The 144,179-nt window shown below is 41.4% G+C and overlaps 3 protein-coding genes across 3 annotated transcripts; 2 read left to right on the top strand and 1 right to left on the bottom strand.

The window, feature by feature from the left end:
- Positions 1–25,103: 25,103 nt before the first annotated feature.
- CZH9orf85 (chromosome Z C9orf85 homolog) lies at positions 25,104–40,447 on the bottom strand. The gene is made up of 4 exons (XM_054178942.1): positions 40,313–40,447; positions 28,709–28,815; positions 26,294–26,407; positions 25,104–25,312 (listed from the first exon to the last, which is right to left on the bottom strand). Exons 1-4 carry the CDS (start codon positions 40,412–40,414, stop codon positions 25,144–25,146), a joined length of 492 nt encoding a protein of 163 aa, XP_054034917.1. The 5' UTR covers positions 40,415–40,447; the 3' UTR covers positions 25,104–25,143.
- A 307-nt stretch (positions 40,448–40,754) lies between these two features.
- On the top strand, positions 40,755–58,340 carry ABHD17B (abhydrolase domain containing 17B, depalmitoylase). Its single transcript, XM_054178678.1, has 4 exons — positions 40,755–40,930; positions 47,462–47,936; positions 55,924–56,103; positions 56,914–58,340. The coding sequence occupies exons 2-4, from the start codon at positions 47,470–47,472 to the stop codon at positions 57,131–57,133; spliced, it is 867 nt and encodes a 288-aa protein (XP_054034653.1). The 5' UTR covers positions 40,755–40,930; positions 47,462–47,469; the 3' UTR covers positions 57,134–58,340.
- A 16,396-nt stretch (positions 58,341–74,736) lies between these two features.
- Positions 74,737–130,018, top strand: CEMIP2 (cell migration inducing hyaluronidase 2). Its single transcript, XM_054178001.1, has 24 exons — positions 74,737–74,825; positions 84,935–85,271; positions 90,427–90,567; positions 91,118–91,679; positions 94,043–94,212; positions 95,425–95,613; positions 101,248–101,417; positions 103,887–104,096; positions 104,453–104,658; positions 105,373–105,442; positions 108,125–108,253; positions 109,957–110,045; positions 111,268–111,399; positions 111,879–111,914; positions 117,101–117,256; positions 119,925–120,102; positions 120,595–120,810; positions 121,349–121,557; positions 122,102–122,287; positions 124,736–124,955; positions 125,487–125,585; positions 127,220–127,368; positions 128,096–128,202; positions 128,948–130,018. The coding sequence occupies exons 2-24, from the start codon at positions 84,947–84,949 to the stop codon at positions 129,142–129,144; spliced, it is 4,146 nt and encodes a 1,381-aa protein (XP_054033976.1). The 5' UTR covers positions 74,737–74,825; positions 84,935–84,946; the 3' UTR covers positions 129,145–130,018.
- Positions 130,019–144,179: the final 14,161 nt, after the last annotated feature.

The raw sequence follows: 144,179 nt of genomic DNA, 5'->3' as shown, positions 1-144,179 counted from the left end.
CAGACATGATGGAACTCCAGTACGAGCTGGAATCCAAAAAGGCCAAATGGTATGCTACCATAGACATTGCTAATGCCTTCTTCTCTATTCCCATAGCAGAGGAATGCAGGCCTCAGTTTGCTTTCACCTGGAGAGGAATCCAGTACACTTTCAACAGACTGCCGATGGGCTGGATCCACAGCTCAAGCATCTGTCATGCAGTGATCCAGGATGCTCTGGAGGAAGGTGGTGCTCCAGAACACATCCAGTTCATCGATGATATCATCGTCTGGGGTAAAACTGCTGAGGAAGTCTTCGAGAAAGGCAACAAAATCATGGACATTCTTCTGAATGCAGGTTTTGCCATCAAGAGAGACAAAGTGAAAGGCCCTACCACAGAGATCCAGTTTCTGGGAGTGCAGTGGCAGGATGGATGCAGACACATTCCAGTGGATGTGGTAAATAGAGTCTCTACCATGGCAAATCCCACGAACAAGCAAGAAACTCTACGTTTCTTGGGGATAGTGGGATTTGGAGACTACACATTCCTGGATACAGTCAGATTGTGAAACCTCTGTATGATGTGACTTGAAAGAGGAATAGTTTCCACTGGGGACCTGAACAGCAAGCAGCCTTTGACCAGATAAAGCAAGAAGTAGTTCAAGCAGTGGGTCTGGGACCTGTGCGAGATGGTCCAGACATTACGAACATTTTGTACACGGCTGCAGGTGACAATGGTCCAACCTGGTGCTTGTGGCAAAAAGCTCCAGGTGAGACACGTGGACGACCTCTTGGTTTCTGGAGTCGAGGTTACAGAGGTTCAGAGGCTAATTACACTCCAACAGAGAAAGAGATTCTAGCTGCCTATGAAGGAGTGAAAGCAGCTTCAGAAGTGATTGGAACTGAATCACAACTTGTCTTAGCTCCCAGATTGCCAGTTTTGAATTGGATGTTCAAAGGCAAGGTTTCCACACCACATCATGCTACAGATTCCACCTGGTCCAAGTGGATGGCTCTGATAACACAGAGAGCTCGAATGGGAAATCTTGAAAGACCTGGTCTGGTGGAGGTGATCTCAAGTTGGCCTGAAGGTACCAACTGTACTAAACCTCCAGAGGAGAGAGTAACTCATGCTGAGGAAGCTCCTCCTTACAATGACCTTTCAGAGGATGAGAAGAAGTATGCTTTGTTCACAGACGGTTCCTGTCGTCTCGTCGGGAACAAGCGAAGGTGGAAGTCTGCAGTGTGGAGTCCAACATGCCGAGTTGCAGAGGCGAAGGATGGAGAAGGAGAATCCAGTCAGTTTGCAGAGGTAAAAGCTGTCCAGCTAGCTCTCGACGTAGCTGAACGTGAGAGATGGCCAAAGCTTTATCTCTACACCGACTCATGGATGATAGCCAATGCTCTGTGGGGTTGGCTAAAGAACTGGAAAAAGAATGGCTGGCAGAGGAAAGGACAACCCATCTGGGCAGCCGACCTGTGGCAAGACATTGCTGATCGAATCGAGAGAATTCCAGTGAAGGTGAGACACATTGATGCTCACATTCCTAAGAGCAAAGCTACTGAGGAGCAGCAGCACAATCATCAGGCAGATTTAGCTGCAAGAGTTTCTCAAGTAGACAAGGACTCTGAACTTGATCTCGACTGGAAACACCGAGGTGAGATATTCTTAGCTCGGTGGGCTCACGATTCATCAGGACATCAAGGCAGAGATGCAACATAGCAGTGGGCTCGTGACAGATCCATAGACATTTCCATGGATGCCATCACACAAGTCATCCATGACTGTGACATTTGTGCTGCTATTAAGCAGGCAAAGCAAATTAAGCCCTTGTGGTATGGTGACAGATGGTCCAAGTACAGGTATGGTGAAGCTTGGCAGATTGACTACGTCACTCTGCCACGTTCTCGTTCTGGTAAGCAATACGTGCTTACTATGGTAGAGGCGAACACTGGATGGCTGGAAACTTATGCAGTTCCACACACAACTGCACGCAACACCATTCTCGGTCTGGAGAGACAGATCCTGTGGAGACACGGAACTCCAGAGAGGATTGAGTCAGACAACGAAACTCATTTCAAGAACAACCTTGTAAGGAGCTGGGCAAAAGAGCACGGCATTGAGTGGATTTTCCATATTCCTTACTATGCACCAGCTGCAGGGAAGATTGAACGCTACAACGGTTTGTTGAAGACCACTCTCGAAGCCATGGGAGGTGGATCTTTGAAAAACTGGGAGAAACATTTAGCACAAGCAACCTGGCTGGTGAATAGTAGAGGTTCAGTGAACCGAGCTGGACCGGCACATTCAGATCTGCTACGGAGAGTAGAAGATGATAGAGTTCCTGTTGTTAGAGAAAAGAATCTGTTAGGTAAAACTGTTTGGGTATTTTCACCCTCAGGAGAGGCTAAACCTGTCCGAGGGGTGGTTTCAGCAGAAGGTCCGGGTCACACTTACTGGGTAATGCAGGAGAGTGGTCAAATTCAGTGTATTCCACAAAGAAATTTAACTTTAGCTGAAAGAGTTTAATTTCAGACTGTCGTACAGCTACAACGCACCCAAAGGAAGAATCCCTGAGGAATCTACAGTGCACGAACCCTGAGAACCCTGAAAGCCCTGAGTCAACTGAGAGTCCCTGTGTTCCTGTTTGCTTTTTCTTCACTTTGTCTGCAGAGAGACAAGCTGGTTTCCATTTTCCATTTTCCTATTTCCTGACTTCTTTTTTTGGACTTCTGAATCATCTACATCTGAGTGTAGCCGGAACGGACTATGAACTTTACTCATGAACTGTAAATATTGTTTCTGATTGGATGGACAGTACGAACGACCAATGAAATTGTTTAGAAGGGGTGAACTGTGGCCGTTAGACACTGTGCCTTTAAGAAAGGGGCACACTGGCTAAATGTTTGTAAAATATTTTGGTATTCTAAACGAATTTCATTGGTAGGATTGTGGGAGGAGAGATTGGACCCAGGGGAGTTGGGAACTCTCTCTCAGTCTTCCTTTCTTTGCTGTCCCTTTCGACTGGATCTGCTTCTGGGCTTCTTGCCAAAAGATAAGAACTAACTCCCTGTGCATAGGCCTCCGCTTGCTGTACTAACTCCCCTTTCTTCTCGTCTTCTACCTCTTTGGGGGGGGAAGGGAGGTAGGGGGGTGAAGAGGCCACAGGGGGAAGCCCCCTCTGTGGGGGGTCTGGTTTCTGGTTGAGTTCATTTGCTGTATATTCCTGTATATATTGTAAAATACCTGTATTTGTTGTGTTACATAGAATCTGTTTCCTTGTAAAATATAATCTCATTTCTCCGACTGGGTTTAGCCGTGGTCTCTTTCTCAGTGGGGGAGGGAAAGCAGAGCCTTTCCTTTCACACCACCACACCAGTGCAGTGTACAGGGGCAGAATGCCCTCCCTGCTCCTGCTGGCCACACTGTTCTTGATGCAGGCCAGGATGCCATTGGCCCTCTTGGCTGCCTGGGCACACTGCAGGCTCATGTTATGTACAGAAGCCTGGCAGACCTTACTAGTGATGACAAAGAATGTGATGAGGACCTGCCTTATCTCTGTCTACTGTCACTTAATTACCCATCCAGTCCTTCAGTGTGCTCACATATTCCTAGGTCAGCCTTTTGTGACTAATGTAGCGGTAGAAGCTCTTGCTGTCCTTGACATTCCTTGCAAATCTCAGTTTCAGAGTAGTTTTGCATCCCTGACACTGCCCTCACATGCCTGGGCACCATTCCTTGATTACTCCTTTTTACCTTGTCCTGTATACTACCTTTCATGTTGTAGCTGTGCAGCCAAGATGGCAATCTGCTACGTCTCCTTGTTTTCCTGATGATGGACCTTTCTTGGACTTGGAGAATGATGTCCTTAAAGGCCAGACAGCTCTGCTGGGGTCCTTTGCCCTTTGGAGAAGGCTCCTATAGGTCGCACCTACAAGTCCTCTACATAAGGCAGAGCTTTTTGTGCTTGAAGTCCAGGGTCTATGCTCTGATGATTTTATATGGAAAAAATGTGCTATTCATGTTAGCCACATTTGGTCCCATTTAAAAGCTGGAGCAGTAACTGTAACTCCAAAAGAATGTTACCTTCAGAACACTTACCTGTGAAGTTTTCTGTACCTGGAAGGAAAGAAGAACACACTCTTCTTTCTAGAAAACTACTTCTCCTTTGTTCTTTTTTCTTATAAAATAGCTCCAGTTTTCCACGAAAAGCATGAGAAATGGGAACAGCTACACAGAATGTTAAGCATAATCACTACCTAAACTCAAACTGGAAAATGCATTTGTCCTTCACCAAGAGCTTTCTGAGAAACCAACAACCATTTTCCTATTATCTCAGCTAAATTCATCTAGGAAATAGGTCTCTGCTTCACACTTTTTGCAGGATTTGAAGCAATACATCAGTAGGTTAGATGATATTAATTTCCTAGAAATTAGTATGACACATTGCATACACATAATTTGTCAGCTTGACATTTCTGACATTATTCTTTTTAACACAAAGGAGGGCTACTTTTTTCTACTTTATTGCTGAAAATACAACTGTAAAACATCTTCATTCAGCTACCTGTTACTTCTAATTATTCATTTATATGTAGACGACGGGAGCTGCCCCCGTCACAGGATGTTCACATAGACCATCTCAGAAATATGGTGGGATAACAAGTGCAATTGGAGTGCTACACTGGGGGGTTACAGCCTCTTTAGGAGAGACAGGCGAGGGAGAAGAGGAGGAGGGGTGGCTCTGTATGTAAGGGAGTCGCTCTCTGCCACAGAACTTGAGGTGGAAGATGAAGGGATTGAGAGCCTGTGGGTTAAAATCAGAGGGCAGCCTAACAAATCTGACATCCTGGTTGGAGTCTGTTATAGACCACCCAACCAGGATGAGGAGGCAGATGAATTATTCTATAAGCAATTGGAGGCTGTCTCAAGATCATCAGAGCTTGTCCTTGTGGGTGACGTCAACCTGCCAGAGATCAGCTGGGAACTTAATTCAGCAGAGAGGAGGCAGTCTAGAAGATTCCTGGAGTGCACGGATGACAGCTTCCTGATGCAGCTGTTAAGCGAGCCTACCAGGGGTCAGGCTCTGCTTGACCTTCTGTTCTCCAATAGGGAAGGGCTGGTGGCAGACATGATGGTGGGAGGCTGCCTAGGGTGCAGTGACCACGAGATAGTGAAGTTTTCAATATGCAGGGAGATAGGGAGGAGCTCCAACAGAACCTTCACCTTGGACTTCCGGAGGGCAAACTTCAGCCTATTTGAGAAACTTATTTGCAAAGTTTCCTGGGTATCAACCCTCATGAACCGAGGGGTCCAGGAGGGTTGGACCTACTTCAAACAGGAGCTCTTGAAGGCACAGGAACTGGCAGTTCTCATGTGCCGAAAGATGAGCCGGAGGGGAAGGCGACCGGCCTGGATGAGCAGGCAGCTCCTGGAGGATTTAAGGGGAAAAAAGAGGCTGTATCACCTTTGGACGGAGGGGAAGGCTTCTCGAGGTATGTTTAAGGAAGTTGTTAGATTAGGTAGGAAAAAAATTACAGAGGCAAAGGCCCAGTTGGAACTGAAATTGGCCACCTCTGTGAAAGACAATAAAAAGCATTTTTACAAATATATTAACACTAAAAGAAGGGCAAGAAGAACCTCCACTCCTTATTGGACCTGGAGGGGAACACGGTGAATGAAGACGAGGAAAAGGATGAGGTCCTGAACACCTTCTTTGCCTCAATGTTTAACAGCAAGGCAGGAGTTCAGGATGAGTGGCCTCCTGAGCTGGGTAATAGGGTCGGGGAGCAGTGTGATGCCCCAGAAATCCATGAGGAATTATTTTGGGACCTGCTGAGCCACTTGGACACTCACAAGTCCATGGGACCGGATGGGATCCATCCTCGGGTGCTGAGAGAGCTGGCAGATGAGCTGGCCAAGCCGCTCTCCATCATTTTCCTCCAGTCCTGGGTCACCGGAGAGGTCCCAGATGATTGGAAACTGGCCAGTGTGGTCCCCATCCACAAGAAGGGACGGATGGAGGAACCCGGAAACTCCAGGCCAGTCAGCCTGACCTCAGTGCCAGGGAAAGTGATCGAACAGATTATCCTGGCGGCAGTAACTGCGCACCTGAAGGATGGCCAAGGGCACAGGTCCAGCCAACATGGATTTAGGAAGGGCAGGTCCTGCCTCACCAACCTGATCTCCTTCTATGATCAGGTGACCCATCTGGTGGATGTGGGGAGGCCTGTGGATGTGGTCTGCCTGGACTTCAGCAAGGTCTTTGACACCGTCCCCCACAGTAAACTGCTGGCTAAGCTGTCAGCTTGTGGCTTGTATCACAACACTCTGTGCTGGGTTAGGAACTGGCTGGAGGGCCGAGCCCAGAGAGTGGTGGTGAATGGTGCTGCATCCAGCTGGTGGCCAGTCACCAGTGGCGTCCCCCAGGGATCAGTGCTGGGCCCCGTCCTCTTTAACATCTTCATTGATGATCTGGATGAGGGGGTTGAGTCAGTCATCAGCAAGTGTGGTAGGTTGAGAGAGGGCTTAGCTCTCCCTCCTCCACAGAATAAGAAACCACAGCTAACTCAGTCAAAGAGCAAAAGCTATATATTTACAAGCATATATGGAAAGCAGGTTATATATAACACAATATATACAGGTATTTACAATATATACACAGAAATACACAGCAAAAATCCCTCCCCTAGGGAGGGATCCCCTCCTTGGAACCCCCTCTCTCCCCCCCTACCTCCCTTTTTCCCCAAAAAAGGGGTTAGAGAGAGAGAAAGGCAAGTTACTAAGGAAAAGAGTTGTTAGTAACCTTCAAAAGCCCATGCAGGATTAGTTTTTGCTTATCTGAAGGCCAACTCCAGCAGTTTGCAGAAGAAGCAGGCAGGGAGAACAGGCTGAAAACCACACTCCCCCCAACTCCCAGACGAAACTGAACTGAGGAAAAAAACCCATTCCAACTGCCCCACAGCTAAAGTTGCATTTTATCTATTCACCAATGAAATTCATTTAGAATATCAGAATGTTTTGGTTCTAGTACCGAAAACATTTTGGAAGTGTGTTTCAGTACTGCTTGTCCTTAAAGGTACAGCCTCAGACGACCACAGCAAGTTTGCAGATGACACAAAGTTAGGAGCAGATGTTGGTCAGTTAGAGGGTAGAAAGGCTCTGCAGAGGGACCTCAACTAACTGGACAGATGAGCGGAGTCCAATGGGATGGCATTTAACAAGTCCAAGTGCTGGGTGCTGCACTTTGGCCACGGCAACCCCATGCAGAACTACAGGCTGGGGTCAGAGTGACTGAAGAGCTGCCAAACAGAGAGGGACCTGGGGGTGCTGATTGACAGCCACCTAAACATGAGCCAGCAGTGTGCCCAGGTGGCCAAGAGGGCCAATGGCATCCTGGCCTGCGTTAGGAATAGTGTGGCCATCAGGAGCAGGGAAGTCATTGTGCCCCTGTACTCTGCATTGGTTAGGCCACACCTTGAGTCCTGTGTCCAGTTCTGGGCCCCTCAGTTTAAGAAGGACATCGAGACACTTGAACGTGTCAGAGAAGGGCAACAAGGCTGGGGAGAGGCCTTGAGCACAAGCCCTGTGCTCAAGGACTTGTTACATGCCATGCCATTAGACTCTGCCCATCTGTCCAGTCGGTCGAGGTCCCTCTGCAGAGCCTTTCTACCTCCTAACTGACTAACATCCGTTCCAAACTTCGTGTCATCTGCAAACTTGCTGATGACTGACTCAACCCCCTCATCCAGATCATCAATGAAGATGTTAAAGAGGATGGGGCCCAGCACTGATCCCTGGGGGACGCCACTGGTGACTGGCTGCCAGCTGGATGTGGCACCATTCACCACCACTCTCTGGGCTCGGCCCTCCAGCCAGTTCCTAACCCAGCACAGAGTGTTGTGGTCCAAACCACGAGCTGACAGCTTAGACAGCAGTTTACTGTGTGGACGGTGTCAAAGGCCTTGCTGAAGTCCAGGTAGACTACATCCACAGGCCTCCCCACATCCACCAGATGGGTCACCTGATCATAGAAGGAGATCAGGTTGGTGAGGCAGGACCTGCCCTTCCTAAATTCATGTTGGCTGGCTGAGCCCTTGGCCATCCTTCAGGTGCGCAGTTATTGCCGCCAGGATAATCTGTTCGATCACTTTCCCTGGCACTGAGGTCAGGCTGACTGGCCTGGAGTTTCCAGGTTCCTCCATCCGTCCCTTCTTGTGGATGGGGACCACACTGGCCAGTTTCCAGTCATCTGGGACCTCTCCAGTGAGCCAGGACTGGAGGAAAATGATGGAGAGCGGCTTGGCCAGCTCATCTGCCAGCTCTCTCAGCACGCGAGGATGGATCCCATCCGGTCCCATGGACTTGTGGGTGTCCAAGTGGCTCAGCAGGTCCCAAACTAATTCCTCGTGGATTTCTGGGGCATTAGACTGCTCCCCGACCCTATTACCCAGCTCAGGAGGCCACTCATCCTGGACTCCTACCTTGCTGTTAAACATCGAGGCAAAGAAGGTGTTCAGGACCTCATCCTTTTCCTCGTCTTCATTCACCGTGTTCCTTTCCAGGTCCAGTAAGGAGTGGAGGCTCTTCTTGCCCTTCTTTTTAGCGTTGATATATTTGTAAAATTGCTTTTTATTGTCTTTCACAGAGGTGGCCAGTTTCAGTTCCAACTGGGCCTTTGCCTCTCTAATTTTATTCCTACATAATCTAACCACTTCCTTGAACATACCTCGAGAAGCCTTCCCCTCCTTCCAAAGGTGATACAGCCTCCTTTTTTCCCTTAAATCCTCCTGGAGCTGCTTGCCCATCCAGGCCGGTCGCGTTCCCCACCGGCTTATCTTTCGGCACATGGGAACCGCCAGTTCCTGTGCCTTCAAGAGCTCCTTTTTGAAGTAGGTCCAACCCTCCTGGACCCCAACCTCCCTTCAGGTAGTTGTAAAGAGCAATAGGGTCTCCCCCTGAGCTTCCTCCTCTCCAGGCTAAGCAACCCCAGCTCCCTCAGCCTCTCCTCATGGGGCTTGTGCTCAAGGCCTCTCACCAGCCTCGATGCCCTTCTCTGGACACATTCAAGTGTCTCGATGTCCTTCTTAAACTGAGGGGCCCAGAACTGGACACAAGACTCAAGGTGTGGCCTAACCAGTGCAGAGTCCAGGGGCACAATGACTTCCCTGCTCCTGCTGGCCACACTATCCCTGATGCAGGCAAGGATGCCATTGGCCTTCTTGGCCACCTGGGCACACTGCTGGCTCATGTTCAGCCGGCTGTCAAACAGTACCCCCAGGTCCCTTTCAGTCTGGCCTCTCTTCAGCCACTCTGACCCCAGCCTGTAGCGCTGCATGGGGTTGTTATGGTCAAAGTGCAGCACCCTGCACTTGGACTTGTTGAATGACATCATGTTGGACTCTGCCCAACTGTCCAGCCTGTCAAGGTCTCTCTGGAGAGTCCTTCTACCCTCCAACAGATCAACACCTGGTCCCAACTTGGTGTCATCTGCAAATGTACTAATGATGGACTCAATCCCCTCATCCAGATCATCAATAAAGATATGAACATGATGCGGCTCAGCACTGATCCCTGAGGGACACCACTAGTGACTGGCTGCCAGCTGGATGTGGCACCATTCACCACCACTCTCTGGGCATGGCCCTGCAGCCAGTTCCTAACCCAGCACAGAATGCTGCTGTCCAAGCCATGGGCTGACAGCTTGGTCAGGAGTTTGCTGTAGGGGATGGTGTCAAAGGCCTTGCTGAAGTCCAGGTAGACTACATCCACAGCCTTCCCCACGTCCACCAGGTAGGTTACCTGATCATAGAACAAAATCAGGTTGTTCAGGCAGGACCTGCCCTTCCTAAATCCATGCTGGCTGGACCTGTTCCCTTGGCCATCCCTCAGGTGCACTGCGATTGCCCCCAAGATGATCTGCTCCATAATTTTTCCTGGCTCTGAGGTCAGACAATTTATTGTGTTCCTAATACTTAGAGCAGCAAAATACAATTTTTGTCAACAGTGCAGATAGTGCCTGTAACTGTGCAAGCATTTTGTGAGATTTACCATTCCTTCCAAAAAAGATCTTGTTGCTAGCACCCTTCTTCTATTTCTCATCCTCCATCAAAATGCAGTAACATGGCTCTTCATCCATCTCTGGTGTTAACCCAGTCACAGCCCTATGGAGATGAACTGCTTCAGTTTTAATGTAAAATCTGTGTAACAGCCAGAGGCAGTCCCAGTTTCCATTTTGCAGTCACAGTTCAGTAGATATTAAAATGCAAGCTCCCTCCTTGGCTGAGACTTTGCTCAATGAAGTATATATTTTTGTCTTTTTTTTTTTTTTTTTAAAAGGCTGTACTGAAATTGCACAAAGTAATGTGTTGTATAGGTATGCAACAAAATCACTATGGGACCCCTGTTCTAACCTTGTTCTCAAGGTTTTGGGTTTTTTCTTACTTTTCAGAATAAGTGTATAATGAAGATTGTTAAATGCCTGGAGGTTTCTGCACAAATCTTTTTTTAAATGGTGTTATGGTTTGTTCTGTCTGACAAGTATTTTTAAGCTAAGAGAGATTTTTCAGATTCACCAGTTGCAACTGGAAAAATAGGACTATCTTTGGTGTTGAGTATAAAAGAAATTTTACACAAAAGTCCTTTACACTTCCAAGAGGTGTACAAATCATAGAAATAAGGTTGGGGGGCAGGGAAAGAATATACTTTCCCATAAACTGACCTCAGCTGTCACAATGATCCTAGACCAGATAACTAGGTAGGAAAGCTGCTTATGTAGCAGAGCCGCATAAAGAGATATATGTGAGTACATTTCCGGATCATTTATAGGCTTATATATTAAAGGAAACAAAAGACATCAACATAGGAGATATATCAATCCTTATACTTTTATAATGAGGGAAAAAATGTGAAGATTGGTGTGTGACCTTTCATTGAGTGAGCATGCACAGTCTACACTCATGTCCATACTGAATTGTTAGGTCTTCACTGGGCAAGAAAACCCAGCATGCATCTCCAGATGAAGTGAGATGGTGCCCCTTGATGGGTGAAGGCTGCTGGGGGTGACTGGTGACGGTGGCAGTGCTATGGCTTGACAGGCCTAGGAGGTAAGGGGCTCCTTGTCCTCCCAACTATTGCCATCCCACCTTCCCATGGGATTCACCTCTCTCCTGACCTTCCCAACACACTGATGATCCTGGTGACACTGTCTGGGTACAAACCTGCTAAGCATCAGCTGACCCAGTGCTTCAGAAGTGAGCTGGACAGATAGAATGGTCACACTAGTTAGCTTCCTGTGTCAGAAAGATGGCACATTCCCAGAGTTATATAAGTTATGTAAGTGCTTTTGAAAGTCTTCATGTAGAGAATGTCCTTTGGACGTGTTTGATCAGCTTTTTTTCCCAGTTTGCCATGAGAACTGCCAAGTAGAGATGAGATTAAAGATAATCTGCTGCATGATAAAATGACAACAGTTTGAAGTGAGAATGACTACTATTAGTATCACATTATAGAGCAGTGGAGTTATTTTGGCAGAGTAATAAGGAAGGAATAAAGCTGTGAGAGTTAACTATCTCAGAGTCTGGGCAGAAGTTAAGCTTTTGCAGTCACCATGACTACTTCTAAACTAGAAATAGAAACAGAAAGTACAATTTATTTCTTGACAATGGCATGCACCATTGAAACTGTATTGCACACTGGGTTGGCCCTGTTTCAGTAAAATGTTCAAAGGAATGGACCAATATTAGATGTGCAACACCACAGGCATTAATCTGTGTTCCTGCACACTGAAAACAGCTGTTGTAAAAGAAAGGAACTGATACCAGGAGCAAAAGAAAATTAATCTAGCAAGTCAAGCTCTTTTTGTTTGTTTTAAAGTGGCATAAAAATACATTTGAATTTTTAAGAAGGTGAAATTAGACTCCACTTGTCTGTCCAAGGCAATGATGACCACTTAGGCTTTTGAAGAAAAATGTGGTGCTTTAAATGTCTTCTAGGCCTCCCGCATTGATACATTTGTTCTTACATCTCTTCTGCATCAGGGAGATAAATTCCTAGTAAGGAGGCTAGTGTCTGAAATATATGATTAAGAGAATATTAATGAAAACATAATTTGTGTTTTTTAATTTCAGTCTACTGGCCAAAGGAAGGACTTTGTCTTTTTGCCCACATGCTCAAGTTCTCATCACAGTATCACAGTATAACTAAGGTTGGAAGAGACCCAAGGATCATCGAGTCCAACCTGTCTCAGTAGACCTCGTGACTAGACCATGGCACCAAGTGCCACGTCCAATCTCCTCTTGAACACCTCCAGGGACGGTGACTCCACCACCTCCCTGGGCAGCCCATTCCAATGACGGACGACTCGCTCAGTGAAGAACTTTCTCCTCACCTCAAGCCTAAACCTCCCCTGGTGCAGCTTGAGACTGTGTCCCCTTGTTCTGGTGCTGGTTGCCTGGGAGAAGAGACCAACCCCTTCCTGGCTACAACCACCTTCCAGGTAGTTGTAGAGGACAATGAGGTCACCCCTGAGTCTCCTCTTCTCCAGGCTAAACAATCCCAGCTCCCTCAGCCTCTCCTCACAGGGCTTGTGCTCAAGGCCTCTCCCCAGCCTTGTTGCCCTTCTCTGGACACGTTCAAGTGTCTCAATGTCCTTCTTAAACTGAGGGGCCCAGAACTGGACACAGGCCTCAAGGTGTGGCCTAACCAATGCAGAGTACAGGGGCACAATGACTTCCCTGCTCCTGCTGGCCACACTATTCCTAATGCAGGCCAGGATGCCATTGGCCCTCTTGGCCACCTGGGCACACTGCTGGCTCATGTTTAGGTGGCTGTCAATCAGCACCCCCAGGTCCCTATCTGTTTGGCAGCTCTCCAGCCACTCTGACCCCAGCCTGTAGCTCTGCATGGGGTTGCCGTGGCCAAAGTGCAGCACCCGGCACTTGGACTTGCTAAATGCCATCCCATTGGACTCTGCCCATCTGTCCAGTCGGTCAGTCATCACTCATAATCAGAAGGAAAAGCAACTGGGATATTTTTCCACTTTTATTCTGCCTGAACTTGAAAAAAATTTCAACTTCAGTTCTTCAACAGCTGCTTAATTAACTGGGAAATACCCATCTAAGAATTAAAATTTCACTGGAGGTTCCAGGTAACTCATGGAAAGAGCAATTCTCGATCTTGTAGTTGCATCACCAGCCTGTTTGCATGCCATTTGGGTACCCTGCCATTATAAATGTGGCACTTAGTACTGAACAGCATTGTCATCTTGCTATATATTTACTTACCCAACCAAGAACAATCTACAAAGAACAACAAAGTTTTCTTTTAATATTTCCTATCTGATCAGCTATTCTAGTCAAGCAACTTAATGATAAGTCACATTGGCAATAGGCAGTCTGGCTGCATGAAATTATGTAAGCCTGAAAATGTAAGCCTAGATCTGCAGAGAGATATAATAATTTCCGTTAGATAAAAATTCAGCAAACTACTAATACAGATGTCTGCTATTTCATAAGCAGAAGTCCTCTTGTTATATGTTGTTTTATCTAATCCAGAAAGAGCTTGCAAGGAGAAATTATTTTCTTGTTACAACCAATTTCTGTAAAATTACATAACAACTCTTTACAAAACATGGCTTGCTCTACCTTAATGTACTTAAGGTGATAACATTTTGTTTCATATAGAGCTTACTCATGTGACGTCCTATGCCTTTTACTGCAGTACAATTTGAAACACAAGAAGTACTGTAGATCAAATTAAAATATTCCTTGAAATAAAACTACTTTCAATATTTAATAAAGATCTATGCAATGCCTTGTCCATTTTAAAAGGCACTAGAAATATGCGTGCTTAGAATATGATACCATCAGATTTATTCTGTGATAATAAATACTAATGGTACACTATTTTAATTTTATTTCATTATAGCACTAAATCAGAAATGCATTGTGAAAGCTGTAACTTTCATATGCATTTTCGTCTCATGGATTTGATTTATTCTTTAATTATAAATACTTGCACCCTTATTCATGGTATGAACATGGTGACATTGTCAGTTATGACTGTAACCAGATACTTGATTTTGACACTTACATGATTTCCATTAGGAAAAGGAGGAGTTTTTGACAGCTGAACATCACTGGTGTAGCTAATCCAGTCACCACATTTACTACAGTCAAGTAAGTGATTCATGAACTGAACTGTGAACAAAAATTAACTTTTCTTTGTTTTATCTCCTCTACATCACTTTATAGTGAGGCTTCACATTCCCATGGAATGTGGGCAGAAGCAAGTTTTGTTTCAAGCATCCACAATTGCTTAAAGCTTCATAGTCAAAATCATCATCATCACAGTACAAATGTTAAAAGGGCAGCTCCAGCAACATTCAGATTTAGTAGCAAAACTCTCACTGATTTTTAGACAGTTTGGATTTGAGTCAAGATAAATGAAGAATTCTGGAATTCTCAGAAAACCCTTCAGTACTTCCAGAACAAAAATCTTATGCAGTGTTCACTATACAGACCTCAAATACTACCTAAAGCAACATGCCAGTGTGGATCTGAATGCTCTTATGCTTATGGCTAACTTATCAGAGATCACCAAGCAGAGTATGAAATATATTATGAAAGGAATAAATAAAGGGCTCTGTTTTCAGGAGTGGTAAATAGTTTCCATATGTCTGTTCCAAAGAATTTATGATTCTGTTTTGTTCTGCTCATGATCACCCTCATATTTGAATTCTTCCAGATCACACATATCCATGAGATGAAGTGATCCAGGAACCTCCAAAGGTTCCAAGAAAAAGACAAACCACAAAGTCAACTATCATTCTTTGAATACAATATTCAAATCAAGAATATAGAGCACCTAACAGGTATTTTTCTTCTTCAAACGCCTAACAAATGAAGAAGACATTGATGTGTTGTATTTTTAAATATAAGTTCAGATCTTTCTTTCTCCCTATCTTCCTTTCTTCCTTCCTTTCTTCCTTCCTTTCTTCCTTTCTTTCTTTTTCTTTCTTTCTCTTTCTTTTTCTTTCTTTCTTTCTTTCTTTCTTTTTCTTTCTTTCTTTCTTTCTTTCTTCCTTCCTTTCTTTTTTCCTTTCTTTTTTTTTTCTTTAAAAAAAACCAACCAAACCCCAAAACCCAACCATCACAAAAGCACCAAAACCCCGAGCTGTTTATCATGCATTTTACTCCTTACTGAATACAGCAACTCACTTGTAGTGAGAGATAAACACCTCATCAGATTGATTCATATGGATCCCCATGCTCATAAAGTTTCTAGCAAGTTTGTTCAGTCTGTTCCTAGAAATGTCTGTATTAATTTTACAATCATTTAGTTTTTTGGTACTGAGACTTGAGATTGCTGTAACATTGAGCAATTCAGAAAGCACACTCTGTACATAACTGGACTGTCTCCAGCTGGGATGGACTTGATTTTCTCCACATCAGCTTGACTGGCGTCAATTTTGATGTCTGTGACCAAAGCAGTGTGGACAGCATGCACATGTTTCAGCCAGGGGTGTGAAGGAGGCTCAGAGGAGAAACAGCTAAGACAGTAGACCTGAATTTTACAGAGGAATACCCCATATGTTCATTATTGATGAACAGTGCTTACACATAGTCAAGGCCTTTTCTGCTTCTCACACCACTCCACCAGGGAGTAGTATGGAAGTGCTCAAGAAGCTGGGAGGGGACACAGCTAACCCCAACTCACCAAAGAGATATTCCATACCATATGACATTACGGTCAGCATATGAAACAGGGGGAAGAAGGAAGGGGTGATGTTTGCAGTGACTGGTAACTATAACAAGTGATGGAGCTCTGTTTTCCTGGAGATGGCTGAAGACCTCCCATAAGCAGTAGTGAAGTTGTTTTGCTTTGCTTGCACAGATGTCTTTTGCTTTACCTGTTAAAGTGTCTTTATCTCAACCCATTATTTTTCTCACTTCTGCACTTCCGTTTCTCTTCTCTGTGCCACCAGGTGTGTGAGTGTCTAGGTGAGGATAAGTTATCAGTGAGGGTTAAACCACAAGGATGGCTTCTTTGACTCTCCCTAAGAGCAGACTCCAAATTAAAAGCAGCATTCACATCTCAGGTGTCCTCCTGTGATCACAGCCTCCTCTCCTAAGCAGCTTGCTAGAAGTGCAGATCGAGCCACAGCCCGCTGTACAGATCAGGCAGAATTGCATTCCTGTGATACAAAAACTGGCCAGGCAACTTCAGGGTATAAAAGTAAAGCACCTTCGAGAAACTCAGCCTGGAAACCTGAAAACGACGGTGGCTTTTAAAAGCCATTACCACGACATAGTGCGAGCCAGCTACAAAGCGAATTCTTTCACTTTGCTGTAGCGACACCTGGTGTTGTAAGGGAGTTCTTTTCAAGAGAGAAATGTGAGGACGTCAGCAAAAGCAGCACCAGAAAGGCTTGCTTCTTTGCTCCGCCAATTTTAGAACAAAAGAGTTTTTTCAGGAGCGTTTTATTCATTCCACATTTATGAAGTGTGAAAAAGAGCAAACTTTTTTTTTAATGTTTATGCAACATTATGCCTCCCTGTCGTGGAGCTATCCACAAAACAGAGAGCAACAGCCACCCAACAGCAGTTCTTCTGACACAATTAAATTACAGGTTTAAATATCAGTCAGAAATACATTGCTGCACAACCAGTTAAGAGTGCCCAAAATACATACACTCATCAAAAAGCAGGGGTGAGGACTTCTCAGACAACATCCTGTTTTAAGGGGAGAGGATCCAACTACCAGGCTGCTCACTGCATGAAGACCAACTCAAAATGTTTCCATAGCAGGACTGCATTTACTAGAACTCTGTGGTCTGCTCTAATTATTTGGAGGGCTGAACCCTCACAACCACACAAAAGCAGGGTGGGAGCTTTTGGGCCCAGAGGCATCAGTTAATAACTGTGAGGTTCCAAGCTGGTGTTCATTGTCTTCGAACAAGCCTTAGCCTCAGTTTGTCAGGGCAGCTGTACCCACCACATTTCCACTTGCACATTGTGTTCAGAAATAACACAGTGGGCAGCAAAATCAAATGGGTAAGGAACAAGCACAAGATGTAAGAATTTTAGGGTCTATCACTAGTCTGTTGCTGACTTTGTTTCTCCTGTATCTGTAGAACCCATGCATCTGTCTTAGCTGATTCATGCAGTACTCTGGGACAGCAACTGCCACACAGATTTGGGGCCATTTTCTCTAATGGAGTAGAAAAGCAGTCTAATAAATAAAAACACAACCCCTTGCTCAACTCTCATTCAAAACAAGTAAAACATGAAGCCCAGTGGACTATATTGATGTTAGGGAAAATATATTTAGTCACCAATATACTTTATTCAAGAACAATAAACCAAGTTCCCCTGTAACATGACTTATCTTTAGGAAGAAAAACAGCCTTCCAAGTTGAAGAACAAAATGACTCAGTGGTCTTGTTGACAAAGCACTTGCTTTGTGCAGAACAGAGCTACACTCAACAGTATAACTAATGGCAAACATAGCTTCAATATGAAAATAAGAAAAACAAAACTGAACAACAAAAACCTAATTAAAAAGCCCACCAAATTACAGTGATAAAGTGGCATTAACTCTGTATTTTGTCACTGTTAAGGTCTAACTTTAGTTCCAGGAACAGAATTCTTTTTAGGTAATTTCCATGTAGGCCTCAGGAAACCAAACCTATTACAGAATAGGTACTTTCCATACAAAATTTCCTTAAGTTGCACATAATATTAAAAGAACTCAAAAAGAGGTGAGGTGCTTCATTCCTTGGAGCCTGCTTAGAGATCTCATTTAACCTGATAGGGGGCAATAAACACTAAACTGTCATGCTAATTATGGTAAAATTGCAAGTTCATTATTTGGATTAATCTTCATGCACATTAGTGTCAGCTGGAGACTGCAAAAAGAGGCAGTTGCAGGCCATGTGGACCTCTGTATTTCCATACTTAGGGCATTTAGGATAAACCTGACTTGGACATTCTGCCTGACACCCTCAGATACTTGGCAGAGACCCACCTCATTTCAGCACTACCCTTCCTTTTGCACCACACAGTGTGTTCTCATTAATGGCAAGGAAATGTCTCTGAGCAGTGGTGGAACAATACACACTTTTAAATCCAGGTTTCATAATAGAGAGGTCTGGAATGCCACATGCTTGGAGTGGTGGAGGACAAGAATGCCCAATGGGACGCATTTCTGCAAAGCAGAGAGGTTACAATCTTTTTTAGGTTATAGCCAGCCAGCTGCTCTTGTGATTTCTTAAAGCAATTTAAACAGCCATCATCTTTGGTCTCCATGGACCTGAGACCGAAGTTTAGTTGCATGGATATGAAAGGAGCAACTAGTTGAAAGTGTTGATCCAAAATATAATTCTTTCTTGATGGAGAGAGATCATAATGTCATCACTATTTATACCCATGCCAATACAAAAAAATGGAAAGAGTAGAAAAGTTTCTGCTGAAACACAGCAAAAGAACACTTCTGAAGTTCCAGAGGGAGCTGGAGGGGAACACGGTGACTGAAGACGAGGAAAAGGCTGAGGTCCTGAACACCTTCTTTGCCTCAATGTTTAACAGCAAGGTAGGAGTTCAGGATGAGTGGCCTCCTGAGCTGGGTAATAGAGTCGGGGAGCAGTCTAATGCCCCAGAAATCCATGAAGAATTAGTTCGGGACCTGCTGAGCCACTTGGACACTCACAAGTCCATGGGACCAGATGGGATCCATCCTAGGGTGCTGAGAGAGCTGGCAGATGAGCTGGCCAAGCCGCTCTCCATCATTTTCCTCCAGTCCTGGCTCACTGGAGAGGTCCCAGATGACTGGAAACTGGCCAGTGTGGTCCCCATCCACAAGAAGGGACGGATGGAGGAACCTGGAAACTCCAGGCCAGTCAGCCTGACCTCAGTGCCAGGGAAAGTGATGGAGCAGATTATCCTGGCGGCAATAACTGCGCACCTGAAGGATGGCCAAGGGCTCAGGTCCAGCCAACATGGATTTAGGAAGGGCAGGTCCTGCCTCTCCAACCTGATCTCCTTCTATCATCAGGTGACCCGTCTGGTGGATGTGGGCAGGCCTGTGGATGTAGTCTACCTGGACTTCAGCAAGGCCTTTGACACTGTCCCCCACAGTAAACTGCTGTCTAAGCTGTCAGCTCGTGGCTTGGACCGCAACACTCTGTGCTGGGTTAGGAACTGGCTGGAGGGCCGAGCCCAGAGAGTGGTGGTGAATGGTGCCACATCCAGCTGGCAGCCAGTCACCAGTGGCATCCCCCAGGGATCAGTGCTGGGTCCCATCCTCTTTAACATCTTCATTGATGATCTGGATGAGGGGGTTGAGTCAGTCATCAGCAAGTTTGCAGATGACAGCCTGTTAGGAGCAGATGTTGGTCAGTTAGAGGGTAGAAAGGCTCTGCAGAGGGACCTCGACCGACTGGACAGATGGGTGGAGTCCAATGGCATGGCATTTAACAAGTCCAAGTGCCGGGTGCTGCACTTTGGCCACGGCAACCCCATGCAGAGCTACAGGCTGGGGTCAGAGTGGCTGGAGAGCTCCCAAACAGATAGGGACCTGGGGGTGCTGATTGACAGCCACCTAAACATGAGCCAGCAGTGTGCCCAGGTGGCCAAGAGGGCCAATGGCATCCTGGCCTGCATTAGGAATAGTGTCACCAGCAGGAGCAGGGAGGTCATTGTGCCTCTGTACTCTGCATTGGTTAGGCCACACCTTGAGTCCTGTGTCCAGTTCTGGGCCCCTCTGTTTAAGAAGGACATTGAGACACTTGAACGTGTCCAGAGAAGGGCAACAAGGCTGGGGAGAGGCCTTGAGCACAAGCCCCATGAGGAGAGGCTGAGGGAGCTGGGGTTGTTTAGCCTGGAGAAGGATCAGGGGTGACCTCATTGTCCTCTACAACTACCTGAAATGTGGTTGTAGCCAGGAAGGGGTTGGTCTCTTCTCCCAGGCAACCAGCACCAGAACAAGAGGACACAGTCTCAAGCTGCACCAGGGGAGGTTTAGACTCAAAGTGAGGAGAAAGTTCTTCACCGAGCAAGTCGTTCGTCATTGGAATGGGCTGCCCAGGGAGGTGGTGGAGTCACCGTCCCTGGAGGTGTTCAAGAGGAGACTGGACGTGGCACTTGGTGCCATGGTCTAGTCATGAGGTCTACTGAGACAGGTTGGACTCAATGATCCTTGGGGTCTCTTCCAACCTTAGTTATACTGTGATACTGTGTGATACTGTCACTGCGTAGTTTCAAGATGGCTTAATCCTTCATGCAACACTTTCCTAATATAGGAGGATTTTGGCATTACAGCATCAGTCTTTCTAGATATTTATGCCAATTCCCTTATGGTCTTTTCAGATTATAGGATTACAGTTTTATAACCTATGGAATATATTCTGTATTTGTTCAAAATAATGCAGGCACAAGCTTATTTCTGAGAGATTCTATCACTAACTTATTGTAAGAATGACTGAGCCACTCCTGAAGAGTTACTATCTTTTGAGCATGAGGTATTAGCCATTCCCAGAGAAAGACTTTTGTCATGTATGCAGTAGTAAATCTGCTGATGTTAAAAGAATAAATGTAGTCTGATTTTATGGGGTTTATTTTCCTTCGTTATTCTTCACTTCTCTACTATAATAAAAATTCATGTAGGGCGCTTTTATCCTTTCTGTCAAGACCTGTGGCTTCATTTCACTTCACATCTCAAAACATCAACACTTTGAAGCATGCAGTTTGTTTTATGATTCTGGCATCAAATCTGTTGCTGCCACTGGGAATTACCGATAGTAACCTATTGTTGCTGTCAGTCAGAGGCTGTTTCAGGTAGCAACTTACACGGTGCAGAGCCACACTGTCGGACAAAGGAATAAAACAGTCAGGAGATGGAGTAAAGTCTATGAGAAACAAACAATTACAGAGGTACCTTGCAATTACTGATTTAATAAATGCTGCATCTTTCACGGCTGCTACACATATTAATATGCAAACTAAAGGTACACTTTACAGATTCTTTTTGCACATTATGTCACACTTGATCACATAAGATTTAGGAAACAGCAAACCAAGAGCATGGAACATAGCTGTGGCAAAACTGAAATTCATAAATGCAAGCTGCTCTAAAAAAAGTTGTTTCAGGTGAGTGCTGCTATTCAAGAACATGCATAATCCACACTTTTTTTTTTTTTTTTTGGTACAAAACCCCCACATTCTTTTGTGTTGCAGTTTTAAGAAAAATATTAAAATATTTGGTTGTTTTCAAAGCACTTTCAGTTATGAGACTACATCAGATTCCTTCAACTTGGGTTTCCAAAGCTGTATCAATGCCAAATGCAAGTACACATGCTATGCATACATGAAATTCAGGTGAAATCATAATGTGTTGGATGTCTTCAGCCCCTCTTTTCAGATACTCAGCTTCAAACTTCTTGTTGGTGACCAAATTATGAGTCATGCCCATTGTTAGAAATACTTGTTTTCCCATGGACTTCAGTAGGAAAAATGGTAAATCCTGCATGGTATCATCTTAAGTATTTTAGAGGCCCTGACAGGAACATTTATTAGCTAAAATATGCCAAATATTTAATTTCTAATTTGTTACAGGTGATGTCTGACAATGTGTTAAATCTGTTGCCAACCCCTAGACCAAGCTATCTCACTTCACATAGTAGTGTATTTTCAAATATTTTGAGGTTTAGGAACCCTGCTTTACACACTCACTGTATATGATGAGAGCATGTATGCAGAGCACATACTTTTTCATATATAGTTGTCAGATAAAGAGTGGGCAGAAGAAGAGAAGCTGATACCAATAGTGCGCATGACCAGCTCTCCAAACATCTGAGCATTAAGAAAGTCTCTCTGTGCCACTTATATACCTTTCCTTGTTACCTCTGCAATTCAGCCTGTTTCCTGTAAACAGAGACAGTTTTGTGTTTTCAACCAGTATCCGTTTACTTGTGAGAACACCTGAACAAACACATATAATTATAGGGCTAGAGGGCTTACAAGCTGGCTTGCATTTGATTACCTGCTAAATTTTCATCCATTTTACTTGCTAAGGCTATGATTTGCATCTCAGCATCCAAGCACATGCCCATTACAGAGCGAAAATAAACCATCCTCTTCATTAACCATTAGTCCTATAACCTTCAGAGGCTGGTATGATTTTAATGCTTTAGAGAAATACAGATTAACCAGTAGTGTAGACAAAAATAAAAGCCCAGCTCATGCAAAACTAGAACTAAATCACTGGGCGATGATTTTTGCCCCAGTTGATAGTTCAAAATATTTGATAATAAGGTGTCTCAGAGATGCCTGCAAACTTTGACAAAGACTGTTAAGGAATTATGTTAGAACACAGTATGATATCCACACTGGACTCCACTCAAAGTGCAATGAGCCCAGATTGTCAACAATGACAAGTTCTGACAGCTCAAGTCTATGAGAAGCATTTCCCCTTGTGAAGTAAGAATCATCCTGAATGCCTGTCTTATGCATGCTGACAGCACATTATCTAATTAATTACTGTCACTGTTGAGTCGTACCAGATGAGAACTGGTAACTCCTAAGAATAATCAGTTAGAAGGAATCCAATTGTGTGAGCAGCATCACTACATCACCTTTATTCTTCAGATGACTATGACTAATTACTAACATCTATCATTCTCTTCTTCAGGACCCACAAGGTTCATTTAAATTCCTGAAATTCCCAATCAGTCATCAGAGGTAGATCACTTAAACTGCATCTCAATATTTCTTCCTTTAGAATAGAATAAACCAGGTTGGAAGAGACCTTCAAGATCATCATGTCCAACCTATCATCCAACACCACCTAATCAACTAAACCACGCAACCAAGCACCCTGAACACCCTCCTGAACACCCCCAGCGATGGCGACCCCACCACCTCCTCGGGCAGCCCATTCCAATGGGCAATCACACTCTCTGTGTAAAACCTCATCCTAACATCCAGCCTAAACCTCCCCTGGCACAGCCTGAGACTGTGTCCTCTTGTTCTGGTACTTGTTGCCTGAGAGAAGAGACCAACCTCTGCCTGACTACAACCCCCCTTCAGGTAGTTGTAGAGAGCAATAAGGTCACCCCTGAGACTCCTCTTCTCCAGGCTAAGCAACCCCAGCTCCCCCATGTCTCTTTAGAGTAGATGCATAATAGGAGCAGTCTTTAAAGTTCTTAATTGAGTTTCTACCTCTTCTTTCACAAAGAATGATGAATTTATGTTTGTAAACTTCAAAAGAGAAGAAATAACAATACCATCATGCCTGCAGGATATTATAAGTTGGTGAGGGGCTTGGAACACAGGCCAAAGTCCAATGTCACCACTGTCCTGTTGGCATGATTTGCCTGTAAATGTGACATGACCTTCAGGCCAATTTCCAGTCACTTCTAAACACACTAGATGTCTTTTTCCACTACCAAGCTTTTTGCTGCTTTGCAGCTTCACTGACTCTTTCAAAACAAACCATTGCCTTTCTACAAATTTTAAACTTCTGATTTCTTAGGGCTTGTTAGTTGCAGATAAGTGAAAGAACAGGTATGTTAAGTCACTAGTCATTTATCTTATAAACAATGTATTTATAAAGTGGGTGGAGAAAGGAGATGGGTTGTCTGGGACATCAGTGCTAGTCCTTTTTGACTGGAAAAAACAATATAATAAGCAACCCCAGAGGGAAATAGAATAGCACCAGAATACTCAGTAAACTTTGGACTTGATCTTATTGGAAAGTCACAAGAATCACCATGCATCATTTGAAGAGAGAAGACCAGCAGAACTTTTTTCAATACTTTACTGCTAGCAGTTACCACAAAACACTTAGCAAAAATCTAGCTGTGCAAAAGACCAACATGAGGCTGAAAAATTATATTAACAAAAAAAGGAGGAAAAAAGAAAAACCCACCTTTGAGATCATTACAAAAGTATGGATTTTAAGAAACAAATTTAAAAATAGTTTAGAAAAGGAAAAAAGATGTGTTAATATTTAATACAAAAGTTAAAGACAAATCCAAATAAAGATAATAGAAAAAGCTTATTCTTTAGGCTGTATGTGCATTAGTGAGCATCTTTAAGAAAAAAAAAAAAAAGCAAGAACTTGCTGTTTCATTACCGATTAATTTCGCTGTTGCCTGTTGCTGTCAATACTATATAATAAAGTTATCCTTTATGTCAGAAGTTTCCAAGCTATTGACTGATGAATGTCTTAGTACTCCAGATATAAAGCAGAAGATACAGCATATATCCAAAAGATACAGCAACTGTTACCTTCCTTAAAATTCAGGGCAGCTACAGCAGCCACAAGGTGGCTATCTCTACCTATAGGACAAAGTTTTGGTATTGCCCCACAGTGAAACACCCTTAGAAAGAACTGAAAATCAGGAAGAAAGTAACTGTATAGGCATCATTATACTGCATGTCATCATATCTGAGAAAACTGTATTAGATCTGCAGCCAAAAGAAAAGAGAGCACGAGAGAGACCTGTACTGAGAAATTCCAAGAAGTCTTCAGGTTTTTTCTTTACAAAACATTGTTACCAACAAGGTCACAAATTCGTAATGAATACTTGTATATGGTAAATTAGCATTAGCTGATCATGAACTGTACTGGTGGACAGCATTTAGGTCCTCTTCTATTCGCACAGAAAAGAAACAGCCAGCCTAAGGATAATGATCACTTGCTGTTTTGACTCTGGAAATTCATTGACAAAATGTGCAAGTTCTTTCTTCAGCAGATGACTATAGCTGGTTTAGGTCTTTCTTTTTATGACAAGACTCTGTATTTGTTGCAGACTTTCATGTAGATTTCCACGTGGCATTATACAGTCATGCAATACTGACTTGGGAACAACAACAAAGGGTTTATTCCAGAGAAACAGGAAGTTATTACATGTATGCAAGAAATAACTATGCTTTAAAATTCAATTTCTGAATATTTTCACAAGAAATTCTGCTCTTATTACCAAATGAAAACAATAATTTATTCAAACCCCAAATTATACAGTGTCAACATTTATATGCAAGGACCTCAGATGTCAGATCAGCTTTTCAGAACAGTTTAAGTTTCAGAACAGCTTTCCAGAATGGTTTAACATTGTTTAACTGCTTTTCATTGCATATAATCTCTTAGATAAACTCAATTTTTTAGGCCTCTGTCCTTTCAAAATTCATACTTCTGAACTGTTCTTCAAGCACATCAGAATCTTCATCACTTTCTGCACTACTGAAGTTTGCATTAAAACCCAGTTCAGCCTCCAATCCACTGCTTTCTCGGTCATTTTTAGTAGTCACACTCTCTTGTTCTTTATCAATCCTGCAGAAAGTAAGATCACAGTAACTAAACTGCTGTAACAGATGATGTTATCACCATCCATTTTTGAACTGTTTCTTCTGTCAAAGAATAGGATATAGGGTAGAATATTCTTCCAGGGATGGAAAGGGGCAGGAAGTAGGGAGGAGGAAGATGAGGAGGAGAGGGATAATAATCTAGTTACTTTCACATTAAATAGCAAAGGTATAAAAGTCAGTAAAGCTGGGGGGGGGGGGGGGGAAGTGTATCAAGAGTCTGACCAAGTAAGCAACTGTAAGTAAGCTGACCAGCTGTCACAAACTAGTAAATTAATACAGAATCACACAATTACAGGGGTTGCAAGGGGCCTCTGGAGATCAACCCCTCTACAGGTTTACCTAGAGCAGGTTGCTAAGGACGGTGTCTAGGTTGTTTTTGAATGGCTCCAGAGATGGGAACTCTACCACCTCTCTGGACAGCCTGTTCCAGTGCTCACGTTGAGATGGAACTCCCTATGTTCAAGTAATACAGGATGCTCAATAAAGAGAGAACTCCAGTAAAAGGATAAAAAAATCAAGAGCTCGAAAAATATATTGCAGTAACTGCGCTCAGTATCACCCCTTGTTTAGTTTTTCCATTCATAAATAACAGACAAAATGCAAACTGTAAATTCACTTATGCATATTTTGGGGTCCCTTATATTTAAATCCATTTTGAAGTACTTTATTCCTAAGGAATATATGCAACTTACCCTTTGGTACTAAATATAAAGTGTTTTATCCCAGGAAGAGCTTATTTGGCCCAGTCCCACCAGTATCAATGGACATTTCAGCCCTAGTTTCAGCAGAAGAAAATAAGGGTAATGACTGCTACTGATTCCTGTCATCAGGATTATTCACATTATTGCATAAAGCACATCAGATTCTTGGCAGTTTCCAAAAAAGCTTTATTAAAAGGGGAAGAAACAGTGCAGTACTAAAACTATGTAAGTCATGAGCTACTTACGGAATAATTATTTCTTCTTCTTTCCCACATTTAGCACAGACTTCTAGTTTACCAGCACATGGTCGACAAATAATATGGTAAGGATCTTTTACAGTTTTCTGGAGGCACTTTACACTGTGAAAATAAATAAATAGATTTATGGACACTTCGTAAACATGCAGTATTCAAAGACAACATAGACATATTCTTCAGAAAAGGAAGAACATATTGGAAGCAGTTTCATACTAAACGGTTAGTGTTTTAACAAGCAGCACTATAAAAATCATTGTCTTCTGTTTCCTTCAATTTTTTTCAGGAGGAATTATTCAAACAAGGACAAAAGACCCATAAAATCAAGATTATTTTTTTATATTCAAAGGGACTTAATGAAATCTGTTTATTTTAGCAGGTAGTTTAAAATCTATACAGCTGATTCTTTTGTTGTAACAAGAAAAGAAAGTAAGAATATGGTATAAAAAGTTGCATGTATTAAAAAAAAAAAAAAAGCTTCATTTCAAACACCATAGTATTTTCTTCTTGAACCTCTAAAGAGCACAAAGAAAGACAGTGCTGGATATCCCTTCCTGTGAGCACAAGCCACATGGCACTGCATTCTGAAAAACCTAATTATATAGAAGGGTTTTGGCTATTGTTTTTCAGGATATTATAAAACTCTATAGATTGAGTAATTTCTGAAATGCTATGACTTAACATTCAGCTGACATTTTTCAAGTTGTTTACTTCTGGTGAACAGAACCTGGAACTTTATAGCCCATGTAATGCAGCTATTCTAAAAGATACTCTTTCCTGGTTCCTCAGGCACCCGAAAGTCTGTCAGGAAAGATTTAGCATACAGTTCCGAACAGTGGATCTGCACACTTGACCTCAACAGACTGAAGAAAAATACCAAGTATTTCTGCATGCCTTATAAGGAGAGATGTACTAACTAGCATCTATTGAAACAGAATTTTTAGTTGCTTTCTCAGATCTCATTCTTAAGCACTATCACCTTCTCTGTACTATTTTCATTTAGGTTCTGCTAAGCTTTCTCTGTTAGGAGGTGCATATCTGGTTCTGTAAAAAGATGTAAAATCACAAGACTTGCTGTAGGACATGTCAGAAAACCGAAATCTGAACTGCCCAATGTTTACAGTCTTCCCTTTTAACCAGGAAAAAAAAAAAAAGTTAGATGTCACCAAAGCACCTATGTACTAGGTTGTTTTGTTGGTTTTCTTTTCCCCCTTCTTCTATGTTCAGATCCATTAGCTTTGAAAAAAAGGTCTATAGCTCCTCCCAGCCATTTAACACCAAATGGGGCCACCATGAGTGCAATGTGGATACAGTTGTTTGGGTTTTTCAAATACTTAAATTTGTTGGAATTAAGTATCTGAAGTAAAAGTAAAGTAGGGATAACTTGTGGTTTACTAGCAATGATAATTTCGAAGATGCTAGAAAAATTAAAATAAGTTGAGGTACAGAAAAACCTTCCATTCCCATTGACTGTGTAATGAATTTTTTTTTCATACATGCTTTTTTGAATGCTTTTTTCCCCTCTGGGGGTAGACAGAGCAGAGCCAAAAGAACAGATCCACTACCACATGATTTGTGGCAACTTACTACTTTTAAACAAGATATACTTAGTCATTTGATAACGAGTTAAAGTCAAATTCCAACTTTATTTGTTGCAAATACAACCCAGAATGTTTACTCTGAGAACCAGTGAGACTTCCGCCTAATCAATTTTTTTTCCTTTCTACATGGAAGTGTGAAATATTTGACTGAGTAAACAAAAATACACATTGCAAATGTATGGTATTTATCATCTTTGTTATGCATTTACTCAAACTCACCTATTACAGAACTGTATGCAAACACTACACGTTTAGTATTTAGGGTTATAGTTGCACATAAGAAGTGGGAACATATTAAAAGATAACGAAAAAAATGTGTTGCAAATGTTTTTTAGGAACTGAGGCCTCAGTAATGCTGAGAACAGTGTTGCTGAGGAGGTTTTGTATGAAACAAAATAAAAGCCTTCCTCTCATTTCTTTACTATACAGTTTTTGTGAACTACAAGAGTGAAGAGATTTGCAGATTCCTCTAAAACTGACTTGCAATGAGACCTTAGGATATCACGTTACAATTGATTCAGGTATGACTTTTTGTTCAGGATACATTGATGGCTTTGGAAACGTACAGGTTCACAGTTCAAGCATTTTAACGGTGAAGAGGGAAGCAGTTGCTTTTCTACTGTGCTCTTTTTTCCCAAGAGGCTAAGATAAAGGACCAATTAAACAGAAAATTAACTGTCACTGCAGACTCCAGATTTGAAGATGTCATATACTAGTAGCTTCTACTTGTGTGCTTCCAAACCTATGGTATTTGGCGTTAAGCTCACAAACTATACATTCATTAATACAAAATATTTTAACTCACCATTTTTTTGGTTTTGATAGTAGTTTGTACTTGCTGAATTTGACCCTCCACTCCAAGATACCTTTGCAGTGCTGGCACACTCCATCATGAAGCTTAGCATTTATTTTCTGAATAAATCAAGAGGAATGCATTGAAGATTTCCTACGTTTGTAATCTTGCTCAGAAAGCATTACACCCATCATGTGATTGATACAATATTTATAAAGATGTCTGTTTGCTATTAACATAAACATTTCATAAGTATTTACTGCTAGCAATGTTGTTCAGTGGAAAGAGTACGGAGGTAGTCTTTTAACTTCCAGTGGTCTTCATTATTATTATCATGATCATTTTAATATTGTTAATATTAGTACTTTTTAACTAAGTTGTTGATAATAGATTGCTGGAGATATCTTAACACTAATTTTTCACCTCTAGAGATCTTGCAAAACAGATTTAAGTAGAAATAAGCCCTGAATCACACAGTTTCTATCTAAAGATGACAACTTGCAAGACTTGACATTCAACCTCATAGTGTTCAAGCTACCTTTATGTCACACACTTTAAGTATGCAGTCTCAGGATTATTTTCCTCAGATCACAATAAAGGAGAATTCACACGCTATTTCCAGTTAAATCATTGTTTCCTTCATCAAACATTTCCTTTACGAAAAAGTAATACATTTTTGGCCTCATATATCTAAGATAAAATCCTCAAAATGGTACTTCAGTCTGTGGTACATTTTCAAAACAATGCAAAGTTTACCTTAAGATCTTCTACAACATTTTGCGTTTACCTTCCTCAGGAATACAAAATATCAGCTGGATGTACTATGTGCACAAGACAAGTTATTCTGAGATAGGAAGTAGTATCAAACCACACTGCTACCATAAATAACAAGCAGCATATACTTGTATATTCAATCCACTTTGATTTCTACTCTACATATACTTGTATATTCAATCCACTTTGATTTCTACTCTATCTAAAACAACAAGCAGTAACTTCACCACACACTCACGTGTATTTATTCACAACTTTAAAAACATATTTCCAGCTTAAACTGCCTTGCATTTAGCCAAAACCATTCTATTGTGTTTTTGTAAGCCATTTAAAAATGGTTACTATACCAAAATTACATGACTAAAATTAAACCACTACTAAAAGTTCATCAGAACAGATGATGCAGTAATTTTGACTACAGTTAATGTTTTTTTACAAACAAACTGGAAAATTATTCTATGCATACAGTAGCTTCTGAAGTAATTTCCTGGTTTTATGACCCACAGGATCTTCTTACTACTCCACAAAGTTCTACTTCAAGACAGAAGAACAAGCCTGGCTTTCAAACTACAGTATCTTACTCTATTTTGAAAAATGTGGCAAAGGAAATGCTACCTAGGTGTGAGACTACAATAATGGACTTTGTTTCCATTGTTTCTGATTTTACTAAACATCAATCATAAGTACAGGTTTTCCCATAGTGCGGTTAACTGAAGGAGCGGTACTTTTTGGCTGGTTCAATTTGAAAGACAATGAACTTTTTTCCAAATGATTGAATATAGACTTAGAATGTTAAAAAAAAAAAAAAAGAAAAAAAAAGGTTTTGCAGAATGCTTGAATACTGCATACACAAAACTGTGGTTCTGGTGTTAGTCATGCAGTATGGATTAAATTTTTCAATACACACAAATATTTGGGTAATGTGGAAACCTTCTAAAAAGAAAATAATTGGTAAATTCTCACCAGGTATCTGTTGAAGTGTTGGCAATTCAAGCTGCTGTCACACTGTGTTCATTCTTTCAAAATTCACACAATTTGGAGATAAGCCTTCTTTTCAGTGTTTGACTAGCAAAGCAAGACTGCAAGTAGTATAGTCTGAATACTCTTGTAACAATCTGCAAATTAGCCTGAACTTCCGAGTTCTCCCTTTCATTCTCTTTATTTGCATTAATTAGTAACGCAGGGAGGGGCGGGTGGGGGGAGTGAGTAGGAGAGGCCATATGACACAAACACTGTAATTTCTATTCCCAGGTATTCTTTATTGTTATCAGCTATTTTTAGATTCATAAGGTAGAACCAGTAAGCACCAAAAGATTGCAATAAGTTAAAATAAAGAGAGCTGGCTGACCTTCCAAAGGTAGCTAGCTTTGTTGCTGAAACCTACCTCATTTCAACTAGTACATCCTGATACCATGGCTGAGGGAGTCCTGTTACCAAGTGATGCAGACAGGCTCAGCAATGTGTCATACACTTGGAATGCAAGAGGCCATACTCAGGACTCCATGTGGCATAAACAGTGTAGAGAAACAAAAGAGGAACTACTTTCACCTCTCATCTGAAGTAAATAGAAAGACTGAAAACAGGCAGATACTACAAATTCTGATAAACGTTTTCTGTTGTACAAGGAAGGATGCATAACTGTTGTTAATGGAGCTTTTATAAAGCTCTTCCCCCTCCCAATATGCTTAGCATGAACTCTAGAATCCACAAGAATTTTACGTTGATTAAATTTTGTTGTTGGTGGTGGTTTTTATCAGGCCATCCCAAATACCTATGATGCCTTTTCATGTTATTCTTAATATAAATCTTTGCCTGAAAATATCACCTCATAGCAAGGCCAAGAGAGTAGTCATGTGGCATAAAGATTGTATCACTGGGTGTGGTTGCTTGGAACAACAAAGGCCTGCACCTTATCTGATGCCCTCAATCCAAAGATGTGCCCTCCCTCTCTAACACATTTTTTCACCACTAAAAAAGGTCTTTAGAAGGTAACAATTGGAAGAAAGATTACAGCTTTCTAAGTTCTTATTTCCTTCTTCTAACAGGCATACATACAGCACAGCCTCTTCCTCCTGTTCAGCAGTTTCCTTTATTTTAACCCAATGTTGATACTTGCAACTGTGGGGTGGTGTAGTTAACTATTGGCTCAGCACATCCCTATATGACAGACCTACAATCCTTCTACCAGGCTGTTGAATTAGAAAGTCAATAGAGAATGATGGACTGATGTAAAGCAAGTGAGCAAGGAGATTTACAGAGTTTAACCTTGACTTATGCTCGCCCTCTAGGTTTATTTCACTCAGAAAAACGTCTAACATTTCAATGTTACTAAAACAAGTTCATAATTTAGTATGGTTTTACTAAACTTACAATTTCATTTGACAAACATATCACTTTCAAAAGCAACGTAGATTCAAAGAAGCAAAAAAACTATCCCTAATTGAAGATTAAGGTAAGGTATCTTCAGATTTTTGGTATCACCCATAAAAATCTGAGAGTAAGTCCTTCCAATAAACTACAAGAGAAACTTTCCCAGTATGTCAGTTCCCAGTCAGAACAGGGAAATTATTAGCTCTACCAATGATGTCTCTGCTGATTACTTTTTCTATCAACTTTTTAATACAGTTTCTACATTATTTACTGTTATAGAATTTTATTAAACACAATACATCACCGAATAGAAAATTTTGGCAATTTATTAAGTAACAAGGCAGGAGCAAACACAGCGCTGGGCGACAGCGGAGTCCCCGCTCCGCGAACTGCCGCGCTTAACACGAGTTCCCGTCCCCCTTTATAATTTTTCCTCCTTTGATTGACGCCCTCCTTCTCGAAACTTCGTGGCTCTACTCTGCGCATGTGCACCCAGTCTCTTCCAGGTCTCCCCCGCCTCCCTCTGGTCGCAGCGACGAAGATCGGCAGTCCCCCTCCAGCCGCTCCTCAGATGACAGCCCCGGTCCCGCCCCGTGGGCGTGCCCAGGCACGCCCATACACACAGAGTAAGGTTTTATGGACAAAACTAATCACAGTATCACAGTAACTAAGGTTGGAAGAGACCCCAAGGATCATCAAGTCCAACCTGTTCCAACAGACCTCACAACTAGATCATAGCACCAAGCGCCACGTCCAATCTCCCCTTGAACACCTCCAGGGACGGCGACTCCACCACCTCCCTGGGCAGCCCATTCCAATGACGAATGACTCGCTCAGTGAAGAACTTTTTCCTCACCTCGAGTCTAAACCTCCCCTGACACAACTTGAGACTGTGTCCCCTTGTTCTGGTGCTGGTTGCCTGGGATGGACAAAACCAATCAGGATGTACATCCCATTCTATCACATTTATGCTTTTGTTTATTAGCATTTTCTTCCTCTTACCTATTTAATAGCTTGCTTTCCTTGAAGGTTATTAAAAAACAAACTCTCAAAGATCTGAACAAAGTTTGTCAACTTCATTATTCCCTCCCAACTTTTCTTTTACATAGGTAGTTTGTTTTGTTTAGCTTTTACATAGGTAGTTAGCTCTCATACACAAAGAAGTGGTAGTGCTTATGGTTTAAAGTGGACTTCTTTGTGTGACAACTACCCTGACAGATTAGACTCTGTAACAGGTTTCTCTATTTATTGGGGTTTTTTTACACTCATTTTCCTGTTTGTTAATAGCTCCTTCCTCTTCTCTCTTGCTATACTTCCCTCCAATGACAAGTGCAACTCATTCAGTGCTTACAGTGTATCTATATATTCTTCAAAGAAATTTCAGTTATGCAATAGACATACATAAACAGTATTAAAGCATACAGTCACAAAATGTTCCAGGTATGTAATATATACACACTGTTAGGTCAGCTGCATTAACAAAACAGCACCCTCTGCACATTCATGTAAACCACTATTAAATCATTTAACAACCCCCCCAAATACAGTTCAGAATGTATTAAACACATGTAATACACCTACTAACTTGGCACACAAAATAATCCTCATCTTAAATTAGCATTAAAGCACTCATAAGTGAGGTGTAATGATGGGGTTTCAAAGAAGCCTCACTGTCTCTTTGGAAGTTGCTAATTATGTGTGAACCTATGGGTATTTTGATTTACCCTGTTGAGCAAACTGACTCCTACTAGGGATCACGCATTCTGCTGTAAATGAACCCAGCTTCAATACCATTCAGAAGCTTCCTCGTCAGGTGCACTAGCACTACTGCTTCCATCAACTAGGCTGAATACAGCATTTCTGAGCAACTACACTTCTCAGAAAAACAAAACTCCACAGGATCTCTACATGACTACAAAGCAGTTAAAATAGATCAGTGCAGACTAATAAACTGTGACAGTAAGCACAGGGTTTTCAGGGTTCAAATACACATTTCACAAGCTGAACTCATCCCTCAAAGAGTTTCACTTGCTCCCACATTACATCAGTATTACCTTAAATTACATTTTCTACATAGATTTCTTATCTCTTTCTAAATGGAAGCATATTTAACATTTTAATCAATGCTTTAAAGTACACCCATACTGGTTATGTATGGATGGCAATACAGCTATCATTTAAGGCCCCTTTGTGTTTTATAGCTATGGACTTTAAATACGTGAAATAAAAAGTTTTCTCTCACCCAAATTCCAAATGGTCATCTTGGGAGATCAAGCTGGTTAGGTTTTTCAGAGCAGTGGGCATGGATCTGACAACATACAAGTAACTCCGAGAGAAGGTGATAAAGGTATACACTCTGGAGGACCAACTGTCAACACCCATTCTCCTTTGCACAAATAACTCAATACACACAGGGTCAGCCTCACCCTCTCAGCTTCCCAGACACAAAACCCCACCCCTCCCATCCTGAGTTAGGTTAAAGTCCAGAATAGGTATGATGCTTGTTCCTCCTCTTCTTACATGAAAGGCTGTAATCCAGGCCTGAATACACATCTGAACCCTTCAAAAATATGGTTGCTAGGAAGTAGAGTTTAGCCTATCAAGCTAATCTTGCAGCAAGAACAGATGTTAACCAAACTCTCATATAGTTATCCAACAATTCCAGCAGGCTACTGGTTTATCTTTATCTTCCCTCTGAGCTTCAATTCACAATCACTGACTCAGCACTTAATCTCTTGGCTTCACCTGTACTATCCCTGCTGTCTTCCCAGAATCTTGACCAGTGCCTTCACCAAAACAAGTTATTTATCCTTACAGACAGCTGAACAAGTAGATGACATGAACAGTATGTTGAAGCTGGGGTTCAGAGTTAAAAACAGCTGAAATTTTGGCAAATTAGGATAATCATCTCACGCACATTAACAAGGAGAGAAATAGAGAAACAGACAGTCATTTCAGAATAAATACTAATCTCTTTGGGGTTCACCGTCTTAGTACAATGGAGTTCTAAATGTTCTCATTGAACACTATTTGCTTTCATCTCCAGAACTACTACTCCAGCTTCCATGCTGACTTATATAATACACTTTACATAAAATGTATATTCATATCACATAATGGATATTCCTCAGATAGTGTCCACTAACAGCTGTTTGAGAATGTGCTATGTAAAGCATGCACCCATAAACAAATTACAAGATTCGGTAGTGTCTTAACCTGTTCTGGCTCTTCCTTCTTCAGGCCATCTTAAAATGCAATGTTCCCAGCACTGTTGTAGGCAATTACCCAAATACTGCAGAGAGGCAGCTAAACTGAGAAAGTGTGGTCTGGATGATTGGGTAGTGAGGTGGATTGAGAGATGGTTGAAGGAAATAAGTCAGAGACTTGTGGTCAATGAGACAGAGTCAAGCTGGAGGCCTGTATCTAGAGGAGTCTCTCAGGGGTTGGTACTGGGACCAGTAATATTCAATATATTAATAAACAATCTGGATGAAAGAAGATTGGGCGCTGTCAGCAGGTTTGCTGATGACACAAAACTGGGAGGAGTGGCAGACACACCTGAAGACTGTCCTGCTATTCAGTGAGACCTAAACAGGCTGGAGAGTTGGGCAGGGAGAATTTCACGAAATTCAACAAGTGTAGAGTCTTGCATCTAGGAAACAACAACCTCTTGGACCAGAACAGGTTGGGAGCTGATCTGCTGGAGAGCACTGAAGGGGTAAAGGGTCCTATGGGTCCCAGGGGACAGAAGGATGACCATAAGCCAGCAAGGTGCCCTTGTGGCCACGTAGGCCAATGGCATCCTGGGGTGTATTAGGAAGGGCGTAGCAAGTAGCATAAGAGGGGTTCTCCTCCCCATCTACTCCGCTCGGATGAGACTACATTTGGAATATTGTGTCCAGTTCTGGGTCCTTCAGTTCAAGAAGGACAGGAAACTACTTGAAAGAGTCCAGTGAAGAGCTGCAAAGATGATTAAGCGAGTGGAACACAGCCTTTATGAGGAAAGGCTGAAGGAGCTGGGTCACTTTAGCTTGGAGGAGGGCTGATCTCATTAATGATTATAAATATGTGAAGGGTGAATGCTGGGAGGATGGAGTCAGGCTCTTCTCGGTGATGTCCAATGATAGGACAAGGGGCAAGTGGTGCAAGCTGGTGCATAGGAAGTTCCATGTAAATGTAATGAAAAACTTTGAGAGGGTGACAGAGCACTGGAAAAGACTGCCCAAAGAGGCTGTAGAGTCTCCTTCTTTGGTGACAATCAAAATCTGCTTGGACGTGTTCCTGTGCGACCTACTCTAGGTGATCCTGCTCTGTCAGGGAGCTTGGACTAGTCGATCTTTTGAGGTCCCTTCCAACCCCTAACATTCCATGATTCTGTGTGGTCTGGTTGGTATGCTGGAGGGAAGAGATGTCATCCAGAGGGACTTGGACAGGCTAGAAAGGTGGGTCCAAGCCAACCTCATGAAGTTCAGCAAGGCCAAGTGCAAGGTCCTACACCTAGGTTAGGGCGATCCCAAGCACAAATATATGCTGGGCAAGCAATCTTGAAAAGGACTTGCAGGTGTCAGTTATGAATACTCAACATGAGCCAGCAATATGCATTTGTGGCCCAGAAGGCCAACTGTATCTTGGGCTGCACCAAAAGAAGTGTGACTGGCAAGGTGAGCAAGATGTTTCTCCTCCTCCCCTCTGCTCTCCTGAGACCCCACCTGGAGTATTGGGTCCAGTTCTGGTGCTCCCACCGTAAAAGGGCCCTTGAACCACTGGAGAGGGTCCAGAAGAGGGTCACGAAGATGATCAGAAGGCTTGAGCACCTCCCCTGTGGAGACAGACTGTGAGCATTAAGGCTGTTCAACATGGAGAAAAGAAGACTCTAGGGAAACCTTTGCTGAGAGAGCTGGCAGATGAGCTTGCCAAGCCACTCACCATCATTTTCCTCCAGTCCTGGCTCACTGGAGAGGCCCCAGATGACTGGAAGCTGGCCAATGTAGTCCCCATCCACAAGAAGGGTGGGATGGAGGAACCCGGAAACTACAGACCAGTCAGCCTGACCTTAGTGCCACGGAAAGTGATGGAGCAGGTTATCCTGGCGGCAATAACTGTGCACCTGAAGGATGGCCAAGGGCTCAGGTCCAGCCAACATGGATTTAGGAGGGGCAGGTCCTGCCTCTCCAACCTGATCTCCTTCTATGATCACGTGACCCATCTGGTGGATGTTGGAAGGCCTGTGGATGTGGTCTACCTGGACTTCAGCAAGGCCTTTGACACCGTCCCCCACAGTAAACTGCTGTCTAAGCTGTCAGCTCATGGCTTGGACCGCAACACTCTGTGCTGGGTTAGGAACTGGCTGGAGGGCCGAGCCCAGAGAGTGGTGGTGAATGGTGCCACATCCAGCTGGCGGCCAGTCACCAGTGGCATCCCCCAGGGATCAGTGCTGGGCCCCATCTTCTTTAACATCTTCATTGATGACCTGGATGAGGGGGTTGAGTCAGTCATCAACAAATTTGCAGATGACAGCCTGTTAGGAACAGATATTAATCAGTTAGAGGGTGGAAGGGCTCTGCAGAGGGACCTTGACCGACTGGACAGATGGGCAGAGTCCAATGGGATGTCATTCAACAAGTCCAAGTGCCTGGTGCTGCACTTTGGCCACGGCAACCCCATGCAGAGCTACAGGCTGGGGTCAGAGTGGCTGGAGAGCTCCCAAACAGAGAGGGACCTGGGGGTGCTGATCGCCAGCTGCCTAAATATGAGCCAGGAGTGTGCCCAGGTGGCCAAGAAGGCCAATGGCATCCTGGCCTGCATTAGGAATAGTATGGCCAGCAGGAGCAGGGAAGTCATTGTGCCCCTGTACTCTGCATTGGTTAGACCACACCTTGAGTCCTGTGTCCAGTTCTGGGCCCCTCTGTTTAAGAAGGACATCAAGACTCTTGAACATGTCCAGAGAAGGGCAACAAGGCTGGGAGAGGCCTTGAGCACAAGCCCTGTGAGGAGAGGCTGAGGGAGCTGGGATTGTTTAGCCTGGAGAAGAGGAGGCTCAGGAGTGACCTCATTGCCCTCTACAACTACCTGAAAGGTGGTTGTAGACAGGAGGGGGTTGGTCTCTTCTCCCAGGCCACCAGCACCAGAACAAGGGGACACAGTCTCAAGCTGTGCCAGGGGAGGTTTAGACTTGAGGTGAGGAAAAAGTTCTTCACTGAGCGAGTCATTCATCATTGGAATGGGCTGCCCGGGGAGGTGATGGAGTCACCATCCCTCGAGGTCTTCAAGAGGAAAGTGGATGTGGCGCTTGGTGCCATGGTCTAGTCACGGGGTTTGTGGTGTCAGGTTGGACTTGATGATCCTCGAGGTCTCTTCCAACCTTGGCGATACTGTGATATTGTGTGATACTTATAGCAGCCTTCCAGGATCTAAAAGTGGCTTACAGGTAAGCCAGGAAGGGACTCTTTACAATGGCTTGTGGTGATAGGATGAGAGGGAATAGATTGAAGCATGAGTAGGGTAGATTTAGGTTACACATTAGGAAGAAATTTTTTATAGTGAGTGTGGGGAGACACTGGAACAGGTTGCCCAGGTAGGTTGTGGATGCTCCCCATCCTGGAGGTGTTCAAGGCCTGGCCTTGAACAACATGGTCACATACAGACACATGGAAAGTGTCCCTGCCCACGGTGAGGAGTTTGAACTAGACAATCTTTAAGGTCCCTTCCAACACAAACCATTCTATGAAGCTATGAAACCATTCACTCAAAACAGACAGGAAAAAGAAACAGTCCCATATAGAATACCTACCATAAATCTTGTCTATGTTAAAAAGCTTTTCAAAAAAAATATTTTGAGTGAATGGTATTGTACAGCCAGTTCTCTATGATATATTTTAAAAGGGAAGAAAAAGAGCCATGTGGTATCGAAGTGACTACTTGAGTTACAAAACTGGTATCAGAATTCAGCTTCTCTTTGAAGACTTTCTAAGAGACCAACTCTCTAGGATATTTTGGTGTGTTTATGTGTGTAGAAACCAGACAGGAAAATACTATCAGCAATCACACCATGACTCACATAATAAACAACAATTAGAGCCCCAGGAAAGCAGCCTGTTTAACTTGTAGAACCAGGGCTACAACACTGAGACAAAACCCAACAACAATGAAAAAAAAATCACAAACAAAACTCAACCAAACGCAAAAAACCACACAACCTAAAACCAACACCCAACACCCACCCCCCCCCCAAAATAACAAAATCAAACCTCTTTGGTGAAATTGCTTTACAACATTCTTACCATCCTCTCAGTTTTTTTTGACAATTCAATCAGGTTGAGTCAAAGGGATACTGACAGAACAGGAGAAACGCTAGAACAGCCTCTTCTGGAATGCATATCTGATGTTTTATTTTACTCATTTCTTTCAGTTTAGACTGTAAGCCAAAATATCCCTGTTTCATGTTGTTACTGCTCAGGCTCACTGGTTGGTCTTCATCCTCTGCTGCACTGCTGTTACCACAACTACAAGCACATGAGCATGTTCAAAGAATATACTGTAAACCATTTCCTTTTCCTTGCTTAGAAACAGGCAAACAACAACAAAGGACAACAATGGTCTTCTGTAACAATAGTGTAAAAATATCCAACCTTAAGAGTAGTTCTATATTTTCATTTTTTTATATATATGATGGTGCTTAATGACATAGTTCAGTGGTGGACTTGACTGCTAGGACAACAGTTGGATTCAATAATCTTAAAAGTCTTTTCCAACCTCAATGATTCTATTTTACAACTTATGTAGCAAAAGTACTGATAAAACAGGTGAAAATACCTTTCCACTCAACTACTCAGAAAAGCCCCTTAAGATTCTCTTAAATCCTTGCAAATTACAGCAGATATGACTTTTTAAAGTTGCCTCAAAGGAACACAAAGTGAATATAGGTGATTGGTGGAGTTCAAAACAAATTCTCAAAATGTTAAGATGTCTGAAGAAAGACTACACAGTCACAAACTTTTCAAGAAGTCACAAGCTGGTCACATTGCTGGTAACGTTTACTTACTGCACAGAAGTGACTGCTTTATTTCAGTCTTTCTCTAAATAATTCTCTGGCTTAAGGAGAGTCTTTCCTGTCATAATTTAGGTATCACACGATGTATTTGCATATGCAACAGCCTAACACATATCGCCAGGTGACAGCTGGCTGCAATGACCTCTTCGGATTTTTCGGCAGTAAATTTTATGGACAAACTCGCGATCCTGAAGCTCTTCACCATCTCCCGGCCAAAATTCGTACAGGCACACGCCATTGCTTCACGACCACCTGGCAGGCCGCAGCGCCTCCCTTGCACGCTTTCGGCACCAAACGCTACTAACGCCCCGCCGCCGCTCCCTCCTATAATCTCTTCGCCGTCTCAGGACGGTGGGCCCCTGCCGCGCGCCTCCCCACCCCGGCGCTCCGCCGGCAGAGGCCGATGCCACCCCAGCGCCTACCTTGCGCCGCGCGCTCGTGTCGTACTTGTCGTTCTTGAAGGCGCGCGCGTTCTGGTAGCGCTGGGGCCGCGTGCGCGAGACGTTCCCCCTCTCCGAGCTCATCCCCGGGTAACCGCCGCGCCAGCAACACTTCCTCCGGAACCACTCCCCGCCCTCACCCCCAACAACCCCGCGGGCTCACCATTGGCCCAGAGCTGCCTCTAGATCGCCCCTCCGCCCACTACAGTTCTCTGTCTCCCGCCCTCCGGCTCTCCGGTGGTGCCTCAGTGGCCGGAGCGGCGCTGCGGGCTGAGCTCTCATTGGTGCGCTACTGCCGGCGGCTGTCAGGTCCCACCCCACCGCTCCTTGGCCGCTCGGCAGCTGCCCGGTCCGATGCAGTCGCGAGGCGAAGAGAGGCCTGTGCTGCTTCTCTAGGCCGCGCAGAAAGCAGCGATCCGGGGGCCGCGCGTCTGTGCCGCCGAGCTGCAGCCGCTGGCTGAAGCCGGGGCGCTGATAGCTTCCCGTCGCTGGGCCGTTACTCAGCACAACCGGCACCCCTCCCCCAGCCGGTCCGGAGTTCCAACGGCGGCGGTTGGGAAAGTGTGGGCCCGCCGCTGCTGAGCGGAGCGCCAGACGCAGGTACGGGCTCCCCTCCCCGGGGAGGGGCCGGGAGGGGTGCGTGGATGGGCGAGATACGGTGAGGGAATAGTGGGGAGCAATCAGTGCGGCCCCGTCTCGGCGCTGGCGGCGGGGTTACGATTCCAGCATCCGCTGCCGAGATGTGATGGTGAATCGGTCCCTCGGTACGTCCGGCCGTTTCACTTTTCTCCTTACCTATCTGTGGCCCTTCGCCACTGTCTTTGGAGGTCGTGTGGCGGCCCCCTCACGGGCCGTAGCTTGGAGCAGGAGGAAGGGCCGTGGCAGACATTGGCTTTTCTTCCGTGAGGGAAGCGGTGGTTCAGTTCTCGGACCTAAACCGGACAAGGGGGTGGCAAGGCCCTGGTGACTCGCCTGCCTGCGTCTTGGCTTGTGTGCTCGGGGGCTCCTGCCCTGCTCCTATCGGCGTCCTCGAGACTGGGGCGGGGGAGTTTGGAGTGTCATTTGCCTCAGGGGGCCCGGGGTGCTGCGGTCGGTCTATCCCAAGGCCACCTTCTCAATGCTTTTGCTGTGGACGCTTTTGTTCGGCAAATGGGTACACTGACTTTTAAAATCCATGTTAAATTATAGGGTTTATCGGGTCGAAATAGTGCCTCAGCGTCGCTGACTTCTGTAAAGTTCTTTTAAGATACAGACACGTGAAGAGTTTTTTCGCGAGTCTGATTTTTATTTTTTAGCTTCTGCTGTTATTGTAGGAGTCATATACTGGCCTTAAAGTTGCTCTCACATATTAATTTTGAAGTTTAAAGTATTTGGTCTGAAGGTAGCTAGAAGAAAACATTACTGCAGAAACCAAATTGGTGCCGTCTGAGTCTAGGCCGATTTTAAAGGCGTAGCTTCCTAACTAGTGATCGACCGGCTGGTGCAGTGAACCACCCGACTAAAGTGGCTTAAGTGAAGGAACCTTCAGTGCCTGTCAGCCTGCAGAAGGTTTCAGAAGAACAGTTTTCCGTGGTGCAGTCTTGGTTGGAGCACGCAAAACATTATGTAATCCATTTTAATCCTACAGTTGCCTCAGTTGCCTCTCTGGGTTCTTTCGAGGGCTGCTAAGTTCTTTAGATGAGAAGGAATGGGTAGATTATTTTTTTTTTCCAAGTAGTGTTTCCTGCATTGCGATTTTATTTTTTTTTTTTTCCAACTACACCATTAGGTTTTGAGGTGAACAATTTTAAATGGAAGCTAAGGTTTATATTGTTAGAATTGGTGAGAATATTAATGCTGTTTATTTGTTTTTAATCGAGTTAGCATAAAGGAAGTTCTGGTCCTGTCATGCTTCTTTGGTTTTATGTATATTGTTTTGCTCTTTGAAAACTGTGTTGAGTTACTTCACTATGCTGCATGGTACATCTTTTCATTACTGAATGGATTTCCTCTGTGTTCTTTACCAGACCTACAGTACCTTCTTTCTTAATAATTCTATTACTTTAATGCTTTTGTAGAATACTTAGTTTGGCACTATTTACTTTTTTTTCACTAAATATTTTGTTGCTTTAACTATTGAAGTAGTTGGAGAATGTTCATACCCTTCTGTTCCATTTTTAGTATAATGCAGATGCTTAAATATGAAAGCATCAGCTGTGGTTAGAACTTAAGTTTTCAATGCATTTTGCTCAATGAAGGGGTGAGGGAAACCGCTTTACTTCCATATTTCAGTGGTATATGTTGCAAAATGACAATTTAAAAACAAAACCAACAAACAAACAATGACAAACCACCCAAACAACAAACAAAACAAAAAAACACAACAATTTGAATATTTTGCTGCTATAGTTAGAGCACCACTAAAATTTACAAACTAGCAGCTATATTTATGAGCTTGACTTTGTTCTTGTGTATAGTTCCTCTAAAATGGGTAATTTAATTTAAATACACAATTAGAATAATTTATATTTAATGTAAATGTACGATTTCTAGATAAGTGTTCGCAAGGGTTGGGCTTTGGAGACTAATACCCAGTGATGTGAATAATAGGAGCCACTCTCTTATGATCTGCAGAGGGAAGAGGGCAGGAATAATTGTTTTTATGAAACAACTACATTTGTGTTACCCTAGGAATTGAAAGGTAAACATTTGAGGTGTTCTTTCAGACTAGATGCTTTTTCCCTGCTCTTCTGGAAGACTTAATGGAAAAATTATTTGCTGAAGAATGGATTGAAATCGCTGCCTTTGGGTAGTTTTACATTTGTCATTTTCTATGTTGCTTTTCTATTCATAAGAAAGGTAAAGAGATAAATTTGATAAAGTGATCTGGCATTCATTTAAAAAGCTATCCCAGAGTGTGAGAGTGATGCTCCTTAGGTCTGTTTTACTTCTTACCCTTTCTTGATGCAACAGAAGTTTATCTGCCTTCCACTGTTTCGTCCACAGAGTTTTCCTACTTAATTTCTATGGAAAATGCAGAATAATTTTAAACTATATATAATATTTTTTCTTACTGTATTGTCTCTTCAGCACTTTTACCAGCATTACCATACCAGTGCTGAATATCATTGTTGTCTTTATTGGTACTGAAATGACTAAGGGTTAAGTAGCTACATTGTTGGGATATGTTGATATCACTGTCTGATGATGCCATTGCAATGAGCACAGACATTTACATCATACATACTCAGAACTTGTTAAGGCTATAGCTTAGGTATTTACAATGTATCTTAAGCAAATGTGTCCCATTAGTTATTCATCTGTACTTACAGAACTATATGCTTAATGTAATTTGTGGTCAGTGTTGCTTTTGCCCCAGTTTCAGTAGGAGTCCGGATAAAGCATGCAGCAGACCCCATCAGTATTACAGTTTGGTTTTTTAAATGTGCGATTCCTTGTTCACTTCCCATAAACTATATTTTAGGTTTAATAAAATAATTGGTCACTTAAGGCTGCTGTTCTTCACAACTTTTAGCAAGGCTAGATGGTGCTAAATGAAGGGGGAGGTTGTGACTTTTAATTTGTACTGTAAAAATTTTTGTCTGGATCAATATTTAAGAAATCAGGTTATATTTTCTAACATTATGAACATTAAAAAACACTATTGGGAAGGGTAACATTAAGTTTATTCCCTCACTGAAGTATCTGACCAGTGTATGTTTTGAGGACAGATAATGCCTGTTTTATTAAAATTACGTTACGACATTTGGTGGAAAACCACTAGGCTGAAATGCTGATTCAGTTTGCCTTATAAACAGTGATATCAGAATTACTCTATACACCCTGGGGATTCTCTCATATCCTCATTCCATTCCAAATCCAGAGGTTAAGGACACACTCGTGTGAATACAATGAATGACACACCAGTTCCAGTATAATAGAAGCATTGTTTGCATTTGGTTGAAGGTATCCTCCTGAGGAGGTTCAGTAGGTATTTTGTATCAGATTTGTTCAGTTAGTGATGGTCTGCTGTTTTTTCTGGAGTCACAGTGAAGGAAGTAGCAAGTATTTCTTTTAAAGAAAAGAGTTGTTGCTACCCAGGATTAGGTGGAGAACTCTGGAATCAGAATCTTCTCTTTCAGTAGGCAGTTTCCATTAGATTAAATGAACGTTATTTAAAGTCTACATTACAGTTTAATGTCAAGTAGTTTGGTCATGGTCTTTGGTGTAAATCATTTGCCATATATGGCAGCAGACCATTTTTAGCACATTTAAGCTAACTTGGGGCACAGTGCTACCTCAGCTGATTAACTGCTCAATGTGTGAATTCCACAGACCAGCTTCCAGTCTTCTGAAATTACTTTGACAAATAGCACATATTTTCTGAGTGACATCATATTTGTGGTGTTGCTGAGCTGTTTATAGTTATTCATAATGTAAACTCCTATTTTAATTCTTTCTGACAAGTGGATTGGGAAGCAAGAAATTCTGTAGCTATCATCGTGTGCTGGACTAGAGTTTAATGTGCTTTTACTGGCCAGAACAGGCTATTTATACCTCAGTTTTAGCAGCATGTGTTCTTCTAATTTTTTAAAAAAAATATAAATTCCTAATACCACCACCTGCTTGCCCCCCTCACCTCTCTTCTTGCAAAAAGAGGCTTTTTGAGGCACCACAGTACTTTCTGTTGGCTGTGAACATGAACTTTGTAAGTAGAGGTGAAAGAAGTGGCTCCTTCGGTGCTCACAGGAATAAGAGAAGTAAAGAAGGAAAAATGGTACTGTTTTTCTTGTTCATAAGACAGCCCAAACTTTTTTCCAGGCTGTAGACCTCTTCCTTAAACCTCTTTCTCTTCTCGTCCTGATTTGCAGCCTAGAGTTAGTATCTGGATAACCTCATCTGATAAAGAATAGATGAGGTATTCCAAATTTGAATTACTGCTTCTGCTGATTTCATGAACATGTGAGGTGGTTGTTCCTTTAACTGACAGAAATATGGTTTATTCAGGATCTTCATTTAAGAGACAGTCTATATTTTTATGGGAGGTGATCAGTCCAATCTTCCTGCTACTTCTTCTAATTGGTACTGTTGGTCACCCACATCTAAAGAATCTGTGATTTCCCTCTATCTTAAAGAAAACTGTACTCGAGTTGAAAGCATTTGGCTGTAGCATCCTTGGCAAAAAAAACGGGGATTTGTACCCTACAAGGGTACTCACAGAGTCTATTGAACTGTCATGCTGTGCCTGTGTTTACTATTCCACAAGCATACTCAATGTAACATTCTAAGCAGTATGCATTCATACTGTACCACAGAGAATATTCACGTATCCAAAACATGGATAGTTCTTCTGCCACCTATATTCAATAGTGCAACTATTCTTGAAAACTACACCTGTAAACACATTAGAGGACAAGCTTTGAACTATTGTCAAAATATTGCCAAATATTATAAGTAAGGTATTATTGATAGATTATGTAACCAAAGAACCAAGGGCAACGAAGTTGGTGAGGGGTTTGCAACACAAGCCCTGTGAGGAGAGGCTGAGGGAGCTTAGCCTGGAGAGGAGGAGACTCAGGGGTGACCTTATTGCTCTCTACAACTACCTGAAGGGAGGTTATAGACAGGTGGATGTTGGTCTCTTCTCCCAGGCAGCCAGTACCAGAACAAGAGGACACAGTCTCAGGCTGTGCCAGGGGAGGTTTAGGCTGGATGTTAGGAAGAAGTCCTATACAGAGAGCATGATTGCCCATTGGAATGGGCTGCCCGGGGAGGTGGTGGAGTCACCATCACTGGAGGTGTTTAGGAGGAGGCTTGATAGGGTGCTTGGTTGCAGGGTTTAGTTGATTAGGTGGGTTGGATTAGTTGATGGATTGGACACGATGATCTTGAAGGTCTCTTCCAGCCTGGCTTATTCTATATTCTGTTCTGTTTCTGAAACTGCATGGGGTTGTGGCCATGAGAAATCAGCTTGTTTCGTCCATTGTAAACTTGGAACTAGCAGTCAGAGTTGGAACACTGTAAAAGTGTTTGTTTGCAGTGGCCTGGCAGGAACTGAGCTTGAAACTTGTATATAGATTTGAGATGGAAAAGTTGTTTAAGAGGAGAATGCATCTAACGTTTCACAACACAAGGGAAGGAGAATTGATGCTTATCTCAGGTGTGCTGATTTGCAGGATGGCTCTTGGCAGATTTCCATAAAGGAATTTCCTGTCCCCTTCCTTCTCCCTGATGTAAATTAAGAGGATGCAGTGGTGCATTTACTGAGTAACTGTCTTTACCTAGCTTGCTTAGGTGTGTGTTTACTCTTTTATTCCTCCCCTCATTCTCTTAACCAATTCTTTTTTTAATTGGTACTATATATTTTACTGATTTGCTAAATATCTCTGATACAGATATATCTATGAATATATTTGGGTTGGCATGCTTTTGTTAAAGCACAGAACAGAAATAGTAATTTCATTAATGTAATCCAAATTCCTATGTGCAGTACAGGAAACTTTAACTAGTAATTTCTTTGAAGGTTTTGGAAAAATTTGTCAGTGAGTATGCGAAGGAAGTAAGAGTTTATGGCTGGATTTTAGTAGGTCTATAGTGTTTGCTAAGCTGCCAGAAGCATCTTGATTTGACCTTTAAACACCTTTCATACAGCTGATACTTCTGGCAGGAACCCATAACTCATGATTGCAATGTGTATTCTCTGTATTTAGGAAATCATCATAGTTGTTTATGTTTCTTTGACTGCAGAGATCTGCTTAGTCCTAGTATCCTGCAAACACTCCAATGCATTGTAATTGTTCTTTATAACATACATATTCATCGCTGGGATGAGCACTTCTTTTAATGGTTTAAGATAAGGGACTTAATTTCCTCCAAAGAAATGCTACAATTAATGCTTTTTCTTTCCCATGATGATCATATTTTATTTTCAACATCTGGCAAGGCTCTTTAATAATAAGCTTATTCTCAAGTTGCTAATAATATTAAATAATATGCTATTCCATACAAATTTACATACATAGTGAAACCATTTAACAAAAGGTTTTTCAAAAGTTACATATTACTTTCTAGAGGCGTAACATTTTCTGTGAGTTTTTGTTTTTATAAGGGATTGTAACTAGAAATTGATAACATTTTCTCTTTTTGTTTCAGACTAGAAGATGAATAATCTTTCCTTTAGTGAACTGTGTTGCCTATTCTGTTGTCCACCATGCCCAGGGAAAATTGCCTCCAAACTGGCATTCTTACCTCCTGATCCCACATACACACTGATGTGTGATGAGAGTGGTAGTCGCTGGACTTTGCATCTCTCCGAGCGAGCAGACTGGCAATATTCTTCTAGAGAAAAAGAGGCCATTGAGTGCTTCATGACTAGAACGAGTAAAGGTAATAGGATTGCCTGTATGTTTGTGCGTTGTTCGCCTAACGCCAAGTATACTTTGCTCTTCTCACACGGAAATGCTGTTGACCTAGGACAGATGAGCAGTTTTTACATAGGACTGGGTTCCCGGATTAATTGCAATATATTCTCATATGATTATTCTGGATATGGTGCAAGTTCTGGGAAACCAACAGAGAAGAATCTGTATGCTGACATTGATGCTGCTTGGGTGGCTCTTAGGACAAGGTAAGACATTAGTTGCCTTTTTTTTTTTTTTTAAAGCATACTTTTCAAATTATTGTGCTTAATCTGCATTGGTAGTTTAACCAGAAATGGTGTATTTTAGGATTAATGGATTCACATCCAAGCTGATTGGTGGTGCCTTATGCTGAAGGCATTGACAGTATTGAGGAGTATCAGTATATAATACTGATACTGAAAAAGAGCAGAATTGAGCAAAACATGTTTCAGTCCTTACTGTCATGCATGTTTCTCAGTTGGAAATTTCAAAAGATAGGAAAAGTGTATAATTGATTCCCCAGTAACTGAGCAACTGGTTTGATGTGAGTGAGAGAAAAATGCAGTTTCTTTTTTTCAGACAATTTCATCACCTAATTTTTATGTAGAGTGGGGCAATGGAAAATCTTCTACAAGAGAACCTGATGAGACACTATTTGGATTTCTGTATGGTGTTCAGACCACCTTTGTTTCAGAATTAAAACTAGCAGCTACAGCTTTCCTGATGATAGCTTTCTATATAAAACAAATACATTTTTGTCTTAGCAAAATGTAATGTGTGGGAGAGGATTTAAATACATTATGGTAGAAACAAAACCCAGGAATTCGAATGAGTGGTGTTAGCTCAGACGGTCCTAAAACTAGACGTATGCAAAAATGCAAACTGGAAGATATTGTTTCAGCAATTTCTGTGTTCTAAGCTACTGGTTTTAGGGAGATGAAATTGTAAGATGAAAGACTCTGGAGACATTCTCTGATACAGGTAAGGATCATAGGCACCAAATAAAGGCAGCACCAAGTACAAATTTCTTAAATTTGAGAGTATTTTTCACCATGGTTTACTCCATTCAGAGCAATATTCTTGTGTTACAAGCACCCGGACTACAAAAAGATTATTTTTCAAAATAGTATGCAGTCATAAGAGGAGATGTTCACCAAAAAAAGCTTATATTGTGTGTTTTGCACCAAAGAGCTGTGAAAATCTACATTTAACATAGAGCAGCGTATTAAGGTTCAGTCATTGCAACTTGAGCAAACTATTTCATAATGTCATATTAGGGGTGTGACTTAGTGTAAGGGCATGTAAACACACTAATTCCTGGAGCCTGGTAGTTGTCACAGTGTATTTAGTACTCAATAAGTGTATTACTAACTTTTTTCTTGTTACTCTGGATTGTGTAACCCCTTTTCAGTGTTTTAAATATACATATAATGTGAAAGAAATGTGGGACAGTCACAAAGGGGTGATACTTTTTAAAGAAGCATGTTTTACTCATGTATTAAAGTAGGGAGAACACTTACTGTCATAAATATCATAAAACCACAGGAGACTGATATTCAGCCTTGTATATTCAAAACTATGTGTACTGTATTGTTTGATTAGATTTTTGGCATTTATTTTGATTACAGCAGGAAGATGAAATACAGCCTGACATCCATTCTGCAACCCAAGAGCTGCAACAGGTGCACTGTTGACTATGATTTGTAGTTGATAGGTGGCCTGTGGAAACCACAGTAATATTGACCAAAACATAACAAGGCTTGTGAACAATGTGGAAGGCAGTCTGGATTATTTAAAAGTACCAGAAAAATAAAAGGAAACTAGATGGTGGAAGTAATTTGTCAGTTTAGACACTGTTTTATTAACCAGTTTGTCCTTCCCTCTTCATTTGTGATTGTAAACCGAGAAGGAAATGTCATTGCAGCTCGAACTGTTGCACCATTTCTGAACAACACACAGTGTACCGACCCAAATCAAATACATTTGTTCAATATAATATCTCATCTGAACATGCCCTTTGAACAGATGATGTTGGTAGGAGCTATAAATACATACTACATCCATCTACTTCTCTCTCTTCCATGTAGGAGTGATGTCTTCTCAATCCTGTTTGCTGTGGTGGGTTTTTTTGTGTAAACCTCCTTTGGAAATGCGTATTTCTGTGAAGTGTACAAAGCTTGGATTCATCTCTTAACTTGTGGATTTCACAAATGTGAACTGAAGTTTCTTCTATAGCATAAGCAGTGGTTGTTAGTTTCCACTATGGTACTTACAACAACTTTAAAATTGGCAAACCTAGCCTTGTCCTTGTGTCTAAATACCGAGTGCAGCAGGCAGAAGTTCAGCACGTGATTTTCGATATACTGTCTTGCACAGTGTGGTTACCAGTCCATGGTATTCTGAGACAGTGCTCAGCTGTGTTTAAATATTTAATGAATAACTGGACCAGAATGGAGCCTTTGAGCATTTGATGCAGCATTGATTCACTTTTCTATCATAGCTTGTCCTATTAGGGATGCACTGGCACCATCTTTAATGTTTTATAATGTAAATATTCTGCAAAAACAACGTAATTTGGCAGCTTGCTTGCAGAGTAGATGTAAGTGTAACTCCTTTGAAATTCTCATTGATGGGATGAGAGAAGAAAGAGATCCTAGACTTCCAAATTGTGTTTCAGAGATTATGATGGAATGAAGAAAAGAGTGGAGACATTAGCTATGGAGGTTGATCATAGCTATCCACAGCTCACTGCATTCTTTGTTCTGAGAAACAGAACCCAGCATTAAAAGGTGTTTATGGGTGGATTGAAATGGTTATGTGGACTTTATTCTATAGTTAACACAGCTGCTGGTGGTGGAGAGTGTTACTAGGTTATGGTTTATGCCTTGGAAGGACAATACAGATGGTCATCTGTAAATTGATGCAACTATTTAGTGGGGTCTGGACACCTAGGGTGAAATAGTCTGTTGTTAGTATTGAGTGTGATGGTGAGGGTGGTCCAACACCATTTTTAAAAAGTGGTTGCTGTAAGTGTATGTGAATGTTATCATTCATGTAAATGAATACAGAAGGATATTTTGGCAGCAGATCTCAAGAGGTAAAGAGCAGATGCTGATTCTGAATTGTGTCCCTATTCTTTTAGCTGCTTTGAGTTTTTTAATAGGAAGCAGTAGCTACCTGCGTGCATGCTGACTGTGGAAGAAGAGGTGATTCACTGCCATCATGCTTGGAGAGGATGCACATTATTGCATATTCATATGCATGGGACATTATAGAGGCTGCAAGTGAGGACATTCTTTTCCTGACTGTCACAGCTACAAAGTGTTGAAATATCAGTAGTCATTTTGGGATACGCCTATTTTCTGCTGCCTTTGATGACACCCTAACAAAGGTGGAAAGGTTTAACCAGCCTCAGGCAAACACAGGGGCAAGTGGCACCCATTCACAAATCTGAAGACTTCCTGGAGCTGTCTCACTACCATATTTACCTTTAACAAGCCTTTTCCTTGTTATATACTGTGAGCTATAGAGTAACTGAAAAATTGAAAGGTAAATCTCACTATCAGACTGATGTGTCCAAGTGGACAGTGTCCATAATTTGATCAGCCAAATGTAAGAATAATATCAAATCTACTTGGATGTTGGCTGAAAGTGTTCTTTTGAGAATTCAAAATTATGTAATCTTTCTTTCATTCAGAAGCAGAGGATCTTTTTTATTTCTTTTTTTTTGGCAGAAGATGAGGAGCCTTGACTTTCTGTATGTGAGGGGAAACTGAGCATTTTTTTAAGCTTATAGGGAAAAGCAGCTCAATAAAACAAATGTACTAATAGGATCAGGTACTACGAGTAGGTTTAGATAAGGCCAAACCATCATGAAAGAGGCAGAGGAGTTGCAGCTTGTTAATTGAGTAATCGTGCATGGGCTTGCCTCGTATAAGACATAGTTTCCTTTTTCTTCTAGCAGTGTTACTTGATCTGTACATAAGAAGGGAAATGTGCATCAGTGTTGACAAACAGCTGTATGCTCATAAATTTTATTCATGGTCTGGAATGTTGATAGTTGAAGGTGTGGAGGATGTCCGTGCCCTTCAGGTTCTGCAATTTGCAGCTGTAATTTTGTGTGATGACAAAAGCTTCTGAAATGTGCATTAAATTCTCTCTGGATGTTCACCTTTGTTCCATGTGCTCCAAGCAATCTGTCAGCTGGTTAAATGTGTATGTTGCAGTAGTTTCACAAACAGTAGCCTCTCGAGCATCCATTGCACCTCTTCATTAGTGTGAGCCTAAGAGGTACTAAGTGATCTTACTGATACTTTTTGTCATTGTCATATGAAGATTTCTAGTTTAGCAGTTCAGAAGTAAAATATAAGTTGTTTTCTGTCTCCCTTGGGTATATTGAGGGCAGGTACTGTAAGAGCCTCCAAGTGTGGTATGGTCATTTCAGCTAGTATTTGGTTATTAAAGGTAGCTGCAGTGTTTCAAAAAACCAAAGCCAGACATACATTTTTTAGTTTGCATATTGCTTATCATGGCATATCCAATGGAAATACATAACATGCTGCATATCTAGTGTAAGTGATACATAATACACATCCAATTAAAGTGTTCCTGCCTGTGGTGGGGGCTGGACTAGAGCACCTTCCAGCCCAAAACATTCTGATTCTGGTAAAATAAAAGTGGAGGAGGCAGAAGTGGAAAAGAGGTGGGCTGCTACTAAGATAGGTGTTTGATACAGTGCAGAAAAGGTGTTCTTACAGGAAAAAAAGGGGAAACTCTTACAGTTTTTGTTACAGCATGTTGTGATGTTTGTCACAAAGGCAGAAAAAAGATTAATCCTTGTTTAGTTGTTGTTTTTCTCTATGATTTTTCTCAGCTTCTAGTAGAAGTGTTCAGGGTTGCCTCTTTTACAAGGCTAGATCTATACCTGATCTGTGATCCTACATAGGCTGAAATGGATACTGCCTTCATTAGTCACCCTGTGTCAGCATAGGCTGGGATTGTGAGGAGCAGTCTGATTGTATGGTTGCAACCATTTATTGGCTTGCTTCTTGGTTTAACTTGCCAGTGGCATGGCATTTCTTCCCTGGTCCTGAAGACAGCCAGCACAAAAGTACAGAAAAGTAGTTGATCCCCTGCTCCCAAAGAGAATAATTTCATTTCCTAAACTAGTTAGTGAAGCCAAAGAAGGGACACCATGTGCTGAAGACATAAATTAGGAAGTGATTCTCTTCTGTTTCGAGATAGCTTAGCTTTGTAGTGACATTGATCTGTGCCTTAGTCTGATGACAGTTTTATGTAAAAAATGCTTTAAAGTTACTTGTACTTTCCAGTCAGCTAGTCTTTAGTTACATGTACATAAAGGATAATTCACGTGTTGAAAGGAGTTGAAATCTTACTTGCTGTGGGAAAGAAAAAAAAGTGGCACGCCTTTAAACTACAGAAAATACCTGTCTTTTAAGTTTTTATGCAAGTTTTGGTCCAGATCAGTTGTACCTTCTCAGAGAAAGCACTCTTCCTCAGGGATGTCTCTGCACAGCTACTTCTAGGATTTTGTTCCAAGGTATTTTCTGACAATTAGGTATTAAAAAAACCCAACCCACCAACACTAGTAGCAGCAACAACAACAACAAACTGCCTGTCTACTCAGACAAATTATTCACGATTACCTGAGTAGCATGAGACAATAGTGTTTACATTTATTCCTGTGATCAACATAGTGAACTTTCAAAGATATCAGTGGTTCTTACAGCATTTTTTGAGCTCATAACCAGCAACTTATGGCATATGACTTTGTATCTGTTACCTTTCCATTCCTCAGGAGGTTGTGTAATTCTTAGGCACCAATTAAGAGAAAATTGTTGCTGCCACTTTGTCTTGATTTGATGTTTTCTTATTTGGGAGATCAAGTCTGTAGTCAATTTTCTACTGAACTTCTTGGAGTTTACCTGAAGTTTGCAGGACTGTCAGAAGGAGGAACAGATGAACTTAAAGCAGCAGTTATCTTTTCAAGAATTCTTGGATTGAGAAATAACACTTGGAAGACAAGAACTGAGAGACAGCTGGGCTCATCATTTTTCTAAAACTTTTCAGAGCCTGTTCAAGAGAAAAGGGATGATGACAGACACAGCAGAGGTTGTTCCCTGTTTTCCAAGCTTCTTGTTTTGTTGTTTTTTTCCAAGCCAGAAGCTTTGAACTACCACTTCTGGTGATTGCCTCACATTTCAGTTTCCAGATTGCAAAACTAATTAGTCTCTGGTGGGTGCTGTGAAGGCAATCTGTTTGACTGTGATGGAGAAAGGATTGCTTTAATCTATATATATAAACATTTATTAGAGTCTTTGTAGCTAATATTTAGCTATCTTTAGGCTGAAATATTTGAATCCAGAAAATAAGGGAAGAATATATTAAAAAGAATATGCCCCAAAAGATAGGTCTAAGACTTGCTTTAAATTTCTGTGGTCTGCATCTTGTGAAGTTCAATACCTGAGGAAATGTGAGTCTGATTATTTGCAAGGGTTTCTATTTGAGAACTATATTGTGTTGTAGCATGCTGTGCAAACTCCATGCTGTACTAATGATGCAAAGTGTCAGGTATTAATGTGAGTTTTGTTCAGCTTATATAAAAGGGATAGAAAATCATTCTGTACTCCAAGAATGGACAAATGTGATTTGAATTACTTTGCATTGGGGCATTAATTGTAAAAGGGTAAGTGCTAGGCTGTTCTCGGGTGTTTCAGAATAGTTGAAACTAAAATGGAAGCAAGATCTTCATTATGTCTAAGCTTTAATTTATTATCTTTTCCTGTACTAGAATTTTGAGAATCTTTGGAGCAGATTTTTATTTTTCTTTTTTAATCCTCTGAACTATCAGATAGAGGGCTTGCCTGAATGACTGTTACCTAGCTTTCACAGAAAATACATAGAGGTAATGGTTGCACTTCACCTAAATGAAAGTAGCTGATTATCAGTCCTTTTAGTATTATAATCAGTTGGCAAACGTTAAACTTCATGCTATTGCACTGATGTTAAGCTAGTCTATCTCAGAAAAATGACCAAGTTTCTGATAATACATGAGAACAATGATTTAAATTCTGTTTAGTTGGTTGGTTTTGGGTTTTTGTGGGGTTTGTTTGGTTTTGATGGGTTTGTTTTGTTTGTGGGTTTTGGTTTGGTTTTTTTTTTTGGGGGGGGGGGGGTTGGTTTCTCTTTTTTTTTTTTTTTTTTTTTTTATCATACAGTGTGGTATCTCTTCCCATTTAACATACTTCCTTTTTCAAATAAATTAAGCAATGGTATCTGGATAGATACACTTTTGCCATCTGAGCCTGTACTGAGAGTGCTTTGCTAGCGTAGATCAATGTATCGGCAGCTCACTTCCACTGTGGGCACTGTTTGCCAGCTTACATTCTGATCAGAGGCTTTTGCAGTGTTAGTTGGGAAAAATGTTTTTAGTATCCACAGTAGGGCGGAAAACTGTATTAGATCTGAAACTAAATGTTTCATGACTCTTGTCTGCCTCAGTTAGAGGAAAAATACGTATCTTCATTCTACTAGGAGGGAGGCTTGCACTCTAACTTATTGGGCTGTCTTAATTGTGGTTTAGGCTGGCTATTCCTCTTGCTAGCTTGCATGTCTCATCAACTATGTTAAAAAGGAAGCATCTGAGCCATTATGTAGAATGCTATTTTGGCCACTGCCTGTATGGGAATGCTATAGGTCCCACTCAGTTGCAGAGCAATGTTACTAGCTTGTGGGTCTTACTGTGTAAGAATAATGACAAACAGATTTTGGGGGCTTTGACTGTACTCCACTTGGCGATAACTTGAGAGCTTGTAATGCTCTACTCGGTTTTCTGTTGCAGGTCCACTAGTTACCAATAAAGGCTTTCAGCTAGTGTACAAATCACATTCACAAATCCATATTTTAAAAAAAAATAACCCCATGTATTAAAAATAAAATAAACTTTTAAAACAAACAAAAAAAAATCTGCAAATACAGAGTAAATAATTGTCCATTTAAGTCAGAAATGTTATAGAATGAACTTGCATGCTCTTACACTGACTCCTGCTTCGTAGCTGATGCTCTTCAGGAAATTTTTGTCTTCAGAAATGCTTTTTGTGCCCTGCTGTGTAGTTGTGGTTTTGTCTGTTTAAGTTTATATGCTTTTTTTAAGTTTAAGTTTATAGGTTTTTTTAAACATTTTTCATTTCCTAGGTATGGAATCCGCCCTGAAAATGTGATTATATATGGCCAGAGTATAGGAACAGTACCATCTGTGGATCTTGCTGCTAGGTATGAAAGTGCTGCTGTAATTCTTCACTCTCCACTGACCTCAGGAATGCGAGTAGCTTTTCCTGATACAAAGAAGACCTACTGCTTTGATGCATTCCCAAAGTAAGTTGTATGATTTTTATTTTTTTTATTATACATGCATTTTTCTCTATTACAGTTTCTGTAGGGGAATCTAGCAAATTCTCTAAAATGTCTTTCAAATGTTAAAAAAATAGAGAAAAATGACAGTGAATAACAACAAGGAACACTTGATTTGCAGGAGCTTACAGACCTTTGTAAATATTCTGTTTTTCTTGTCTCAAGTTATTTCAGTGGGTGTCTGTTAAAGAAGTTATTATTTTTATTACTGGGTATGCCCTAGTATCACTAATCCTAACAAGCAGTTCTAGTCCAATGAATTGCTAATCTGAGTAACTGTGAATAGAGTCTTTTTCATATATTTCTGTAAGTAACTTAAACTGGAGAACAAAAGTAGACCTTAACTGAAGAAAATTCCTGTCACATATACATATTTTGGAACTAGCTGGCCATTACAAACTAGTACACTTGTCTCACTTCTGACAAGCACCTTTTTACTGGAAAACTCTGAAATATGATTTCCATCAGTCCAGTGACTTGGATTTTTTTTGAGGGGAATATGGTAATGAATGCCACTTTTTAGATAGATTGGTATCAGTTTTGATCCTTACAATTTCTGATAGTGTTTTTGTTTTCTGTGTGGCTGTTCATGTGCTATGGTAGTGGCTTCCAAGGCAGTCATAAGATCTAATTTTCTAATGATTTAAACGACTTCATACTTAATTTTACTTTTTAATTACAAATTGTAGCTTGAATTTAACAGTCTGGTTCTTAAAATAGATTTAATAATGCTCAGTGTGTTTATAGATTTAATCTTTTCTTTTTTTTTTTCAGCATTGACAAAATTTCTAAAATAACATCTCCTGTATTAATAATCCATGGAACTGAAGATGAAGTAATTGACTTTTCACATGGTCTAGCATTATTTGAACGTTGCCAGAGACCCGTAGAACCACTGTGGGTAGAAGGAGCAGGCCATAACGATGTGGAACTCTATGGACAGTATCTTGAAAGATTAAAACAGTTTGTGTCACAGGAATTGGTAAACTTGTAACTTTCTTTGTATAGTTACATGATTTTTCATTTCACTGCAGAACTGCACACCTTGGTAAAACCTGAAGGTTGTGTTTTCAAATGATCTTGGTTGCCTTCATTAAATGTACAGGTAATTTGTCAACATAATTAATGAAGGTTTTAGTGCCAGTATTATAAACTGGAATTACATGATCATGCAGTCAAGCTTGGCAATTCATATTACTTTATGTGAGTTGTTTTTTCTTCTTCGATAAAAAAAAAAGAAATCACAAGAAGTACTGTATGAAATTTTAATTATATAAAATCAAATGCTGTAAAAGTGTTGCCAAATGATTTAGCATATCAAACCAAGTTTATAAATATTTTTAAACATCTCAAAATGTACTGTGACTTCCTCTGTTGCACAGGTGTAAATTAAGAAAACAGACTTCTAAGCAGATGTTCTGTAAAAATGTAATAGCCATGAAATTTGAGCAAATATGTTATAAGAATAGAGAGTCACTGGAAGTGACCCATGCCCTGTTATAAGGCAAGGGAGTCAAAAGAGATCTTTTCCCATATTTTTTTTATCTTTTTGTGCTTAGTTTTACTTCAGTTGTTTTTTTCTTGTGTTATTGTTTTTACTTTTCAGGTTAAAGCAATTTACCAACTCATCTTCTCAGCAGTCCTAATTTTGCCAAAATAATGCTGCAAGTTAGCATTATTGTAGCATAAATATCACTCACATGATTGCTACTGAGGACAATAAGTACTTCTTCAAAACCAGTAAGATTTTTAGAACCTAGAAGGCTTTGTGGACAGTGTAGTTTTAAACGAGATTGGAGTGTGTAGTCTAAAATCTTCCTGGTTTTTGAATATTATATGGGGATATTACTAATTGCACCTGAATTGATAGGGGGAGGAGCAAGAAGAGAATGACTTTTTTGTATTAATTCATAGCAAAAATAAACTTTGTAAGTTGCCTTTCCCTTGAATGCATTTTTGTGTGAATGAAATTATGAAAAATAAACTTTAATTATTCGTAGCCTATTTGTAAACAAAGTAGTATTTCAACAGTACACACTGTGCTTCTATTTTTAAGGCCTTACGTAGTTTACTTGTTCATCTTGGGTTTTGTGATTGAGACTATTGTATACTTAAATGTAGCTTCAAGTATTGTGAAAACTTTGGTTAAGATGTGTTGATTAACAGTAAATAATATCCCACACACTTGCTGTTCTTTTTTTTTTTTTTTCCTTTAAATAGCAACAGTTGCTTGCAATATGAAAATAATAAGCAATTATCTGTTCACTCTAGGAAAGCTGAGAACTAAAGCAGTAACACATTGTTAGGAATTGTTAGCACATTTTTTTATTAGCAACTATTGTTTGTGTAGTAAAGAACCACCATAGCATCATAGAGTCATTTAGGTTCAAAGAGACCTTTCAGGTCATCAGATCCAACCATTAACTTAGCACTACCATGTAACCACTAAAACCACTGTTTCAGCACATCTAGAAGTCTTTTAAATACCTCCAAACAGAGTCACTCAACCACTTGTCTGGGCAGCTGATTCCAATGCTTTATACCCCTTTCGATGAAGATCCAACCTAAATTCCCTTTGTGCAACTTGAGGTTGCTTCCTCTTGTCCTGTCACTTGTTACTTGAACAGACCCATTCCAGCTTCCTCTCAGGTAGTTGTAGAGAGTGATAAGGTCTCACCTTAGCATCCTTTTCTCCAGACTGAAAAACCCCAGTTCCTTCAGCTACTCCTCTTAAGACTTGTTGTTCAGACCTCTCTACAGCTTCATTGCCCTTCTTTGAACATCTCTGGCACCTCAATGTTCTTGTAGTGAGGGAACTATAACTTGACACCGTATTTGAGGTGTAGCCTTAACAGTACTGAGTGTAGAGGTACAATTGTATCCCTCATCCTGCTGTCCATGCTATTTCTAATACAAGCCAGGATGTTCTTGGGTACCTGGGCGTGCTGCTGGCTCATACACAGCTGGCTGCTGACCAATACTGCCATTACCCCCAGTACTTTTCTGCCATCCAGCATACAGGTTTTGTGCTGCAGGGCTACTTAGAAATGTACTTTTGTAATGAATTCAAATTCAAAGCTTTCTTTGAAATCCTCAGTACTTCTTGTCTTGTGCTCTTTGATTTGTTAACTGCATAGAAAAAAAATTTGAATTTGTTTTCAAGCAACTGGATTCCTGTTTGTCTCTTTCATGAAGTCTGCTTCAGTCTGTTTTGAACTCCAGATTAGTATTCAGGCACAATAATATTAGACATTAGATTTTTATATGTGCTTAAATTTAAGTGCATTTAAATAAGTATATAACTGAGCTTTATTAAATCATACTGTATACACAGTTTGACTTCACTTTCTTACTACCTTCCAGCCACTCTCTCTGATTTAGATGGAAATCACTATCATTGAGTGTTTTAAGTGCTTTCTTTGTGTGGGGTGTGTTTTTTGAGAGTACTCTCAGAAAGTCCCAAGGAACGTAGAACTGCAATGATAAGTGGTAAAGATTGGCTGATAGTACTGCAAATTGCAGACAAATGATTAAGTGTCATTACAAGAACTCTAGATTTTCCTAGGGAATATTTTGGAACCCAGAAATTGAGAAGACAGTAAAAGTGGCATAGCAGTTTTGCTGCTTTTGTTTTTGTTTTGTTGAAGCAGAATAAAATTCCTAACAGCATTTCATCTTCAGTAGATGTAGCTGTAATGGATTAGACTGGTGAGTAAAGGTTCTGGTATCTTTGGGATCACTCATGTATGGTTAATTATTGCCAGTTTGTTCTGATTTGTGTCTTTTGGGCAACTTGTTTACTGAAGGAATTAAAATTGGTTTTAGACACAGCCTAGCTTGTACTGTGAATCTTACTATAGCATCATACTTGTCAGTGACATGAAGGAACTCATCTATTGCAGCTAGGATGAAAACATTTGATATGATGGTTATCTTGTTCTTAAACCGTTATTTTGGTGAAATTAACAATGGGCTGTTGTTTCATGTTACAAATGCAATTGTCTTCTGATAAATACAAGTTATTCAGCATTCATTAAAAAGACAATGTCTATATTTTAGGGACAAAAGAAAAGAGCATTTTTGTGAACCATGAGGTCTTTTTTTTTTGTTGTCTTTAAGAGAAAAATACTTGACAGTAAACACTCTTTTTCAGTCCTGAAGACCTGGGCAAATCAACTTTAAAAAAGCTATTTCATTCATATAAAATATGATATTACCTCATAAATGTCAGTTCCTTTGGGACATGTTTTGCTGTCTGACATTCCAAGCTACACATGGGGTAAAAAAGTAAAAAATTGACCCTTCTCTTTCTTATCTGCTTGTGGCAGCAAAGAATTCTAGCTTCTTTTATTGTCTTACCTCAAACTTGCTTCCCTTTCAGGTGTTCTCTTGTGGGAAAAAAGATTTTCTTGTTTACTTTTGGCCTCTTAGAGGACATTGTGTAGCACGGATAGTACCTGGTACCTCTTGCTATGGAATATTCCAAGTCCTACAGAATTTTTCTTACTACACAATGGGCATTGTTAAAATCTTAATGACAGGAACAAGAAAACAGTGTTTGAGAACAAGAGAGAAAAACATCCTGTGTAAGTAAAGGGCTGATTGCTTGAAAGCAGCTTTGTAGAAAGGAGTTGGGGACCTTTGTGGGCCACAAGAGAACTGTGAGCCAGCAAAGATGACCAATGGAATTCAAGCTGCTTTAAGCAGAAACTTGTCAGCAGGTCAAAGGAGGTGATCTTTTCCCTCCATTCAGCTCTTCAAGTGGAGATATATCTGGAGTGCTTGTTCTGGTTTGGAGATCTGTAAGGAACATATGGATGTATGAGGCCAAGACGATGGGGCTGTTCAGCATGGAGCAGTAAATATTTAGGAAGATCTTAAGCAGCTTTCTGCACTGTGTAGACTGCGTACAGAGCAACAGGCTATGGTTACACAATAAAATTTTTACTGAAGCGGATTCATTAAATTCTTACATGTCAATTTTTCTGCAATAACCCTGTGAATAGAATAGAATAAACCATGTTGGAAGAGACCTTCAAGATCATCACGTCCAACCCACCTAATCAACTAAACCATGCAACCAAGCACCCTATCAAGTCTCCTCCTAAACACCTCCAATGATGGTGAATCCACCACCTCCCTGGGTTGCCCATTCCAATGGGCAATCACTCTTTGTGTAGAACTTATTCCTAACCTCCAGCCTAAACCTCCCCTGGCATACCTTGAGACTGTGTCCTCTTGTTCTGGTGCTGGTTGCCTGGGAGAAGAGACCAGCCCCCACCTGTCTCAGCTAGTTGTAGAGAGCAATAAGGTCTCCCCTGAGCCTCTTCTTCACCAGAAAAAGCAACCCCAGCTCCCTCAGCCTCTCCTCATAGGGCTTGTGCTCCAAACCCCTCACCAGCTTTGTTGCCCTTCTCTGGACACATTCCAACAAGTCAACATCCTTCCTAAACTGAGGGACCCAGAACTGGACACAGGACTCAAGGTGTGGCCTAATCAGTGCTGAGTACAGGGGCAGAATGACCTCCCTGCTCCTGCTGGCCACACTGATCCTGATAGAGACCAGGATGCCATTGGCCTTCTTGGCCACCTGGGCACACTGCAGGCTCATGTTCAGCCTACCATCAACCAGTACCCCCAGGTCCCTTTCTGCCTGGCCACTCTCCAGCCACTCTGACCCCAGCCTGTAGCACTGCATGGGGTTGCTGTGGCCAATGTGCAGAACCCGGCACTTGGATGTGTTAAATCTCATGCTGGTGGACTCTGCCCATCTGTCCAGCCTGTCGAGGTCCCTCTGCAGAGCTCTTTCATTCTCTAACAGATCAACACCTGCCCCCAGCTTGGTTTCATCTGCAAATTTACTGATAATGGACTCAATGCCCTCATCCAGATCATTGATAAAGAGCATGGGGTCCAGCACTGATCCCTGCGGGACACCACTAGTGACTGGATGCCAGCTGGATATGGCACCATTCACCATTACTCTCTGGGCATGGCCCTCCAGCCAGTTCCTAACCCAGCACAGAGTGCTGCTGTCCAAGCCATGGGCTGACAGCTTGGCCAGGAGTTTGTTGTGGGGGATGGTGTCAAAGGCCTTGCTGAAGTCCAGATAGACTACATCCACAGCCTTCCCCACATCCACCAGGTGGGTCACCTGATCACAGGAGATCAGGTTGGTCAGGCAGGACCTGCGCTTCCTGAAATGATGCTGGCTGGGCCTGATCCATTGGCCATCCTGTAAGTGCTGTGTGATTACACTCAAGATGACCTGTTCCATAATCTTGCCTGGCACTGAGGTCAGGCTGACAGGTCTGTAATTCCCTGGCTCATCCAACTGGCCCTGCTTGTGGATGAGCCTCACATTGCCCAGCTTCCAGTCTTCTGGGACCTCTCCAGTGAGCCAGGACTGTTGAAAAATGATGGAGAGCAGCTTGTCCAGTACATCTGCCAGCTCTCTCAGCACCCTAGGATGGATCCCATCTGGTCCTATGGACTTGTGGGGATCCAAGTGGCTAAGGAAGTCTCTTAACTACTTCCTCCTGGGTTACAGGGGAACTGTACTGCTTGCTGACTCCACCTGCCAGCTCAGGAAGCCAGTTGTCCAGACGACAACCTATCCTGCTATTAAAATTTGAGGCAAAGAAGGTGTTAAGTTCCTCTGCCTTTTCCTCATTTTTCGTTACCATGTTTCCATCTGTGTCCACCATGGAGTGGAGGTTGTCCTTGGTCCTCCTCTTGCTATTAATAAATTTATAGAAGGATTTTTGTTGTGTTTCACAGCAGTGGCCAGTCGATGCTCCAAATGGTCTTTTGCCTCACTAATTTTTTCCTACATGACCTAGCAACATCCGTAAATATTATATGGGTTGCCTCACCTTTCTTCCAAAGATGATGCACCCTTTCTTTTTCCCTTAGTTCTTTTTGAAGTTCTTTGCCCATCCAGGCTGGCTGTCTGCCCTAGCGGCTCATCTTCCAGCACATTGGCACAGCCTGTTCCTGCGCCTTCAAGAATTCTTTCTTGAAGTAGGTCCAGCCCTCCTGGACCCCTTTGTTTTTAAGGGCTGTTTCCCAAGGTACCTTCTGAGTTTGTTCCTTGAGTAAACTGAAGTCCACCCTCTGGATGTCCAGCATGGAGGTTTTGTTGCTGCTCCTCTTAGCTTGACTGCGTATTGAAAACTCAATTATTTTGTGGTCACTGGATCCCAGACACCACATCTCCCACCAGCCCTTCCCTATTGGTGAAGAGGAGGTCAAGTAGAGCCTTACCCCTGGTAGGCTCACACAGCACCTGGGATAAGAAACTATCCTCCATACACTCTAAGAACCTTCTAGACTGCCTCCTCTCTGGTGCATTGAGTTCCCAGCAGATATCAGGCAGGTTTAAATCTCCCATAAGAACAAGGTCTGATGATCTTGAGACAGCCTCTAGCTCCCTATAGAATATTTCAACTTCATCCTGGTTGGGTGGTCTCTAACAGACTCCAACCAGGATGTCTGCCCTGTTGGTCTTCCCTCTAATTTTCACACACAGGCACTCAACCTGATCATCCCTAATCTCTAGTTCTATGGCATCTAGTGCCTTCCTGATGTACAGGGCCACCCCTCCACCCTTTCTCCCTTGCCTGTCTCTCCTGAAGAGCCTGTAGCCCTCAAGAGTTAGTGGACATCATCTTACTCCCTGAAGATTTCGCTCCTTTTCCTTTGTAAAGCAAGTGCTCTCTCTCCTTAATCACTTTGGTTTCCCTCTGCTGTATCCCATTTGGGAAGCAGTAATTAGAGTACACAAAGAAACCACATTATTGGAAATATGTGCATGTGCTCTGATAGTGAGAAGACTCAAAGTGTATTGACTAAGAATTTAGCACTCGTTATACATTATGGATCAATACTTCTACAGACATATTTTTATTGACTTTTGAGACTATTGGCTTAGAAAGGAGATGACATTTATGAAACATGGTTACTGATACTGTTTCTGCAATGGAATCCTTAAGAAGAAAATATTGTTGGAACTAAATATGTCAAAGAAAAGGTAAATACACTCTACAATTTTTTAAATTTTTTTTTAATAGCAGTTAAAGAAGCTTGAGGACTAATTGAAATACTCATCTTTAGCTGGTTGGCAAAGCTATCTCATATGTACTGTAATACTTTAGTGTGACAGTTTTGGCCAAAGTTATGGTATACATTCCTATAGTGACCCTTTAATTCCAGAATTCTTTCTAGGAAAATGAAATATAAAGTGTCTTAGTATCTACATTAATATTTTTGGCTTGCACTGAAATGTAACTGATAATTTCTTATGCCATTGTGTATGTTGAAACACCTAGGGTAATGACTTGTGGAAAATTGCAGCAGCAGGCAATCAACTAAGTAAATAATCTCAGACTTCAAAGGATTTGACTAGTAAATCACATGTTGCCAGACTGCTGCTGCTGTAGCAATACTTGAATTAATGTACTCTGGTATGTAATTGCCACCTGCAAACATAGCAAGTCTTTCCTTTGGTTTAGATTGTCTTGGTTTTTAGCTAGAGCTTTTATATGCGTACCTGCCCATTCCTCACTGCAGATCTTAGGACAGTCAAATATATGATCCTTCAGTCTCACCCTGATTGAATGTTCTGGGTTCTTATCTTATTTTTGACAGCTACAAGGATGAAAGTTAGGTTTACAAAAAATCATGCACATCTTACTGAAGGCAGTGGCCATGATTTTGGAAGTTACTAGTCCTGCTACTATCAAATTAGACATAAAAGCCTTTGCTAAAGACATTGAGAATTTTATTCCATATTAAATCTTTTATATTTTCCTAAGATTCTTCCCAAAGTAGGATCAGTAAATTAAAGTGACTTGTCCCTCTTTCAGGTGTAACTTTATTTACATGTGTTGACTTTTAATACTCAAATACATTTAATGTAACACATCAATGTGAATTCAAAACTTCAGTAATAAATCTTACTGGGCTTTCTTGAGTTGGATAAGCCTGCAAACACCTGCCTTAATTTTGTCATTTTCCCATGTGCTTTCCTGTGGTAATTCATATAACAAAGTTTATGGGAAGGTAACAGCTGTAAGAAGATAAGCATAGACTTCTATTTAAGAATGCTTCTTTATTTCAGTTTAACAACATTGATGTTTAATATTTATAAAATACATTTCCCTATGCCTAGAAGCTGTAAAAAAAGGCAATTGTTGATTGTAAAACAGCGAATTATTTAAACACATTTTTAGATTAGATTACCACTGAAAATTTTCTGATTCTCTTTATGCTGTTTTTTAAGTTGTGCATCTGGAATTTAGTTCCAAATAGAATGCATTCTGTAAATTTTTATAAGAGATGTTTTCCTGAGGATGTTTATAAATCTTTTCAAGAAGGAAGAACTATCAAACTGAAGCCCAGCCCAATCCGGTATATTAAAAACATGTGTTGGACCACAAAAAGTGCTGAGTTTATCCCTGTCCTTCAAAACAAGCTATCCCAAGCCCAGTCATTTTGATTTACCTCCTGTGTTTTGGACATGCAAAAGAACACACAAGTGACCTAGTTTAGCTCTAAGGGAACTAATTCTGTTCAATGATTTTACTTTCCAGCTAAGTCCCTTCTACCTGACTGCGCTTGCCAACGTTAATCGCATATTTTTGCAGACAATGTCTGCTTCTAGAAGCAATAATGCTTCTAGAAAGCATTCTTCCAAGGATTGGTATGCAGAAAGGCTCTTGCTTATGCTTGCTCTTTTAGAAACCAGAGTCACTGCTAAATCTTGTTTACCACATTTAGAGTGCCATAAAGCAAGAGGTCACACCTGCAAAGAGAAGCAAACAGAACAGGTGACCTGAAACTGACCAACACGGTATTCCATTTTATATTCCATGTTATATTCAGTACAAAGCTGAGGTATCAAAAGTGCCAAGCTCTTCTTCTTCAATGGGTGGCAACAGAGGACTTTGTCCATCTTTCTGTCTTTGATCCCAATCCATACATTCCCAAATCCAGTTCCTGAACCCAGCTCTGAATCCATTTCCCATCTGCCACTAAGTACAGTCTGGGACTTCCTCAATGTGCTTGCCCTAAAACATCAGTGTTGAAGGTGACATAACTGCCATCAGAGTGGTTTGGTTTAATGCTTGGTTCATGTGTATATATATATATATATATTTATATTAGAATAGAATAGAATAAACCAGGTTGGAAGAGACCTTCAAGATCATCGTGTCCAACCTATCATCCAACACCACCTAATCAACTAAACCATGCAACCAAGCACCCTATGAAGTCTCCTCCTAAACACCTCCAGTGATGGTGACTCCACCTCCACGGGCAGCCCATTCCAATGGGCAATCACTCTCTCTGTGTAAAACTTCCTTCTAACCTCCAGCCTAAAACTCCCCTGGCACAGCCTGAGACTATGTCCTCTTGTTCTGGTGCTGGTTGCCTGGGAGAAGAGACCAACCTCTGCCTGTCTACAACCTCCCTTCAGGTAGTTGTAGAAAAACTTTCTTCCCATTAAAGCTGTTCATAGCTTTCCAATCCATAAATCTTTATTCCCATTATCTTTCCCTTTGGGAAAGGAGAGGGGTTAACAGAGAGCAGCTGTCATTCATCTTGTGGCCAGCCAGCTCTAACCCTTCACACATTTTACTGTGAAACTCCAGCTTCAAAACAGAAGCTAAAAATTCTTGGTTTTTAAAAGTAAGCTTGAATTCTGAAGTAACCATAACTTTCTAGAAATAACAGAGTCTATAAGGCAAACATTAAATTACACTTCAAGCTAATGAAAGAGGCATGGGAGCTGACAATACCAAATGTGCCTGAGTTTGCACTTTTCCTTATGTGCTCCTACATGCAGGACTAATTCCGAGATTCTGCTTGCTGTGGCTTGAGGGCTCAAGAACTAGTGCCTGAGGCTATAACTGCTTGGTACCTAGGGGCATGTGACAGGAAAGATCACGGTTTGACCTCTGTAATTTCACAACTTCCCTGAGGTTTGGACATTTGCAATCCAGAGGGGATTTCAGTGCATCAACTGAAGATTAAATATATTGCCAAGTGTCAATTAAACATCAGATGTAGTAGTCTCAGGCTTTACATTTGCTCAGTCCATAATAAAATGAAGCTGTTTTGTTGCTACCATTATGTGAATGTTCAGAAGAGCCTTAAGCCTTGAAGAACTTTCTCCTGAACTTCCAGGACTCTTATGCCTTGGCCATGTTCAAGTCTATGGGAAACAAAAGTGCCTTCGTATGACAGTTCTATTCAGATCATAAAATATTTCTCTAACTTGAGATCTAGATTAAGAATAGTCCAATTAACGGGAACAAATCTCAATGAAATTCGTTTAGAATATCAATGTTTACAAAATATTCAGCCAGAGTGTCCCAGCACTGTCCCTTTCTTAAAGGCAAAGCCTCAAACGGTCACAATTGTTACTACATGAAATAAACATTTTGCATTGAAGATGATGTTTTAAAAGTGAAGGTGATTTCTGGACTGACTTTCAGACAATTTACGATTTATTGTCTCATTTCTCTGATTACCAAAGAGTGTTTTCTTTCGCTGATTACTTGTGTCAGGCAACACAAATTGTGAAGCTGACTAGAGGTAAGCTGTTACAAAACTAAACAGTGAGAAGCCTTTTAAAATTATTTCCATTACAATGACATGCCACAAAGATGGATTGTGGCACATCAGCCTTGACTGGACACTAGGTACCCACTCAGCCACTCTCATTTCACTTCCTTAAGAAGACGGGAAGTAAACAAAAGCCTCATGGGTTGAGATAAAAAGCAGGGAGAAATCACTCATCAATTACTGTCACAGCAAACAGACTCAGCTTGAGGAAGTTAATTCTATTTATTACCAATCAAGTCAGAGTAGGATAATAAAGCCAAATCTTAAAAATACCCTTCCTTCACCCTTCCCTTCTTCCTGAGCTCAATTTCACCCATGATCTTCTCTACCTCCTCTGCTTGAGAAGCACAGGAGGGTGGAATGGGAGTTGAGGCCACGTCATCACACATTGTCTCTCCTACTGCTTCCTTCTTTCTCTCTTCCCCTGCTTCAATGTGGGGTCATACGCACAGGAGACAGTTACCCATGAACTTCTCCAGCACCAGTTCTTCCCATAGGGTCCAATTATTAATCAACTGTTCCAGCATGTGTCCTTTCCACTGGGTGCAGTCCTTCAGCAAGAGACTGTTCTAGTGTGGGTCCACCATGGGATCATGGGATCACACGATCACAGGATGTTAGGGGTTGGAAGGGACCTCTGAAGGTCATTGAGTGTTAGACACTAGATTACTGAAATTAAGTAGAATAATAAATATCCTGATATCTATAACTGTGTAATAAACAATTCTGTGTTCATAGCAAGAGATTTGACCTAAAAACACCTGTAGCTTTGGGAAACAACAGTATCCCACTCTTTGTCTTTTAGATTAGCAGGACTGTGAATGTCTTAGGGTTTATGTTCCAGTTAATGAGCACTTCCAGAAGATGACACAAAATTTTGATCTGAACCAATGGAAAAGTCTGATCATTGCATAGCTTAGTGGAAAACACTGGTGAAATGAGTCCTGTAGACAGGCTGTCTGATATGTAAAGCCAGCAGGACTTTTTAAATTCAATATCTGTTCCTGTGGAGTCATACCCTCTGATTCTCTGAAGGCTTGGTTTTGAGGTGGGTTTTTTTTGGACCCTCAGCTTTTTTAGCATTTTTTTTCCCCAGGGCTTGCTTGGGTTAAATTACAATTAAGTTTTTCATTTCCATAAAATCTGTGGTTTGCCTAATGCAGACATGGATAAAATTGCTTTGACAGATACTGTGCTATCTGTATGCTCAGCTTGAAGTTTCAGCTGAGAAATCATTGTCTGATCTTTACTGTTTTGGACACATTGTGTACAAACATGAAATCTGTTCTTAGCTGTAGTTTTGCTCCTTTTTCCTTTTTTTTTTTTTTCCTTCCTTCTTTTTCCATGCAGCTTGCTCCATGGAATTTTTGGAAGCAGGATTTAACTGTAAAATGTTGGTGTCAGTCCAACACGTACATCTGGCTTGCTTAGTAAATGTGCTTCTGCTGCAATACAACAGGCAATAGGGGAAGGGACTGGAACCAAAAAGCAAGGGAGAAACAATAAACAATAGATTGGTAGCAAGAGAAAATAAGAAGTCAGCAGAAAACAAACTTCCTGATCTAGTGGTATCTAGCCTTAAGTGTGTAAAGAATGGCAAGCTTGCACTGAGGACAACACTGTCTTGCCTTGACCATGTTACATACTTCATTAGGTATTTTTCCTGATTTCATTCCCCCATCATTGTTTATCTAAAATGAAATGACAGTGTTTGAGGAGGCAGTGGGGAAGTGATGTTCTGTTTTCTTTAGAAGAGCTGGTATGTTGCATTGTCCTGTTCTGTAACTGATAAAACATGTAGTTATTCAGAAGGACAGTTCCTTCTTAAAAATTGACTAATCTGACCATGGTACCATATGGTACTTAAAAAGTTGTTGACAAATCCTAAATAAATTTTATGTACACAATTATGAGCTCTAAATAGTTACTCTTCAGAAATAATGTCTTGGCATTACAATGAATACTATTAAGTGTATCTCAGCTCAATATTCAGTGGTCACCAACAAAGCAAGAAGACTTTTAGAGATAGTTTAGAGACAGAAGAGAATAAAGAGAAAACATTTTGTTTGTTTCTTTGGTCTTTGGTTTTTGGTTTGTTGTTTTTTTTAACCCAGGGTGGCCATATTCTGGAGCCTACTGAAATTCTGATTCTGTCATCTTTAAAAAAAACCCAAACCACAAACAAACAAACAGACAAACAAAAACCAACCAGCAAAACTAGTAAGAGTAATACGGATGGCAAGATACAAAACGGCTTCCCTGTGAGGGACAAAGAAATACATTATGTTAATATGTTTAGATTGGAAAAGCAATGGTATGGGAGAATGTGATGACATGGAGAAGGTGAATAAGGAATGACACTTTCTTTCAACATAAGAACTATAATGAAACAAGTAAGCGGAAACCCAACTGAAAGAGGTGTTTCTTCTAACAAGAAGAAATATGTTGCAGTTATGTTGCAGAACTCCTTGTCACAGGATGTCATGTATGCCAGGAAATGACGTGAGTTCAGAAAGCAACAGATTGCTTTAACAGAAGCTGGTAAAAAGAGTATATGAACAGTGATACAGACCTGCAAATCACTGGGCAACAGGGAAGTAGTCCACCAAGTGCTTATGTATGGGGTTTTTTAAACTATTTTTTTAATACTCTCATAGTCTTGTTATCAACTGCTGTTGGAAACAAGCTGCTTTACTAGATGAACCTGTAGTCTGGTACAGGGAGTTCTATTTGAATATAATTTTATTTTTTTTTTTAAGGAATGGATCTGAAAATTCAGTAACTGACAATGTGCTTTCACCTTAACCTCTTGGTTTAGGGTGTGACTTTGAAAAATGGTATGATTTCTCAGATTATGGAATATCTCAGCTTTTACTTCCAGTTGTTCAAGGTGATGCATGTTCTTCAGCACTACAAATGCAGCTCTGAGAATCAAAGGATTCACTTTTGATGGACAACAAATACTTTTGTTTTTACATTTGGCTGTTAATCATATAACACAATTTCCTGGGAGCTTAGTTTTTTTGTGGGTATTTTTGTTTGTTTGTGGGGTTTTTGGTTCATTGGTTTGTTGGTTTGGGGTTTGGGTTTTTGTTTTTTGTTTTGTGGGGTTTGCATGTGTGGTTTTTGATGGGGGTTTTTTGTGGTTTGTTTTGCGGTGTTTCGTTTTTTTAGAAAAACAACAAGGGTCAGGATGATAGCCTATGCATGGAATCCAATGGATAACTTTTCCTGTGAAAGTGATTAGCCTTTGTATGTGTTCTTTCCCAAAAAGAAAAATATTCAGTCAGCTCTCTGGTGACATACTGTGTAGACAAAAAAAAAAAAAAAAAAGCTGGAAAAAAACCCCTTGTTTTATGTCCTTAAGTGCAAAACAAGGTCAGCAACATAGCTGCCTTATTCCATGCTTGGGATGCTTTCAATGTGTCAAAAGTGTTTTCATTGGATTTTAGAGAAGTTTTTATAAAATAGAAAAAAAGAAACATGTCTTGCAGTGTTTGACAAAAGTTCTGTTTCAAAACTGGATTTAATACCATGGAAATAAACATTATCTCAGAGTCACAAAGTTGCATGTCACCTACATTTTCAAAGACAGAAAATACTCCTACCTCTGTCTTCCTGGAGGAAGTAAGTTACTGGCAAACACAGGCTTTCCACACTTCCCACATCTGTTTTTGGCAACTGCCTGGAAGCATTATAGCTTTGTTCTTTTCCAGAGGTATTTATTAATGCTTTCAAATTATGTAGTATTCCTGAGCATTTATACTTACGAAAGTATTTATTTTATCTCTTCAATCAGATATGTAATAAAGCACTTAGAATGCATTTCTCTATAGGGGAAGTCAGACTCCCCATTTTTCTCCAAGATTAAAACACCACAGTTTTGTCATGTATCTGGCTTACTTGTATGTATCTGCCAGTCTAAGTACAGATGAGAAATCTGTGGTTTAAGCTCTGCTTTTCTTCTTGTGAATTTCATAGAGTCTGAAGCAAAATCATACTCTCTTTATATAAAAAATAAGATAAAGGGAAAAAAATTAGGACATTATTGCACAGAAATATTAACAATTAATAAAAACAAGCACATGAGATGAAACACAAATGATCATAGGTATTCCAAATCTCAGCTAAAGTCTGGCAAACAATTTGTAGGAAATTATATACCAGGAAGCTGGTGAAGTTCTTGAAGCACCCAGAGCAGATGCTGCAGTTTTGAGGCCATGTGTCCTGTCAGCATTAACGCTGTGTGGGAGAATCATTGCCACTGCTTAAGACTTTGTGTAAGGTAAGAAAAGACTAATCCCAGACTTCAAACTCTGTAGTGAATATGTTTGCCACATAACAGTGCATGTTTTAAATTCTTGTCTTCTCCCTTAAGCTCTTGTTACAGTTCATTAACTGCACTTAACTTTGGTTGAAGTACAAGTCAGAGCATGATGTCAAAGTAGGAAAAGCCCTTAACCAAGAGCAAACCTCCCTTCACCTAAGCAGTCTCTGTATTATTTGAGGATTTTTTTAATATATTTTTTTTTGGGTGCCCCAATGTGTTAGACTGCCAGAGTTGCAACTGAAAATGCTTGTTTAATATAACTTAAACCACAGCTACTATATAGAAAAGGTATTACCACATTTAAGCTAAAAAGGCTTAAATAAGGGAAGAAATGTGTATGTTTGCTCTCATCTCAACAGACCAACACTAAGATTTTCTAAATCTCAAGGATATGGATGAGAGTTCAGAAAATAGGACATGATTTTAAATAGTAACTGGACATACTATCACTTCCATCTTCTGCTCTTTTGCTCAGGAGAAGTTAGCTTCCTTCTTGTTTATTTTGAAGTTACCACACCACAGTGATGGCGTCAATGACCTCTTTCAAGTCTGTCTTCTGCCATTTTCAGTCTTTGGGTTACACACTTGGACAAGATTTTGTCTGCCTAAACCCAGTATAGTGAAAGACATACAATGGAGATAGAAAGCTGCAGCATGCCATTTGGGTTTGATACAGACATTTCAAATACTCAGGTAACCTTCAAGTATAATTTTTTGGGTTTGGGGAGATTGTTTTGTTCAAATGCATCCACCACTTAAGAAAATTATAGCTCTTGGGTGATAATTCTATTCTGTAAGAGATTGTGCTCCTGGCTAAAAAAGGAGGAACAGAAATACAGATACCTGATCAAAGTGCCTTACTTATACACCTAAGTGCTTCCTTCACTGTTTTTTGTGAGAAGGACAAGCTAAGAACTGTCTCAAATATTTTTCTTTCTATAGAGACAAATATCCATCTTGAGTCAAGTACTCTAAATCTCAGACTTGAAAGCCATGGCCTGAAGCTCAGGCATCACAGCAAGACCACAGCTGCAGTCACCACTGCCTGAATGCAGCTGCTTCTTCTGTCACAGACCATGCCTACAGCCACCACTGTTCTGTGGTGTAGCCGGTTGCTGCAGGGTTGCAGTCCTACTGAAATACGGCAATCGAAGTGTCCCATTATAATCGGCGAGACTTTAATTAAAGTTGGATTGCAGTTCATTATTTAGTCACTAGGTGTCTCCGTATGCTGTAGGCAAACAGAAGCTATGCTTACCGGTAAACAAAGGCGAAATCCCTCGAACTGAAGTTACTTGGGGTAGCATTTATAGGAGTATAAATGAGTTATCACTTAATTTCCAGCTGTCTGGAATTTTCCCAAGGAAATAATTATTTTGAAAAATGATGGCTCCATTTTCCAAACAATTTAATTGAAAGCATTTTGAATCTGTTCAGGCTGGTCATTTTTTTTTTCCCCCCGGTCTTTTTTGGTTTTGATTTGTCATGGGTTTGGCCCAACCTCGGTGTACTGGAAACGGTGGGAGGTCCCAAATTTAAGAGAAGCCGGTTGTCAGATCTACTTCAAAGCTGAGCTCTGGGTCGACGGCAAAGGTATGTTCTAGCACTTCACAGTCCATCTGAGTTTCTAAAGATTGATGTTCTTTGCTGTGGAACAGCTGCATGCACGAGTTCCTTGAAGTTCAGAGGGGAAAAAAAAAAAAAAAAAAAAAAAAGTGAGTTTAGTTTGATTTTACTCCAAATCAGACTTAAACAAACAAACAAAAAAACAAAACTCAGAAAGTGGAATCAGTCTTCAGGCAGCTCTTTCCCCAGGTCAGAGGCTGCCCGGGCTACGACTACTGTAAGTAACTTTATTCTTCATTTCCTTTCAGCCCAGTAAGCCTAGTACTGGTAACTGCTTAATACCTTCCTGCTTTTCTCCAGTGTTGCCCCTCATTTAGTTCGCGTGTCCCCATCCCTGCTGTCGTTACGGGGACAGCACGTTGTGTCCCCCTGCTGCTCCTTTGCCTCCTTCTCGAGCAACTCGGACCTTTGATACCTCCCCTGGCATCACCTGGGGAGGTATCAATACCGTGGATATTTGATTTTATCAGGTATGGGCATCCCACGCTGTGTTGGGCATTTTGGCTACAAATCAGGGTTTTTTCCACGGCGCCCGGAGGAGACCCCTGGGTTAGAGCACTGCTGCAAAGCGCTCCAGCGGCTGATCCCGCCCCGACAGACCCAAGCCTGCAGGAAGCGGCACAACAGTCACTTCCCAGCAGCTGAGAGGGAGAGCCGGTGCAGCTGCATTCCTGCCGGACCCAGGGTTGCCACCCACCTCCAAGGTCGGGCCAGACCGGCCCAGGCTGGGAGCGGCGCGACCGCTCCAGCGGTCAAAGAAAGTCATAGCGCCGCCGGAGCTGACGCGCAGCACCGGGCAGGCCAGGGGAGAGCAGAGCGGGGCGGGAGGTCCCGACGCGGTGCGAGGAGCAGGAGGCGCAGCTCCTCCTCTTGACGTGTGACGGGGGCCGACAGGAGGAGGAGCCGCGGTGGCGGGGCGCAGCCGCCTCCTTTCGGGGCCGGGGATCATCGCCCCGGGGGGGCTGGGGCCGCCGCCAATTGCGTAAGGGCGGCAGCCGGGGTGGGGAGCGGCGGGAGGTGGGGAGCAGCTGGGCGGCTTCCCGCCGTGTCCGGGGCGGGCCATGCCGCCACCCTGAATGCTCGGCTGCGCTGGGCCCAGGTGAGTGCACGCCTCGCCGGGACTGAGGCCGGGGCCGGCTCTGGCAGCGAGCTCAGGCAGCGGCGGGACTGGGCTGCTTGCGCGGGCGAGCTGTCGGGGCGCGGGCCTCTTTTGTTCCTGGGGCCGGCGGGAGGGGAGGGAGTGGAGAGAAGAGAGAAAGGAGAAGGGAGCGGGAGCGGCTGGCGGGGGGTTGGCGCAGCTGCGGCTGCCCTGATCAGTCTTCTGCTCGGCCCAGGGTCGTCCGAACGCGTCGGGGGCGTGGAGATGGCTTGTGCCCCCGGCGTATGTCCCTGTCGCCGGCCGCCTTGCCGGCAGGTGTGGGCTCTCTGGTCGTCCGCGGCTCTCACGGCAGGTGCCGCGGCGGGGTCTGTGTGCGGGCTTTCATGGCTGTAGCCAGCTCTCCTGATTAGGTGCTCCTGGAACGGCGCTGGGAGGCAAGGATGGGCTCAGACAATTCCCACGGCGGTAGCTCGGCTAGGGCCCGTCCTGATGGACATTCCCTAGGGCCTGGGTTATTACGGGTTGCGTTTGGTGGGCTCAGTAACTCGTAGCCTGCACTTGCCCAGAGGCTTGGAAAACGCAGAGCGGGAGTTATGTATCTCGGTCCCTCTAATAAAAGAGGCTATGGGGCAAAAACCGCATTTGTGCTCCGTCTCATCTTAAATGAGGCACGTGTGCTGAGGATACTGTCCTTCTTTGTATTTTAAACCTGAATTAGGGCCACGGATTCTTTAAAAAGAAGGAAATTTTATGTTCTCGAATGGTTGTAATAAAATAGTGCCTGGGGCTTGACAAATACAATACAATAAAGTAGATACACCAGTGTTTCGAATTTTAGCATGGCATCAATGAAATTCTGATGAATCTTAGAAATTATATTTGTAACAGCATATCTGCATTACTGATGTGAAATGGCCCATGGGTAGCAGCAGAGAGGAGGGGAGGTTCATCTTTGTTCTTAGGTGTCTGTGGAGGTGCTTTGTCTGTATGGACCCTGTGCACTGCCTGCATGAATGAGAAGTCTGCTAGACAGTTTTTGCTGGCCTGCTCCTCTTGCTTTCCTCCTACTGATACAGCATCCAGCAGAGCATATTCTGGGTACTCAAGCTAGGCTAAGTATCCAGAAGACATTCTGTAAATCACAAGTAATGCTTCTAGCTACAAAGAGATTCAGTAATAAAAAAGGGAAGGAGGGAATACATAGGTCTGCTGCAAGGTCCCTGCTAAAGTGACATTGCAGAAGTGTCTTCTGAAATTCAGCATCTGATGTGAACCATACCTGTGGCATGTGCAGTTTTGAGCTGTGGATTGACTTTTTTTTAGTGTGGGTTGTTTTTTTTTTTTTTATAATTATGAACACTAACACTGTAGTCCCACAGTATTTTGTGGGGAAAGTGGTGGCGAGAGTTGGGTGGAAACTCTCACTCTGTTCATCAGGTTTGTTGCTAATTGGTGGAGACTCTAAGCTTAAGAGGATGGTGACCCCTGTGTGGAAAAACTTGTTTTCAGTAGGCCCTGTAAAAACCACAAAAGGTTTCCCAGCTGTAACTGATCCTGTGACTGGAAGAGTTACCATTTGATGACACTGTTCACATTTCTTCCACATTGACAAACCAGGATAGGGGAACAAAAAGGTTGTTTTTCTTTTAAGGTGTGAATATAAAAACAGTTGCAGCATGAGGAGATCTACTGTTCCTAGAAGCTTGAAGAACAAACTGTGAGGCTTCCGCAGTTATTTTGCAGCTTGATTTTTATTTTTTTTAGCTCAGTTGGTACATATTTGAGTATCTTGTACTTGAGAGCAGGTTAGGAGATTTTTTTTTTTTTCCTTGAGTAAAGATAGAATGCCATGGAACAAGTGCTTTCAGTCTGAAAATGTTTTTGTCACTGAAGGTGATAATAGATGCCTACATACCTTGGATGATCAGGGTTAGAAATAGTCTTTAATTGCAGATAGCTTATTGATTGGCTTTTAATACTAAACATAGTAATTGTCTTCTGTCTCATGTGTCCAGCACATTGCAGAAGAATCTTTACTACAGTTTTAGTGTACTGTTTTTCTGAATTTTGAAGTCAGTTCAGCCAGCTTCTTGCTGTGGAAGTCTTGCAGAAAATTAGTAGTGTTCTACAGGTCATTATTCTTCCTTCATGTGAGGAAAGCAAGATGGGTATTAGAAATGTGAAGGATGTTATTCAGTGACTCTGTTTGTCTTACCTGTTGAGTATGAGGTAGCTTGCTTTCCTTCCTCCTAGGAAAGCACTGACACTCTCTATGCCAGGATCAGATCTCCACCTCCTCTTTGTTCTGCCTTGTACAGAAACTGTAAGCAAGCTTGGGAGAAGGAACCTCTTAACCTCTTCCCTGTGTTTTGCTGGAGGCTAACACTACAGCCTCCACACAGTTAAAGTGATTCCTGAAGCTGACAGGACACATTATGCATCTCTGCAAGGAGGCTTGTCGCCACTGTGCTTTTGGCAACTCCGTTCTTTACTTTCTGTGTGCTTGCACTGATGTTTGAAAAACTGCAGACAGATGTTAATGGGAAAATTAATTATAATCTCTTAAATCTTACTTTCTGTATGTAAAAAAAAAAAGTATATGAGAGCATAGTGTGAGGTATATCAGTAAAGTTCATTCTTTGCATTAGCAAGTGTCTTGTTTGGAATCAAATCATGGTTGGACTAGATCGATTCTCATCTTACTTTTACAGGAAAAGATTTTACTACTGATTCAGTTGAGATGTTTTTTGGCAGGATGGATGGAATTGTTAGCGGATGTGTGTGTAGAAATCCACAGAAATACTTTCTTGGAATAGTAATACTGAGAAAATTGAGAGTGATTAGGAAATATTTACCTTGAAGAAAGATATAAGGGTGGAAAAATTATGTGTTGCCCATGTGGAAAGGAAATACTGAAGTTGTTGGAGAACGTATGCTTTGGAACTTGTAACTGGTTTCATTCCTTTGTTGCTGTGTAGGTTAACAAAAGGGAGTGTACTAGTAGCTGTTCTATCTTTCTGGCATGGGATTAAGAAGAGAGGGAAAAAACTAAAAAGGGGGAGAGAAAAAGAGTAGACAGGCAAAATGACTTGCTGTACCTGGCAGGATATTACAGGACTTGGCTGTTGGATGTAAAGGTCTTCGAGTTTTGTAGGAAGGAATTTACCACAGTAATCCAAACTATGAAAGCAGACACCAGCTCAGCAGAGTGCATGCTTTATGATGGATTATAAGGCTTTGTTTTGCTTATTTTTGAAGGCTTGCTTCTGTTTTGAGATATTTTGAATACTCTGTGATTTTTACAAAAGGAAAATGATGGGAAGTCATCTTTTCTAAAATTGTGCAATAGTTTTATGTCATGTAAGTTAAATCTCTCTACAGTATTCACCAGTCTCTCAACTTGCATAGATATGTGACTCCTGTGATACCCTAGAGCAGTAGAGGGTGTTGCAGTTATCTTGCATTGGCTTAGGTATAGAAACTTTTTTCACAGGGCTGTTATCTCTAAGGCTTTGGGCTCTCATGGTTATAAGTGGTAGGTTGTATTGCTGAATGGTGGGAATCCAAGTAGAAACATAGAAAAGATTCTTGACTGGGATTTTCTTAAAGATTCTACCTCTGCTTAAACACAAATCCTAACATTCACACAATACATTTGTTCTTCAAATCCTGTCCGTGATGCCAATTATATTTTGCCTGTTGAGGTTAGCACAAGGGACAGAGACACCAAATTCAAGAAAGTAAACTTATCTTTCATTTATGTGTATAACAGCAGAGGAACAAGCAAAATAATAACATAGTAAAAGGATAAAATATATGACGGTAATTATTTCTACATAAGGATAGCTGTAGTGATTAAGAAAGATACCTTACCAGTCTTGACCGACTGGGCAGATGGGCAGAGTCCAATGGGATGGCATTTAACAAGTCCAAGTGCCGGGTGCTGCACTTTGGCCATGGCAGCCCCATGCAGAGCTACAGGCTGGGGTCAAAGTGGCTGGAGAGCTCCCAAACAGAGAGGGACCTGGGGGTGCTGATTGACAGCCGCCTAAACATGAGCCAGCAGTGTGCCCAGGTGGCCAACAGGGCCAATAGCATCCTGGCCTGTATTAGGAATAGTGTGGCCAGCAGGAGCAGGGAAGTCATTGTGCCCCTGTACTCTGCATTGGTTAGGCCACACCTTGAGTCCTGTGTCCAGTTCTGGGCCCCTCAGTTTAAGAAGGACATTGAGACACTTGAACGTGTCCAGAGAAGGGCAACAAGGCCGGGGAGAGGCCTTGAGCACAAGCCCTATGAGGAGAGGCTGAGGGAGCTGGGATTGTTTAGCCTGGAGAAAAAAAGGATCAGGGGTGACCTCATTGCCCTCTACAACTACCTGAAAGGTGGCTGTAGCCAGGAAGGGGTTGGTCTCTTCTCCCAGGCAACCAGCACCAGAACAAGGGGACACAGTCTCAAGCTGCGCCAGGGGAGGTTTGGACTCGAAGTGAGGAGAAAGTTCTTCACTGAGTGAGTCGTTCGTCATTGGAATGGGCTGCCCAGGGAGGTGGTGGAATCACCGTCCCTGGAGGTGTTCAAGAGGAGATTGGACGTGGCACTTGGTGCCATGGTCTAGTCATGAGGTCTGTTGGGACAGGTTGGACTTGATGATCCTTGGGGTCTCTTCCAACCTTAGTTATACTGTGATACTGTAATTGCCCTGATACTTTGCCCTTGCTAGGGAGCCCCACTTACAGCGAGGATTTGGGGAAACCTTTCTTGGCAATTGGGAGGTCCTACACAGTGCATTCAACTTAGGTCTCCAAAGTCACTGCAAGAGGGTCCATTTTTTTATATTGTAGAATAAAGAAGTTTACATAACCTCAAATGCAAAACATCTGGTTTTATTTTCCTCTTAGATTTCTCCCACAGCTCCTTACCCTATCCCTCCTACACTCCTGTCCCAGCATCCTTTCAGTTCCATAGACAATAATTATGTTGTTTTGCATATCACCTAAACATAAGTAATTAAACATTCCCTGCCTGTGTAGGTTTGAAATTTGCGTCTGACATGGGCAGAGTCTTTGGTGCTCAAAAGTTTTTATTATATCTGCTGATAAAGATTACTTCTGTCCAGATTTCTTCTCACACTGTAAATATTATACATGCTTACATTTCTGCCTCTTGATCTATGATACTTTGGAAAGATCCATTTTAGCAAATGTGGTCCTCAGATGAAGTAGTTTCCACTGGTTGTATATCATGTAATTTTGTGTGTTTTCTGTGTGTCGAAGAAATAAGTAGAAATCAATAGGGAATTTAGAACATCTGGTGAAGTGTAACATATTTTGGACTAAGTTTTATCATTCTTGCCATGGTTCTATGTTTCTCACTGACTGTTGCTATTTATCCTCTGACTTTCCTCTGAAATCTCTGGGCAAGGAAGAACTGTGGCAGCATGCAGCATACAATGCATGTAACAGAAGATGTCTAGACTAGACATGTAGAAGATATCTAGGTTTTAGGTGGTTTTAAGTCAGATGGAATGGTAATGGCTGTTGCAAATGTTGTGATTTCTAAGATTTACCTCACTGTATTAATGTGTTTTACAGTGTATGTATTCTTTCCAGCTTTTGCACAAGTGGGTGGAAAAGTAGGTTCCTACAGGCATGTTGTCTATTACTGTAGTGGCTATGTGTAATTTCAAAGCCAGGCAGTGGAAGAACATATGAAACCACGTGGGAAAGTATGAGAGCATTCCGTATGTCTACAGGGCACCACTGATTTTCCTAATTGTGTGATTAAGATTTGTTGAATTTGGGACCTCTGCGGCACTTGAAACATTGTCCTGAAATTAGCATTTCTGTTGTAGTTGACCAGCTTGGAGACCTGAAATATTCATATTTTGGGAGTTTGGTTTATGCTGCTTTCTGTTCAGTAATTGCAGCTAGTTAGAAGCTTTTCAATACTGACTTCTTATACCTTTCCTTTCTCCTGGGTTTATTACTGCCCTTTGATCTCATACCAGACAAGAGCCTGTGCCAGGAAAGTGGCAGTAACCAAAGTGGTGCTCTGTTGCATGAGGAAATACTTTTCTTGATGTGTGTAGCTTTCTCCCATCCTTCCTTAATGGTACACTCTGAGATTAAATTGTGTGATAATAGGTCAGCAGTACAGCTGGTGGTGTTTGATAGCCCAGAGCCACAAAAGTGGTCGTTTTTTCCTAGTTTCTCTGTTATTTTAAAGACCTGTGATCTGTGCATCCTTAAAATATGCTTTAAGGGAAGCATTAATTTCTGTGCACTGCATGGAAGTAAGTATACTTTGTTTACAGAATTTTGAGAAGGTGCCATGGTGCTGGAATTCTCTAGTGCATTTGACGTGTTTTGTTACACTAAGCATTTGACAGCAGAAAAGCATAGTGTCTTGCTATGTTTCTCATGTTTTGGGTGGCATCAGGTGATGTTCTGAAAGCATCAGATTTCTTTCCAGGAAACCAGCCCCCAAATGAGTAACAGTTGGAGCATGCTGCTTGCTTTCAGTGCACATTCATGTCTCAAGAGCTTCAGATGCTATCCCTTGGTTGTACAGTGAATGTATTTCCAGTTTCCGGCACTACAGAACAACCTGGGTGCAAGTTAGAAGTAGTGAAGTATAGTGAGGGGACTGGAGAACTTGCAGCCTGTTCAGTGACTCATTGCTGTCTGCCTGCTGGAGTTTGCTGTCCACACAACACAGATGCTGTCTTGGCAGAGCCAGACTTGCAGGTAACCACTGATTTTTTTAAGGAAGTTCAAGCTAAGTTAACTGATATGATGAGTATGAGAAGTGGTTGCTTATGTTGTGGGAAGGGGTGCATAAACAGATATCTGGACTATGTGAAGTAGCATTACGCTTGCAAAAAAGTGACATGCAAGTAGTGTAGCCTTCCAGCAGATGGGTGGTAATGAGTACATCATGGGCTGAATTAACTGAGGTGCTGTAGGATCTATGCTGCAAGCTTCCATGGTACTGGTGAGCTGGAAACATATGTGTGACCCTGACTGAAACCTGTGGTGAGTAATGATTTTGAAAATATTGCATGATACCTTGTTGAAGGCTGAGAGGTGAGAAATTAGAGAATATTGAGATAGCAGCCTGCCTGAATGGCATGGCAAATAACAGATTTATACAGATTATATTCTGTATAATTCTGTTAGGTAAGATGATCAGCTATATGTTGTGCAATAATTACTGAAATAACTCTGAAGCAAGCTGTTAAGTAAAATATTGTGCCACTCTATATGACAATGCAGTTGTAAAAGTGGTGGTTTCCTTGTCTAGGACTGCACCATCGGGAGGAGATGCCCAGATCATAAGCTCCTTTAAGAGACCTCATGCTTAAGTGGGTGTAAGACATCGTGGCGGCAGGAACCAGTTCCCTCTGATGTATGTTTGTTTGTTTTTAATAAGGAGCATAGAATAGAACAGAATAGAATAAACCAGGTTGGAAGAGACCTTCGAGATCATCATGTCCAATCTATTATCCAACCCACCTAATCAACTAAACCATGCAACCAAGCACTCTATCAAGTCTCCTCCTAAACACCCCCAATGATAGTGACTCCACCACCTCCCTGGGCAGCCCTCTCTGTGTAAAACTTCTTCCTAACCTCCAGCCTAAACCTCCTCTGGTGCAGCTTGAGACTGTGTCCTCTTGTTCTGGTGCTGGTTGCCTGGGAGAAGAGACCAACCTCCACCTAGCTACAACCTCCCTTCAGGTAGTTGTAGAGAGCAATAAGATCTCCCCTGAGCCTACTCTTCTCCAGGTTAAGCAACCCCAGCTCCCTCAGCCTCTTCTCATAGGCCTTCTGCTCTAAAACCCTCACCAGCTTTGTTGCCCTTGTCTGGATACATTCCAGCAATTCCACATCCTTCCTAAACTGAGGGGCCCAGAACTGGACACAGGACTCAAGGTGTGGCCTAACCAGTGCTGAGTACAGGGGCAGAATGACCTCCCTGCTCCTGCTGGCCATACTGTTCCTGATGCAGGCCAGGATGCCATTGGCCCTCCTGGCTGCCTGGGCACACTGCAGGCTCATGTTCAGCCTACCATCGACCAGTACCCCCAGGTCCCTTTCTGCCTGGCTGCTCTCCAGCCACTCTGACCCCAGCCTGTAGCACTGCATGGGGTTGCTGTGGCCAATGTGTAGAACCCGGGACTTGGATGTGCTAAATCTCATGCTGGTGGACTCTGCCCATCTGTCCAGCCTGTCGAGGTCCCTCTGCAGAGCTCTTTCACTCTCTAACAGATCAACACCTGCCCCTAGCTTGGTACCATCTGCAAAACTAAATTTATAGGTTAGTTAAACTAAGTTTAAGGAGTTAAGGGTCCAAACCACAGAAAAATGTCAGTGCTGGATTGTATTTCTTTCAATTTTTGATAAAAAATATACTATAGTATTTCTTTCAACAAGACATAAATACTGCATCTGATTTTAACACCACTTCTAAAATATGGAAATGATTGAGTTTTCAGTGCTCAAAGATGAGTGTAAAAGCAAGCTGCTCCACAATGAACAGTGAAGTTTGAAAGCAGAGGATTAGGTTTGAGAAATGATTTGTCAAAGAATAGAAAGGAAAATGTCGAAAATCAATTTGCTACAATAAGCAGGTGTGAGAAACGCTGCTCAAGGACTTGGCATAGTTTTTACACTGTGGGACAGCTACTCCAGTTAATGTTTCAGTGCCTGCATTGTAATTGTGCATACATCTGGAGAAGCATTGTCTCCAATGAAAGGGTAATCCAGTCTGTTCCATAATAACTCTTTTGCCTTGAAACAGTGCAGTATCAGATTTTATGGCATGTGAGACAAAAGGCTCCTTTGCTACTTCTCAGAATAAAATTAGTTGTCACATTTTTCCTTCGCCAGTGTGCCTGGCACTTTAGAGTATCTGGAACTTCCTTTTGTTAATAGAAGAGAAAGAAGATCTTTATGCTCTTCCTTTTATTGGTAGTTTTTATTTTCATAATTCATTTTGAAATTTAATACACATGACTTATACATACATGTCCTGCAAGATTTATTTTAGCAGCCTTCTTCCAAAATCCAATCCCTGCAAAATGTTAGTTAAGAATATATATGTGTGTGTGTATATATATATATATAAACATACTAGCTTTGTGAATACTTCCTACAATGCAACAGAGTTGACCAGAAAGCCTGAGAAAATGGAGGTTAGAACTGGTGGCAAGTATGGACCAGGCAATGATGTTTTGAAGTAGGCTTTCCCTCATTGGTTGCTTCAGAGCAAGATGGAAACAATACCAGTAAGTGAAATAGAAGTATCATTCACTTCTAGGAGATAGTTGCAGAAATATGGAGCAGTCATTCAGGCTTCTTGTGCAATTCTTCTCAGCAATGAAAAGAACGCAAGATTTGCTGAACAAGATGCAGGTGACTTTTACAGGACCATTCGTGATGCATCTTTACTAGCAACTGGGTCCTGCTGTGAGTAAATTAAGAGCTTGCGGGCTTTATATGCCTCAGCTAATTAAAAGGGTTGACTAAGTTGCACACAGAATGAATACAAATATACTTGTGTTTGGTATTTATGTATTAAATTTAAATGCCTCTTACAGCTTCCAGCATGGGAGGAAGGCTTGTCTCTTTCAGCTTCTTTTCCGTAAGAGGAAACAATGAGGAGTTTGTTCAGCTTCTGTGTGCAGAAGAAATGCATTTAGGCATTCTTTGCATAACTATGAGGAAGAAGGGGTTGCTAGTTTTCTCATTGTTCAGCTTGGCTCTTAACTGCTTAGTACAAGTTAACTTTTTCTCTGTGAAAAATATGTAGTGGAACTACAAAGAAATAGTATGTGCTGTGCTGTGTTTCATAGCAGATGCTTTTGAGTTTAATACTGTTGAAGATACATATCCTCTTGTTTCAAGCCCTTACACCACAGCAAATGACCAGTAGTAACTGAGTGACTCATACTTTGTAAATAGCCACAGTTTCAGTGGCTGCTCTTAAATTAGCCTGTGGCTTTAAATTGGTTTTTTGTTTTCTTTTCTTCTTTTATATGTTGTACTCCTGTATTCTGAACGCTTGTCTCTTATTTTTTTCCCCTGTGTGTTTGTGTGTGCATCCTCCAGTGACTTTATAACATGCAAGACACTGATGCCAGGGGGAACTCCCCTGCTTTTCTCCGGCCTCAGAACGGGAGCAGTCACAGGTCTTCAGGGTATGTGCCGGGGAGAATTGCCCCTCTCCGACCCCCACCACCTTCACAGAGCCATGCTGCAGCCGAATTTACCTCTGCAAGACAAGAAGCACGGACAAGACTCCCATCCTTACCAGTGGATCAGCACCACCGCCAGGCAGAAGCCAACAGGCATAAAAATACTCTCATTTGCTTTGCCATTTCTAGCCTTTCACTTTTTGTTGCACTGGGGATTTTTTTGGGAATAGCATCAAAATATGCTCCAGATGGTAAGTTCTTCTGTGAACAAAATCATCCTAGAAGTTTCAGTACTTGAGAACAGAATTCAGTAATTCAGCTTTGAGATTAGTGTTAGAAGTTAAGTGCAAAAATAGGATGCTTACTGCAGCTTTAACATAGAGGGAAGCAATACCTGGGGGCTAAGATCAGCTCCTCTTTCTGTTGCTAGTGTGATTTTTATATTCTTTTATTTTGATTTGATTTACCCACATGAAGCAAAAAGGCAGCAGTAAAGAAAGACTACTGGTGAAGGGGAAAGAAGTATAAATGGTGTGAAGTGTAATTAATTTTGTCTGCAGAAGAACATTGTTTGATGTGCTCACAAATTGCAGTCAGAATGAAATCCTGTCTAAGCAGTGACTAACAAAGGTAGCAAAAGAGCATTAAAGTAAGAATATTTTAAAATCTGTGAGAACTTAGACCAGCATTATATGTTAGTTTTGTATATAAACAGATTAGGTCCACCTTTTTTTAATCTATTAGCCCTGATTTTCTTCAGCTCATCCTAAAAAACTGGACACCTGTCATGTCCCAAATGTCAGTGTTACAAAGCATGAACAGGTGATGTGAGTACCTACTGATCTCTCAGTGGCCAAATTCTGCTAGAAGCTGCTATGAGGTGCTAACGGTTGGTAGTATAGTTTGGAGCATGGATTGTTTTGTTGTTTTGCTTTTTGTTAAGACAGAAGAAAAAAACCCTTTTGGCTGTTGTAACAACGGACTTAGACTCCTCAGTGTCTTTTGGTGGAGTTACTGGAAAGGTTCAGTTTCCCGAGTCAATGCAACACAGGCTGAACAAATCAAGTAATCAATTGAGGATTTCAGATGACAGTACAAAATGAATGCACACATCCAGCCAGAGCACTCTTGGTGGCTTGCTAAGATCTCTTCTTGGATGAAGTTTTCCTAATAATTGTGAAAAGAAAAACAAACCAACAAAACTGAGGGAGTAATAAATGGAAAGTTATTGCTATGTGTGATCCAAATCTTTGGTAAGAGGGATACATACCTGCAGTAAGTAGTTCAGTTACAGCCAAGATCAAGAGAAGGCTGCAGGGTGATTTAGGACATAGCTGTTTGAGAAGTACTTTGGAGGACGAGGAGGGACATTTCTGTTTGGATACCAATACTCAACTAAAACTTGTAGATTTTGATGATGGTTTTAGTGGAAGTGGGGTATTCTTATGTGCTGTGGAGTATCACAGTATAACTAAGGTTGGAAGAGACCCCAAGGATCATCAAGTCCAACCTGTCCCAACAGACCTCATGACTAGACCATGGCACCAAGTGCCACATCCAATCTCCTCTTGAATACCTCCAGGGACGGTGACTCCACCACCTCCCTGGGCAGCCCATTCCAATGACGAATGACTCGCTCAGTGAAGAACCTTCTCCTCACCTTGAGTCTAAACCTCCCCTGGCGCAGCTTGAGACTGTGTCCCCTTGTTCTGGTGCTGGTTGCCTGGGAGAAGAGACCAACCCCTTCCTGGCTACAGCCACCTTTCAGGTAATTGTAGAGGGCAATGAGGTCACTCCTGATCCTTCTCTTCTCCAGGCTAAACAATCCCAGCTCCCTCAGCCTCTCCTCATAGGGCTTGTGCTCAAGGCCTCTCACCAGCCTTGTTGCCCTTCTCTGGACACGTTCAAGTGTTTCGATGTCCTTCTTAAACTGAGGGGCCCAGAACTGGACACAGGACTCAAGGTGTGGCCTAACCAATGCAGAGTACAGGGGCACAATGACCTCCCTGCTCCTGCTGGCCAAACTATTCCTAATAGAGGCCAGGATGCCATTGGCCCTGTTGGCCACCTGGGCACACTGCTGGCTCATGTTTAGGCGGCTGTCAATCAGCACCCCCAGGTCCCTCTCTGTTTGGGAGCTCTCCAGCCACTCTGACCCCAGCCTGTAGCTCTGCATGGGGTTGCTGTGGCCAAAGTGCAGCACCCATAAAATAAGAGTCCCTTTATGCTTTAAAAGTCTAAGGAGATGGCATACATTTTTCAAAAGCCTAAGTGGTGTTGAAATGGTTTTACTTTGTGTGCAGTAACTCACCCAGTGACATTGAGCTGTGCAGATTTTTTTACACTGAATGCATGATCAGCATGTAGTCCATGGATCACTGGGAATACTGAGGATGTTACAGGAGGAGTTGCTGTGGTTTAGGGGAGGGGTGCCTTTTTTTCCCCCCCCCTTTGGTTTATAGTAACAACTTACATAAGGGCCAAGGTATAACCTAAGATTGTGGCAGCTTTCGGTTTTGTTTTGTTTTGTTTTTCCAATGTCCCACTGCTTCACAACAGATGTCTAGGCCATTTTTCAGCATTAATTCTTGCATTGCGTCTTTGTGAAGGTCCTCGGCATTATCCTTTAAAAAAAACCTCTATGAACCCATAGAATCCTTTGGAAACCTTGACACAAGAGAAACTCCTACAGACACCCAGAAAAGTCTGGCTGAAATTTTTATCTTGTAATAATACTGTTATAACTGCTCCCCCAAACTTTTCCAAGATGTTGAAATGTTAATACGCTCAGCTCCAACTTAGCGTGTGTAGTACTGCAGCCAGTACCACCAGCTCTATCTAGGTGTGCTTTTACGGGCTAATTAGAAAACCATATTGTCCACTTCTAATGGCTGTTTTGAAAAGCAGTGCAGAGAATGCGAGACTGCGTTGTAACTGCGTGTAAACCCTAAACCTCTGACGTACCTTCCCCCAAAGGGAAAATGATACTCATCTGCATTTCTGTTCCTGCCTGTCAACTGGTTTCTGTTCTCCTCCTTGCTTTTATCTTGCTGTCAATGTTGGTCTTTTTAAGGAGTCCTGAACACTGGAGATCAGGGAGAGCAATGGAAATGCAATTTCCTTCCCTGTTTCCAGGGGCTTGTGCTGCAGGGTCAGGATGACAAACTGGGGAGGTTTTCAGGGAAAAATTCTGCTTGGCCTTTGCAGCTGTCAACTGGAGCTGGCCCAGAGTACTCAGAAAATTTAGCTGCCAGACTGTGACAGACTTCTGCTGAGCATAATACAACACTGATAACTTTTTCCCAGAGGCCTTAAAAGCTCCAGGCTTAGTGGCTGAACAGGTAGAAAGAACTATTTAACTAAATCTTGAAAACTGTTTCCTGCCTTTTCTCCTGCCAAATTTTATATCCTTGCTCCAACACATGGAATGTTCTAGAATTTTTAACTATTTTTTTTTCTGGCAGGGTGTGTTCTTGTGGTTTGTTTTTTTTCCACTGTTTGCTAAAATGCCACTTCCTCTCCCCCTCAACTCTATTAGAAGCATTAAACCTTAAGGAGAGCTGACCCATTTTTAGACAAATGCTCTGAAACAAAGGCTTGACTTGAAAAATTTTCAACATGAGTGGTTAAACTTGACAAGAACATAACTACCTAATGTCTTCTGGTCTGTGCTTCTGTTTTCCTTTAACCATAACAGCAATGACTATGGTCAGTAAAATCTGATTGGTGATTTTTGAGGTCACATATGGTAAAGTATAAAATATTGGATGCTTCCGCAATTGCTAAGGGAGAGTTTAAAACCATTTTTGCTCAGCACATCTGACCTGCTTACCAGCAAGCTGATCCACTGTCATTCAGAAACATACATTTCAGAGTTACCTATTTTTGATGTTGGATTGCAGTGTACAATAGGTTGAAAGTTTTGGGGTTTTCTAGTTATTGTGCTGTTCCTCTCTTCTCTGACTCTACAGAAAAATTTACAGTTACTAGATCTTTTCTGTGAATCATGCTAAGCAGAAATCATCAGGTTGCTGACTCATGGTTTCCTCACATCGCCTTTTGCTACCAGCCAGGAAATATGTGTTTCTTCACAGCGCTGATGTGCATGGTGTCTGGGGAAAGGGGTTAGTGACTCTGCATGAGTCAGGCGATAGGCTTGCATTTATCCAGTGAGTCCCTAGCAGTCCTGCTGGTTCCAATGCTCCTTGCTTTTTGGATTTCCCCTGTGTTGAATTTAATTTCCTAAATTCTGTCATAGGACCCCTCCAAACGATTTTTGTTTTGGTTTTATTTTTATATTATTACCTGAATGTCTCTTGGCCTTATACAGGTCTGCTGTTTTTTTTCCCACTGGTATTCAAATCTTGTTTTGTGTGGGTTTCCTGAGTTGGAAAGGATTTGTAGTGTTGAGAATAGCACTGAAGGAAGAGCATTTCTGTCAGCAAAACCAGGGCTGGCTTGTGTAAAATTTGTGGATAAGTTTCACTGTCTTTAGAGTTTCCAAGAATGGACTAAAAGATTCTTGCCCCTAGAGCTGCATTGCAGATGTGCAGGTGTTTTTCCCTGGGAGATGTGAAAAGGCTGTTTTGACTGCTGCTGTGGTATGGGCTGCTAACCTGTGTATTTTGGCATCTTTTTGGTTGTCTTTTGTTTAAGAAAATATTTTCTGTCTGACTTTTCCTTGGATTTTCTTACCAAAAGAATATATTTCCCACTCTAGTATGTTGATGCTGCTTAATATGCGAAAGACGTGTGTGTTGTAAATACTTTATGTTGTAGTTTCATGAGTTTCATGATACCAGAGAAGGGCAACAAAGCTGGTGAGGGATTTGGAGCACAAGTCCTATGAGGAGAGGCTGAGGGAGCTGGGGTTGCTTAGCCTGGAGAAGAGGAGGCTCAGGGGAGACCAGGTGGAGGTTGGTCTCTTCTCCCAGGCAGCCACCAACAGAACAGGAGGACACAGTCTCAAGCTGCACCAGGGCAGGTTTAGACTGGATGTTAGGAAAAGCTCTTCACAGAGTGATTGGCCATTGGAACGGGCTGCCCATGGAGGTGGTGGAGTCACCATCACTGGAGGTGTTTAAGAGGAGACTGAATGAGGCACTTGGTGCCATGGTTTAGTTGGTAAGATGGTGTTGGGTGATGGGTTGGACTTGATGATCTCAAATGTCTTTTCCAACATGGTCCATCCCATCCCCTGCCATCCCATCCCCCTGCCATCTTTCAGTTACTTTTTTGGTTGCTCAAATACGAACAGTATCATCAGTGGCTGCTGTATTGTAACCACTGAAGGAGGTGGATATATTTCGTGGATGACCAACTGCCTTGGTCCTGTTCGTCCTAATACTGCCACAACTGAAGTGATGGCACTTGTTTTTCAAGCCTGAATTTCCCATTTTATTTCAGAGAATTGTCCAGATCAGAATCCTCGTCTTAAAAACTGGAGCCCTGGAAAAGATCCTGAAAAAAGAATTTTTATCAAAAAGGGGGATTTGTTCCGTCTGAACTCAGATGCTACAGTACACTCTATAGTTATACAGGATGGAGGTATGAAACAGCAAGATGCACGTCATACTTCAGCTTACTGCGTAGTTTTTACTTCTGTGATTATTACATGAAAAAAAAATGTGGCAAATCTTGTATTGCATCCTATTGATCTCTTCCCCTCCTTTTACTTTTCAGCCTGCTACCATGACAGAAATATTAAAAAGATGAATTAATGCTGCAGAGTCTTTTCAGTCGATCATTGATAGGGTTTCCTGTAGGATATAGTAAAACAAGACTTGCATAGTAATCTTTCTTGTACAAGATATGATTGTCTTCCAGTGGTGACTGTGGTATGTTAGTAAGTCTATCAAAATGTTAGAAAAAAAATTTATGCATAAACCAGTCAAATTCTTGGAAAGATAAACCACAGTTGGTAGGAGTTACTTTCCAAACGTTGGTTTTTATATATATGAGAATAACAACTTAATTTATGGGTGTGAAAATAAATCTGTAATTTCTGTGATGTTCTCATCTCAGAACTTGATTCTTTTAGTCTATCTGAATTTTACTTTGATGTGCAGAATTGATTTTTTTTTTTCTTCTCCTTTAGGGTTACTTGTTTTTGGTGACGATAAAGAAGGTTCTAAAAATATTACTTTGAGAACTCGATTTATCCTGATAAAGGATGGTGGAGTGCTTCATGTTGGAGCAGAGAAATGCCACTATAAATCCAAAGCAACTATTATTTTGTATGGGAAGTCAAATGAAGGTGCTGATGTGCCAGAATTTGGCAAAAAATTTATTGGTGTGGGTCCTGAAGGAACACTGGAGTTGCATGGTCACCAGAAGTTATCATGGACTCTTCTGTCAAAGACAATATATTTCTCAGGGCTGGCCTATGGTCATTATACATTTAAAAAGAATTTCTCCAGAGGACTGAATGTGAGAGTGATAAATCAGGACACAGCAGAGATTTTGGAAGTGCTGAAGTTTGATACTCACGAGTATTCAGAAGAAAGCTTGAAGCTTCAGAACTTACTTAAAACTGGAAGTCCTGGTCGCATTGTTGCTATTGCTGTAGGAGATTCAGCTGCTAAAAATCTACTAGAGGAAACCAGAGTGACTATTCAAAATCTTCTGGGAAGCAAGTTTGTCAGAGGATTGAGTTACAGGTAAATAATTTATTTTCCTTTTTTTTCCCATTTGTGCTGAGTAAAGATCAGATACAGATGTTGCTGTCTTTGTGGAATTTATTAAACTTTGACAGTGTCTGTTCTTCAAGCCTTCAGAGGATTCTCAGTGTTGTATGCAGTACTGCAATAGTATTCAGCGTGCAGTATTTTGCTAGTGCAGAGTAATAGTAACTGGTACCTCTGTGATAGACTTCACTACTTGCAATTGCTCTCTTTCACTATTCTTTACAGAATGGTGGAACAGTAGAAGAGGTATAATTAGAGTTATTAAATTGGGAAACTAAGTGCTGTGCCATTTATTTAGTTGTTGCAAATTTTTGCTGTGAATGTTGTGAACTTGGCTTTGCACTGCTCAAGTTTAGTAATACAAGTGAAAGGGATATCAAGTTTCCTAACTGCTTATTATTCAGCTTTTTTTAAGATGGTGTTGTATAACCTGTTTCTGTTTCCCAATGTTTTCCAGGAAATCAGCTGTTTAGTTTTTCCATTCTACTCTTATCCCTCGCTATTCCCCAGCATCTGGATTCCAGTTAATTTCCTCCCTCAGTTTTGGCAGGGCAGGCTGAGACGTCAGTCAGGATGGCATGTTCTGACCTTGGTTCCTGTCAGGAGGCTTTTGGTTTCAGTGGCTGTGTGAGCATGTGGCCATGGCATGGAAAGTGCTTGCGGTGCTGCCTCTGAAGCAGTTTGGTCAAAGGTGCTGAGACCTTCATGTCCGTGACTAAGTGCCACCTCCTGAAATCAGGGAAGCATTATGTAGCTTCAGAGTTTTGTGCAGCAAGCTCCATCCTGCTTAGAGATGTGGGCTTGTGGTGTTCCTCTCTGCCTGTAACTTCCAGGCTGGTTCATCCAGAACAAGGAGCTTCTTCAGCCTGCGACTGGGAAGAAGCAGCCTTTCTTCCTGCTTTGCTAAACTGTTTCTTGTCTGCTTTAATTAGTTGATAGAGGCTCTGTAAGCACGTAAAGTTGTCTTTTTCTGCTGTGGACAAGAGGCGTTCCCCAAGTGCTCATTGACGAAAAGCAGGGTCCTTTTGTTAAACCTGTAAAGCTAGTGAACAACATTTCATTGTGAACAGACTGTTACATCCCTCTCCTCTTCTATTTTGTTGTGCAAAATAGCATGCACTGAAATATCATCTAGGTAGTTACTTTAAATGTTAGCATGTAAAATGTTTGTTTGCTGCTGCTCCTGAAGTGCTGGCCAGTATGTACTATGTTACTAACCAGTATAAACAAGTTAAACAGTTTTATCTGCTTTTAATCCTCATCAATAAATATCATGAGAGGACTGAAATAAAGGCAGCTGGACTGAAAAGGGGTTTAATATTTGTCTTTGTAGCTACTAGTAGCCTTTGACTACTGTTGCTGTCAGTCCAGCTAGCTGACACAGTTTTCATTTGGGGGAAATGATTCAACTTTACTGATGCAAAGTTGTTCAGCTCTTTAGTGCATGATCTCGACTGCTTCCTCGGCACACATAATTATGGCATTACAGAGTATTAAAGAACAGCAAAATAGTCTTGTTTTTGAACTTTATGGTAGCTTTCTGTGGCATATGGTTTGTTTTTTCATTTCCAAAGACTTGGATAAATTGAACAGAGCTGTAGGAAGGGGAAGCACATCCAGGACAGTACCCTGCTTTACGCTGGTGCTTAGCCAAGTAAGTGCCAAGGGAAGGCATAGTGAGGATGAAAAGCAAAAATTCTTGGTTTCAGCCTTCAGAAACATCTAGTGATCTCTTGTGCAAAGATTGTGTGACAGTATGTGATACCTATTCTGTGTTAATATCTTAAAAGATGCAAAAGGTGCTGCCCATCCAGTGGTGTGGTCACCAGCCGCTGTTACTGACTGTGTCCATCCCACCCAGCCAGATGCACACACAGTCCCCTGGGATTCCTGGGTGCTGCTGTGAGGTGCCACATGTCTTGGAGCCATGACAGCAGCTGGCTGTGGCAGGAATATCAGCATTGGCTCTTAGTCTTCCCCTGCCCTGACAAAAGCTGTTTGGGAGTGGGATCTTCTATCACTTCTATTACTTACCTCTTTCCATTTGCTTTTGGAAAAAGTGCATCTTCTTAGATGTTGTATTAAAAAACATATCCAAAAGTCATCTGATTAAGAACTCTTGTGTTTGCTAATTTGCATGGAGAACATCCAATTATCTTAAACTGTGCTTCTTTTCATTCTCCTTCTGAATTTTTAAGTTGCATTTCCAGTATAATTTGGAAGAGCAGTCAAGAGGGTGATTTGTGACTTCCTTACTCCTTGTCCTGTCCTTTACCTGTTTGTGAATAATTTGTTCAGGATCATTATACTTAAACATTTACTTTTGTTTTTCATAGGCAAGCCTGGGCTTTCGTTGGTGTCATAGGTGGTGGAAATTCTTCTTGTAATGAATCAGTGAGAAACTATGAAAATCACAGCACGGGTGGGAAAGCTCTTGCTCAGAAAGAGTTTTTCACAGTGGATGGTCAGAAGTTTGTTGTGAGAGCTTATAGCGAATGGAATGATGGTAGGAAAGCTTTTTGTGAAATCCTGCAGTTGAGGAAAAAGTGAATGTGGCTTGTGCACTTTCTGCTAGAAGTGTTGGTTGCTATTTAAATTTCTGAATTGCTGTAAGTTTTTTGTTTTGCTTTTTATACTTGATGTAGATGAAATATGGGGACAGTTCTTCAGTATAACCTATTTTCTCTCTCAGTATACAGTGTGTGAACAGTATAATATCAAGATGCTCCAATTTAAATAAGTTTAGAGATAAAGGGCCTTATAAAAGGCAGAAAGACTTTTTCTCTTAGTAATTTCATTTGTATGTACTTTAAATCCAAGCTTCGAAGATGATGATCATGATCCTAAAAAGAAAACTTTGTGGAAGCTGCTGTTTGATGCTGAACTTTACACAGCTTTTCTCATACCAAGTTACTACAAAGAGCCTGAAATGTCTACAGCTTGTTTGGTTTTATCCTTTGTTTATTTTTGTATTTAAGATCTCTTTGATTCGAGTTTTGCTTTTTATGAGAGTAATTTTTTCCTGTTCATAGGATTACTAGGCAACATTGCTTCTGCCTCAAGCATTTTTTAAGGTAGTTGGGTATTTGAGTAGTTGAGCTAGTTGTTACTACTCTGTTACTGTTCATTTCAGCCCTATGAAAATACTACATATATATTAAAAGAAAGAATCCACCAAAATACATATCTTACTTGCTGGTACTGTAGAGTTAGGATCAAGACTAAGTAAGACTTGCTGAACTTACTTAAGTCTGAAACACGAGGGAGTGAAAAAGCATGCCTGTGTGATTTAGGCTGCCAAACATTTATTGTTTGTGAATAGAAAGTAAGTTCCCAGTTTGTTTTGCCAGTTCCTTGATTACATCTGTAGAGTTCTAAATGGCAGAAAAATGTAATTTGAAGCAAGTAGTGGTAGCTGGACCTAGAAATTGTTGCCATATGATACAAGTTGGTTTTGGTTGTTTTTAAGTCATAGATATATTTTTTTTCTGTCACTGTTTGTTTCATGTGTTCCATTTGTTTTATTTGAGGTAAGCAAAGTAAGGTTGTCGTAATGGTGTTTAACACTGGCATATTTCAGAGCAGAATTGTAAATTAGAAGGTTTTGGTGCTTGTGAAACCTTATGCATTTCTTATTAGGATCTTCTTGGAGATGGCTTTATTAAAAGACAAATATATTCTTACACTGTGTTTTGGTGTTTGTTTTTTTTTTAATTAGGTGTCCCAATTTCAGGCTTCCAGGTAGAAGCTGTAGGTGGAGTGATACTGAATCTTCTGGATGATGTTAGTAGTTGGGAGCCTGGAGACCGGATTGTAGTTGCAAGCACAGATTATTCAATGTATCAGACAGAGGAATTCACTCTCCTTCCTTGCCCAGAGTGTTCCAAGCATCAGGTCAAAGTCAAAGGTATGAAAGGAGTCACCATTTGAAAATTCATGTGAGGTATTTATCCATGGTAGTAGAACACTGTGGATGGTCTTTTTCAGCAGGGGCATAAGGAGCAGCCTGTTCACCTATATTGGTATTGATTTTGTTGACCTGTACAGGAATGTGTACTTTTCCTTGCTATGAAATTACTCCTTGTAATGTCAGGTTAGCTTACCATACTAACTTTCTCTTTTCTTCTCAGACTTGTTGAATGTTGTAGTTTTTCCCCAAGAGCATTATTCTTGTTTTCCTTTCTTGGCTCATTTCTGGCTTGTCAGTAGTTTTCTGTATGTGCTTGAAAGGCTGTTGTGGTCATTACAATTTCCTTTGCCATTAGTGCCCTTCCCTTCTTTGGAAGTATTATCATCTTATTGTTTTCTGCTGTTATCAGAAAGGGAGAAAGGGAAGAAAACCCAAAATGGTAGTCTTTGAACCTGTTTGGGTGTGGGGTTTTTGTGTTGTTTTTTTGTGGTTTTTTTTCTCCTCCTTTGCCTCAGTTCCTCCTCCACTTCCCACCAGCAAAATCGTTATGAAATAAGAGGCAGCTTGAAGCATCTGTTCACACAGGATATCCCTGAGTACTTGCAGTGCGTTTTTTCCTTTGGGTGTGATGCATGCAAAATGGTCATGGGTGTTGTTGACCATTTCCTTTTTCATTATCTGAGTCATTCTGCTTAATTTCATGAGAGCCTCCCCTGGGACAGGCTTCCTGGCTCTGCTGGCATCTGTGTTTTCTTCCTGCCACCCCACACCCTTCCTAGCCAGCACACTCATCCCTGATAGTCCATCAGCCTCAAGTCTTGAGCTTCTCCTCTTGCTCCCTTCAAGTGGGTTGCTGTGTCATTTTGCAGCACAAACTGACTATTGTTACTCTGGCAGCATTAATTTGCAGCAGCCAGACAGTGCTCCTCAGGATCTGGTTTTGTCCCATTAATCTCTGTTCAGTGTGATGTCCTCTTCAAACCACTCTTCTTTCAGCATTCTCAGAAGTATTTTGTGGAATCCCTCCAACATTCCTGTTCCCACTCTGTCTTAAGGAACTGCCATTTTTTATGTCCACCTTGAAATGCAGTTGCATCTGACAGCATGTGTTAGCATGGATCAGATACTTTTTATTGCATTGTGAAGTCCTATATGTGGAAACAGTGCATCTAAGTTCAGCTTACTATACATCAGAGAACACCACGGTGCCTGAAGCCACACAGCTGACTAATTGCCATTGAGCTTTGTTTTCAAGTTTCTTGTATTGTGTGTTAGTGAGCACAATATTTAAGATGCAGGCTTAACTTGAGGGTTACAGTACAAAGTTTTAAGATTTTTGTCACCACTGAATAACGAGTATGCAAACTCATCTCAGAAATCATGTGCTGTGAAAGAGAAGCTTTTGAAGGATTTAATTTTTTTTTTTACAATGATGTACAGTATGACATAGAATGCAAAATATTTGTTTTATATAATGCTATATATAGGGATAGGCAAGGTGACCCTGTGTGTCAGGGAGTGTTTTAATTGTATTGAGGTTGAAGATGGTTGATGATACAGTTGAGTGTTTATTAGTAAGAACCAGGTGGAAGGCCAAGGAGGCAGATATTATGGTGGGAGTCTGTACAGACCACCCAACCAGGATGAAGAGACAAGTACAATGTTCATCTTGCAATCTCTAGCCCACGTTCTTGTGGGGGATTTCAGTTTCCCTGATGTGTAATTGAAATGCAACACAACAGGGAGGGAGCACTCCTGGAGGTTCCTAGAGTATTTGGAGGATAATTTCCTGACACAGCTGATGACAGAGGGCCAGTGCCCTGCTGGAGCTGCTGTTTGTGAACAGAGAAGAACATGTGGATCATGTAACAGTTGGGGGCCATCTTGGGCACAGCAATCACAAAATGATGGAGTTTACAGTTGGAGAAGTAAAGAGGGAGGGACAGAAGAACTGCTGCCTCAGAATTCCAGTGGGAAGGCTTTGGCCTATTTTGGAAAGAGGTAGGCAGAGTCCCTTGGGAGACACTACTGAAGTGCCAGGAAGTCCAGGTGTACTGGGTTCTGTTCAAGAGGGAAGCCTTAAAGGTGCAGGAACAGCCTGTCCCCATGTGCTGAAAGATGCATCAGTGGGAAAGAAGGCCGGCCTGGCTGAATGGAAAGCTTGGGCTGGAACTTGGGGGACAAAATGAGAGTTTATGGTCATTGGAAGATGAGACAGGGAATTCAGGACTACATTTGTGAGACTGCAGGGAGAAATTGAGAAGGGCTAAAGCTCAGCTGGAAATTAACCTGGCTTCAGCTGTTAAAGTGAACACTAAATCCTTCTTCAAATATATTAGCAACAAAAGGATGACAAAGGAGAATCTCTGTCCTTTGAGTGCAGGGGGGGAGCACTCAGGATGAGGAAGAGTCTGAAGTACTCAATACCTTCTTTGCCTCAGTCTTTAGTAGTAAGATCAGTGTTATGCGGGATACCTGGCCCCATGAGCTGGTATATGGGAATGAGGAACAGAATAAAGTCCCCATTATCCAAGAGGAGATGGTTAGTCACCTGCTGCACCACTTAGACATACACAAGTCTTTAGGGCCAGATGGCGTACAGCTGGGGGTACTGATAGCTGTCAGAAGTGCTCACCAAGCCACTCTCCATCATTTACCAGCAATCCTGGCTACCTGGGGAGGTTTGAGCTGACTGGAGATTGGCAAATCTGATGCCAAGAAGAGCCGGAAGGAGGATCTGGGTAATTTTGTACCTGTCAGTCTGACTTCATTGCAAGGGAAGGTCCTGGAGCAGGTCATCTTGAGTACCATTATACAGCATGTACAAGGGCATCAGGTGATCAGGCCCAGTCAACGTAGGCTCATGAAAGGCAGGTCCTACTTGAGAAACCTGATCTTAGTCTACCACAAGACAACCTGCTTAGTGAATGAGGGAGATGGGGTGGATGTTGTGTGTCTGGACATTAGTAAAGCATTTGACACTGTCCTACAGCATCCTCCTAGAGAAACTGGCTGCTCATGGCTTGAATGGGTGGATGATTTGCTGGGGTTAAAAACTGGCTGGATGACTGGGCCCAAAGAATCATAGAATGATCCTGTATGGAAGGGACCTCCAAAGGTCATCTAGTGTGACCTCCTTATAGTCAGCAGGAACATCCCCAACTAGATCAGGCTGCCCAGGGCCTTGTCAAGCCTTACCTTGAATATTTCCAGGGAAGGGCCCTCAGCCACCTCCTTGGGCAACCTGTTCCAGCATTCCACCACCCTCTTAGTGAAGAACTTCTTGGTATCCAATCTAAATCTGCCCTTTTCCAGTTTGAAGCCATTGGCCTTGTCCTGTCACCACAGGCCCTTGTAAACAGTCTCTCCCCATCCTTCCTGTAGGCCCCCTTCAGGTACTGAAAGGCTGCTATCAGGTCTTTCCAGAGCCTTCTGCAGGCTGAATACCCCCAGCTCCCTCAGCCTGTCCTTGTAGCAGAGGTGGTCCAATCCCTTGATCATTTTCATGGCGCTTCTCTGGACCCTCTCCATTAGGTCCATGTCCTTCCTATATTGAGAGCTCCAGACCTGCACATAGTATTCCAGGTGAGGTCTCGCCAGAGCAAAGTGTCAGAATCACCTCTCTGGATCTGCTGGCAATGCATCTTTTGAGGCAGCCCAAGATGTGATTTGCCTTTTGGGCTGCAAGCACACACTACCTGCTCATGTCCAGCTTCTCATCCATCATCACCCCCAAATCAGTTTCCACAGGGCTGCTTTCTGTCACCTCACCTCCTATCTGTATTGATAGTGAGGATTGTTCTGGCTCAGGAGCAGAACCTTGCACTCGCTGTTGTGGAACTTCATGAGGTGGAGTTACAGTCCCTGAAAGTGTTCAGAAATCATGTAGACATGACACTTTGTGACATGGTTTAATGGCCATGGTGGTTGGACAAAATGGTCTTAGAGGCCTTTTCCAAACAAAACAATTCTATGGTAGTCAAATACAGGGAAAATACATAAGCTTTCAAGGTTAAAAGTGGGGTCCCATTTACAGATATCTGTTGTCTTTTTAAATCCTCAACAGCAGGTATGGAATTAATACCACTCTTGGTTCTGCTTCACATTGTGGTAATGATCTGCTTAGACTTGTATCCTTTTGTGAGCTTCAAAGGGATGGTGATAGTCTGTATTCAGGGAATCAATAAATGGGGAAAAGAAACAACTCTGAAAGGCTGAACAAAACAGAAAACTGAAAGTGACAAAACCCCCACACAAATAAAACAGAAAACATAAGACAGGGTGTGGAAAAGTACTTTAAAAAAAAAATAAACACACAAATACTTTTCTTTCTTTAATGTTTACAGGTCTGGATAATTTCCCCAGGTTTTATAGACAAATAGAAATCGATTGTTTCTTCAGAAGAAGAATGTCAAAACAGATTATGTTGTTTTCCCTAATTTTACTTTGTATGTCCTCAGAATAGCTATATGCAGAAGAGCAAATTTAGTTAGGAAAACATTAGGGTTTTTTTCTTTCAGAGAGGTATGAATAATGCCTTCACCCAATTCCGCAGCTTTCTGGCAAAATATCCACAAGCATAAGAATGCACTGACAAAACCAGGCACTAATAAAACAAACATTATACAGTAGGGGCAAAAAGAGGCCAGGGAACCCAAAATAACTTCTTTCATGCTTTATTAATCTGATTATTAATTAAACAATCGAGCAGAGCCCCACATTGGGCTCCAATAACAATGTGGTGGGTTGGAATTACCCCCAACAAATGGGAGATGTACCACCAAAATAAATCACCAGACTAGCTCAGACAGTTTGGAAGCAGAATGAAGCCATATTTACAAAGTAATCAAAAATATAGGAATATAAAATGCAATTTATATGTACAAAATACATATGCATGTATTTACAATTGACAAACAACACAAGGACCCCCTTGAATTGTTCCTAGACCCCTTTGGACAAGAGAGAAGGACTGCTCACAATGTCCCCTTCCCTCTCCCCACCCTTCCCTTCTCAGTACCTCACAGACACAATATACACTGGCAGAAGGTCAGGAAGAAGGGAGCTATGCAAAAGCAGAAATCACATGGAGAAGAAGTGAAAAGGACAGAAATGTTTATGCAGCTAGTTTCTATCCTCAATAGCAAACCAATGGAATTATATAGACATGTCATTATTTTTCTTTTCTAGCCAATGGCAAGTTTTATTTACTTCTTGCTCAGAGGTATCCAGAAAGTTCCTATTCTTGTTTACGGTTAGGACACTTAAGCTAAGGCACAAGTAAATTTGTTTTTACATTTCATTAAAGGTTTTCTAAATACACTGGATTAATCTGAACTTTTTCTTTGCATTTTGTCTGTTCTGCTCACAAACTATTGGAATGAAAATAAGGTGTGCTTGCAAATGTTGGTATTTCTATAGGATTGGTTGTCTTACTAAAATGAAAAGTACATGGACAGCAAAAGCCATGAGAATACCACGTTAAGAAATCAGAATGGATGAATTTTGTTTCTGCAATTAGAGTGCTTATATAAAATAAGTTTGATTTGGTTTTAATCAGTGGCAAACCTTTTCCCTCTTTTTTTCCTTTTGTTTTTTTTCCCCTTCCCTTTAAAAACTCTTTTTGGACAGAAAATCCTCAGTTCCCTCATGTAGGAGAAATTATTGATGGAGTGGACATGAGAGCAGAAGTTGGAGTTCTTACAAGGAACATCTTAATCAAGGGGGAGACAGAAAAGACCTGCTATCGTGAAAAGGAGTGTCAGTTCTTCAATTATGATACATTTGGTGGTCATATCAAGGTCTGAAAAACATTTTTTAACTAGCTTTCTGTAATGTAAAGGCATATTGAGAACAAAGAGATAAATGGGAAATTTGAATGGATTTTAAAACTTAACATAAATTCATTCAACTTCTTCCCTTCATTCTTGGCTTTCCCTAAGTTAGATTTAACCCATCTAGGCTTAGTCTGCAGAATTGGAGGAAGGAATACCTGTGCATGAAATGTTGTAAAGTATTTAGCATCTAATTATAGATTCTAAGAAGAGATTAAACCTCAGCAGTGACATCCATGCATGAGTCCTGTAATATTATGCAGTAAAGTTTGAGCTGTTTCTCTGTCTTCTCTCCTTTCATTGCCATTCTCCTGCCCCAAATAATGATCACTACATTCTAGTGATCTATATCATCTGAAATTGGGCATGAGAGAGGCATGGAGAGCAACGAAACTGAGTTGGGCAGTGGTGGGTTTCAATTTGATTTTTAAAGAAATCAAAGTACTAAGGTTATGTAAAGGAAATGGTTCTGATTCTGTTACCATAAACATAGATAAAATGGAGGGAAAGCAGTAGTATAGGAACTAATATTTAAATTTGCATTCACTTCTGCGTTTAGATGAAATAATTGAGCAGCAGCATGTCAGCTCTTCACTGATGCTGGAGACGTTTCAGGCCTTCTATTTTAAATGTAAATGTATTTGTGCTCCTTACATGATGGTCACAGTTTAAATCTCTCTATTGTTTTTGGATGCAGATTTTAATTTTGTAGTGGAGGGAAAGAAAATATGCCCTTTTCCTGCTGTGTAGCAGCTCTTGTTTTGTGAAAGAGAAGTAGGTGGGCTCAGGCTGACTTTTGTGTTTAAGATAATGGCAAGCTGTGAATCTTGCAAAAGGTGACCCTGATTGCCCCAACAGCACAAATACAGTAGACCACTCAGTCTTCTGTAAGACAGAACAGAAAACAAAAATTTTGAGTTATCCAAGTTGTTAAATTGTTCCCAGGAGACTGTTCAGAGTAGCTGAGCAGCTGCTGCCAAGCCTGGACTTCAGCACTAAAAGCATTTTCAGCTTATGTTAATCTTTAGTGCTCAAGCAGAGAGAACCTAGGCGCTAGCATTTGTTAATGGCCTCAGGGGTTTTGATCAGCCTGGATTTCCTACTGGTCACTGGGATGGTAGCATAAAGGAGGCTTAGTGGCAGTGAGTGAAGGCATTGGTTTGAAGTTTTACAAGTGCATTAGTGCTTTTAAATGTTAAGAGATGGAGATCTTGAGGATGTCTGTTTATGACCATCCCTCTTGTGTTGTAAACATACAAACCTTAGGAAATTAATTATTTTTTTTTGTGAGGGGGGAGGTGTTTGAAGTCCGTATTACTAAATTCCCTAGAGGATAAAGTCAATATGAAAATGGTTATTTTTGAGATATACCCAGTACAGGTAAGTTAATGAAATATCAGGAAAGAGGTTTTTTTCATCTTAGTTGCACTTTAGTTGTTGTGCTGGGTTTTGGTTTTGTAGCAGATTAGGTAGAAGAAAATACTTCTGCTCTCCTGCATTGCTGGTACAGTCCCATTATGTTTTTCTTTCTTTTAGGTAGTGTTGCTATGAAGCTGTATGATTCTGAAGACAATTTCATACAATTTCTTTACTTGGTAAAGAAGTTCCTCTGTAGGGTTGTGCCCAATTTTGGATTCCCATTGCAAAGATGATGTAGATGCAGTGGGGTGTGTCCAGTGAAAGTGGTGTGTGGGAATATGTGGTGATAAGTGAGGAGGAGCTGAGAGACCAAGGCTTATCTGGAGTGGGGAAGGTAGAGAGGAAGGATCTTGTTGCTGTATTCAGGCACTGGGGAAGGCTTCTCTAGCCACAGCAGTTCTTGGAGTCATATAGTGATAGGACAAGAAGCAAAGAGACCAAGCTTCAACAAGGCAAGTTTTGCTTAGACACCAGGGAAATGAAAGCGAAGTCAACTGATGTCATATGAGCACCTTGGGCTGGAGGTATTCCTTGAGCAGCTGTCAAAGCTGACTGTGCTGAGCTGGTGGTTGGATCAGGTGTCTCAGGTATAGATTTCTTCGAATCTATATTATTCTGTGATTTTATTCAACTAAGCTTGTCCCAGGTGGGGTGTGCTGGTACAGCTTCAGCATAGTCTACATGTGGGTGGCTTCTGTTTATTTGGACGGTACGTTGTCACATATAAAATATATTTAAATTGCCAGTTGGTGAAGACCAAACAGTTGTGTATGGCAACATGTCTAGTGACATTTGCTCTGTTTTAGCCACTTGTAAATTTATCTTTTACACTTAAGAAGGATATGGTTTTGTAAGGTAGGATATAGAGCAGGACAGTAATGATTGTTTTAACTTGTGTTGGAAACTGTGTACATCTAATTTATGTACATCTGGTGTAGGTTATATATTAACTTAAATTTCCATTGGTTAAAAGCAAGTAGTTGATTATTCATTGTGGACATCTCATGATATTTTCAGATTTTGAAGAATTTTACATCTGTTCATCTGTCCTATGTGGAATTGAAGCAAATGGGCCAGCAGCAGATTGGAAGTTATCCTGTTCATTTTCACCTTTGTGGGGATGTGGATGAAAAAGGAGGTTATAATTTTAAGACTTACCTGGAAGGTCTTTCCATTCATCATTGTTTTTCCAGATGTGTGACTGTTCATGGAACCAATGGCTTGCTGGTACGTGCAAGGAGAGTAAAACATACTGTGTTGAAATAAATCTTATGAAGAGTATTTAGAGTGAAAATAGTCCCCTCCATTCCTCATGGTTTTCTTTTTAGTTGCAACTACTAAATGTACAAGTGCTAATGAGTGTACAATTTCTATTTCCTTCATTTCCTCCAGGCAGCTAAGCTCTCCAGACATAGTATTGTGTTTGTAAGGGGTAAATAAAAATGTCTGTTTGAATCCTCTGAACTGCTGATACTGAAGCTTCACTTTGCAGCTGTGCCAAGATAGTAAGACTAGATGGTACTTGTCAAATAAACCACAGTAAATGTTATTACTACTAACATAATGAACTTGTGTTTGTGCAGATAAAGGATACCATTGGCTATGACACACTAGGTCACTGTTTCTTCACAGAGGATGGCATTGAGCAGAGGAATACTTTCTTCAACAACCTCGGGCTAGTCACAAAACCAGGCACTCTTCTTCCTACAGACAGAAACAGCAGCATGTGTATTGGTATTAGGGATAAAGTGTATGGAAGTTATGTCCCAGTGCCAGCCACAGACTGCATGTGAGTATTTCACAGTGAAAAAGTAAAAACAAACCAGCTGCAGTAGTTAAACTGCTGATAGTCTCTTGACAATATGCAGATGGGAACATTTTTATATGTAGTTTAATACATACAGACACCTGAAATGTGGTTCACATAGTAGTAGAACATTGGAATGGGCTGCCCGGGGAGGTGGTGGAGTCGCCATCATTGGAGGTGTTCAGGAGGAGACTTGATGGGGTGCTTGGTGCCATGGGTTAGTTGTTTAGGTGGGTTGGGATTGGTTGATGGGTTGGACGTGATGATCTTGAAGGTCTCTTCCAATCTGGTTTATTCTATTATTCTAATAAAAAAGTAGAAGTTACTGTTTAGTCTTTTATTACAGAGGGCAAAATGTTGTTTCGTAGAAAGATTGTTGTTCTTTGTGATACTTGTTCAAAAGACTTTGAAGACCACAATTCAATTTTAAGTAAAAGCATGCACATTCTCAAATTGTCACCACTAGTTTTTCCTCGTACTACTATTCTCTTCTAGAAGTTTATTAAAATAGTTTATCATGGAGTATCTGAATGACATTAAAAAGGGTACTGTGCATTGAACTAAGAAAGGCATTTTTGAACTAATTTAATATGTGGTGTGGTAACTGCAGTCATAGTTTTGCTTTTTCTGATGTGCTTGTTACAAAGGGGAGCAGAGAGCTTTTCCATAATAAATTCTTTTTCCATAATGTTTCAGGGCAGTTTCAACATTCTGGATTTCTCATCCCAACAATCATCTTATAAACAATGCAGCAGCAGGTTCACAGGTGAGACATACGGATGTAATTCAACATGAACTATTGATGTCAATGGTATTTGTAAAACCTGTGACATTTATATTGCCATAAACACATACTTTTTTGTTTTATTTATGTATGGTGTTTTTATGCTCAGCAGCATAGTGACATTAGAAAGGAAGGGTTTGTCTAGGTGGGTATTTCAGATGCTAAAAATCTTTGTGGCTGTAACAGTGGAGATCTCTGCCTTTGTAGTTAATAGACCAGACAATAGTGTCAATGTGTGCATGTAAAAATAAATCCTTTTATTCCCAAAGAACTAGTGCTTTCATGTCGAGGCTTTGCATTTTCCTGTGGCTTGTCACAAGTTTACAGTGTGAATTCAATGCAAGATTGGTCTTCATAGCTGTTGTCATCAGAATGAAAAATCACTACAAAAGACACATTCATTGTGCAAGAAACAGCTGAAACACTTTTATTGTCAGTCAGTAATCATTTGTTCCCCATCAGTGACTGACTGATGATATGCTTTTACTTCTTCTGAACCGTGTATTAGTGCAGTATTTTTGTTTCACTTTGCTGCTTGCAAAATGAAACAACTACACAATGCATGTTGTAAAGAAGAGGACTGGATTCTCTTCTGTTTCTGCATTGGATGAGAGACTGAGATGTGCGTGGCTTCAAGTGGGTTTTCCTAAAGAGATCAGTGGGAGCAGAAAGCAGGAGAGGTTGTTGATGTTGTTGCAAAGGCCCCAGTGCTGGAAGTGGGGTGTGAGTGTATCTGTGTATTCCTAGGCACAGAGTATGGAATATACTGCTATTAAAAGAACAGCATTAAAAATGTTTAAATTATTTGAAAAATCTAGAGTATTAAAAAAATGGAAAAATTTGGTTTGCTTTCTGTGCTGTCTGGTTGCTTTGTTGGCTGTTTGTTTGTTTGTTTGTTTGTTTTTTGGGTGGGGTGCTACACACAAACTTTCCTAGTTGACTGTCTACCACTAGGAAGAGCCTGGACACGCATATCAAATGGAACCAAATCTCATCTGTCTTTATTTTGCCTGTTTTGTGTTATATCCTTTTTTCTTGTTTTAGCATTGTAGCTAAGTTAAAGGAAATAGTTCACAACCTGTAAGGTCTTTTCTTGCCTCTGTAGTATCCTAGTAAATGTGATGACCTTTTGTTACTATAATGTGCCTGGTCAAAGCAAGTATTTGTGTATGTTACAAAGTTCTGTCACTGTGGTATACCTCCTTTGCATGAATGTAAATGCATCACTGTAAAGGGACTACAGGCTATTGTATTTCAGAAAGGGGATATTTCAATTGTGTTGATACAAATTCTGCACTGTAGAGCTTTTCCTGGTATAAATTATAACAATTCACAAGCAAAGAAAATTCCATTGCCCTCTTCCTTGCCCCACAGCTCAGTTGTTACACAACAAAACCTGGTATAAGGGTGTATCAGCAATAGAAGTTTATTTTTCTTTGAGCTGTAAATGGGATGTGGGAAGCTTTTTCATCGTGCTGAATGCTTGCAAGTGTTTTAAAGAGCTTTTAAGTTTATTAATTTTTTTTATTTTTTAACCATCAGGATGTGTTTTGGATAAAAATTACTTGAGTGTGCAGAGCTGTATTCAATTATATGTGAAGTAAGATCTTGGCATTTTTATTAATGGAACATTCACATTTGCTTTGGAATTGTTAATCACCAGAAACGTCAAAGTATGTCATTACGGATGGGAATGTGTAACTGAGAAGTAGGATTTCCAGGACTGTTTGGAAAATGAGTGCATTCCCAGAGTGAAATGCATGAAATCTTTTAAGCCACATTGAATTGACTTTATCCATGTTTCTTGAGCAGGAGGATAATAACTATTTTTCATGAGATGGAACACTCAGTGCACAGTATTTCTTTAGCTCCTGTTTAACCCTTCGCTGCACCTTACAGTCACTTACTGTGCAGCTGCTCCTGTGACACCACCTCTTGCAAACCCAGATGTGGCTGAAAGGGGAACTTTTACTGGTCTCATTTAGCAGCTAAATCCGGTTTCTTTAAGAGCAGGGATGTTGAAGAAGTGGAGAAAACTAACAGATGCTGAAATTATTACTGCATGTTATTGGCACACTGCTCTGAGCTGGCCATACTTCTTGATGTGCCTTTTCTCTTCTGAAAGCTTTTGTGGGTTTTTTTTGGCTGTGTCATTAAATTCTGATGTGAGCAGAGATGAGCAAACCTTAGTCAGACTAAAAATGAGGAGCAGAGAAGACGTTTTGAGTATTTTACTGTAAATGGCATGACTTACTAGGAAGGAAGGAAAGAAAACAAGGAACAAATTAAAATCTGTGATGAAATAAAACTGAAATGCAAAAATTAAATTAACTGACACTCTTCCAGTTTGAAATGTTAGAGGATGTTAAATGTGTGGTGGTACATGGTGTCACTGAGAATCCAATCATTTTGTATTGCATATTACTCGCTTCAATATAGCCTACTTTACAAATTCTACTTTCTCACTGGGCAGTTGTTTGGAGAATTTATTTTGAAAAATGTGTTTCATTGTTCACAATTGTTTTGAGCTATGTTCTTATCTGCTTCTTTAATTAAAAAACCCATGTTCAACTTAGTATATGCATATTTTGTGATTAGATGTATTGGCACTGATGGTAGGATCAAACTTATGTATAAATAATGTCATTCTTTCCTTACTCGCAGGATGCTGGAATATGGTATGTGTTCCACAGGGTTGCCACAGGAGATTCTCATAGTTTAGCAATTGAAACCAAGTCAGAGCTCACACCTCTGGGAATTTTCTATAACAACAGGGTTCATTCTAATTTTAAGGTACTGTATTACTGCATTTAACCAAAAAAAAATGAACTTCTTTATTTGTATTTGCTCTATTATAGGCATGCTGGGTTAACAGTTGGACTCAGTGATCCTGAAGGTCTTTTCCAACTTAAACAATTGCATGATTCTGTGACTTTGTTTACATTTTAAACTGATGAGGTGATGGATTCATGCTGTGTTTGAGCTGCATGATTCTATAAAGGTATTATAGGGTGATGTATAATCAGCATATGTATAGTTTCTTGTCACATTCGGAGCAGTCACTGTGTTTAATATCCTCATAAGATATAAGCAACTAAAATCAATTAAAACTGCTCATGAAATACATTGTCTCAGAAGCAGCATTTCAGATGCTGCTCAGCCACTGCTGGCATTGTTTTCTACACTAAACAAAGCTGAGCTTTGAAGCATGAGAGTTTGTTACAATTGTGATTCATTTAATAGCTTCCTACAATAGCTGTGACTTGTTTTTCTGAGTCTAATGTGCAGTAACTCTTCAAGTGTTAGCACATGGTGGCACAGCCTCTGACTAGAGATTAAAGGATTTCTTTGTTAGAGGGTTCTCAGCCTAGATACAGGCATTCAGTATTGTTTCATGAATTTGAATTTTCCATATTCAGCTAAGTGACCTTAAAAAATAAGTACACTAGTGTTTTAGTTTAGAATGTAGCTTCTCTCTGAGTGTGTGTGTGCATGTGTGTGTGTGTATATATATATACATACACATATAAAACAACAGATGACATTTACAAGACCACCTAACTTTATTTATTTGTTTGAAGCTTACCTAGTCAAATTCAGAATTACTATTGAATTTTTTTGTTACAAGGTGAAACTCATTTTACTTGACAGTTGGGTATCTGGAATACCCAACATGATGCACTTTTTTATAGAAGTTGTGTTAACAGTGTGGAAGTGTAGGACATTTGTTAAGACTGGAATTAAACATGCTGAATACGAAAACGTATCATAAGGAAAACTGTATGACTTGTAGTATCTTTTAACAAGGCAGTCTGTGTGTTAAAATTCTGTGTTAAAAGAGCATACTCCATTAGCAGATCTCAGGATCTACTCATGTAGGAGCACTCAGTTATACCAATAATTCGGGTCAGAGATGAAAAAAGGTACAGGTATTTGCCTCCATACTTTAGGTTAAATAGCACAAATGTGTACTTCAGCGTCTATTTTCCCAAGTAAATTATTTTATACTGGATTATTGGGTTTCAAGTTGATGTTTGCTTGGGCAAAAATCAGCTTCAGTGGTGAAAGTACTTTAGTTTCGATGTGAAATACAAAGCATTTTTCACAGGTTTGATTGGTTTGATTTCTTCCATTTGTGACCATGTTTTGAATTCTCCCCAAGACTGGCTTCCAGGTTTTCCAGAGCAGCATCTAGAAAAAAAAGTGTAAAACCTCAAGCAGTTAGAAATCTGAAATAAACAGAAGGGAAATTAAAGTTTCTTTTTTTTTTTTTTTTTTTTTTTTCCCCAATACCAGGCAATTGTTTTCCTCTGCCCAAATTGGCATAGGCAGATGTTGGGTTTTGCCTTAGATAATATGTCAGTAAGGCCAAACTGAGAGTCCTGAGTTTCTGATACATGTATTGAATGTGTTGTAAACCTTAAGTTTTAGAAACCTAGTGTTTGCTTGGTCTGTAATTTTGGATAATACGGATTTTCTTTCCTTACTTGTTTCAGGCTGGTTTGTTTATTGATAAGGGTGTTAAAACAACTAATGCGAGCGTTGATGATCCCAGAGAATATCTTTGTTTGGACAACAATGCAAGGTAAAGGATACTGTCTTTCAATTGAGTGAAAAAAGGCAAAGTTCTGAGATTGCCCTTACCTTAACATAAGAAAGAACACTTTCTTAAACAATGTAATTATTTATAAATAACTAAAAACCAAGTTCATATATGCAGGGGCTTTTTTCCTGCTATTTTGGGAAACAGTGGAGCATGGTGTGCCTTAAAGGAGTTGGGCATCTATTCTGAGCCCTTGATCAGAGCACTTTCCAGCCTCTTGCGAGACTTCATTTTAAACAGATTTTACTGTCATGCTCAAAGTATTTTCTGGAATTCCTGCTAAAAGTAAAGTATTTTTAAAATCTTGCAACTGAGTTTTCAGTGATTCTTGGAAAAAGGCTTAACAGAGTACAGTAGTACATTGACTTGCCTTTCTTACTGCTAAGTGCTTCCTGATGCACCTTCTGGACTTGGACATCATAGCTCAGTGATACAGTTTTACTGAAGACTATTTGCAGAGGTAGTACAATCAACTATGTTTTCTGTTGTTTACAAAGAGAGAGAAAATAAAGGAGAGTCTTGGAAAATTTCAGGTTGTCTAGAACATCAAGTGACAGTATTGGGTAACTGTAGGCATCAACATTTTATTGTGCCACCTAAGCATTAAGACTGAAAATATAGTTCTTAAGTTATCTTTATTTCTGATTGACCTGTATTTAGGTTGAGGATAGTTAGGTGATAGTTGCAAAGAGGAAAGTTCCCAAATCTGGTGATACTCAAACTCTATATAATTTGAACTCACTACTTTGAAGTTTTCACAGAAAACCCATAAAACCCATGTGGATTACCTCAGTCATAACAGGCAGTCAAGAGGAAAGTGTGAGAGGCAAAATGCCCTATGAGAACGTTTTGTGTGTTGACAGGGCATCAACAGAGGATAAGAGAAACTCATTGCATGAGATGGGGTTGTGTTTCATAGCACCCAAAGAAACAATGAAATGCTGTAACTGTAAGGCCACTGCTCATTGTACATGAACACAAACTGAAGGAGTTTAGGTGTTAATTGAGGTGACTGAGACTGTGAAAACCAAATACTGAATTTCTTCCCCTTCTCTCTCAGGGGTAGGCATGGGAGATCCAAATTAGTGTCCAAGTTGATCAGGATAAGGACATACATATTTCAGGCTCTTTCATCCCAACATACATGACATATGTAAAACAACAGTATTCTTACATTGAGTATTTGGGGTTTTATCTGTCCCAGGTTTCGTCCTCATCAAGATGCAGACCCTGAAAAGCCCCGAGTTGCTGCCGTTATTGACAGATTAATCTCTTTCAAAAACAATGATCATGGGGCCTGGGTCAGAGGAGGAGACGTCCTCATTCAAAACTCTGGGTAGGTATTGCAAAGCAAACAGCTGCATGGTGTTAAGAAGCTTACTATAAAGCTTTATTTAGGAAAGAGCATTACAAAAGGGTTATAAGAGAACACTGATGCTTAACTCAAGGAACTTTGCAATATCTTGAACCATTTTCACACCACCCCACTACTTTAAATGAGACTCTGTTACTATGTAAGAATCTGCTTTAAATGGCAAAAAGAAACTATGTAATAAGTCTACATTGGTAGAGACAGTACCTTTGTACTGGGGTATGAATGGTTTCCACTAAGCTCTCATGTTGAAATATGTAAAAAAATTACTGGAATTTTTTTTTAGCAGCAACATTTTTATACAAGCTGTTAAGGAGGTGGTAGTTCTAAATTCCATTAACAGAAAACTTAGGCTTTCTTTGGTACACAGTAGAATGTGCTCTTACAGTACTTTATTGTAGGATAATCAGCAAACATAACTGAAGCTTTAAAATTTCTTACAGGTTTGCAGACAATGGAATAGGTTTGACATTTGCTAGGTAAGTACTTTCTGTTAACCCATTCTGCTTTTTCTTGCCTAGAAGCTTAGCGCACATACATCCATCTATTAAAGTTAATAGCAATACGTCCATAAGGCTATAGCTAAGTTTTGGGGCTTGGTTCAATTTCTGGTGCTATAGATGATTTTCCAAAGCTTGCACTTCAGTCAGTCTGTGCTTGGTTTTTACCATGGTTTGCTGTGTCTTTGCCAGAAGGGTGAATACCTGTTTATCCAGGGTGTTTTGTGGCCTTATGACTCCTTGGACAGTTTTGATTTTTCTTCTGAACTGTTGAGACTAAGTAGAGCAGAGTCTTCTTTCTAATAAAAAATACTGAGCAGCCAAAATTGCTGTTGTTGTGCTGCATGATATGGCAGTTACTACAGACTGATTCTTGGACTGTGAAAATAAGCTGTAAAAGAAAGTGCTGCACTCTGAAGATAGACAATGTAGTGCACAGCTCTCTGCTGATGTTTGGGTTAGTCTGTGATACTGTTAATGGTTAAGAATATTATTCTATGTATTGTAGACTAAGTCTAGACTGCTCTGCTTTAGGAGGACTGTTACAATGTTAAAAGTAGGACTATGCCTTGGTATAGAATACATAGAATAAACCAGGTTGGAAGAGACCTTCAAGATCATCGCGTCCAACCCATCAACCAATCCAACACCGCCCAAACAACTAACCCACGGCACCAAGCACCCCGTCAAGTCTCCTCCTAAAAACCTCCAGTGATGGCGACTCCACCACCTCCCCAGGCAGCCCATTCCAATGTGCAATCACTCTTTCTGTATAGAACTTTTTTCTAACATCCAGCCTGAACCTCCCCTGACGCAGCCTGAGACTTTGTCCTCTTGTTCTGGTACTGCTTGCCTGGGAGAAGAGACCAATATCCGTCTGTCTACAACCTCCCTTCAGGTAGTTGTAGAGAGTAATAAGGTCACCCCTGAGTCTCCTCTTCTCCAGGCTAAGCAACCCCAGCTCCCTCAGCCTCTCCTCGTAGGGCTTATGTTCCAAACCCCTCACCAACTTTGTTGCTCTTCTCTGGACACGTTCCAGCAAGTCAACATCCTTCCTAAACTGAGGGGCCCAGAACTGGACACAGTACTCGAGGTGCGGCCTAACCAGTGCAGTGTACAGGGGCAGAATGACCTCCCTGCTCCTGCTGGCCACACTGTTCCTGATGCAGGCCAGGATGCCATTGGCCCTCTTAGCTGCCTGGGCACACTGCAAGCTCATGTTCAGTCTACCGTCGACCAGCACCCCCAGGTCCCTCTCAGCCTGACTGCTCTCCAGCCACTCTGACCCCAGCCTGTAGCTCTGCATGGGGTTGTTGTGGCCAATGTGCAGAACCCGGCACTTGGATGTGTTAAATCTCATGCCGTTGGACTCTGCCCATCTGCCCAGCCTGTCGAGGTCCCTCTGCAGAGCCTCTCTACCCTCCAGCAGATCAACTCCTGCCCCCAGCTTGGTGTCGTCAGCAAATTTACTGATGATGGACTCGATGCCCTCGTCCAGATCATCAATAAAGATGTTAAAGAGCATGGGGCCCAGTACTGATCCCTGGGGCACACCACTGGTGACTGGCTGCCAGCTGGATGTGGCACCATTCACCACCACTCTCTGGGCTCGGCCCTCCAGCCAGTTCCTAACCCATCGCAGTGTGCTCCCATCCAAGCCATGGGCCGACAGCTTGGCCAGGAGTTTGCTATGGGGAACGGTGTCAAAGGCCTTGCTGAGGTCCAGGTAGACTACATCCACAGGCCTGCCCACATCCACCAGGCGGGTCACCTGATCATAGAAGGAGATCAGGTTGGTCAGGCAGGACCTGCCCTTCCTAAACCCATGCTGGCTGGGCCTGATCCCTTGGCCATCCTCTAAGTGTTGTGTGATTGCACTCAGGATGACCTGCTCCATAATCTTTCCTGGCACTGAGGTCAGGCTGACAGGCCTGTAATTCCCTGGCTCATCCAACCGGCCCTTCTTGTGGATGGGTACCACGTTGGCCAGCTTCCAGTCATCTGAGATTTCTCCAGTGAGCCAGGACTGATGAAAAATCATGGAGAGTGGCTTGGCCAGCTCATCTGCCAGCTCTCTCAGCACTCTAGGATGGATCCCATCTGGTCCCATGGACTTGTGGGGGTCTAAGCTGCTGAGGAGAGCTCCTATCACTTGCTCTTGGAACACAGGGAAACTATGCAGCTCCCTGGCTCCTTCTGCCAGCTCTGCAGGCCAGCTGTCTGGTAGACGTTCTTTCCCGCTAGTAAAAATTGAGGCAAAGAAGGTGTTAAGTACCTCTGCCTTTTCCTCATCCTGTGATACAACATTTCCCTCCATGTCAACCAAGGAGTGGAGGTTGTCCCTGCCCTTCCTCTTGCTATTAATATATTTATAGAAGGACTTTTTGTTGTCCTTCACATCAGAGGCCAGTTTAAGTTCCAAATGTGCTTTTGCCTCCCTAATTTTCCTCCTACATGCCCTAGCAACATCTTTAAACATTCCATGGGTTGCCTCACCTTTCTTCCAAAGATGATACACCCTCTTTTTTCCCCTTAGTTCTGTTAAAAGTTCATTACACAGTCAGGCTGGCCGTCTGCCCCGGCGGCTCCTCTTCCGGCACACTGGCACAGCCTGCTCCTGTGCCTTCAAGAGTTCTTCCTTGAAGCAGGTCCAGCCCTCCTGGACCCCTTTATTTTTAAGGGCTTTCTCCCAAGGAACCCTCTGAATTATTTCCTTGAGCAACCTGAAGTCCGCCCTCCGGAAGTCCAGAGTGGAGGTCTTCTTGCTGCCCCTCTTAGTTTGACCAAATACCGAAAATTCAATTATTTCATGGTCGCTGGCCCCTAAACAGCCTCCGACCACCACATCACCCACCAGCCCTTCCCTGTTGGTGAAGAGGAGGTCAAGCATAGCCTTGCCCCTGGTAGGCTCACGCAGCACCTGGGATAAGAAGCTGTCCTCCATGCACTCTAAGAACCTCCTAGACTGTCTCCTCTCTACTGTGTTGAGATCCCAGCAGATGTCAGGCAGGTTGAAGTCGCCCATAAGGACAAGGTCAGGAGATCTTGAGACAGCCTTAAGCTGTCTATAGAATGCTTCGTCGACATCATCCTCCTGGTTGGGTGGTCTATAACAGACTCCAACCAGGATGTCTGCCCTACCGGTCTTCCCTCTAATTCTTGCCCACAAGCATTCAACCTGATTGTCCCTAATCTCTAGCTCAATGGCATCTAGTGCCTCCCTGATGTACAGGGCCACCCCTCCACCCCTTCTTTCTTGTCTATCTCTCCTGAAGAGCCTGTAGCCATCAATTGCAGCACTCCAGTCATGTGAGCTATCCCACCACGTCTCCGTGATGGCAACTACGTCATAACTTTCCTGCTGCAACAAGGCTTCCAGCTCCTCTTGTTTGTTTCCCATGCTTCGTGCATTAGTGTACATGCACCTCAGCTGGGCTGCTGGTTTGGCCTCTGACCCTGGCTTACTGCCCCCAGACTCTTGCCTGAGGGGACTAGTTTCAGCCCCTTCCCCCTTCGAAACTAGTTTAAAGCCCTGTCAATGAGAGCTGCCAGTTCCCTCCCCAGAATCTTTTTACCTTTGGGGGATAGGCCATTCTCATATACTGTGACCTTTCCTCTTCTTTGGGACAGATGTACTCCATCTGTTGCCAGGTGGCCTGGTGCAGTAGAAATTTTACCAAGATCAAAAAACCCAAAATTCTTTTGTCTGCACCAGCCTCTAAGCCACTTGTTGATTATGGCTGCTGTCCTGTTCCTTGTGGTATTCCCTCCTTCAACTAAGGGTATTGAGGAAAAAATTATTTGAGCACCTGACCCCTCAACCAGATCTCCCAGGGCCCTGAAATAATTTTTGATAGCCCTGGGAGTTCTGACTACAACATCATCATTCCCTATCTGCATAAGTAGCAAAGGATAATAGTCAGAAGGCTGTACCAGCCTGGGTAGCCTTCTGGTAACATCATTAATTTGGGCTCCAGGGAGACAACAGAGTTCCCTATGAGATGGGTCTGGCCGACAAATGGGGCCCTCCATTCCCCTCAGAAGTGAATCGCCAATAACAATTACCCTCCTCTTTTTTTTGAGGGAGCAGGTCCTGATGCCAGGGGAGGGTTGTTTAACCTCAGGCTGTTTTGCCTTAGGCCGTTTGACCTTAGGTTGTTTACCCTTAGGCTCTTTAGCCTCAGGGAGAACCCCAGATGGTGTGTCCTCTGGTAACAGGACCACCTCACCCTCGATCTCCAGTGCCCCATACCTGTTTTTCAAGAGCAGCGGGGAAGGTGTGGGAAGGCAAGGAGGTTTAACCTTGTGTCTTTTGAGAGGAACTTGTGTCCATTCCCCTCTGCTTTTTGGGTAACCAGCCTCTGCTGTGGGAGCCTGCAGAGCCTGCTTACTCTTGTTCATATCTTTCCCCCTCTGGTTTATCTCTTTCCTCTTCATGTTCATCTCTTCCCTACATTCCTTTACACTTTTAAGACTAGCAACCTCATCCTTTAGTCTGGCCACCAGATTAAGTAGGTAGTCAATCTGCTCACACCTTATGCAAGAGTTACCCCTACTACTCTGCATCTCAAGAGCCAGGCTCCAGCACTCTCTACAGCCAGATACCTGGACAGCTACCTGCTTGTGTTCTTCCTCAGTCTGGGTCGACACTGACTTTTTTAGGGAGTTTTTGCTACGAGTTACTGCCATGATTGTCCCTGACCACAGCACCCACTAGGAAGAAAAAGAAAAAAAAAAAAAAAAAAAAAAAAAAAAAAAGTAGCGAAACCGTGACAATGCAGCTGCCCGACGAATGGACCCTCGCGCGCGGCAGTAAAGCGCATTTAAATCAGCCAGGGGTGACGTAGCAATCACGAGCCCCAGCGGCGCGAAGAGACGATTCCCGCCGACCTTGCGGCGTGCTCAGGGGACGTTCTCAGCTCCGGCGGCCCCAACAGGAGAGAGTCGGACGGTCCCCGGTGGCTGCAGGTCCCGGTGCGGTCCCGGCACGGCTGCCCGACGAATGGAGCCCTCGCGCGTGGCTGCAAACCGCGTTTAAATCAGCCGGGGGTGACGTAGCAATCACAAGCCCCAGCGGCGCGAAGAGACGATTCCCGCCGACCTCGCGTATGTTTATGTGCTGGAAAGTCTTGGCTAACAGATTATTTCTGATGTTGCTTTTTTAGTGATGGGAGCTTCCCAAATGATGAAGGTGCCAGCCAGAAGATATCTGAGTCGTTGTTCATAGGTGAGAGCAAGAATTACGGGTTTCCAGGTGGCCAGAATAAATACGCGGGAGCTGGAGGGATAGACAGCAAGATGCGCACTCTGCCTAGAAATCGGTGAGTAGGTTATGACTGAAGGAAGTAGAAATCAGACACAAAATGTTCTCTGTAGCAGATGTTAATGCTCTTGTTGCTTGAGCTGTGAGAGATTAGGACTCTGTTTGAAGGTGTGCACTCTTTGTGTTCAGCTGCATCACTCTTGTATTTTGCTGAACCAGTTTTCATCAGGTGCTAACACAGGTCACTATTCTGTAGTGATTTGAGTTATCCTGCTTTAATGAAACAGTCGTAAACAAGATTTGGGCCTGGAAGAGAGAAGGATAGCTTGGATAATAGAATTTCAAGGGTTAGTTTAGGACTAGGGGCTACAGTCAAATACCAATCTCTAGCAGTGCCTTGTTATAAAGCTTGTGCAACAGGAAAGAACAGGAAAGAAGGGTGCTTTTTTCCCTGCTTAGCCATTTAGAGGAAAGAAGTTAATGTAATGGTGATACATGTAGTGTTCAACCTAGCTGAGCAGAATTCTAGAACAGCTGAGGTTGGAGGGCACCTCTGGAGGTCATCTTGTCCAGCTCCCCTGCTCAAGAAGAGCTACGTAGATCTGATTGTATAGGACTGTGTTCACATAGGTTTAGAATATGTCCAGGGATGGAGATCACAACCTTACTGGGTAACCTGTACTGGTACTTTGCCATCCTCAAAGTGAAAATCTTTCTTATTATGTTCATGAGGAATCTCCTGGTTTTCAGCTTGTGCCTATTGCCCCCTGTCCTGTCATCATGCACCACTGGAAAGAGCCTGGCTCCATCTGCTTTGACCCTTCTTTCAGAGGTTCTTGTACATAGATGAGGTTCTCACCTGAGCCTTCTCTGCTGCAGTCTGGGGCGTCCCAATGCTTCCTTCTGTGGGAGGTACTCCAGTCACTTAATCGTCTTTGTGGCCCTTCATTGGACTCTATCGAGTAGTTCTACATCTCTCTTGACAAGTACTTTAGATGTGGCTTCACAAGTGCTGAAGAGATGGGAAGAATCGCTTCCCTCAATCTGTTGGCAACAAATCTGCCTTCCAAGCACAGCCCTGGCTACCATTGTCCATTGTAGCAAGAACATACCATTGGCTTATGGTCAGCTTAGTTTCTGCCAGGACCTGTAGGTCCTTAGTGCATAGGGTTGTTCCTCCCTAGGTGCATGACTTTGCACTTCCTTGTGTTGAGCTTTTTGAGGTTCCTATCACCCATTTCTCCAGCTGAGGTCCGTCTGAATGGCAGCATGACCTTCTGGTGTATCAGCTGCTCCTCACAGTCACGAGCGGCACATCCCCTGCTCCCCTGAGCCAGCTTTTCCCTCATGAGGGGCAGGCACGGCATGGGCGGAGACTGCTGCAGCAGCCCATGAGCTGTGATCTCAGCCTCAGCCTTGCTCTGCTCACTGAGGCAGGACCAGCGCAAGGCAGCACACTGTGTGGAGCAGCTTGTCCCCCTGCCCCTGAGCCAGCTTCTCTCTCTGAGCTGAAGGAAGAAGTTGAAAGGCTGTGGACTATTAGGGAGGGTGTGAGGGAGCTGGACTGGCAGAATCAGACTCTTCTGTCCCTCAAACAGTCCCATCAGCCATGCAGTAGTCAGGATGCCAAGTGGTCCCTCCTCTCTTGCCAGCTTCCCAATCAGAATGACTTGGAAGCTGGAGTTCAGTGGAGACAAATTCCTCCCAAGTACACCAGGTGTGGCACCCCAAAAGCCACTGAACCCCCTCAGGTGCCCCTGTATAACAGGTTTGCTGTTAGTGAACCTATTTTCACCAATAAAAGTGAAACCAACTAACAGCAGCTATGAAAGCTTGTCTAGTTTACATCGTTCAGAGGGGCTAGGAGTGAGCAAACCTACTGGCAAAACATCAGCAGTTGAGAGGAAAAGACGGGTGCTTGTCATCGGGCACTCACTTCTGAGGGTCCTCTATGAGGACCTGATCCTCTCGTTAGAGCCTCCTGGGGCCAGGGTCAAGGACATAGTGAGAAAACTTCCTACCCTGGTCCACCCAACTGACTACTACCCATTGATGGTTTTCCAAGTAGGCAATGATGAAATTTCAAAAAGAAGTTTTTGAGATCAATGAAGAAGGACTTCAGAGCCCTGGGATGAATGGTCAGGACCACAAGTAGTATTTGCTTCTGTCCTCCCACTGGCTATGCCTGATGACAGCATAAACATGAAAATCCAGCAGATTAATGACTGGCTGTGGGACTGGTGTTAACAGCAGGATCCTGGGTTCTTTGATCACAGGCTACTCTAAAAGACCCCAGGCCTGCTGACTACAGATAGAAAATGCTTGTCTCTAAGAGGAAAAACAATCCTGGGACAAGAACTGGCAAGGCTGATTGATAGGTCTTTAAACTAATTTCAAAGGGGGAAGAGGGAAAAACCAGGCTCAGTGAGGACATTCTTGGGACAATTGTGAGTCAGAGTACCAGCTTCCTTTCCCAGCCCTAATAGTTTATGATTTGTGAGTGGACAGCGATAGCTCTTGTAACAAGAAAACTCAGAAGATGGGGGAGTTTTTGACTCGCTAGATAAGGAGATTCTTGTTTCTGCTCTTTACTGAGATCTCCCTGTGAGTAATTCTCTTAATGTTGTTTTCTTAATTCCTCAGCAAGGAAATGTATTTATGATATAGATTAAGGCTTATCGTGGGTTTTGTTACAGGATGCTATAAATATTTGCTTGCATTAACAGGACATTTCCTATCAGAGGATTTCAAATTTATGATGGACCTATCCATCTTACTAAGTGCACATTCAAAAACTTTGTGCCAACTCTGGACAGATTTACCAGTGCAGTTGGATTCTTGATGAAAAATCAATGGCAGATGACACCGAAAAACAATATTTCTCTTGTGAAATTTGGTCCAAATGTAAGTTTGCTGCAAGGTTTCTTTTATTCTTGCAATTAGCTTTCTTCTCTTGTTGCTGTATGTAAAGTAAATGTCCAAAGGCCCGAGGTCATCTTTTCCATGCATCCCTACTCTAGAGTTTCTCTCTTGGCTGGAAGTCATCCATGGTATGTCCTTTGTCTCCCAGTCAAAACAATTTTCCAAGGGAGATGTAGGATACATAGCAGTAACGATCACTTTCATTGCTAAATGTAAAGCTGAAAGGACATTTATATTTGTATGGTTCGTTCTCTCTATAGTAAGGGAATTTTAGTTGAAAATATTGACACTTTAGAAGCAAGAGCTATCCTGAGCCCACTAGTAAAAATCAAAATGTCTGTTTTGAAAGATTCCGTTGTCCTTGCCATAAGGCTTTTAATGATCTTTGTTGAATTTCTGTGTTTGTGCGGGCATGCAAATACTAGTCTGTGCTCTGCCTGGAGGGGGGAATAAATAAATGTTTGTGGCTTCCAGGTTTCTTTGAAAGCCTTCTTTGGAAAACCTGGACCCTGGTTTGAAGAAGGAGATCTGGATGGTGACAAGACCTCAATATTTCATGACCTAGATGGTTCAGTGACTGACTACAAAGATACCTATGTGGGCAGAATGGATAACTACTTGATTCAACACCCAAAATGCATTAACATTACAGAATGGAGTGGAGTGGTGTGCAGTGGGACGTATGCACAGGCTAGTACTCTTGCATCTTTCTGTTTGGGGCGAATAAGAAAAATTTGGTGTGGCAAGGGGAATGTAATCGGTGTAAGCTGAGCGTATCGTGTTTCCTTTGGTATATGAACAGGGAATTTAGTATTAGATGCTACAAGATAAAACCAAATGTGTATGTATGATAGTTCTATTTGTGGCCCTGTCTGCTGAAACATGTTGGATTGGGGGTGTTTTCTTCCACTGAAATTCTGTCTGGTTGGTTTTAAACAGAGCAAGTTTTAAGGGGACTTCAATTTCATCCTTTTTCCCTGCCCTCCCTCACTTGTTTTTGTTTTGTTTTGGTTTTTTGTGGTTCTGTTGTTGGTTTTGTTTGTAAAGCCCACCAAAATCTACAATAGTTTTTCAAATAGTGCTCTTTTTCAAGAGCTATTTGTATTGCATAACTTAACATCATTTGGCTAATAATGTACTGTTCAATCTTTATTCTTTACCCCTTTTCTTCCTTTTTGTGATGCTCAAATTTTCTCTTTTTCCTGTCATCCTCCTTAATATTACATAGGTTTATGTCCAAACCTGGAATGGACAGCATCTTTCTATGATGATTGTACGAGATGAGTACCCAGCCAATCCCATGGTTCTTCGGGGTATTAACCAGAGAGCTGTCTTTCAACAGTATCAGCCAGTAGTGATGCTTCAAAAGGGCTACACAATACATTGGAATGGAAAAGCTCCAAATGTCACCTATCTTTATCTCATTAACTTCAACAAGTATGTTTATTTTCTTTCATGTCTGTGAATGTAAGGCAATAACCAAGGTAATGTACTCCAGAATTAACATGTGTGAGTTTGCAGCTCTCAGCCAGGCTGGATCTTGGGTTGCTTTGTTTGGGCTTGCTTTTTTTTTTTTTTTTCAAAATTGCAAATTCTCAAGCATCCAAGCAAGAAATTAAGTGGTAGACCTACACTTAAAGTTAATTTTTTGTCCAGTACAGTGTCTTTAAGGAAAATACTTCAGAGAAGAAAATGAGCAAATAGTGAATTTGCGCAGAACTGAAGCTGAAAAATTTAACATCCTTGATTTTGTTGTCAGATGAACTTTTTAAATGCATAAAATGTAAAAAAAAATATATTCTGAAAGTATCAAAATTGCTGTAACATTTAATGAAGTACTTGTGTAGAGAGGAAGAGAGAGTTCTTCTGTTTGAGGGCTTGGGAGATTTTTTGGTGTTCCTGTTTTTTAGGGGGATTGAGTGATATGTTTGTGTATTGTGATCAAAATTGTTCCTACAGTGAATCGTACATTCTATTTCAGAAATGACTGGATTCGTGTTGGTCTTTGCTATCAAGGAAATACAGATTTTGCTATAGTAATGGAAACCTTTCAAAGACGGTCATCTGCTCTGTCAAACAAGGTGGAGCGCTACACCCCTGCATCTTCAATGGCAGAGCTTGAAAAGAATCGATCAGACAAGAAGTTTTACTTTGACAACAGTACTGGGTAACTCCTTGTAATTTGACCCTGTTGAAAGATGTTATTTAATTTCAAAATATCCAGTTTGGTAGTCTTAAAATCAGCTGATTGAAATGCCTGCATAAGAGGAAAGCTGTTGTGAAGGAGCTCAGAGTTTTTTTGAAAGAATACTTAATGTGGCTCTTATCTCCAAAACACAGTGGTTATCACTGAAATACCTTTCTAAGGGCATCATCAAAGAAAATGTATACAACTATGTTAAACTGAAAATTCTGGAAGCTTCCAAGAAGTTTCTTTTCCAAAAACACTCTAAGAATATACTTTTTAAAAACCCTGATCTATTTTCAGCCTTCTCAAAAGTACTTAGGAGTCCTCATCTCATTGAAAAGTATGTCTGAAAGGCCACTGAGGTCTTTCTGAGAGACTTAAGATACCACCAAATTTGAATAAATTAAGTCCTACATATGTCACAGAATCACAGACTCACCAAGGTTGGAAGAGACCTCAAAGATCATCAAGTCCAACCTGTCACCATAGACTTCATGACTAAACCATGGCACCAAGTGCCACGTCCAGTTCCCTCTTGAACGCCTCCAGGGATGGCAACTCCACCACCTCCCTGGGCAGCACATTCCAATGACGAACGACTCTCTCAGTGAAGAACTTCTCCTCACCTCAAGCCTAAACTTCCCCTGGCACAGCTTGAGACTGTGTCCTCTTGTTCTGGTCCTGGTTGCCTGGGAGAAGAGACCAACCCCCCCTCCTGGCTACAGCCACTCTTCAGGTAGTTGTAGAGAGCAATAAGGTCTCCCCTGAGCCTCCTCTTCTCCAGGCTAAACAATCCCAGCTCCCTCAGCCTCTCCTGATAGGGCTTGTGTTCAAGGCCTCTCACCAGCCGTGTTGCCCTTCTCTGGACATGTTCACTTGTGTGTTGGGAGTGTTGAGCTTTACTTTATAATTTGTTCTCTTATTTATTTTGTTCCCTTATCTGCTACTTTCTCTGTAGTAAATATGCAGATGAATGGAACTTCTGATATGATATTTAGGTTTATTTTGTCTAAAAGCTGCAGTTAAATATATAACAGAAGAATTACATGTGTTTATGTACTGTGAGCATTAAGGACCACTCCCCTAAATTGCATTTCCAGGCATTTACAACAGTACAATTACATTATTCAGTGATGGTGGGTGAAGCAGAATATTCAAGCAGTTACTGCTGCTCATCTACAAAGATCAAGGCCTCATCTATAAAGATCAAAGATGGTTAGGCCACACCTTGAGTACTGTGTCCTGTTCTGGGCCCCTCAGTTTAGGAAAGATATTGACTTGCTGGAACAAAGCTGGTGAGGGGTCTGGAGCACAAGCCCTGTGAGAAGCGGCTGAGGGAGCTGGGGTTCTATAACCTGGAGAAGAGGAGGCTCAGGGGAGACCTTATTGCCATCTACAACTACCTGAAGGGGGGTTGTAGCCAGGTGGGGGTTAGTCTCTTCTCCCAGGCAACCAGCACCAGAAAAAGAGGACACAGTCTGCCCACAAGCTGCACCAGGGGAGGTTTAGGCTGGATGTTAGGAAGAAATTCTTCAGAAAGAGTGATTGGTCATTGGAATGGGCTGCTGACGCAAGAAGGGGTCGACAACGATCAATATGATCCACGAAATCCAACTTTATTGAGCATCAGACACTTCTTATATACAGTAGCCTAGCTGCCGACCCCACCTTCTGCGGTTAAACATCCTGCTTTCCCATCCTGATGAGATAATCACAAGAATTCTGTTTTACATTCTTCTTTACTTGTTATCGCCTGTAAGGGCATAGTGACCTTGCTTTGGTATCCTGTTATCCTTTGCAGGCAGCTGCAAGCACAGCTACAAGGCCATGGTGGCCTGGCTGCATCAACACACTAGCTTACTGTGAGCAGTAAATAACAAGATGGAGTCCGGCCTACATGCTCTGTTCAAACCATTGTTCAGTAGAACCATGTCTTTGCAAGCCATTCTGCAACAGGCTGCCCAGTGGAGTCACTGGGTGGAGTCACTGTCACTGGAGGTGTCTAAGAGGAGACTGGATGAGACACTTTGTGCCATGGTTTTGTTGATAAGATGATGTTGGGTGGTAGGTTGGACTTGATGATCTCGAAGGTCTTTCGCAACCTGGTTAATTCTGTTCTGTTCTCTTCTAAAGCAGTTTGTTTTTTGTTTCCTACAAATCACTGAGTTCAGAAGTGACTATTCTTTTCAAGGCATATGGGATTATCATGATGTCTCATTTAGTGGCTGGGTATTAAAGATATGTCTGTAGAGGCTTCCTAACTCTAGTAGACTGTAAATAATTTTGTTTTAAGTTTGAACGGTAGTGCAGAAGTGAATATTGTAGTTTGTCTGCTTCTGAAAATCAGCGAATATATCTGTTAAGGTGTGGCATAAATACCTGTTTTCCCAGCAATTGATCTAGATTCTTTTTCCTCCCTTTGTGTAGATTACTGTTTTTATTTCTTCAAGCCAAATTTAATAGGGATGGTCACAGTTATTGCTCATCTCAGGGATGTGAAAGGATCAAGATTGTGACCAAAGATTCAACAAAAGGGATCAGTAACTGCATGGCAAAAGCTTACCCAAAGTATTACCAAGGACCAACCATCATAAAGCAGATGCCAGTAAAAGCTACTGTACCATGTACAAAATGTGGCACAACTCAGGTAAAATAAAAAAAGGCAACAACTTTTCATGAACTGTATAGCTAATGTTGCTGTCTACTCACTTTAAGGCAGAATTTCAGCTTTTCAGTACAGAATACCGCACTTAGCGGTTCTTGAAGGCAGAGAGTCCCTTGTAGCACAGGGATTTCGGAGGTCATTCTTTGAAAAATACTCTTCCACCATGCACTCTTAACTGCTACAGAGAATGGATATTGGGAATTTGATGTCATATGTTCTCTTTATTCCATGTAAGATAGCTTTGCTGCAGAGATCCCTATGTTATTGGCTAGCCATCTCTTTGTTTGATCTCTGTTTATTAGCAAGAACTTGACATAGCATTATCAGTTGTAGCTATACAGGCTGAGAAGAATACTGAGAATAAGGAATAAAATGGGCTGCACTGTACATTATTGTATTTATTAGCATTACTAGTACCATAAATAGTACCACTGACGAATGGGTGCATTTGCTTGGTAGCATGGGAATTCCGATGTAAATTTATGTACTTAATGTATTTCGTTTGCTATCCAGATGGTATTCACCAGTGATCCTCATAAAAGCTACCTCCTGGTGCAGATTAATTCATATGGTAACAAAGAGCTAAGTAGAGGTCAGCAAGCATTTATTTCTGTAAGTATTTGTTATGATTTTTCTTCCAACACTTTGTTTTTAGCAGTTTGTAACACAATTATATAGCTTTACACGATGCTGTCCTCACTTTCCTTCACGTCAATGTAGAGTGTTCATAGTTTAAAAACCCTAACAGTCAAAAAGCAGATGTAAAACATCAGAAAATAATGTTCCAGAGTTCCATTTTAGTATTTGAATTGTTTCCTGATGGAGAGAAAATTGTACCTGTAAGGGTTAAAATCTTTAGATTGCTGTGGAATTCTGGATGGATAGACAGACATTGAGACACTTGAATGTGTCCAGAGAAGGGCAACAAGGCTGGTGAGAGGCCTTGAGCACAAGCCCTATGAGGAGAGGCTGAGGGAGCTGGGATTGTTTAGCCTGGAGAAGAGAAGGATCAGGGGTGACCTCATTGCCCTCTACAACTACCTGAAAGGTGGTTGTAGACAGGAAGGGGTTGATCTCTTCTCCCAGGCAACCAGCACCAGAACAAGGGGACACAGTCTCAAGCTGCGCTAGGGGAGGTTTAGACTCGAAGTGAGGAGAAAGTTCTTCACTGAGAGAGTCATTCGTCATTGGAATGGGCTGCCCAGGGAGGTGGTGAAGTCACCATCCCTGGAGGTGTTCAAGAGGAGATTGGATGTGGCACTTGGTGCCATGGTCTAGTCATGAGGTCTGTGGAGACAGGTTGGACTTGATGATCCTTGGGGTCTTTTCCAACCTTTGTGATACTGTGATACATTTACTGATGGCTATTTTTGAAATAGGGAAAAAAACCACCACCACTACCACCAAAAAAACCACCAAAACCAGCAACCAACTAAAAGAAACCCACACCCCAACACAGGCACCAAAAAAATAATGCAACAAACAACCCCTTAGTTAAATACATGTTGCTGAAATCAGTTTGTGTTAAAGGAGTGGGCTAATGGGATGAGTCATTCAAGCCATTAGTGTCTCTAAACTCCTTGAAGATGGCAAATACTAAAGTGTCCATAGAGAATCTTGGATGTGTTTCTGATGTGGTCCTGATAAGCCTAGTGATACAATGCTGTATGAGAACTAATTTACATTGACTTTCTATTTGTATGCTGAAGCAGACTTGCATGTTGATGCCAAAGTAACAGCTGACACCGTCACGCCGTAAAACTTGAAGTTTGCATTCTGCAATGTCAGTGCATTAGTGAGGTTGAAAGAGTAAAACTGTTGAGCTACAAATGGCACATGAGCAGCATAACGCCAGCAGCTGCAAACTCCTGCAGGAATGTGCGCTATATTCAGAGCAGTAAGAGCGGGCTGGAACTGGGCTGCTGCAGAGACAGATTAACTGTACTGTTGCCAAGAGGTCCAGGTGTTTGGTGCAGCATCTGTATCTTAGCTTCCTGAAGCAAGAGCAATGATGAAGGCAGTAGTAAGTTACCCTGAAATACATTTCCTTGTAGATGTCAGGAACTGAAGGCTCCCATGCAATTTAGAAGTCCCACTTGAAAGCTTCTCAAAGAAGATGCTAGGGAGAAGCAAGTATTTGCAAAGAAATCAGTACACCACTGTCTAATTTAGATTAATACTGACTGCAGTAGAATCACTGTTGACTTTAAAAAAGAAACAAAGTTCTCTTTTCTTTTCCCATTCAGGTCAATGACACTAGATTTTCCTTCAATGATAATGGTATACTTATTGTTGTAGTTGATGCCTGCATTGGCACAGTGTCAGGAAACAAACTATTTTCTGGAGGAGCCAGTAAGCTTGTAGATGAATATTTAAAATCTGGTATTCCACAAAGGTATGTGTAGTGACTGTTTATTTCCAGTATGTCCTGTGAGCTCTATCTCTGTTCTCTAATGAGAATTTGAATGAGAATGTCTGTCAAGGTGCACTGAAAGTGAGCAAAATATATCTAAATTGAGGGGAAAATAGAAACACAGGATCGTTTTAACAGATAATTTAGCCTTATTTGAGAAAACAAAGCAACTCAAAATTTGAACACTTAATTTTCCAGTGTTAGACCTGACTTTCAGCTCAAAAGGATTTTTGTTTTTTTTTTTCACTAAGTGTCATATAATAATACTTTGTTGCTTAAAACAAGAATAATTTTTTGTTTAGTAAATCCCATAAGGACATCAAGAAGAACTGTGACAAAATATACTGTTCTCTCCCCATCTAGGGAGAAGATTGTTTTAAAAAAGTTAAAACATTTCTGTCAGATAAATCAGCATTCTAATATTCTAATTTTGGATCAAGATTTAAGCTTTTTTTTCTTAAGAAATATGTAACCATATTTAAATAACACTCTCCAGTGATTTTGAAGTTAAAAGTAATTGGATAAATCTGGGTGAGTGCTTTTCTAGTTACTGCTTTCAGAGAGGGTTGACTGTTTCCACATTATGACATGGCATGGATACTCTTAAGCAAAGAGACTATGAGGCCAGCTAGCTGTAAAAGCATGCATCAGAATATTAAGAAAGTTTGTATTTATAACAGCTGCCGTCTCTGCACCATTTCTGCTGCAGGTCTATTGTTCTGCTGAGCACAAGAGGTGATGTAGTATTTCCTAATAACTTACCTGAAGCCTTAATGTCCCTGGGGACAACCAAACCTCCTTATCTTCAGAGCAACGGTTGGTGCAAGTTTTGTACATTTCTTTGACACCGCCTTGGTCTGTGTGTTTGTGTTGGCATGGTGGGTTTCTCACAGGGTGTGTGAAAAGGATGCAGCTGGTGGAGGATAGTTGCCAGTTTGCACTGGTGTGGGTTGCTGTGTTTCAGCCCTTGCTGAGACCTGGGAGTGGGCAGATGGGGCAGAACACCCCATTGCCCCAAAGGGTGTTGTGTGAAGCTTGTTGCAAGCAGAGAAGTGACTAGCAGTTCTTATGCCTGTGAGTTATAGAAGAGTCATCCCAGGTTTGGGGTTGTTTTTTGGGTTTTGGTTTTTTTTTAAAGCCTGTATTTTGGGCCTCACCCAGCAAATTTATTTTTAAGCTATCTCCTGTGCCAGGGTAGTATTTCCTCTTGTAACAAAATCTTGGTATTTTGAGGGATAATCACTTTATAGGTGACATAGAGTGCCTCTCATCTGTTCATGGCCTTGTCATAAGTGCCATCTGAGAAAATGTTTTTTGTAACTGTCCTGATAGATGTGTTTTGAAATTCACATTTCAGAGGATTTAATACTAAATATTGAAAAAGGAAGTCACAAATGAGTATTTCTTTGTAAGGTGCGCATGATGCAGAGAGTGCATTCATGTCCTGAATAATCTGGGGGGAAAAACTTCAGAGAAGCATATCATTCCCTTTCCAACCGGTCCTGTATTGTGCTTGGATGGGTTTGGCTCATTTGGTAACACTGAACTATTTTTGTCACAGGAAGCATGGCCTTTCTGGGCTTCAGAGGAAACTTTAAGCCATCCTGGATTAAGTTGTTTACTGGTCCTGCTGAGCATGGGCTCATTCAGATAGAAAAGTATATTCCTTTACAGCTGGAAGAATATGGCTGTGCCAGAGCAATCAAAAGCCAACGGAAAGACCTCGAGCTTCTGAAGAAGGCTATGCGATCCCATTAAAGACTAAGATGTACATAAAAGCTGAGGAAAAAAACTGTGAACTAACTTATTTTTTAATTTATGGCATTTTAAACTCTATTGTTATCCAAGTAAATCATGTTATTGTCTGACAGATGTTTGCCAGCATTGACTGCTTGAATGCCAATTTGTGCACCTTCTAGTTGTACAAAATAGTGAAGAATTTATTACTATTTGTATAAACAGGTTTCAGAGATTTTTTTCAGATGTTTGTATTTACTGTAAACAAGTTCCTTCTGTTTAATACTCCTTTTGTATGTAAAAGGATGTTCATAAAAGCCTTAAGTTTTTTATAACAGATGTTGGAATGCATCTTGGATTACTTGAAAGATTAACATTAAAGTCTCCATAAACAACTTGAATCGGTCATTTTAACTTAGTCAATTTTCCTCATCTGATTAGGTGCTTTCCTGAGGGTTTCTTTAGCAGCCAGCAGAGCTACATTCTCAAAATGCTTTCCAAGATGTTAAAACCTAATTTCTTCATCGCATGTAGCTCACTCGTGGGGCTTTAACTGTAGTAAAATTTTTGTTTGGCTGTATGAAAAATGGAGAGAAATTCAGAGATCAAGCCCAGGACTGGGTGAGAATTGTATACTGTCAACACAACTGTTTGTACCAGCCTGGAATATAAAGCAGAAAATAACTACTGTTCTTTGGGATCACTGTTTACTTTTCACCCCTAACTATACAAGTATCTATAAGAATTACTTCAGTAAGCAGTCTGGGTGTTAAGGCTGCAGTTTTGGATCCAGCTTGATGTCAAACTTTTTCTTTTAAAGCTTTTATCCAGAATGGAAAAGCTGAGATATTGTTGTTTTCAATTTCTTATGAAATTACTTGTCTGCTCTTGGAATGGTTTCCCCCACACACCGTTTTTCTGTGGGGGGGAGGTTGAGGGGTTTTTTAAAGCTATCCCAAGCCTTCAGTGAATGGAAAGGGCTCTCAGTTCATCCAGGCATGTTATCTTTTGCTGTTAACTTCTTCTAATATAGTCACATTGCTGATTACTATTGACTTTTCATATTAGGTCAATTTCAGTTCTCTTTGTTTTGTTGCAGTTACTTGACCCTGTATGCAGATAGTGTGAAAATAATTTTAAAGAACTGAGGCATGGCTGCTCTTTTTCAGGATCCTGGTCTTTGAAATTAAATTTCAGAGGCTATAAAGATGCATTTCATAATAGGGAACAATAGGTGCCATAGTGCTAAAATGTAACCAGAGTTCTAACAAAACTGACATAGTTGTTTTTTTCTTGTATGTGTTTGCATTCCTTCTACCTGGTGTAATGTATCTACCATTCAGAGATGCTTTGTTATTTGAACTCAGACTGGAGTGGTGTTGGAAGTTAACCTATATGCCTGTCTTTTCCAAAGAGGTTGAAAAACTGGGGATTTTTCTTTTGTGCTTTAAAGAAGAGGAGACACAGTAGCACACCTGTTACTCTGCTCAGTTAAAACACGCTACCTCAGAGCTACAGTTAAACTGTCTGGTCTAGTGTAGTTTCCTGAATGAGAGAGGAGAGCACACAAGAGATAAAGTTAACAGGTGACTGATGTTATTTTTATTGTAAAACCAAGCCAAATGAATGATTGTGTGTTTTGCAGGTGTTTTGATGCACAGTTTTTTGTATAATGTTTTTTTTTTTTAAAAAAAAAGGGTCTTTTGTTAGGGGGAGATTGTGGTATATCTTTCAGACTAGCTGTAATGTTTGGTGTTACTAATGAAGAGCAATGTGATTTGAATGCTCTGAGTGTAGTAGTCATAATGTTTGGGGATTAAAATGGTTTGAAAACTTCTACTACTCTGTGGGTCATCTCAATAGAGAAATACCAAGAAGGGAGGGACCTTCAGGCTTGTGAAGTTGGCCATTATTTATGAGATTTTTTTTTGCTGTTCTAAGCCATCTTGTAAAAATTGTACTTATAAGTGCAAATGGTAATCTGATGTAGGACTTACTGATGGACAATTGGACCTGAAGTTGAAGTTTTGCCTTTTGTGTCAATTTAAAGACTTGATAAATAGCATAAATAAATTCTTGCATCTGATAAGGCAATAAAATCTTGGGTCTCTTCTGTTCTTGTATCTTCATTTGTAGAGGAGTTGACCCTGCTTTGAGACACACAGTGTCCTGGGCCACCTCAGGGGTTACGTGCCAGCCTGAATGCCCCTGTGGTTGTACGCAGTTAAAATTGCCAATGTACCTAGGCCACATAATCTGCTTCAGCCTGCCAGAGCCAAGCCATGCACTTTTCACCTCATTCCTGAAACTCAGCTCTTAAAAAATGTGGCATCTGTCTCCCAATCCCACTCCAAAAGTCATTGTAATTGCATCTTCATGGATAGGCTTTGCATGTAAATAGATTGATTTCCATTCCTTGCTTGAATGGTGGTGTTCTGGTGAAAGAAATGCAGGTTTTAAAACCTAATTAATGCATTTGAAATTTTTTTAAGGCACATAAGGCTCATGTTCTTTCTCCATAGGTTTTTATGGTTTATTTTGTAATTGTTAGAGTGTTTTAAAAACAACAAAGAAACAACAAAAGAATAAACTACTTAGCGCAGGGATTGGATTAACTGTTCTATCAATAAGACACACTGTTTAGTCCAAGACAACACTGGAAATCCATTATATGAGGGGCTGGAGACCCATCCATAAAGAGCAAGGATAAGGGCAGAAACATGCTATAGGAAAAAGACTTAATTCTACTTATTTTGTGACTTCTGTGACAGCTGAGGTCCCAGATGACTTCTGATCCAGGACATGAAAACAAATTTTCCTGTTCAGGCTAAGGCCTGTGATTTACTGTTTGTCATCAACATTTCAACGTTGGGTAGGATGTATATCTTGGGACAGTCACCTGGCTCTGACTGGAAAGCATAGTCTACCCATTTTGGTGACAGCTGTATTATATGGTGCAGTGGTGAATGAAGGTCAAAAGGGTCTTCAATGGCTGTATATGTTTAAGATGATCCTGGTGTTATCCTAACATCTTTGAATTGGAAAGAAAAGCAGTAACTTCTCAACTTCAGAATTGTTTCTGTGTGAGCTTTTCCAAGAGTTACTTTTCCACCTCTTTTGGTTATGCTTGTTCTAGCACTTGTGAGAAGGAAGGTTCTATCCTTTCTTGGCATTCACAGAGCTTCTCTTTCCTAATGTCTTTATTTTTTAACTGGATCTTATGCTAGTTAAAATTCTAAAGTCATACTCAGTATTGAAGTGCATTAGACCATCTTTGGCTTGAAAGAATTTGCAATCTTTATATGCACTGGGAGTGTTGCAATTTTGCATATTAAATTGTGTTAACAACTGTGACTTTCATAAAAAAGTGATGCTGCTGGCAAGTCATAGAAATCCACCTCTCCCCTTTTTTTTTTTTTTTTGGTGATGAAACTAAAAAATAAATAATGCTTGCATACAGTAGGAACAATTTGGGGATCTCCTGAGATCAGCCTAGCCTTTTTTAGTGTGTCTTCTGCTGCCAATTCTTTGTTCCTTCCATTAACTCCTGCTGAATTGTTTTTCCAGTATAACTTGTGCTTTTCTTCAAAGATTTGTGGGCATTGCATTTGGTGTACTAGTAAGAAATGGACTTGGTCAGATCACAGAAATTTTGAAATAATCAGTGTGCATAAACTTTAAAGGTCAACTTTTTTATAAACACAAAGTTGATTTGGATACAAATTCTTTGTTTCATCTTTGTCCAAGCTGAAAGGAGTGACAGCAGAATATTCTTATTTGTAACTGAGGAAATGTTCATACAACATGAAATGACCTGGTTTTATATACAATACATCCTAAAAAGAACATAAAGTGTCCCTTAGTCAAGAAGGGCCTGGAGGCTAGAGATCACCTACACAAGCTGAACACAAACCCATGAGCCCCAATGGCAGGCATCCATGAGTGAGGAAGGAGCTGACTAAGGTTATTGCTAAGCCATTCCCCATCATTTTTAAAAGGTCATAGAGAACATGAAGACTTGGGGAAAGCAAATGTCACTCCAGTCTTAAAAAAGGCCAAGAAGGACCTAGGAACCTACAGGCCAACCAGCCTCCCCTCCATCCCTGATAACATGACGGAACAGCTCATACATGGAGGTCATCCATAAGCATGTGGAGGAAAAGATTATAAGGAACTGTGAGCATGGATTGACCAATCTGATAGCCTTCTGTGATGGTGTACGCATCTGGGTAGGTGAGGGAAGAGCAGTGGATGCTGTCTACCTTGACTTCAGCAAGACTTTAGACACTTATCTCCCGTAACATCTTCATAGGTAAGCTCAGGATGCTTGGGTTAAATGAGTGGACAGTAAAGTGGATTGAGAACTGGCTGAATGACAGAGCACAGAGGGTTGTGATCTATTGTGCAGAGTCTGTTTAGAGACTCTGGCTAGTGGTGTTCCACAGGGGTCAGTACTGGATCCAGTCTTGTTCAAGTATTCATCAATGACCCAGATGCAGGAACATCAGGTTCACTCTCTCAGCAGGTTTGTTGATAATACGAAGCTGGGAGGAAGCTGGTGCACCATTAGGCTGTGCTGCCATTCAGCCCAACCTGGACAAGCCAGCAAGTTGGGCAGAGAAGAAAGCTAACGAATTTCAACAAGGTAAGTGTTAGCATCCTGTACTTGGAGAGGAATAGCCCCATGCATCAGTACATCAGCCCCATGCATCAGTTAGGGGTTGACCTGCTGGAAATCAGGACCTGGGAGTGCTGGTGGACACAAAGTTCACCATGAGCCAGGAATATGCCCTTGTGGCGAAGAAGGCTGCCAGTATTCTGGGGTACATCAAGAGGTGTGTGTCCAGCAGGTCAAGGGAGGTTCTCCTCCCTATCTGCTCTGGCCTGGTAATGCCATAGCTAGAGGATTATGTCCAGTTCTGGGACCCCTGGAAAAGAGAAGACTGAGAGGATCTTCTAAACGTATATAAGCATCTAAAGGGTGGAGGTAAGAGGCAATAGGTAGAAACAACACAAGAGGTTTCACTTGAACTTAAGGAAAAACTTTGAGTGTGACAGAGCACTGGAACAAGCTGCCCATTAGGTTGTGGAGTCTCCTTCTCTGAACACATTTGGAACACACCTGGGCATGCTCCTGTACAACCTGATCTGGTCATACCTGTGTTAGAAGGGGGGCTGGACTAGATGATCTCCAGAGGTCCTTCCCAACCCCTACCACTCTGTGATTATGTGATATTTCAGTACTATTTTTTGTGTGTATGCATGCAAGTTTATAAGTAATAATGCTTTACTAGAACTTCCACGAATGGTTAAAAATACATCTCCTGCCTATGCAGCATTTCCAGTGCAATCTTTAACAGATACACTGGGATCAGTTCAGGGTGTGTTTTGTGGAATTGGTAGCTTTTAGGGATGGACCTCAGATGATGATGTGTCATCTTTTTAATATCTGTGAGGTTCTTCAGCAGAAGATGGTTTACTCCATCTGCAGGGTGTGAACTGTGATCTCATAGTTTTCTTCCATCTCTGATGCAAATGACTGGCACATGTTTCAACGCCAGAGTTATATGTAGTCTTATTTCATTTTCTGAGAAATGACTGTATGATGAGCATCACTCAGTACTACATATGACACTCTTTTACTTTTTAATAGTGTAATATAAATTTTCATATTACAGCATGTTCTGGGTTATATTTTTCTTTTTAATATTTTATTGATAACAGATTTTTCTGCCCTTTATAAAAAGCAAAGTATTAGAAGAGAAAAGTAAACATACTGACATGAATCATAGCAGCATGCACAATTTTCATGGATTCCTTCTGCTTGGTAGAAGATGGCTCATGTCAGGCTTTAATAGCTTCACATGGAAGAAAACAGTAAGATTCAAGAAAAAAATGTGGCCTCTTTTCCATGTAGGCCACACACACTCCTCTTTGCTTTGTATGGACAAGGTTTTCCTAACCACTTCCCTCTCAGTCCATAAAGATAGGGATGCTGCTCTGCTTAAGTATCTTGTTTTTCTAGAATTTTCTATTCCTTATATTCCAAATGTTTTGGTGCCCACGAGTTTTTCTGAGTCCTTCTTGCTCGTTAACTCTATTTGGAAAGCATCCTGGGGAGTGGGCTAGACCCCTCCTTTTTTTCCTACCCTATAGTCAGCCGGACTTGGATTTCAAAGTCTAATCTGTCTCTTCTAATAGAGCCATTAGCCAAAAGATATTTCTTCCCTTAAGTTCTTTCTCCCATGACTTACATTGTAGCAACATGTTCAAGGTCAAATAGATTCATGGAATGTCTCTTGCAAATAAGCATCAGGTGAGGGGACACTGCCTGTATCAAACTGAAGGAATGAATGGCACAGAACTCAACTAGAAACAATGATCTTCACTGCCTATTTTTGTGTGCAGTGTTGCTTGATGAGTATTAAACAGGATCATTGTAATCTGACAGAGTGAGTTTGAATTCTTCCACAGCTGTCATGTTGAATGTTTCACACTTTATGCTCCAGAGTATGGAATTAGTACGAATGAAAATACGAAGCTTAGAAATGTTGCTATCTAGTCTTTATAGAAACAACTGGCTATGTTTTTTCTTTACTTCAGTTTCATTATTTTCACACTGAAGTCACTATGCACTATTCTCTCCTCCTGCCCCCACCCCCACTCCACCACCCATTTGTCCCCAAGCAGTTGTAGACAAATTCCATAACAGCATTGTTAAGCATGACATACAAGTCATTTTCTAAAATTAAACTAATAAAGTTCATACTAATAAGCACAGGCCTAGCAGTTACTGATTGTACAAGTAGTAAACGAAGGTCTTATGTGAACTGCAGTTTGCAAATTTATATATTTAATCTATGAGTGTGTAAACAACTATGTTGATATATTTCCCAAAGTAGATCTAAGAGTACAAAAATATTTTTGTATGCAAACAGTTCCCCTCTTTGCCTAAGAAAGACCAGTGTTCGGATCTATGAATGGATACATGACATTGCAAATTGCCAGGAATCTTTACTGAAATTGTTAAGCAGGGTTGTTGCTGGAGTGCACCAGAACACAAAGTCTCAACTCAGAGGGTAATAGGAAAGCAAATGCTTTGTTAAGAGCACAGAACGTTCTAAGGTTGAGTCAAAATCATGTTGTCTCTGTCACATGCATACACTAACACCAATATGTGAACCCACATCTATAGTTAACCAAATTCTGACAGAGCACTTAAAGGACTCAAATTCTCTGTGTCTTGATTGTAAACACTAAGGCAGAAATATGCAAAATAATGAAGTGGAACAAAGACACACTGTTTACTAGAATATACCTGCAACATAGAAGTACAAAGTGGGATGACATTTCTCATTAGGCAGAGACAACAATATAGCTGCTGTCAAATCCTTGATCTTGACAGTAATTACCCTTGACATCTTTGTAAGTTTAAAGTTATAATCTCATAAATGTTTAACTTGTGAATAATCAGCTATATGAGCTTAAGGTCATAGAAACATGTCTGAATGGCCTATGAGGAGTGTCTGAGCAAAGCTGGGTTTCTTCAGTATGGAGAAGAAGAGGCTGAGGGGAGACCTTGTTGCCCTAAACAACTACCTGAAGGGAGGTTGGAGCAAGGAAGAGGCAGGCTCTTCTTTTTGATGTCAAGCAACAGGACTAGAGAAACTGTTTCAAGCTGTGCCAGGGGAGGTTCAGGCTGGGCATTAGGAAATACTTCTTCACAGAGAGAATTATGAACCATTGGAATGGTCTGCCCTAGGTGGTGGTGGAGTCAGCATCCCTGTATGTTTAAGCAGTGTGTGTGGACCTGGCACCTAGGGACATGTTTTAGTGTTGACCCTTCAGTGCTGTGTCAAGAATTGGACTGGATGATCTTTGAGTCTCTTCCAAGTGGATGTTTTCTGTGATTCTGTGTAAATACGTATTTGTGTTCATGAGAACTGTTGGAGGAGTAATTAGCCAATTTATACTGAAGGGAGCATTTACTTCTGCTTTTCTTTTTGTAGCGTGTTAACACTTGCTTCAATTTCTTGCAAACCATGTTCTTATGTTGGATCTGTAAAGCTCCTTCTTATACAATTAAGCCAACTACAAACGAGCTGTCAGTGAGATTTTTGATGAAAAACAACCCAAACAAACAACAAAACTCGTTTCCCAACAGTGGGTAGGAAGGAGTGTGGGGTTTGTGTGTATTCACAGACTCTTGAAGATGCGTCTGCACCTTCTCTAGCACTGATACATTTGCTGTAGTATTGCTTATTTTTCATATGAGACAGATAAGTTGCATGCATAAAATTACACCTCTTTTTATGGCAGATGAGTAGCCAGTCATACTGGTACTAGGAAAATGCAGTTCACATGTATGTATGTGATGCATTTTGAATGGGGTACTCAAATCTTCAGCACTGGTTTTTAAATGCAAGGCAGGATATCTATAAATAGCTCCAGTCAAGTAGCCAAAACTTTTTCAGAAAGTCTTTTTTTTCACTGGCTTTGCAGAGCCTGTCCCAGAGAAAAGTTGGAAGAGATCTCAGAATATCCAGAGAGCTGATTCATCATGGAAGAGGACATGTTTAGGAAAGAAATCCCTATAAATGCTGGCATGATTTTTCTTTTTCAGATGAAGTATGTCAAAAACAGGAATAGGTTCCCATTCAGGAAACAGGGCTTCCATAAAGAGGGTGGGGAACAGAGTGTATTAGGCCAAGACAGGGGCAGAGCAAACAAAACAAGTACAGCAGCTACTGATTTCCTTCCTGTTATGCCACAGCATAATTTATTGCAGAGCTGCAAAGAAGCAATTACTCTGGCTTTCAGTGCAGCTGTCACCTCTGCTTCAGATAGAGAGTAGTAATACATGGTATCATCCTAACAGATACATAGCTCAAAAGGTACTAGGTATGGAAAAAAACAAATAACAGGCAGCTGAATATATTTGCTCTCATATTTCCCTGAGATATTGACATAAAAAAAGGAAGTTCTGTTATGAAGGCAATTGTTAAAGAAAGATTAGCCTGAGGCTGTAGAGTGCTTTGACTGGAGGAAGTTACATTTTTGTACCTTCAGTTAGTTAATGCTTATGAAACAAGAAGCACTACAATGTGAAAAAATAGAAGTCACCCCTCCTGGTTTTGCAAACACTGCAGAAGAAACTCTCCTGCACGTACTGTGGTCTTGCAGTCAAAGAAAACAGACACAATCTCCTACAGAAACAGAGGTGTCACACATGCCTGGCCAGAGCCATCAGCAGCCAGTGAAAGAAAGAAAGGCCCTGAGCAGCCCAGAAATAAAAGAGAATCTGTAGCCAAGTATTTCTGAAGTGAAACACTTTGGAGTGAGGCTTATTGAAGCACAACTTTTCATGAGCCTTTTTTTGAGCATTAACTACTTACAGGGTATGTCAAAAGACTGTAATGGTGAGCTGATAGGTGCCAGTCTTGGAAAATCAGTTACTTGCTGGGGTGTTTGGATCTACACCATGCTTGGACTCAGAAAAGGCTGTGCCAAATGGCAAGGATCTCATATTGCTCTGCTGCTTGGCATCTGTCCAGCAGATACAGCATCCTCTTAATAAGATCTTCTTGCCAGGCAAAGCAACAAAGAAAGGCTTGCCATCATATTGGCTGATTAAGGTGAAGCTGCTGTAACACAAAAGAGTGTCACTTTAATTAATGGGTTAATAGGAGCCTCTAAATTGAAATCATGATGGAGGGAATTAGAATAACCTCTGAGTGAACTTAATCAGAGATATCTGCCAAGCTTTGAATAAAGAAATGTGAAGTATTGAGTTGTGAGAAAAGTTGAAATAATATCTTGGGTGGGAGCACTGGGAAAATAAAGGAAGGATTAAAAAGACAACATATATTTCCAAAGAGCTTTTTCTTGCCTCTTAGCTCCCACTTCATCTTAAGCATTAAATTCCAGATGTTCCCCATTGAAAATCTCCAACCATCCATCTTCAACCAAAAACCTGTGAGTAGGCTGTTAAGTCTGAGGCTGTTTCTTAGCATGACTAAGGGTTGTAGTTTCATCAACCAGCAAAGATATTCTCAGATAGCTCTGCTGTATGTCTCTTAACATTTTGCATTGTAGTTGAAAACACATCAACAAAACCTCAGAAGCTGTTGCCTCTTGAATCAAATAAGGCAACAATGCATTTACGACTAGGAGAAACTTAATTTGGTTGAGAGATAGGAGTCTGGTTTCCTTAAATGGATTTCTTTCTTGTAAATCTGTGCTTCCACCATGAGGTGCTGGAGCATTTCCAGAGAAGGGCAACAAAGCTGGTGAAGGGTCTAGAGAGCAAAGTTTCCTAGGAGCAACTGAGAGAACTGGGGTTGTTTAGTCTTGAAGAGGAGGAGGCTGAGGGAAGACGTTACTGCTCTCCCCAAGTACCTGAAAGGAGATTGCAGGAGGGTACATGGTGCTCTTACTAGTAACAAGTGATATAATGAAGGGAAATGGCCTCAAGTTGTACCAGGGGAGGTTTAGATTGGACATTCAGAAAAACTTTTTCACTGAAAGGGTTATCAACTAGAATAGGCTCCTCAGAGAGGTAATCAAATCAACATCCTTGGAGGTGTTCAATAGATGTGGTGCTGAGGGATGTGATTTAACACCAGATTTGCTAGAGTGAGACAACGGTTGGACTCAGTGATCTTAAAGGTTTTTCCCAACCAAAATTATTCTATGTGGACTCTAATGAGTCTGCATGGCAACAGAGATCACTTCAATCAGATTGAAAGGTACAGATACAGGCAGAGGACAGCAACTGCATTGGTATATTTGTGTTGCCACCTGATAACTGCAATATCAACCTGATACAAAAATGCTGTAGCAGGCCCTACATAGTTGTTTATTCCTAATCCAGTCCTGTGGTAGTTTTAGGCTGTACCTTTAAATTTTTCCACAGATCTTGAATAGAAAGCGGTAGAAAGTAAATAAATCACTTTTGGCTGTAAAAAGGAAAAAATTATAAGTTGTACACAATCCCATTGGAGAGACATCTACCATAAAAATTAGTTTGGTAAACAATCTTTCTCTTTTGGCTTCCTCACTCAGAGAGACACTAACCTGCTTCTGCTTGACCTTGGCTTTGTTTGGCTACCTATCCTAACAAAATAACTCTTCTCTTTTCTTTTGTCCCTTTGTGTCCAGGGGGGTAAGGAGGGTGGGACAGGGAGTGAGAAGCTATTAGCTCCCATGTTTTATGGCCAGGGGGGTTCTTGTGCTGTTTATATATTGTAAATACCTGTAAATGTGGTAAATACTGTATTTTTTTTGTATATATTAATTGCATTTCCTTGTAGATTGTAGTTTTGTGTATAAATACAGCTTCATTTGCTTCCATCTGGGCTGGTCTGGCAATTTAATATTGGGGGGAATTTTCAACCCACCCTTCTTTAAATACTCTGCAGGGGCTCAGCCCCAATGCCCTTCCTGGCACATCATATCAGAAACTGCCATTTCCACCTCTGTCATCTAAGTTCTTTCCTCCTTGCCTGTTCCAGGGTTTTCTTCTCAGTTTTTCTGCAGTCATCAAGTATCTAAGGGTAATAGTTGACCTTAGCTCAGCCTTAAACATCCATTAGATGTTCTTCACTCTCATATTCTTAGTCATCATGATTTCCCACACCCATCAAGAAAAAAGGCACTCAGCAAAAGTACCTGTTATGTATGTATATATACAGAGAGAGAGAGAGAGACAGAGGGGGAGAGAGAGAACATTGGTAAAAATCAAGGTTTTAGACTTTTTACTGCCTAGTTTGAGAGGCTGCTACTAGTTTAGTATTCTTTTCATCTGTCTGTGTCAGGGAATGAAATTTCCACTAGCATTTATGTCTGCATTAGTAATACCAGCAATGCTTTCCAAGGCTTTTATCTTGAGAGTTGCTGCACAGTTTATATCACACAGGGAGTAACAAAGTTAGAATCAAAATGGTTCCAAATTACCTTACTGTAAAGGGAAAGCCCAAGGTCCCAAACATAATTTCAAAACTATTTTTGTCACTAATGTGTTGAATAGGAATTTTGTTATTCTTATCCCACTATGGGATTTTTTTTTTTCCACATGGGGTTTTATATTTCAGCAGAGGGCACTGTGACTTTGCTTAGAACTCAATCTGTTAACAGTCCACTGAGAGCCTGGAAAAAAATATATGCTTTTTCCTCAGTGTCAGTACTTCAGTCACAGGGTTATATGCACAGGATTGACTTATTTTTCCATTTCAATCACTGCCTCATCATTGTGGCTAAAAGACAGGAAGCAAGTAAGAAAACAAATATAAAACCAAACACACACATAACAGAATTAATATTTACTTTTTACCAAAAAATCTCCTCATTTTTCCACGGGGCAAAAGTAGCTAATAATGACTTGGAAGTTTTTTACTCTAGGGTCACATAATCCTCAGTGATGCATACAAGTCACTGAAACACAGTGTGTTGCCACACACAAAAGGCAAAAGCTCCAAATCCACCTCTGCAGCAATTAAATCTCTACCTTCCTCTGGGAGCCTAGCCCATGCTGCTACACAGAACATGCCAGTTAAAGGGTAGTAATAGAGAGAGATTTTCATGTGAGGCAGTTTAGATAACTGATGGTATTCGTATTCCATAAATGATAAATCATTCATTTCTTCAGGCTTGTATGTGTATAACTGTAGATAGTAACAATGAAAAGATGAGACCAGGATAAAGACATTAGTGTAGGCTAGTTACTCTATTTTTAAAAATTTCTGCATTGAATAGATTATATCCAAAACTTTTAGCTACTATTTTATCCAAAGGTGATATTATTATTCCCCACAGATCATACATTACTTGACAGAAAGTACAAGGATTATTTTGAGCTCTCCAGATAGGAAAGCTTATTTAAGATACCGCCATTTGGTTTTAGAATAGAATAGAATAGAATAGAATAGAATAGAATAGAATAGAATAGAATAGAATAGAATAGAATAGAATAGAATAGAATAGAATAGAATAGAATAGAATAGAATAGAATAGAATAGAATAAACCAGGTTGGAAGAGACCTTCAAGATCATCGTGTCCAACCTATCATCCAACACCACCTAATCAACTAAACCATGGAACCAAGCATCCTGTCAAGCCTTGCCCTGAACACCCCCAGTGACGGTGACCCCACCACCTCCTCCTCCTCGGGCAGCCCATTCCAATGGGCAATCACTCTCTCTGTGTAAAACTTCCTCCTAACCTCCAGCCTAAACCTCCCCTGACACAGCCCGAGACTGTGTCGTCTTGTTCTGGTACTGGTTGCCTGGGAGAAGAGACCAACCTCTGCCTCACTACAACCCCCCTTCAGGTAGTCGTAGAGATGGTAGGTAGCTTGTATCTGAGGAAAAACAGTTTTCTAAGAATTACCCTCTTCTTTTCTTCTCTCTGGAATTAAACAAGCAGTTTTTGCAAAGCAGAAATATGAGCACTAGTCACTTGTTCTTAGACTACAGGATTATAATAATGAGTACTAAGGGATGTCATGATGCTAGACATCTATTGTTTTCTGTGACCTATGACCCACCTCATATTGTAGATCAGCTGGTGATAGTTGTGATCCATTTATACAGTGTTTGTATCAAAATTCCTCTGGGAACCTGGTTCCTCGTGGTTTAAAGATATCTAATGCCAATGCTGAAAACAGACAGCACAAAATGGGCAACACGATACAGTCATGTCATGCTGTAGTCAAATGTTCTAAGGAGTTCTTTCTAGCTCCATGGGCATGCAACATACCTGACAAGTGCAATAGTTACACATTGTTTGTAGCCAGAAGTTTGTAACAAAATTGCCCACCACCTTGTTGACAGCCTGTCTTACCAGGAGCTGTCAGACAACTATTTCTTCACAATGTGTTAAGTAACAGATCTACCTGCACATAAAAGCCATATGCCACACAACAACGACCTCTAGCTAATTATTGTTCCTATTCCACCCACTGCACCCACAGGAAAAACTGCAACAGTTCAATTTCTCTGACCTCTTCTATGTCTTTGATTTTGGGCAAACATGACAGCTGAAGGTAACAGAAATGCTCTGTGACAATGTGAGAACAATGTCTTGTTTTGTACCTCTGTTTTTCATTTGACATGTTACCACCCTTGCTGCCTTCAGAACACTGACAGATTTCACTGTGTAGCTCGATTAAGCTGGTACAGCCCCCACTGACCCCCAGCAAAAACCTTTGTGGTCACTCTAGCCAGGGTAGTGTCATGAATGAGTGACTTAGATCACTTAAAGAATCATCATGGAAAATATTAATAAAAGTGATTATAACGTGAATTTGCAAAAGTGAGGCTTAACAAAGTTCAGTGGCAAGGTTTACTCTATTACTTACCAAATGGAAGAAAGATACAAGGGAAAAAACAGTTAAAATCCATTTCAAATAATTTACACAGAGATCAGTTGTAAAAGGGTAAGAGAGTCTTTCCTATTGAATCACAAGGTTTGGAGTAGACCCCCTTTTCTTCTAAAGTCTTGATGAAACTTAGTTTCAGCTAGGTTCAAATTTAGTCTCAGACCTGGTCAGTGGGTAATGGAAGAGATTAAGGGCTTAATGGAATAGATACAAAGAGGAAAGTCATGAAGTTCAGAATGGATCCTCTTGCTTTCTAAACTCTGTCTTAGAGAGGATCTGAGATGTGGCTGTATCCAGACCTAATCCAAGACTTGGTTAATTGTTTATGTCTAATGGAGTTAGACACATGGGTTTCATAAGTATTAATGCAGCATGCTGTCAGTTACTTGCTAAGGATGTGTTGTGAATAAGGAGTCTCTCCACCTTGGACAAGGAAGGATTGTGTAGTCTCAGCTAAGAGATTGATTTGATAGGGGCTGAATTAAGGAGGTGGGGATTACAAAAATCTAGTTATCTTTATTTTTCCCAAAAACCCCACCCTAAAATTATGTATAAAACTTATTAAATTATTAAGTTGTGAATTCCACCAGGATGCTTATGGGCAACGTCAGTACAATTTAGAGAATTCAGAAAATGGAAAAGGCTAAGCCACAAAATCTCTTCACCCCAGTTATAATC

The sequence above is a fragment of the Dryobates pubescens genome, chromosome Z, assembly GCF_014839835.1.
Source record: "Dryobates pubescens isolate bDryPub1 chromosome Z, bDryPub1.pri, whole genome shotgun sequence".
In the NCBI taxonomy this organism is placed as follows: Eukaryota; Metazoa; Chordata; class Aves; order Piciformes; family Picidae; genus Dryobates; species Dryobates pubescens.
Note: the sequence above shows the minus strand (reverse complement) of the source record. Positions and strands in the feature narration are given on the sequence as shown.

Bases quoted from the DNA above. Each gene is read 5' to 3' on its own strand.
- CZH9orf85 (XM_054178942.1), bottom strand. From the start codon at position 40,414: ATGAGCTCGGAGAGGGGGAACGTCTCGCGCACGCGGCCCCAGCGCTAC. The intron at 26,408-28,708 runs GTGAGTTAAAAT...TTATTTTCACAG, and splicing joins CTATCAAAACCAAAAAAATG to TGTAAAGTGCCTCCAGAAAA. The intron at 25,313-26,293 runs GTAAGTAGCTCA...TACTTTCTGCAG, and splicing joins GAAGAAGAAATAATTATTCC to GATTGATAAAGAACAAGAGA.
- ABHD17B (XM_054178678.1), top strand. From the start codon at position 47,470: ATGAATAATCTTTCCTTTAGTGAACTGTGTTGCCTATTCTGTTGTCCA. The intron at 47,937-55,923 runs GTAAGACATTAG...TTCATTTCCTAG, and splicing joins TGGGTGGCTCTTAGGACAAG to GTATGGAATCCGCCCTGAAA. The intron at 56,104-56,913 runs GTAAGTTGTATG...TTTTTTTTTCAG, and splicing joins TGCTTTGATGCATTCCCAAA to CATTGACAAAATTTCTAAAA.
- CEMIP2 (XM_054178001.1), top strand. From the start codon at position 84,947: ATGCAAGACACTGATGCCAGGGGGAACTCCCCTGCTTTTCTCCGGCCT. The intron at 95,614-101,247 runs GTATGAAAGGAG...CTTTTTGGACAG, and splicing joins GCATCAGGTCAAAGTCAAAG to AAAATCCTCAGTTCCCTCAT. The intron at 104,659-105,372 runs GTGAGTATTTCA...ATAATGTTTCAG, and splicing joins GTGCCAGCCACAGACTGCAT to GGCAGTTTCAACATTCTGGA.